General features: G+C 45.1%; 3 protein-coding genes and 2 long non-coding RNA genes across 5 annotated transcripts; all 5 read right to left on the reverse strand.

Moving 5' to 3' along the window:
• Positions 1-1,903: 1,903 nt before the first annotated feature.
• Positions 1,904-9,241, reverse strand: tmem240 (transmembrane protein 240). Its single transcript, XM_033048314.1, has 4 exons — positions 9,103-9,241; positions 8,874-8,980; positions 7,930-8,138; positions 1,904-2,214 (listed from the first exon to the last, which is right to left on the reverse strand). Exons 1-4 carry the CDS (start codon positions 9,157-9,159, stop codon positions 2,066-2,068), a joined length of 522 nt encoding a protein of 173 aa, XP_032904205.1. The 5' UTR covers positions 9,160-9,241; the 3' UTR covers positions 1,904-2,065.
• A 958-nt stretch (positions 9,242-10,199) lies between these two features.
• On the reverse strand, positions 10,200-84,291 carry ssu72 (SSU72 homolog, RNA polymerase II CTD phosphatase). The gene is made up of 6 exons (XM_033048313.1): positions 84,063-84,291; positions 70,642-70,785; positions 14,264-14,403; positions 14,048-14,166; positions 10,428-10,540; positions 10,200-10,380 (listed from the first exon to the last, which is right to left on the reverse strand). Exons 1-5 carry the CDS (start codon positions 84,140-84,142, stop codon positions 10,439-10,441), a joined length of 585 nt encoding a protein of 194 aa, XP_032904204.1. The 5' UTR covers positions 84,143-84,291; the 3' UTR covers positions 10,200-10,380; positions 10,428-10,438.
• Positions 36,706-39,458, reverse strand: LOC116990543. The gene is made up of 3 exons (XR_004416573.1): positions 38,989-39,458; positions 37,632-37,634; positions 36,706-36,720 (listed from the first exon to the last, which is right to left on the reverse strand). It is a non-coding gene; the product is annotated as an uncharacterized LOC116990543 (long non-coding RNA).
• LOC116990542 lies at positions 53,551-57,479 on the reverse strand. Its single transcript, XR_004416572.1, has 2 exons — positions 54,347-57,479; positions 53,551-54,151 (listed from the first exon to the last, which is right to left on the reverse strand). It is a non-coding gene; the product is annotated as an uncharacterized LOC116990542 (long non-coding RNA).
• Positions 84,292-108,706: 24,415 nt separating the features above from the next.
• On the reverse strand, positions 108,707-110,096 carry fndc10 (fibronectin type III domain containing 10; the record flags this gene model as incomplete). The annotated part of the gene is made up of 1 exon (XM_033047814.1): positions 108,707-110,096. A coding segment is annotated over one exon (609 nt), but the record flags the coding sequence as incomplete, so codon positions are not given.
• Positions 110,097-116,898: the final 6,802 nt, after the last annotated feature.

Here is a 116,898-nt window from a genome sequence, read left to right on the forward strand (position 1 = left end):
AATATTAAACTTCAATAAAAGGAGAAGCCAGGGGAATTGATATTTTTTTAATGAGGGGTTGTACAGAGAGTACTGTAGACTATTGTAGAGTTTTTTACACTTGTCCTCGGATGACATCCCACAGTACAGTTACACCGTTCTAAATCCCTCCAATACATGGGGTCCATGGTGTGAGTTTGGCCGTGATCCCCTTGCCTGGTGGTGGGTCGGGAGTTTTACTGCCACCGACCGCAAACACTTCAGATCTAAACCTTTCCATTTCCAAATGACAAATAATTAACGAGAAATGATTCCTTGTGCCTTGTCTTGCAAACGTGTGCAGGCATTTAAGGCCTAAACCCTACAGAGTGCTGATGACGAAGCTGGGCGCCAAACGCTGGAGTAACTCTGCGGGTCAGGCAGCATCTCTGGAGAGAAGGAATGGGCGACGTTCTGGGAGTCGGGGGGAGAGGGAAACCAGAGGTGGAGAGGGCACAAAGGGCAAGTGAATGGAAGATATTCAAAAAGCAAGGACGATCAAAGAAAAGTGGGGAAGGTGAAACGAGCGATACAAAGAATGAAACCCAGCAGAACGACAGCGAAACTAGTACGACCACCAGGGTAGTTGCAATCCGCTGAGTCTCCAGTCTGCAGAAGGGTCTTGACCTGAAACGTCACCCATTCCTTCTCTCCAGAGGCGCTGCCTGTCCGTCCCGCTGAGTTACTCCAGCATTTTGTGTCCGTCTTCAGTGCCAACCAGCATCTGCAGTTCCTTCCTACACGGGCTGTAGACAAGGTCTAACTCCGCCAACTGTGACATAGGCTTTAGTTCCACAGTGGTCGCTGGGCTAACACTCGCTGGGCTAACGCTCGCTGGGCTAACACTCGCTGGGCTAACGCTGCATAACCTTCCACCAACTGTGGGCCTGAACTTTTCTGAAAGAGACAGTAGTCCCGTTAGTTTATCAAAGTGCACCAGGTCTGGGTTTGTCCGGGATGGAGGGAGGGAGGGATGGAGGGACGGAGGGAGGGATGGATGGATGGAGGGATGGAGAGATAGAGAGATGGATGGATGGATGGAGATGGATGGATGGATGGAGAGATAGAGAGATGGATGGAGGGATGGATGGATGGATGGATGGATGGATGGATGGATGGATGGAGAGATAGAGAGATGGATGGATGGAGAGATAGAGAGATGGAGGGATGGAGGGATGGATGGATGGAGGGATGGATGGATAGATGGATGGATGGAGGGATGGATGGATGGATGGATGGATGGATGGATGGATGGATGGATGGATGGAGAGATAGAGAGATGGATGGATGGATGGATGGATGGAGAGATAGAGAGATGGATGGATGGATGGAGAGATAGAGAGATGGATGGATGGATGGAGAGATAGAGAGTTGGAGGGAGGGATGGAGAGATAGAGAGATGGAGGGATGGAGGGATGGATGGATGGATGGATGGAGGGAGGGATGGATGGAGGGAGTTCCGTGGTGCCAGGCAGGGAAACGGGGGGGGAGATGAAAACCAATATTAATGTGAATGAGAAGATCGGCAACAAAGTCGAAACCAGATTACCGTCGAGTCATCTTGAAGCACCTCTTGATTATAATTAAAATAAGAAAAACGATGACAGAGAAGCAGCTGCTGGGTATTTACAGAATGTACAGGTCTCGCTGCCTTATAGTTTTTAAGAAGGAACAGCAGATGCTGGAAAAATCGAAGGTAGACAAAAGTGCTGGAGAAACTCAGCGGGTGCAGCAGCATCTATGGAGCGAAGGAGATAGGCAACGTTTCGGGCTGAAACCTGACGGAAATAGGCGACGTTTTGGGACGAAACCTGAGGGAAATAGGCAACGTTTCGGGCCGAAACCCGGAAGGGTTTCGGCCCGAAACGTTGCCTATTTCCTTCGCTCCATAGATGCTGCTGCACCCGCTGAGTTTCTCCAGCACTTTTGTCTACCCACGCTGTCTTATAGTCAGCAGCAGTGGTCTCCATCCGGTTTTGTTAAAAGGACTGGGAGTCTCCAAAGGCTCCTCCGTCTCTCTCGAGTCCCGGCTCGGGGCAGGCGAGGGTTACAGGTGCCGGGGGCTCGGGTGTCCATTGTGATACAATTTCTGTTTCATGTGCACCATGTTCCCCGCCGATTCATCGTACTGCCGGTGGGCGCGCCTCCGGAAATCCTTCAGGTTGCACAGTCTCGGGATCCACGACCAGGAATCGTCTGGAAGGAGAGAGAGAGAGATAGAGAGATAGAGATAGAGATAGAGATAGAAAGAGGGAAAGAGAGAGGGAGAGATATAGATATATATAGAGAGAGATAGAGATAGAGATAGAGATAGAGATAGAGATAGAGATAGAGATAGAGATAGAGATAGAGATAGAGATAGAGAGAGAGAGAGATAGAGAGAGAGAGAGAGAGAGAGAGAGAGAGAGAGAGAGAGAGAGAGAGAGAGAGAGAGAGAGAGAGAGAGAGAGAGAGAGAGAGAGAGATGGAGAGACGAGCCGAGAGAGAGAAGGAGGAAAAGAGAGAAAGTGATGAAGAGAGAAAGAGAGAGAGGGGAGAGAGAGAAAGAGACAGAACGAGAGAAGAAGAGAGACAGAAAGAGAGAAAAAGAGAGAAAGAGAAAGGAGAGAGATATATATATAGAGAAAAAGAATGAGAGACAGAGAAAGAGAGAGAAAGAAAGAGAGAGAGTGAGAAAGAGAAAGAGCAAAAAGAGCGAGAGAGAAAAAGGGAGAGAAAGAGGGAGGGAGAGAGAGAGAAGAGTGGGATAAGGCTTATGCTGTACAAAGACACCCAGGGTCGGGGGCTTCATGAAGCAGAGGACATGGGTTTCGGGTGAGGGGGGGGGGGGAAAGGATTTAATAGGAACTTGAGGGGACAACTTTTTCATAAAAGGTTTGTATATGGAACGAGCTGCCATTGGGATGAAGGTGTTTAAGTAGGAACTGCAGATGCTGGAATCGAAGGAAGACAAAAAGTGCTGGAGAAACTCAGCGGTTGCAGCAGCATCTATGGAGCGAAGGAAATAGGCAACGTTTCGGGCCGAAACTCAAAGGAAATAGGTAACGTTTCGGGCCGAAACCCGGAAGGGTTTCGGCCCGAAACGTTGCCTATTTCCTTCGCTCCATAGATGCTGCTGCACCCGCTGAGTTTCTCCAGCAGTTCAGCCGAATGTGGGAGGTGGGAGAATGCAACCTTCACCTGGTCCACCCTGTTTCGACTAATGCAATCACCAACAAGATCAACGTTAGGCCATGCACGCCATGCGCATGAAGAAGCCAAATGTGGGGAAATGGGATTGGATCAGATCAGTCTGAAGAAGAGTCCAGACCCGGAATGTCACCTATCCATGTTCTGCCACAGACGCTGCCTGACCCGCTAAGTTACTCCAGCACTTTGTGTCTTTTTTTTGTTGTAAACCAGCATCTGCAGTTCCTTGCTTCTACATGGGGCGAGCTCGGGTTGGGGCATCTTGGTTGGCATGGGCAAGTTGGGCTGAAGGGCCTGTTGCTGTGCTGGGGTGAAATGACGCACATGCGAACAATGTTACCTCTCAGTGCCGTGTTGCTCTCAGCTCTGCCCCCACACAACCAGCTCAACGCTCAAAAACACTGGCGCGACGGTGGAATCAACAAATGATTTGGCTCAGGCACATGGAGTCATACAGCACGGAAACAGGCCCTTCGGCCCAACCTGCCCATGCCGACCAAGATGCCCCACCTACACCAGCCCCACCTGCCTGCAGTCTGTGGAATTCTCTTCCTCAGAGGGCGGTGGAGGCAGGTTCTCTGGATGCTTTCAAGAGAGAGCTAGATAGGGCTCTTAAAAATAGCGGAGTCAGGGGATATAGGGAGAAGGCAAGAACGGGGTACTGATTGGGGATGATCAGCCATGATCACATTGAATGGGGATGCTGGCTCGAAGGGCCGAATGGCCTACTCCTGCACCTATTGTCTATTGTCTATTGATGGGAATATAGAAGGCATGATTAGTAAGTTTGCAGATGACACTAAAGTATCATAGATTGTGAAAATGGATATCAAAAATGACATCTTCTTCTCTGTGAGAAAAAGTGTTTCCTCGTCTCCGTTCTAAATGGCTTACTCCTTATTCTTAAACTGTGGCCCCTGGTTCTGGACTCCCCCAACATCGGGAACATGTTTCCTGCCTCTAGCGTGTCCAAGCCCTTAACAATCCTATATGTTTCAATGAGATACCCTCATCCTTCGAAACTCCAGAATGTACAAGCCCAGCATTCTATTTCAGAACGGCTGCAAGAAAAAGTCTTGAAACTATAGACCAGCGAGCCTAGCATCTGCGGTAGGCATGTTACTGGGGAGTCTTAAATGAATGGGTTGTGGCTGAGACACGGGTTCAGACAGGTTTCGAGGCGTGTGGGTACAATGCTGTGTCATTAATGGTGGACGATTCATCACAAAGATGGAAGCAAACGGAATCTAAACGGTATAAATATTACTCCCCCTCCCGGGAAAAAGATTAAACTGGGAACGTGTTCCTTTTCTAGACGTTCCTAATTTTAGAGTCCACACTTTGAGATTTGTAATAGGAAAAAATCACATGTGGTTAAAGTGCACATTGTCAGGTTTTAATAAAGGCCATTTTTATATATTTTGGTTTCACCGTGTAGAAATTACAGCTGTGTTTATACATAGTCCCCCCTCCATTTCAGGGCACCATAATGTTTGGGACACATGGTTTCACAGGTGTTTGTAATTGCTCAGGTGTGTTTAATTGCCTCCTTAATGCAGGTATAAGAGAGCTCAGCACCTAGTCTTTCCTCCAGTCTTTCCATCAGCTTTGGAAACTTCTATTGCTGTTTATCAACACGAGGGCCAAAGTTGTGCCAATGAAAGTCAAAGCCATTATGAGACTGAGAAACAAGAATAAAACTGTTATAGAGACATCAGCCAAACCTTAGGCTTACCAAAAACAACTGTTTGGAACATCATTAGGAAGAAAGTGAGCACTGGTGAGCTTACTAATCGCAAAGGGACTGGCAGGCCAAGGAAAACCTCCACAGCTGATGACAGAAGAATTCTCTCTATAATAAAGAAAAGTCCACAAACACCTGTCCAACCGATCAGAAACACTCTTCGGGAGTCATGTGTGGATTTGTCAATGACCACTATCCGCAGAAGACTTCATGAACAGAAATACAGAGGCTACACTGCAAGATGTAAACCACTGGTTAGCTGCAAAAATAGTTACAGTTTGCCAAGAAGTACTTAAAAGAGCAACCACAGTTCTGGAAAAAGGTCTTGTGGACAGATGAGAAGAAGATTAACTTATATCAGAGTGATGGCAAGAGAAAAGTATGGAGGAGAGAAGGAACTGCCCAAGATCCAAAGCATACCACCTCATCTGTGAAACATGGTGGTGGGGGTGTTATGGCCTGGGCATGTATGGCTGCTGAAGGTACTGGCTCACGTATCTTCATTGATGATACAACTGCTGATGGTAGTAGCATAATGAATTCTGAAGTGTGTAGACACATCCTATCTGCTCAAGTTCAAACAAATGCCTCAAAACTCATTGGCCTGCGGTTCATTCTACAGCAAGACAATGATCCCAAACATACTGCTAAAGCAACAAAGGAGTTTTCAAAGCTAAAAATTGGTCAATTCTTGAGTGGCCAAGTCAATCACCCGATCTGAACCCAATTGAGCATGCCTTTATATACTGAAGAGAAAACTGAAGGGGACTAGCCCCCAAAACAAGCATAATATAAAGATGGCTGCAATATAGATCTGGCAGAGCATCACCAGAGAAGACACCCAGCAACTGGTGATGTCCATGAATCGCAGACTTCAAGCAGTCATTGCATGCATAGGATATGCAACAAAATACTAAACATGACTACTTTCATTTACATGACATTGCAGTGTCCCAAACATTATGGTGCCCTGAAATGGGGGGACTATGTATAAACACAGCTGTAAATTCTACATGGTGAAACCAAAATGTATAATAATGGCCTTTATTAAAATCTGACAATGTGCACTTTAACCACATGTGATTTTTTTTTTCAATTACAAATCTCAAATTGTGGCGTACAGAGGCAAATAAATAAATGATGGGTCTTTGTCCCAAACATTATGGGGGGTGCTGTCTCGGGATAAGAGGGAACACAGTGAAAAACTACCAATGCCCGTCACAGTGTCGCAGCAGGTAGAGCTGCTGCCTCACAGTGTCTGAGACCCAACTACCCAAAGACATTTACACAAAATACTGGAGTAACTCAGCCGGACAGGCAGCCTCTGGATGGAAAGAATAGGTGACGTTTCAAGCCGAGACTGAAGAACCCGAAAAGTCTCCCATTCCTTCTATCCGGAGATGCTGCCTGTCCCGCTGAGTAACTACAGCATTTTGTGTCCATCTTCAGTGTAAACCAGCATCTGCAGTTCTTTCCGACAAATCCCCAAAACGTGTGTGTTTGTAGATTAATTCGCCTCTGTAAATTGCTCCTGGTCTGTGGGGAGTGGATGCAAGATTGGGATAACATAGAACTACTGTGAATCGGTGATCGATGGTCGATGGGGACTCGGTGGGCCTGTTTCCATGCTGTATCTCTAAACACTAAAAAAAAAGCAGCGTTTAAGAAACATATAGACAGCTACATGCATAGGCCAGGTTTAGAGGGATACGAGCCAAATGCAGCCAGGTGGGACCGGTGTAGATGGGACATGTTGGTTGGTCGGTGTGGGCAAGTTGGGGTTGAAGGGCCTGTTTCCACACTGTGATTCTATCCCAGCCACAGCATGTCAGGCAGCGTCTGCTGACCCATCCCTGACCAATGAAGACAAGGTGGGGGAGGAGCAGACACGAGCTCCCATTGCCCGCACAAGCCTCGCTTCTAACCAAAGTAGATAGACACAAAAAGCTGGAGTAACTCAGCGGGACAGGCAGCATCTCTGGAGAGAAGGAATGGGTGACGTTTCAGGTCGAGACCCTTGAAGGAATGGGTGACGAAACGTCACCCATTCCTTCTCTCCAGAGATATAACCATATAACAATTCCAGCATGGAAACAGGCCATCTCGGCCCTTCTAGTCCATGCCGAACACTGACTCTCACCTAGTCCCATCTACCTGCACTCAGACCATAACCCTCTATTCCTTTCCCGTCCATATACCTATCCAATTTATTTTTAAATGATAAAATCGAACCTGCCTCCACCACTTCCACTGGAGGCTCATTCCACACAGCTACCACTCTCTGAGTGAAGAAGTTCCCCCTCATGTTACCCCTAAACTTCTGTCCCTCAATTCTCAAATCATGTTCTCTTGTTTGAATCTTCCCTACTCTCAATGGTAAAAGCTTATCCACGTCAACTCTGTCTATCCTTCTCATAATTTTAAAGACCTCTAATCAAGTCCCCCCCCTTAACCTTCTACGCTCCAAAGAATAAAGACCTATCTTGTTCAAGAAGGAACTGCAGATGCTGGAAAATCGAAGGTACACAAAAATGCTGGAGAAACTCAGCGCGTGCAGCAGCATCTATGGAGCGAAGGAAATAGGCAACGTTTCGGGCCGAAATCCTTCCGGGTTTCGGCCCGAAACGTTACCTATTTCCTTTGAGTTTCGGCCCGAAACGTTACCTATTTCCTTTGAGTTTCGGCCCGAAACGTTGCCTATTTCCTTCGCTACATAGATGCTGCTGCACCAGCTGAGTTTCTCCAGCATTTTTGTGTATCTCCTATCTTGTTGAACCTTTCTCTGTAACTTAGGTGCTGAAACCCAGGCAACATTCTAGTAAATCTAGATGCAGCCTGTACTGCTGATGTTACTCCAGCTTTTTGGGTCCATCAATGGGAGGAGTTGGGTTGGTTGGCCATGGACTGTCCGCCTGTGATCCTGGGCCGGGCGTCTACCCCCAGACCCCAGGGTAGGTTTCCTGCAGGGATCCACTCACCATATCGCCTGTTGGTCCTCCAAGCCCGCACCACACAGTGAAGAACGCCATCCATCCACACCAGGAACCAGCTGATGCAGAACCCCAGCAGCAGCCCCAGCATCAGGTCGATCTCCTGCTTCGTCACATTGTCCGTCACAAAGTAATTCTCCGACGAGTCCACCACCGACTGGTCAGCATCGTAAGGGATCACGTAGTGGATGTGGTGTCTGAAAGTGGGGGGAGGGGGGGGGAGCAGGGTTAGAGCAGTGGGAGAGAGGGGGGGGGGGATACGGAGAGAGGAGGGGGGGGAGGGTTATGGAGCAGGGGGAGTAGATGAGAGGGGAAGGGAGTTAGAGTAGGGAGAGAGGTAGATGGGAGCAGGGGAGGGAGGAGAGAGGTAGGAGCAGAGGGGACAGCAAGAATGGATCAGGGAGAGTAGGGCAGGGGAGAGGATGGAGGGAGAGCAGGGAGAGAGGGGATGGTAGGGGAGGGGGGGTAGGCCAGGGAGAGGGGGGGATGGAAGGGGAGGGGGGTTGAAGGGAGGGGGGGCAGGGAAAGGGGGATGATGGGGGGGATAGTAGGGGAGAGGGGGGAATGGAGGAGGGGGGTGAGTGATGGGGCAGGAAGAGAGTATTGAGAGAGGGATGAGGCAGGGAGGGGGGTGGGCAGGAGAGGGGGAGGTAAGGGGGGGGGTTGGGGGATGGGGGAGGGGGGTGGGTCGGGGGGAGGGGGAGGGGGGAGGGAGGAGGGGTGGTGAGAGAGGGTTGGAGGGGATGAGTGGGGTGGGGGGGGGGGGGCGGGGAGAGGGGTGGAGAGGGGGGGGGATGGGGGGGCGGGGGGGTGAGAAGGGGGTGGGGAGAGGGGAAGTGAGGAGGGGGGTGAGTAGGGGGGTTAGGGAGGGGATGAGGAGGGGGGGGGAGGGGTGAGGAGGTGTCCAGACCCGCCCGGCCGCGCTGCCTTACCGGCCGCAGTTGCAGTGACAGACGCGGTCTTCGCCCCGAAGGTGCGGGAGGATGTAGTTGTGGAAGCGGTCTAGCAGGGCGTTCATGTCCACGATGCAAGCTATGGCCTGTGGAGATGCAGAGCGGGTGAGGCTGGGCAGGAGGAGGAGGAGGAGGAGGGGGAGCGGCAGAGCCGCCGGCAGCCGCTGGAAATCGCCGCAACGCCGTGCATGCAGCGGGGGCCGCTTACCATCACCATAGACGTCCCAGCGAACATGAAGATCATGGTGTTGGCGGTGAGGAGCATAAATCGCTGCGTCTCCTGGATGAGCCGGGCGGCTCCGTGGTCCCGGGAGCTCTCTCCCCCTCTCCCTCCTTGTCTCCTCCACACACACACACCCCCCAAAACCCCCTCTCTCTCTGTGTCTCCCCCTCCCTCCCTCCTTATCCCACTCTCCCCCCTCCCTCCCCTGTCTCCCTCCCTCCTTATCCCTGTATCTCTCTCTCCCCCCTCCTTATCTTCCTCTCCCCCCCTCCCTCCTTATCTTCCTCTCCCCCCCCCCCCCTCTCTCCCCCCCCCCTGTATCTCCCTGTCTCCCCCCTGGACCAGTAGCCGGCTCCACGTCCCCTCACATGCGCCACATCGCTCGGCTGCCGCAGTTACGACTGATCCGCCCCACAGCCGATAAATAATTCAGAGGCAGGGCTTTAGGGGGGGTTTGGGGGAGAGACGGGGGGCCGGGTGGGGTGGGCGAGGGTCAAGCTGACCCCGGGGGGGGGGAGCCGCCGCTTCAGCGCGCATTTGTATTCAGCACCAGCTCTTCCCCCCCCTCCCTTGCCCAGGTCATTACCTCCCCGTCTCCTCCTTTACTACGCCCCCCCCCCTATTTATTTCGCCCTTTAACGCTCAGCCCAGGAAATTACCCCCCCCCCCCCTTCCAAACCATCTCCTCCTCCTCTCCCCCTCCAAGTTTCGCTCCCTCAAACCAACTCTTCCCCCCCCTCACCTTCTTTCCATCCCGAACCACCCCCCCCCCCCCCCCAAATACTCAGCCCAGGAAATCCCTCCCCTCCCCTTCTTTCAATGGTCAGCCCAGGAATTTGCCGCCTCTCCCTCCCCCCTCAAATGAAACACTTAAGAAATTACCATCTTCCCCCAATCCTCCCCCCCTCATCCACCCCACCACCACTCCCCCCCCCCACTCCCCCCCCCAATCTCAACACTCATATTACCCTCTATCTCACTTCCCCCTCAACACTCAGATATTACCTTCCTCCCCCCACCATACTTGCCCCCACCCCCACCCGGCTGTGACCCCCCGAGAAATAAAGTGTCGAGAGACTGACTCCGGCTCTGGGTTTTTTTTAATGAAGTTTCAGGTGAGACACACTCTGCGCCAACGCCAGCCAGGCTGCTTCTCCCGGAGACTCATTGCAGGACCCGCGCCGAGCAGCGACTCCAACTTAAAATAGACTATAAATTATATACAGATCAGCACTGCAGCGACCGAGGCCCCCCCCCTGTCCCCGTCCCCTCCCCCGTCCCCTGTCCCCTGTCCCCATCCCCATCCCCTGTCCCCTCCCCCTCAGTAGAAGCAGACGGTGTGAAGGAAAGTCCGGCTGCTCTTCTCCTCCAGCTCCTGGATCAGCTCGTCAATCTCGTTCTCCATGTCCTCGGTACGCTGAATCTGGAGAGGACAAACAACGGCGAAGGTCAGCGGTGAACGAGGGGAAGGGGGGGGGCAGAGACACAGAGAGATGGGGACATGGGATTAGACCTCAACAGAATGGAGGACACAAAATGCTGGAGTCACTCAGCGGGACAGGCAGCATCTCTGGCGAGATAGAAACATAGAAAATAGGTGCAGGAGGAGATCATCCCCTATCAATAACCCCGTGCCTGCCTTCTCCCCATATCCCTTGACTCCACTAGCCCCATGAGCTCTATCTAACATCTCTGGGGAGAAGGAATGGGCGACGTTTCGGGTCGAGACCCTCCTGCAGGGTGGAGAATCTTCAGAAGGTTTGCCCTCTTCAAAAGAAGGGTCTTCGACCCCAAACGTCACCCAATTCCTTCTCCCCAGAGATGCTGCCCTGTCCCGCTGAGTTACCCCAGCATTGTGTGTGTGTGTGTGTGTGTGTGGCCGTTATCGGTGTAAACCAGCATTTTTGCAGGTCCTTCCTGTACAATGTTTAAGAAGGAACTGCAGATGCTGGAAAATCGAAGGTAGACAAAAGTGCTGGAGAAACTCAGCGGGTGCAGCAGCATCTATGGAGCGAAGGAAATAGGCAACGTTTCCTTCGCTCCATGCAAAGAGTTGACAATCTCCACTATAGGAAATAGGCAACATTTCGGGCCGAAACCCTAGGGTTTCGGCCCGAAACGTTGCCTATTTCCAACATTGCCCATTTCCTTCGCTCCATAGATGCTGCTGCACCCGCTGAGTTTCTCCAGCACTTTTGTCTACCTCCTTCCTGTAGACAGTCCTTATCAGGTCTCGCTCACACAGCAGGCCCCATATTACTTACAGGAAGCTCAACACGTTTCAGGTCAGCAGAACAGATATTAAATATTTCAGCTTCCTCTCCACCACTGATGTAAATGTCGTCCCATGTTGCCAACCCAGCCCGCTGTTGAGCCGCGCCTCCCTCCTCAGTAACACCCTATGGTCTGGTCCCCAAACCCAGGGAGAACAGAGACAGGTCCACTATCGGGTGGTCGGGGGGGTTTATGGGGAGAAGGCAGGAGAATGGGGTTGAGAGGGGACGATAGATCAGCCATGATTGAATGGTGGAGTTGACTTGATGGGCCGAATGGCTTCATTCTGCTCATAGAAGATATGAATTCATGTTTTTGATTCTTTCTCTCTCCACAGATGCTGCCTGAACTCGAAGATCTCCAACCTTCGTAGTTTGTGTGTAAAAAAGACACAATGTGCTGGACTAACTCAGCGGGTCAGGCAGCATCTCTGGAGAACATGGATCGGGCCCTTTGCAGTTTGTTTTTCAGGCTTCTAACACCTGCAGGATTGTCATAAACCCCCACAGATAATGCCTGATCCACCGACTTCCTCCAACACTTTGTGTTGCTCAAACCAGCCATTATCTTCAAACTCAGTTTTAGTGGGAATCAGGGCCTTTGGTCCACACTGACCATCGATGATCTGTTCCCACTAGTTCTATGTTATCCAGCTCCCTACACAATCGGGACAATTTACAGCAGCCAATTAGCCTACAAACACCTTTGGGATGTGGGAGGAAAACAGAACACCCGGATGGAACCCATACGGTCACAGGGAGAACGTGCAAACTCCACATAGATATCAGAGGCTAGAATCGAACCCACTAGTGGAAACATCCTCTCCACATTCATCCTATCCAGGCCTTTCACTATTCAATAAGTTTCAGTGGAGGTAACCCCTCATCCTTCCAAACTGCAGCGAGTGCAGGCCCAGTGCCGTCAAATGCTCATCATATGTTCACCCAATCATTCCGGGGATCCCGTTGCAAAGGATCAGACACACCTGTACAGAGATGGCCACTATCCCACTGCATGGAACAGGATCAGACACACCTGTACAGAGGTGGCAACAACACCAGAATGCTCAAAGCTGAGGGGTGAGAATTTGTCCTCCTGCATTGAAACACAGAATTCAGTTCCTACCGAGAGTGAAGGTGCCAGAACTAAATCAATTAATTGTCCCCCATCTAGCTTTCAGGGATCAAACTTGAATGTAATTGTTTGATTGAGAATATAGCTCCAGCTGTATAGAAAATTGGCTTCATGGAAGGAAGCAGAGGGTAATGATGGAAGGTTGGTTGTCGGTGACTAGTGGTGTGCTTCAGGGTCCAGTGCTGGGCCCGTTACCTTTTGTCGTCTATATCAACGATTTGGATTAGAACAGACATGGCAAGATTAGCACGTTTGCTGATGATACAAAAGTGGGTGAGGATGATTGTGAAAAAATGCAGCAGGATCTGGATCGATTGGCCAGGTGGGCTGAGGAATGGTTGATGGAATTTAATACAGAGGAATGTCAAGTGTTGCATTTTGGGATGTCTAACATGGGCAGGACCTACACAGTGAATGGTCGGGATCTGGGGAGTGCTGTAGAGCAGGGGGATCTAGGAGTGCAGGAGCATGGTTCCTCAAAGGTGGAATTGCAGGTTGATTGGGTGGTCAAAAGTACTTTTGACACATTGGTCTTCATCGGTCAGTTGGGAGGTCATGTTGTATAAGATGTTGATGAAGCCACATTTAGAGTATTGTGTTCAATTCTGGGCACCATCTTATAGGAAAGATGTTGTCAAGCTGGAAAGGGCACGGATAAGGTTTACAAGGATGATGCCAGGATTAGAGGGTGTGTGCTATAGGGAGAGGTTGAGTAGGCTGGGACTCTAGTATTTGGAACACAGGAGGATGTGGAGAGATCTTATAGAGGTGTGTAAAATCATGAGGCAAATAGATCGGGTAGATGTAGTCTCTTGCCCAGAGTAGAATTGAAGACCAGAGGACATAGGTGAAGGGGAAAAGTTTTAATAGGAATCTGATGGGTAACTTTTTCCCCACAAAGGGTGGTGGATGTACGGAATAAGGTGCCAGAGGTGGTGGTTGAGGCAGGGACTATCCCAGCGTTTAAGAAAGTTATAAAGGTGTATGGATAGGAAACGTTTGGAGGGATATGGACCAAACACAGGCTGGTGGGACTAGTGATGCTGGGACATGTTGGTCGGTGTGGGCGTGTTGGGCCGAAGGGCCGGTTCCCATACTGCATCACTCAATGACTCTCGATGACTCTATGAGATGAAGTTTGCGGACAGTGACAAAGGCGGCGTATCACACAAAAAATCCTGAAATTGGATGCCCAACGAGAATAGGAATGTCAATCGGCCAGTATCACTTCCGATCAAAAACAAAAATAGCTGTCCAGCTGAATGACACCTACCAGAAAACACGGAGTCGCTCCAAAGAATATTCCTCATTCACTATTTTTGCAGCAGGAAATCATGTAAAGCTCATACAAAATCATACTGCACTCTGGAGAAATCGTGCCGGTCAGAAAACTTGTATATGTGTGGCTGGGGAACAGCCCAGTACAACCCCACTTGGATTGACAGCTGCGGTAACTCCTCGCTGTGCATCCTTTCACACTCGCTCCCCAACGCTCCCAAGACACAAAAGTGTAAAAACTTACACATTGGCACAGTTCACAAATGAGGAAAGCACCGATTGTGGCCTCTTCGTGATTATCCTGAATGTCCACGTTTATGACATGCACTGACTGGAATGTCTCCTGGTCTCTTGAGTTCAGATCTGGGAAATCACAAGATGGGGGTAGGCGTCAGCAAACCACGTTTCACAACCAGCTCGAGTCAACAGGGTGGCGAAGACAAGGGGGCGGCCATTTTACCTTCAAGCACCTGATCGTACACTCGCTCTTCACACGTCACTACCAGGTCAAACTGGTCTTTGCAGGTCTGGAAACGTTCAGGTCGAGATTTTATCCGCTTATTTCTGTCCAACATGTGGAGAATTCCATTCTGTGTATATCTGGACTGAGGTCAAGGAACTTAAAGGAGCACATTCAACAAAACTAAAAATAATCACAGCAACAAGATAGATTGGTAACACAGAAAACTTGTGTGCCAGTCCCCATTCTGAATAATGAGGGGAAAAGGTTCTTCAAAGTAGTTTCATAATTGTTGCCCATCATTTGAAGGAGAAACATCTCAAAATGGGTGGTGTTTTGGTCAAACCTCTTGATCATGAATGATGCATAACCACGCATGGGGGATACAGCTTGGTGACATATTGACACCAATAAGAGTGTATTTTGGCTCCAAATAATCAATAAATTATGGTCTTTGCCATTTTAAGGTTAAGCAGAGATATTTTGTTATTCCTTGAGAAATCTGCTTTGCTTTGAAGATTTAAGTCAAGCCTATTTAAATAAAAAGATGGAAACAAGATGTCTGCCTATTGTATTACACTTGCCAGATTACACACAGCAAACATCAGACCAAAACACTGAAAACAGATGGTTACAACATGGGCAGTCCATCCGATGGTGGGATCGCTGCTGCGAGCAAAGGTTTATTTTCGTTTAGATGGCAATGAGACAACATATACCCTCTACTCAGCCACAAACCAACATCTCTGGAGAAAAGGATTAGGTGACGTTTCGGTTCGGCACCCTGCCTCAGACCCGATGCGTCATCTATTCCTTGTGCCCAGAGACGCCGCCTGCCCCGTTGAGTTACTCCAGCGTTTTGTGCCCATCTTCGATACAAACCAGCATCTGCAGTTCCTTTCCACAGAAACGTTGCCTGGTATTGAACTAAAGTCATAAACTTACAGTCTATAGTTGAATAGGGTTCAGAATCTTAGCAAGAAGGTCAATTTGAAAATGAAGTTTTTCATTAACAACTCCTCAATGAAGATTTGGTAGAAGAAAATCCTTTTAACCATAGCTAATAATGGACAACATTGTGTTGACTTGATTTTCGATTTTAACAAACACACACAAATCCTTAATTGAAAAACAAATGACAAGTGCAGGGGAATTTGTATTTTGTACTGAAAATTGTATTTTTCCCCCCCACAAATTGATCCACCGTCCATGTTTAAGAGATCAAGATTAAGATGAAGAATTGGTGATCGGATCACCGATACAAAATCAAAAGTTACAAATTCGAAAAATTCAGCTGATTAAATATAAATGCCACTGAAGGCTGGGATTGTGCGGTCTGTTTATGAACAGCCCCCCACTTAAAAAGTTTATGGTAAACTTCTGAAGTTTCTTCATGGAAGCTGTCTTCCCTTTCAATGGATTAGAATGACCAAGAGTTCAAGTCAGACATTCAATGATTAGTTAAAACACACAAAAGCCCTGGAGTAATGTGGTGGGTCAGGCAGAAACTCTGGAGAACATGGGTAGATGACGTTTTGTGTGAGGACCCTTCTTCAGACTGATCAGTCCCGACTGAAATAGGGTCCCGACACGAAACATCGCCGATCTGAAGATGGGTCCCAACTCTAAATGTTACCGATCAATCTGAAGGAGGGTCCAGACTTAAAACATCACCAATCTATCTGAAGAGTCCCAACCCGTAACATCTTGTATCACTTTGAAAAAGGGTCCAGACCCAAAATGCTGCCTATTGTTACCTATCTACTACCTACCTATCCATATTCTCCAAAGATGCTGTCGGGCCCGCTGTGTTACTCCAGTATCATGTCTTTTTTTTGCAAACCGGCCACTGCAGTTCCTTGCATCTCCTCAGTCAATTATTAATTATTTGGAGAGATGAATGCGAGCGTGATCCATATCGCACCACATCCAAGTGCCTGCTAAAAAGCCTCTTGCACGCCAAAACATGACAACCAATACTTTGTATTACAGTGAACTGCTAATGAACCCACTTCATTAATTCCTAGAAAGCATCTCAAAATAAAAAGTCAGCAAACAAATTGAAAGGAATTAGCAGCAAATTTAGGAAAGATTTCACTGAATGTGCAAATTACTTAACCAGACTGGTTTCCAAGTGTCACAAATGCAAATGCCTGAATCAAGGGTCCAACTATTTGGAGAGATAAGAAGCTAGACTCAAGAGTGTAATGTTAGGGCTTTGTTTGTGAATCACACAAACAGGTGAGTAACAAAGTGATCCAATATCATACAGGATGAACAATAGGAAGCAATTAAGTAGTGCTCATGGCAACGTTTAACGAGACGTTAGAATAGATTGCATTTAATTTCTCATGTTGCCTAGCTCGGAGTGCTGAATTACATGCATTGGAGCCCTGCAGAAAGCAGCAAATGGCTTTAGATGTAATGCAGGAATTAGTCACCCCCACAGATTGCTAATCAGCTGCAGCTTTACACGATGTATCGGTTAGATTGCTTAAGGTTGTCAAATTGGCAACCTTAAGCCATTCCTTGAAACACTCAATACAAACTGCATTGGGGACATTGTACCAAAGCTGCCCAATAACCTTCCCCGCTTCCGGGTGAGTCACGAGGATTTGGCAGCCATCTTTATGCAACAAGAGGGGCCAGTACTGTTGGTGTGGCCACAAAGGCAAGCATGGTCACTACCAAAGCATGTAGGATGTAGCTTCACACCTTGGCCTGGTCCACACAGTTCCTTGACACCATTGTCCATTCAACTTCAGGTAGAGCCAGTGCATAATGTCGGCTGGTGGGAACAATAGTCTATTTAAGGCGGCATGCAAATGATCTGAAAGATGTGCAGCCACGCATACCATGATTGATCAGACTTCTAAGGATGAAAACAGGGAAACTCCAGGTCCCCACAGCCGATTGTTGGCGAGCAGCTCTTAATATCCACCGCCTGGAGTCACTGCTAATATGAACAGTGTAAGAGAGAACTGCAGATGCTGGATAAAATGGAAGGTAGTCACAAAGTGCTGGAGTAACTCAGCGGGTGAGGCAGCATCTCTAGAGACCCTTCTTCAGACTGAAGAAATGTCGCCTATTTCTTCTCTCCAGAGATGCTGCCTCACCCGCTGAGTTACTCCAGCATTTTGTGTCTACCTAATATGAACAATGTTGGCCGCAGAGCCCCCACAATGAGACTGCCTATCCTCATCAGCAGGGTCAATAGACAATAGGTGCAGGAGTAGGCCATTTGGCCCTTCGACCCATTCAATGTGATCTTGGCTGATCATCACCAATCAGTACCCCGTTCCTGCCTTCTCCCCATATCCCCCGACTCTGCTATTTTTAAGAGCCCTCTTGAAAGCATCCAGAGAAACTGCCTCCACCGCCCTCCAAGGAGAGAATTCCACAGACTCACCACCCTCTGTGAGAAAAAGTGTTTCCTCGTCTCCGTTCTAAATGGCTTTCTCCTTATTCTTAAAATGTGGCCCCTTGTTCTGGACTCCCCCAACATCGGGAACATGTTTCCTGCCTCTAGTGTGTCCAAACCCTTAACAATCTTATATGTTTCAATGAGATACCCTCTCATCCTTCTAAACTCCAGAGTGTACAAGCCAAGCTGCTCCATTCTCACAGCATATGACAGTCCCGCCATCCCGGGAATTAACCTTGTAAACCTACGCTGCACTCCCTCAATAGCCAGATTGTCCTTCCTCAAATTAGGGGACCAAAACGGCACACAATACTCCAGGTGTGGTCTCACTAGGGCTCCGTACAACTGCAGAAGGACCTCTTTGCACCTATATTCGATTCCTCTTGTTATAAAATTCGATTCCTCTTGTTATAAAAGTCACGGGAAGAGATAGTGAAGGGTAAACAGCATTGGGAACTGTTCAATCATCGGTGCCCCTAGGTGTGTGGAAAAGATTGAGTTGAAGATACAAAGAACTGCAGATGACAGAATCACAAGCCAAACACAAAGTGCTGGAGCAGTTCAGGCAACTTCAGTGGGGCGAATGGAGACAACGTTTTGACTCGGGACCCTGCTTCAGACTGATTGGTGTAGGGGGAAGAAAGCTGGAAAGGAGAGGTGGGGATGGGACACAGCCTGGCAAGAGAGAGGTGGATAAGGGCGAGAGTGGGACATGGGCTGGCAAGCAATAGGTGCACAAAAGTGCTGGAGAAACTCAGCGGGTGCAGCAGCGTCTATGGAGCGAAGGAAATAGGCAACGTTTCGGGCCGAAACGTTGCCTATTTCCTTCGCTCCATAGATGCTGCTGCACCCTCTGATTTTCTCCAGCACTTTTGTCCACCTTCCAGCATCTGCAGTTCCTTCTTAAGGATGTAGGTGAGGGTGGGACAGGGTCTGGAAAGTGATAGGTAGTTACGGGCGAGAGGAGTTGGATTTTTAGATGGGTGGTAGAAAAAAGAGAGAAAAAAAGATGTGAGATAAAGAGTCAAACGCAAAAACTGAGATGGATAGAGATTAAAAAGGGCACGTTTACTCAGTGAGGCTATTGTGCTTGAGGACCAGTGAGTAGCTGTACCAGGGACAGCAAGCATCACTAGAGAGACATTTGCTGAGCATCCAGAAAGGGAAAATACAGATAGATCAAAATCAAGGAGTTTGGTTGTTCATCGAGGCAATTTGCAGGTTGCATTAATGCCAAGAATAATTTAAGCAGATATTGGACGTGTAATATGGTATATAATCCCATCTCCCAAGCAAACCCTCGTGTGTGTGTCCCCCCCCATCACTTGCCAGGCTTTGTCATTCCCCCACCTCTTCCAGCAACCACAATCAGTCAGAAGAATGGTCCAGACCCTAAATGTTGCCTATCCAGGTTCTCGAGAGATGCTACCTGACCTTCTGAGTTACTCTAGCACTTTGTCTTTTGCTAAACATTCACTAGTTTAGTTTAGAGATACACTGTGGAAACCTTTGGCCCACCGAGTCCGCACTGACCCAGTGATCAGTCATTCCCAGTAGCTCTATCCTGCACGCTGGGGACAATTTACAGAAGCCAATTAACCTACAAACATGCACATCTTTGGAATGCGAGATGAAATCGGAGCACCCGGAGAAAACCCACACCGTCACAGGGAGAACGTACAAACTCCATACAGACAGCACCCACAGTCAGGATCGAACTCTGGTCCCTGGCTCTGTAATGCCCCTGTCCCACTTAGGAAACCTGAACGGATACCTCTGGAGACTTTGCGCCCCACCCAAGGTTTCCGTGCGGTTCCCGGAGGTTGCAGGTGGTTGCCGGAGGTTGCAGGCAGTGGAAGCAGGTGGGGAGACTGACAAAAACCTCCGGGAACCGCACGGAAACCTTGGGTGGGGCGCAAAGTCTCCACAGGTTTCCATTCAGGTTTCCCAAGTGGGACAGGGGCATTAAGCAGCAACTGTACCGCTGCGCTACCTTGCCGTCCCTCAACGGCAAGACCTCTCCTCATCTATTCTCTCGACTCCATGATAAAATTAATGACCACAGGGCAGAGTGGACACTTGGCACCATCAATAATCTAGTGCTATCTGGAAATGTTTCATGCAAATTAAAAACCAAAGCAGACGTAATGAAACAAGTAAAACATTTTGCTGAGCTCAAATATTTATTACAGATACACAGGAAGCTATAGGAGGTCAGTGTTAGCATGAACCATCTGGTGATAGAATAGTATTCTAACTAACATTCAGTTAAAGACAGAACTTGGTCCCAGCACAGGATGCCAGGACACAGCACGTTAGCAATCCTGCCCACTGGAAAGTTTGATGAGCAATTCTTGAGCACGTTAAAGATGAAAACTGCTCTCTGGTGACTTGACACAAGTCTAATTGAATTTTTCCCAATCAGAAACATTTTGTGCTTTCGTTAACTTTCATTTGGATAATGGACATGCAGAGGCCAAGCTTGGAGAAACCCAAATACTAAAGCAAGTGTTGGCCATGCACTGGGCCACTAGGGGAGGGTGGAAATGCAGCCACAAGTTTGAGAAAATATCCTTCACAGAATATCGCATGTGCTTCAAATTCACTCAACTACAGGAGATAGACACAAAGAGCTGGAGTAATGCCCCTGTCCCACTTAGGAAACCTGAACGGAAACCTCTGGAGACTTTGCGCCCCACCCGAGGTTTCCGTGCGATTCCTGGAGGTTGCAGGTGGTTGCCGGAGGTTGCAGGTAGTGGAAGTAGGTAGGGAGGTTAACAAAAATGGAACCGCAGGGAAACCTTGGGTGGGGCGCAAAGTCTCCAGAGGTTTCCGTTCAAGTTTCCTAAGTGGGACAGGGGCATAACTCAGTGGGTCAGGCAGAATAGCTGGAGAAAAAGTACGGGCGACTTCTTCAGAGTGAAAGTAGAGGGGGAAGAACTGGAGGTAGGAGAAGGCCAGAACAAAGCAGGGCCAACAACAGATGACCAAGGAAGGGTGGAGCCCATCATGGTCCATTGTTGGCTGAGGAAGAGATGATAACACAGGTCTACAGGAATGCGAGCAGTGGGACTAGGGTGGGGGAGAGAGGAATTCAGGGGTTACTTAAAAATTCACGGAAATCAACACTCATACCACTGGGTTGCAAGCTGTCCAAGTGAAATATGTGCTGCTGCATCTTGTGCCTCTGGGCTTCCTACCTCCCAGTTTAGACCCAACATGGTTTACAGATACCGACAGTCTATTCCCGACGTCGTACTACAGTTCTCCTCCTGTGCTCAATCCTTCCCACTCATTCAACGCCAGGTTGGCCAGTAGTGGATGACTGATGGGGAGGGAAAGGGCCTTGAAGCAGATTGACTGCAGCAAGGAAGCCTTTCCAAACAAACTCCCTCGCTCTGGGCAACGTTCCAAACCCATTCACCTGAGGAATCGTTCACTGCTGTGGAATATTCACCAGCAGCAACGGTTGGGATTCACAGATAGGTTGGGAAAAAGGAGCGTCATTCCTGAACAGGAAACTCTGCAGTCAGTGTGACGGCCATACGAGAAACTTGGGAAAGAATGGCTCTGAAGAAGCGCCAAATAGAGGTTTTCCCATTCCCAATCACGTGTCCTGGGCAACACATTGCAGATTTGGATCAGAGTCCGTCAACTCAGCACGTCGGACAGGTGGACTCTACAATTCCTTCATGGCTGGCAAGCAGGGCTTCTCCCCACATTATCTTCTCCTTGTAGGTCTATGAGACACTCTCTTATTGAACAATTTTACTTGGTTGACAAAATTGCTGGAGAAACTCAGCGGGTGCTCCCGCACCCGCTGAGTTTCTCCACCAATTTTGTCTACCTTCGATATCCAGCATTTGCAGTTCCTTCTTATATAACCATATAATAATCACAGCACGGAAACAGGCCATCTCGGCCCTTCTAGTCCGTGCCGAACACTTACTCTCACCTAGTCCCATCTACCTGCACTCAGACCATAACCTTCCATTCCTTTCCCGTCCATATACCTATCCAATTTATTTTTAAATGATAAAATCGAACCTGCCTCCACCACTTCCACTGGAAGGTCATTCCACACAGCTACCACTCTCCGAGTAAAGAAGTTCCCCCTCATGTTACCCCTAAACTTCTGTCCCTTAATTCTCAAATCAAATTCTTGAAAATTTCACTTGGTTAATCACTCATGCAAGGAGCCTAGAATAGCAAGCAGTTGTGTTACGTAAACTTGAGCGTACTGCAAGTTTGTACACAGTATTTAAATGATTTGCAGGTTCCCCACTGCATTTTAATTGCTCAAGTGCTATTTGAAATCTACACTATGTTTTTGTGACAAAACGTGCCTCTGCCTCACTGCCTCAGAGGGTGGTGGAGGCAGGTTCTCTGGATGCTTTCAAGAGAGAGCTAGATAGGGCTCTTACAAATAGCGGAGTCAGGGGATATGGGGAGAAGGCAGGAACGGGGTACTGATTGGGGAGGATCAGCCATGATCACATTGAATGGCGGTGCTGGCTCGAAGGGCCGAATGGCCTACTCCTGCACATATTGTCCATTGTCTATTGTCAAATTCAAGGAACTTGGTTTAGTTTTAGTTTAGAGATACAGCATGGAAACAGGCCCTTCGGCCCAGCGAGTCAGCGCTGACCCACGATCACCCGTACACCAGTTCTATCCTAGTTTAGTAGAACAACTTACAGAAGCAGATTAACCTACAAACCTACACTGCTTTGGAACGTGCGAGGAAACCGGAGCACCCGTCCGGATAAACACCACACGATCATTGGGAGAAAGTACAAACTCCGTACAGACAGCACCCGTAGTCAGAATTGAACCCAGATTTCTGGAGCGGTAAGGCATCAACTCTACCAAGGTGCAACTGTGCCTGCTCTCCTGGTGTACGCAGTCTCCCAAGTCTGTGGGAGAGAAGATCCAAGTCTCTTAATAGACAATCTAACATTGCCACCTCCCGACCTCTACATGGACTTCTAATAGACAATAGGTGCAGGAGTAGGCCATTCGAGCCAGCACCGCCATTCAATGTGATCAAAGCAAGAATTTCATTGTCCTATCAGGGACACATGACAATAAACTCTTGAATCATGGCTGATCATCCCCAATCAGTACCCCGTTCCTGCCTTCTCCCCATATCCCCTGACTCCGCTATCTTTAAGAGCCCTATCTAGCTCTCTTGAAAGCATCCAGAGAACCTGCCTCCACCGCCCTCTGAGGCAGAGAATTCCACAGACTCACCACGCTGTGAGAAAAAGTGTTTCCTCGTCTCCGTTCTAAATGGCTTACTCCTTATTCTTAAACTGTGTGGCCCCTGGTTCTGGACTCCCCCAACATCGGGAACATGTTTCCTGCCTCTTGCGTGTCCAAGCCCTTAACAATCTTATATGTTTCAACGAGATATCCTCTCATCCTTCTAAACTCCAGAGTGTTTGGGATATAGAGACAGCAGAGGAAATGCAGGATTCTCCCCAACTAGGAGAGAGGGGAAGAAAGCAGGGTGACTGATCCCTATTTATGAAGTACATGGAATTTATCAACTGTTTTGTTCATCTGCCCCTCTGCTTTGAACACAAATGACTTCTGATGTCGGTTTTCACATCTCCTTTAAAATGATTCATCTTGTATCAAATGATGGGAGAGGGATGTACTCTACCTACATGTGCCAATACGTCCACACAAGTGGGCCACAGCCCCAATGGCAGTACTGCTCCAGCATTCAAAACCACATGTGCACTGGACCAGAACATCAATTCAAACCCAATAACTCTGGTTCATCAAAAGACATGCTACCTATCTATCCAGAGCAAGTCAATGGTCGCTGGGTCATTAACATTCACTGCCCTATTTTCCACTTGGATATCAAACTGCATTAAAATGCCAGAGTTAAATTAAAGCAGAGAGCAGTTTCATTGTGTTAAAGCCTCAGCGCTCACAGCCCAGTTTGCCTGGTTCATATTACAATCACCCCAGTCACTCTCTCTGTTCCCCTCTCTCACCAGGCAAGAGGTACAGAAGCTTGAAAACTTCAGGCAACTGAACGGTCCTCTCATCAGCTGGAGTGCAGTCCTGACCCACCATCCACCTCATTGGAGAACTATCTTTAATAAAACTTTATTGGACTTTATCTTGCATTAAATGTTGTCCCTTTATCCTGTATCCATACACTGAATAATAATAATAATGGATGGGATTTATATAGCGCCTTTCTAATACTCAAGGCGCTTTACATCGCATTATTCATTCACTCCTCAGTCACACTCGGTGGTGGTAAGCTACTTCTGTAGCCACAGCTGCCCTGGGGCAGACTGACGGAAGCGTGGCTGCCAATCTGCGCCTACGGCCCCTCCGACCACCACCAATCACTCACACACATTCAAACACATTCACACACAGGCAAAGGTGGGTGAAGAGTCTTGCCCAAGGACACAACGACAGTATGCACTCCAAGCGGGATTCGAACCGGCTACCTTCCGGTCGCCAGCCGAACACTTAGCCCATTGTGCCATCTGTCAAAATGGCTTGAATGTAATCGTAAAGTCTTTCGGCTGACTGGATGGCACAACAAAAACGGCATTTACAAGCGACAATGATAAAATAAATAGCACAGCAGGGTGTTCAACTAAACCAATTGACACAGGCATCTCTGTTCCACTCAAGCCTCCTCCTGCCTTTCCTCATCGGAATCTCGGAACTCTTTCCCCCCCTCTTGCCTTTCTCCAGTCTCCTTATAAATGCATCCATTCCACTTCCTACGGTAGCAAGTCCCAATCTCTTGCCATGCTTTGGATGCGCAAGTATTTATTGGGAATTCAGATTTAATTTCTTGATCTTGTATCGATGGTCTCGTTATGCTTTACCCCACAAGCAACAACATTCTCTACATTTACCGGATACAAAAAAAATTAAGAATTTAAGTCTTCTTAAAAGTTCACTCCTCAATCTTTCTTTCAAGAGAACCCATCCATTCTCCCCATTCACACGCAAGCACTTGCGTGATGAGAGATTGTTTAAATTCTATAAATTGTCCTCAAAAGGCAAATGAGAATTTTCATACAGATAAGACGTCAGGTTTCTTTGCTGAGAACACGTTATATATTGAAGATAGACAAAATGCTGGAGTAACTCAGCGGGACAGGCAGCGTCTCTGGAGAGAAGGAATGGGTGACATTTCAGATCGAGACGATTCCTTCTCTCCAGAGACGCCGCCTGTCCCGCTGAATTACTCCAGCAATTTGTGTCCATCTTCAGTGTAAACCAGCTTCTGGAGTTTGTATTTACACATTTATGTTATCTGTTATGACCAGCCGATTCAAACTCTGTTGAGAATAACTACTGCAATAAACCCTCAAACCCAACGGAGAATGCACAGATAGATTCCCACATTGGTGCCAATGTCCACGGATGGAGAATGGGGAGATTTGGGTGAGGGAGGGATGCAAATATTGAACCAGCAGAAAAATGTCGGGAGAATAACAATACTGAATAAAACAGAATGAAGAATCGCACCAAAGAATAAGTAGGAGGGTTTGTTACCATGGAGACGGATGGCATCACAGATTTGACAACCTTGGTTTCAGATGGGATAGAACTGGGAGCCAAATTACTATTGTTAGAAAGTTAACTGTAGTGGTGAGGTTTCTAAGGAACGAGCTATCACAGATACAGGACCAGGCATTCGTGCTGGTCTCCAAGTTAGATATAAACAAACTAAATAACGCAAAAGGATTGGATAAATAATGCTGCAGTGATATTTGCTTGGTAACCAGTAAATGAAGCAGCTGAAGATCCAGACACAAAATGCTGGAGTAAGTCAGCGGGACAGGCGGCATCGCTGGAGAGAAGGAATGGGTGACGTTTTGGGTGGAGGCCCTTCTTCAGACTGAATTGGTTACAGGTTTGCATGCACAGTTTGCACTGGTTTCTTGTCAGTGGATGGCGATTCTGGCACCAGGCAGACGACATAAAGTCAAAGGACATGTCGAGGTCATTGACCGCAACTCGGGTTGAGTGAGATTACAGAAGGTCAGAATAAAATGCATTGAATTGCAAATATCTTTGAGAGAAACAGACTTGTGGAACATGACAAAGCGATCTGGAAGGCAAAGGTGACCACATCGTTAACTCTGAATTGCTTGTGATGACTTGGAAGGTTTGGGATAAAATCAGCAGAGCAGTTGCACTGTGATGCAAAAACAACTCCCTTTTGATGAGACTGGGGAGCGTGTGGGAGGTACATTATGAGACCTTTAATCTCCAGATGTTACGGTGAGCTTTGGGAAGGACGGGGGCAAGGGAATTATTGAGTAAATTAATGGTGTTATAGCATACAGAGAAGCAATGCCTCAGCAATTTTATGGGGATGGAGAGGATGAAATTAGGACATTGTGTGTGGGTCTGTAAAAGGTAGGTCATGACTGCACTGTAGAATTACATTTAGCCATGCCTACACGTAATGCAATGGATGCACTGTTTAGATTAGAGATACAGCACGGAAACAGGCCCTTCGGCCCACCGAGTCCGCACCGACGAACGATCCCCGCACACTAACACTATCCTTCCTACACACACTAGGGACAATTTACAATGTTACCAAACTAATTAACCTACAAACGTACGTCTTGGGAGTGTGGGATGAAACCGAAGATCCCAGAGAAAACCCACGAGGTCACGGGAAGAACGTACAAACTCCGTGCAGACAGCACCCGTGGTCAGGATGGAACCCGGGTCTCTGGCGTTTTGAGGCAGCGACTCTATTGCTGCGCCACCGTACAGCCCTAATGTAGGAAGTCTGAAATCCTAAAAGCCCTGTCCCACTGTACGAGTTCATTCAAAGAGTTCTCCCGAGTTTGCCCTGATTCGAACTCGGAGATTTACGGTAATGGCCGTTCGTCGGTACTCGGGGCTCTCGTGGACATTTTTCAACATGTTGAAAAATCTTCATGAGTCTTCCCGAGCTTACCTGCCATTAGCGAGTCTTCCCGAGTACCTGCCGTTAGCGTTACGAGCCGCTAAGAGACGTGCCCGAGCTCCGACGTACCCGCTACGTTCATTCTCCGTGCTTACCACGAGTCTGATTTTTTTTTTTAACTCGGGAGAGCTCTTGGAATGAACTCGCATTGTGGGACAGGGCCATAATGTATATCAAGTGCCAGATACATTACATTTCAGGCCAATGGTACTAAGATAAACTAGCAGCATGGATTGATGTGTGCCTGGAGATAATGCATGGGTGCTTTTTAGATTGGCAACACATCACCCATGGCAAGCCAGCAATCCGTTGCAAAGTTTATTTTTTAATACATTAAATAATTTTAAAGCATGGAACCTCGTAAAATAAATAGTTGCTGACACGAAAGGAACAATGGCAAACGGCTACGCTTTGAGCAGCTGCTGACACAGTTGAGTGCACTCTTGTGCCAAACAGTTCAAGATAGATGCGAGTGGTATATTTTAGGCAAAAAAAAAGCACACGCGCTGCACTAGAAGACAAGGAACGCCGGAGGATGCGGGTGTACCTGATGGAAGTATGCAAAATTATGAGATGCATTGAAGAATCTAGTTCCCAGGATGGAAATATCAAATACAAGGACACTAAATGCTGGAGTAACTCAGCGGGTCAGGCAGCATCACTGGCAAACATAGATAGGTCACCTGAAGAAGGGTCCTGTCCCGAAACGTCACCTATCCATGTTCTCCAGAGATGCTGCCTGACCTGTTGAGTTACTCCAACACTTTGAGTATCATTGGTAGAAACCAGCATCTGCAGTTCAATTTTGTTACATAATTTCCAGAAGGCATAGCTTTAAAGGTGACAGGGACATAGTTTAAATGAGACATGTGGAGCAAGTTTGTTTTTTAAACAGAGGGTGGTAAGTGGCAAGGGGGGGGGGGGGGGGTGTGGTGGTGGTGGACGCAGATAAGATAGTGGCATTTGAAACTTTTTGGATAAACACATGGAAGTGCATGGAATGGTGGATATGGATCATGCTCAGGCAGATAAGGGCACTTGGCAACATGTTCGGCACAGACATTGTGGGCTGAAGGGCCTGTTCCTGTGCTGTACAGTTCTAAATTCTATGAAAAAATATACCAGCAGCTTAAACCTAAATTCAGGTTTCATGGGAAAGTTTCTAAATAAGCATTTAACCTTCAATTGTTCACACACAGCAGTTAGTCTTGCATTTACTTCTGAGAGCATAAATGGATGTGTTTGTAATTCAAAAATCTCAGGATAGAAGTAGAATTTGTGTATATCAATAGTTGCAACAATAAGTTCATAAGTGATCGGATCAGAATTAGGCCATTCGGCCCATCATGTCTACTTTCCATTCAATCATGGCTGATCAATCTCTCCAAGTAAGCATGCAGGTACAGCAGGCAGTGAAGAAAGCCAATGGCATGTTGTTCTTCATAACAAGAGGAGTTGAGCATAGGAGCAAAGAGGTCCTTCTGCTGTTGTACAGGGCCCTGGTGAGACCATACCTGGAGTATTGTGCAGTTTTGGTCTACAAATTTGAGGAAGGACACTCTTGCTATTGAGGGAGTGCAGCGTAGGTTCACAAGGTTAATTCCCGGGAAGGCTGGACTGTCATATGTTGAAAGAATGGAGCGACTGGGCTTACACACACTGGAATTTAGAAGGATGAGAGGGTATCTTATTGAAACATATAAGATTATTAAGGGATTGGGCACGCTAGAGGCAAGAAACATGTTCCCGATGTTGGGGGAGTCCAAAACCAGGGGCCACAGTTTAAGAATAAGCAGTAGGCCATTTAGAACGGAGATGAGGAAAAACATTTTCACCCAGAGAGTTGTGAATCTGTGGAATTCTCCGCCTCAAAAGCCAGTGGAGGCTGATTCTTTGGATGCTTTCAAGAGAGAGTTAGATGGACCTCTTAAAGATAGCAGAGTCAAGGGATATGGGGAGAAGGCAGGAATGGGGTACTGATTCTGGATGAACAGCCACGATCACACTAAATGGCGGTGCTGGCTCGAAGGGCCGAATGACCTACTCCTGCAGCTGTTGTCTATTGTCCTAACCCCATTCTCCTGCCTTCTGCCCATAACCCCTGACACCCGTACTAAACAAGAATTTATCTATCTCTGACTTCAAAATATCCATTGACTTGGCCTCCACAACTTCTGTGGCAACGATCGACACGGACTTACCACCCTTTAACAAAATATATTTCTCGTCATTTCTTTCCTAAAGAACGTCTGAGACTATGACCTCTTGTCTGAGACTCTCCCACCAGTGGAAACATCCTCCCCAGGCAGGCCTATCCAGCCACATCATCTGGCAAACCTATTCATTAGGTACGGGGAAGGGAGCGAGTTTGCATCCAGGTGATTGAGATCAATCGGAATTCAACTTCAAGCTATGGTGAAGGATTTCTACAGCACTGCAGTTTGTCACAACTGTGAAACCACGAGCTCACCGGCAATTAAACTGGCCGTTTCATAAAACCCACGGTTGCGGGCTGTTGGTAGTCACCGTGACTTAAACCCTGCACCACGACATGACTTGGCAAAGTAATGGCAGCAAACAGCGACATCAGCAGAAGACTGGTGTACCGAGACAAAGGCAAGTAGCATTATTCTCAATTAAGGAATCATGGGAGCAATCTTAAACTCTGACACAAAACTTAAGTACAGTCAACGGAATGCTGGGAATTATCAATTGAGTAAAACCAAAGCCACGATGGGAGGTTTAACTTAGAAGCTAACTGTTGGATCTTACTTACAGAAGGTAATGGAGAATGGGGAGAAGATAGCAAGGATAAAGGTAGATCGAGAGATAGGAGCAAAGGTAGGTCAAACAGTTCAAACCTTCTGTACTATTCCATACATTTTGGTTGATCAGACCTTTGTCTCAAGTCCAGATTCCTGTAATGACAAACTTCTCAGATTTGATTGTATTAAATGACTGCCTTCACAGCTCTGGATAGAGAACTCAAAAGACTCACGATGCCAATAGATTGCTTCTCATCTCAATCTTAAAGGGGGCCATCTCACTTACTGAAACTAAACCCAGCCACACTGTTTGGGAAAATTTTCACCCCACATCCCATGTAGGGGTATCATCTGCACAGGTTTTTCTTTCGGCTGACACGATGGAACGAGCTGCCAGAGGAGGTGGTTGAGGCAGCGACTATCGCAACGTTTAAGAAACATTTAGACAGGTACATGGATAGGACAGGTTTAGAGGGAAATGCCCAAACGCAGGCAGAAGGGACTAGTGTAGATGGGACATGTTGGTCGGTCTAGGCAAGATGTTGCGACACAGTATGATTCTATGACTATGGAGCCGAGGACGATGAATGTTTTAACTTTGAGCACAAATACATCAGAAATGTTACTGGAGTAGATTTAAAAGTGTGGAGCGGTTGTAATATGTGATTGTAGATCTGCTTCTGCGGCTAGCATGGAAATAACTGCCTGGGATGGGCGCCATCTTGGAAAAATAAATTAAATCTGAGACACAAATGCAACACACACTGGATACTTTAAACCTCTCGGGTTTTAGCCTCTACTGTCTGGAGGGGGATCAGAACTGAGAATAAAGGAAGGGACACACACGCACGCCAGCCAGTTCAAAGCTACTGGGATATAAGGGATATAGGAATGGCACATTCACTGGAAAGTAGAGAGAGGTGGGACTGGGAAAATAACATGAACACCTAAACAGAAGCAGGCGAAGCTTGCAGAAGTTGAGGTGCAGGAGAGACCATGAACAAAACAAATCTCAGCCTCTGAATTAGGGCTGAGTGGGTAGCAAGCTCACCTGCACAAAGATCAGGTAGTCATCCTTCTCCACACACCTGGAATGACCCTCCGCTGCAGGGAATGCTACGTTAAGCAGAAATGCTGCCGTCTGGATTCATTCTTCCTGTATTTAAACTAGAAAATCCCAGTGGCCTGACATTTCAGCTATTCAGTGACCATGTCAAAGACATGGCAATAACTTATAATTACAAAGCACCTTAAACGCAGCGAACCCTGCCAAGGCATTGCACAGGAATCGCTGCAGATTGAATCAGAGGAGATTACTTTAGAACCAAAGGTTTCAGAGGTCTTACATGCCTCAAGAGTAGAGGCATGTGGAAGGGGGGAGGGAGTGGATAAGAGTTCAAGGAGAATATTCTGGTGGTCAAGGGCCAAAAACCTAGAAAATGTTGGGCTGCAGGATAGAGAATGCATAGTTGAAGGAGTTGATGCAGCTACTGAGAATGGAGGCGAGAGCAGGTACAGGGATCCTGAAGGGATTTGAACATAGATGAACATTTAATTTGTAGTGTGGGGTTTCAGTTGATCATCGAGTATAATAATGTCAGTTGTGCAGTCTTTGTTGGTGAGCCTGAGTGTGGTGGCGAGCCACACACATTGGGTCAGTGAGGCATTGCAATGATGCTGTGGCAGGTGAAGACTGAACATTGAACACTCACGTCAGTCTGTAGAAAGGTCCCGACCTGAAATGTCGCCTGTTCATACCTTCCACAGATGCTACCCAGCTCCCTGAATTATTCCAGCACTTCTGTCCTCCTTAATATCAACACTCCTCAATGGTGCGTTAACTTTACGGTTTCAACCAAGGCAAAATAATAAAATGTAGTACATTAAAAATTGCATTAAACAATGTAGGAAAAGGTTGAATCTCATGAGAATACACTCGTAACTAAATACAATTAAATAATAACCTATCATTCTGGTTTTCAAAGGTAGACACAAAATGCTGGAGTAACTCAGCGGGTGAGGCAGCATCTATGGAAAGAAGGAATGCGTGACGTTTTGGGCCGAGACCCTTCTTCAGACTGGTTTTCCAGTCGGGTATCTCACTCCTGACTGCAGAACTCAAACAGGTAAAACCCTAAATAAACTATTTAGGGCACTAAGGTAATAAATCCCTCACCATGCTTTAAAAAAAACAAATCTTTCTGCAATAGTTACAAACCATTGGCACAGCCTTTCTCCGGGTCAGAGTTCCATGTCTCACTTTTGTCAGCAAAGGACTACAAACACCCAATATTGGCCTTCCATTCTCTAGACAATTCCCTACACACCTTCTTAATTATAACTGGACAATCGCCTCTCAGGCATCAGTCATCCTCCTAGATTTCAGAGCCGAGTCAGTCAGTCATAGAGCACAGCACAACTCATCCATGCTGACCAAGTTTTATAACTAAGATGTTTAAGAAGGAACTGCAGATGCAGGAAAATCGAAGGTAGACAAAAGTGCTGGAGAAACTCAGCGGGTGCAGCAGCAACTATGGAGCGAAGGAAATAGGCAACGTTTCGGGCCGAAACCCTTCTTCAGACTATCTTATAACTAAGATCGTTAGTTTACAATATTTGCCTGCATTTGGCCCAGATACTCATGTACCTCTTATCAATGTACTTGTATATGTATTTTCAACATCATTGTACCTACCCCCAAACAGCTTTCTCTGGCAGCTTATTCCATAAACTCACTGTGCAGAAAAAGACTGCCCATCCCTTCCCCATCTCTTAAATCTTTTGCCTTTCACCTCAAACCATGCCCTCTTGTTCTGGACTGCTCTACCTTGGGGGAAAAGACGGACCGCTCACTTTAAGGGCCTGTCCCACTTTCCTGAGTTACTCACGAATTCTCCCGAGTTTTCCCCTTGATTCAAACTCGGAGAATGTCCGTATTGAGACCGTAGATATTTCGTAGCGGTTCGCCGTAGATATTTCGTAGCGGCTCGTTATGCCAGCCGTAGGTACTCGGGGCATCAGGTAAGTCGGGACGGTTTATCAGCATGTTGAAAAATGTCCATGAGTAAAAACAAAAAAGCCAAGAATACCAACAGCTGGCTATTACCGTAATTCTCCGAGTTTGAATCAAGGGGAAAACTCGGGAGAATTTGTGAGTAACTCAGGAAGGTGGGACAGGCCCCTTATCTGTGCCAATGAGAAGGAGCTGAATGAATCGCATTTCCATAGCAACTGCTGAGGAAAGGAGACGCAGTCTCATGACTGGGTAAAACTACATTCAAAAGTCCCAAAACCGCTGGGATCACACAGTGGGTAACTAAGCAGATCTACGAAGTACACAAAATTGCTGGGGAAACTCAGCGGGTGCAGCAGCATCTATGGAGCGAAGGAAATAGGCAACGTTTCGGGCCGAAACCCTTCACCAGATCTATGAAGTATCCTGTTGATCCCAAAGAGGTACGAGAATCAAGCTTACGGAATAGTGGAGTATCTCATTACAATTTCCCTCATCAGAAAAATCGGTAGATACTTGTCGAATTTTTAAAATTTTTCTATGGATGTACGGAAACTTAATTATTCTTTTCTATGTAAAGCACTTTGGTTTCAACGCGGGTTGATTTAAATGTGCTATATAAATAAAATTTACATACTTACGCTTACAGTCATACCCATAAGATAACTTTTTTCTTGTAATTGTTTAGAAAATACCTCAAAAATACCTTTGAGAGCCAATTTAGACTAAAAGATGATGTAAATTTGTTGTAATAAGCATTGCTGCCTCTCATTCCAAAGATCATAGAATCTTGAAATAGTTTTTAAAAACACAGTCAATGTGATTCAAATCTCAGTTTTAAATTGACACCATGGGGAAAATCTGCCCAACTTGTGACGAGTTAAATATTTGTCATTGTGAACATCTTCAAACAAATTTCAGTCCACAGGACAGAAAAATGCACTTGCAATTATAGAGCAAGCACAGACTCTTAACTAAAGATAATGATGGCAAAAAAAGACTAGTTACATTTAGCAAGTGTATCACTCTCTACAACAGGATGGACATAAAAGTGTGTGTCTATCACTCGTTACATTTAACCTGTAATTCACAGGACAATGGATTGGGATCCGGGATGCAGGATTAGTCACATTGCTAATCTTTGCTGCAATATAGAGTGTGTCGAAAATCACAGCAAGTCACGCCCTCCTCTCTACTTTCAGTTTGAAGGGTTCCAACCCGAAACGCCACACATCCGTTTTCTCCAGAGATGCTGCCCAACCCGCTGAGCAACTACAGCACTTTATGTCCATCTTCGGTATTAAACCAGCATCTGCAGTTCCTTTCTACACATCACAGCACAAGTTGGCTTACTAACTCCAGTCCTTCAACCGGGCATCAGAGAACAGTTTAATGGGACATGCATTTTTCCGGCTACAATTCTACCCGCCTTCATGTTAAACGGACCAGCAAGTGTCAATCACTCGCCTGGCAAATTGAGTCACGATCACAAATGTAATTCAGCACAGACTGACAAGTGAAAAATCTCACGGTTCAATAGGCTGCAATAGTCTCACACTGCGGTTGAGGAATATTGCTGAATCTATAAGGTTTCACTCAGCATCAAGAGCATGCGTCAGCTCCACTGCATCCCATGTGGGATGTTATAGTTATTCCCATTCCCCAGCATAGAAATGCTTTTTAAATATATTTTTAAGAAAATATATGTTTTTTTACATTAGGGAACCAAAAAGCATGAAACCTCTAACACAGGAGGCATCATTCAGCACATGCTGGATGGAAAAGTCCTTTGGGTTCGGGTGAATTTGCAGCAGCAGTCTCGTTTCAGAGGTTATGCATTCACTGCATCCATTCCTCCCGTAGTAGAGGTCAAAATAAAGGATGCAACTTCAACAATAGAGTTGCGTCAGTAAGGGATGAGGTCATGTGGGCATCATTAAATGGAGTCAAAATGTGGGACTCTTTGTTTACCCCTCACCACCCCTCCCAAAAACCTGAGATACAAGGAACTGTAGATACTGGAATATTGTGTCGAACACAATGTGCTTGTGTAACTCAGCGGCTTTTTCTCCCCCGATAGGAAGCAAGCTTTATTCATTCAGAAGGTTGCCTGTAAGCAAAGACAGGCACCTCGGGAGTTGTTTGATTCTATGTAGGAAAAACATATGCCCCGATTCAAAGACAACGTGGATCAAAACCAAGTCAGTCACAGTCAGTGTCAATTATCAAAATCCTGCTTCAAGCTTTTAATTTTACTGAGACAATTTGGTCCATTGGAAATTGTGAAAGAACACACGGCAAAGATGAAAGAGGTTTCACTCCATATCATATTCTTGCAGGATTTTGTAAATATTACATTTAATATAGTTTAACTGTATTTAGGCTGAAGGGTCCGAACCATGTCCCCCAGAGATGCTGCCTGAGCCGCTGAATTACTCCAGCACTGTGTGTTCCTCCAAAAATATGAGAAGCTACATAAATATGCTTGAGAAATATGCTGAATGGCCCAATGGAGACACAAGGGACTGCAGTTTAGTTTACAAAAGATAGGGTTAATAATAATTTATCAGGTTAGGAGGCATCTCTGGAGAAGGCAGATGGGAGACATTTTGGGTCAGGACTCTTCTTCAGACTGGGTCTGTAGGGTCCTGACTCAAAGTGTCACCCATCTATGTTCTCCAGAAATACTGCCGACCTGCTGAATTACTCCAGCACTTTGTATCTTTTCGAAATAGCCTGATTCTACTTCTATTGCAAGATAATGATAACAATTCCAGCAATGCCACGCCACTTCACATCTGGTATCAGTCGAATGAAAGAAAATATTTAAATATCAATAGTAAAACAAATTAAAATACAAGAATTGTTTTTTTAAATATTGACCTATTAACCGTGATTATTTGAAGGATGGCGCCTGGCTATAATTGTAAAAATGTAGATTTGAACAGTATCCCACAAGTAACTCCTGCTGGCTGGGCTTGTACACTCTGGAGTTTAGAAGAAAGAGAGGGTATCTAATTGAAACATATAAGATTGTTAAGGGTTTGGACATGCTAGAGGCAGGAAACATGTTCCCGATGTTGGGGGGAGTCCAGAACCAGGGGCCACAGTTTAAGAATAAGGGGTAAGCCATTTAGAACGGAGACGAGGAAACATTTTTTCTCACAGTTGTGACTCTGTGGAATTCTCTGCCTCAGAGGGCGGTGGAGGCAGGTTCTCTGGATGCTTTCAAGAGAGAGCTAGATAGGGCTCTTAAAAATAGCGGAGTCAGGGGATATGGGGAGAAGGCAGGAACGGGGTACTGATTGGGGATGATCAGCCAAGATCACATTGAATGGCGGTGCTGGGCCAAATGGCCTACTCCTGCACCTATTGTCTATTGTCCTGCAGTTACTGAGGTGCAAGCTACAAAGTGCAGTCTGGCTTCCTCCCACATCCCAAAGCTGAGCAGGTTGGCAGGTTAATTGATGGATGAGAATAAAGTGAGATCAGTGTAGTAAATGGGTGCTTGATAACCAGCTTAGACTCTGAGCTGAAGGGCCCGTTTCTGTGCTCCTGACTGACAGGGAAGTTGCAAAGGGACTTTGATGGTTTAATTGAATGGTGATAAACTCATCTTAAATATGGGGAAGGTAAGGCCAACACTTTGGATTGAAGGCAGACTAGTTTCTAAATGGTGGAAATGCACACACACATTTAAAAGCCTCTTGTGCAGAAATAATTGAAAACTGGTCAAGAGCAGAAAGGCTAATCTAATTCATTGAGAATTGGTGCACGTTACGGAATTCGAGATATGAAACCCAACTAAACTACTGCATTTGCTTCAGACTCTCCACTTGGGAAATAGTGTAATGCAGATTTACAAGAAACGCATCTGCATGGACAAGGATTGTATTCCCTTTACAGAATTTGAGTGCTCTAATTGGAGTGGTTTATGATTTAAAATATTCATAAGCACAGAGAAATAAAATCTTTGCTTTCTCTTGTGGAAGAATTTCAAGGTCTCCATTACAGCCACGCCGTTTAGGCCTGATGTTTCGGTTTGGAGTTATTATTATGTTTAGTTTAGAGACACTGCGGAAACAGGCCCTTCGGCCTACGCCGACCAGCGATCCCCGCACATTAACCCTAACACTACCCTACACCCACTAGGGACAATTTTTGCATTTACCAAGCCAATTAACCTACAAACCTGTACATCTTTGGAGTGTGGGAGGAAACTGAAGATCTCGGAGAGAAAAATCCACGCAGATCACAGGGAGAACGTACAAACTCTGTACAGTCAGGATCGAACCGGGGTCTCCGGCGCTGCATTGGCTCTAAGGCAAGCACTGCGCCACCGTGACCTCCCTAAGATGTGTAAAGCGGTACAGTGAAAAACTAATTTGCAAGCTTACCAATCAGATCAGACATACCACATTTTGACACTCGACAAAACTCGATCATACAGCAAAGGGGATGATACAGGATGTAGAATATAGTTCTCAGCATTGTAGCGCATCAATTCCATCAGTGCATCACCTTGTCTAAGGTCCAATGTCAGCATTGGGGTAGAGGTGAATCAGACAGTACCCTAGCTAATGGAAGGACGGTTCAGAAGCCTAGTAATAGAGGAAAAAGCTGTTGAGTCTGGTGGTGTGCGCTTTCAAGCTTCTTTAGGCACACATTACAAGAACAAGGAAGACAAGTTGGCAATGTACTAGTCTAGCCAGTTCCTCCATTCAAATAGGTCATGGCTGCTCCTGTGTCTCAAACCACCACATCACCAGGTTGCCATATCCACTGCCCCCAAAGTTCTAACCGGTTCAGCCTCGAATATACTTAACAATGGAACACCTCGAGCTGGTCAGTCGGTTCTTCAGGAAGAGAGATTCCAAATAATTCAAAACCTCAACACCTGTGCAATGAATTTCCAGTTTTTCCATTACATACCAAAACAAAGGAAACGTTCCTAATGCAGACTAATGGGAAGAAAACCCTTCTTGGACAAGGTTGGCCAAAGGGTCTATTTCTGTCCTGTATTACTAACAGAGCATTGAAGACTCAGTTTTTGTTTTAAAAGTGCAACCATGGAATATTGTTTTAAACAGAGCAAAAGTATTTGTTCAGGCCAGCACCCATCTTCAAGAAGGGTCCCGACCTGAAACATCACCTATCCATACCCCCAGCAGATGCTGCCTGACCCACTGAGTTACTCCAGCAGTTTTTGTTATGCACTTGCAGGTATTAATCCTGGGGGATTATTGGGCATTTTTAGAAAGGGGATGGTGGGATTGAGGTGAAGAGAAATGGTGAATGGCAGAAGGCCTCAGTTGGGAGGGGAGGGGAATAGGAGAGGAAAAACCAAAGCATGCCATACCAAGTGACTGGCCACTCAAACAGGAACACGTAGTTCTGATGAGAAATTCAGATAATACTTTTGCTGTGAAAAGTCAATTTCTGGAAGGTTTTAATGATAGATCTGAAAGAATCAAGTCCAAACTTAGCCGCTAGAGCAAGAGAGCAGGACATCCTGCAAAAACCTGTCCACTGGACTTAAAATTTAAGGGTTATGATCTGAAACTAAACGGAAAAAATATAATTCCAGGGAGGCCTAGATAGTCACATTTCTTGTGTATTAAGCAGGGTGGTTGTTGAGGAAGTCTTAGATAATCAGAAGGCTGACTTGACACGGAGCTTTCAACACCTACTACATTACCTTGAAATTACTTTAAACTTGAATGGACACCCCTTTTAAAACTAGTCTACTCTTCTTTTCAGGTTCCCCACCCGGAGAACTGGACGTCATTCATTGCCTGAAGCGATGCACAAAAATGTTTCAAATGTGACCCGAGCTATAGGGACAGGTTAGGACTTTATTACCTGGAGCCCAGGACGCTGAGGGGTGATCTTACATGTGCATAAAATCATGAGGGTGAACAGTCTTTTACCCAGGTTAGGGGAATCAGGAGAATTCTCTCATGATCGAACTAAAACTAAGTTTTTTTTAAACCTACCTCCTCGACAATCCAATTAAAGCAAGTTATTAATTCATGCAGACCTAAGATAATGTTTTCATGCTGTCGGTGGTGGGTATTTGAAACCAGCTGCCAGAGGAAGTAATTGAGGCAGGAACCTTAACAGAGAGGAGATGTTTAGAGGAAAGTGAGCTGAATGCAGTTAAATAGGATGAGCTTAGATAGAGTGTTTTGGTTCTCATGGAGAAGTTGGGCCTCAGGGCCCGTTTCTATGCTGTATGATTCTAGGACTAACTTGCAGAGATGGGAACTTCAGTGCAGCTGTAAAAAGAATCTGTGCTGCGATTATTTGTTAATACTGGGTGCATTCAAATCCTCAATATATTTAGAAAAACCCCGTGGAAGAGAATAAAAATGAGTAAGCAAAGGTGATGTTGTGACACGGATAAGTAGCTGGTTTTGAGATGGGACTTTATTTAGTTTAGAGATACAGCACGGAAACAGGCCATTCAGCACAGAGTCCGCACCTACCAGCGATCCCAGTTACATGAGCACACACTAGGGACAATTTTACAACTTTAACCAAAGACAGGATCTGAGCCGGGTTTCTGGCAATGTTAGGCAGCAACTCCATCACTGTGCCACCTTAAATGAGGGGTTCAGTCATTTACTAGGATGCAGCAATGTGGTGCTCCACAGGGATCTATTGGGGATATCACCATCTTTTTAAACACATCCTACTGGTTTAGAAGGAAGAGTTGCAAATCCAGATCAATTGAGGACTCAAAGTTAGCAACAGAAAGTAAATTCTCCAAGAAGGAAAGTACAAAAGGGGGAGGTAACATTAACAAAAGTTTTAGGAGGCCACCGACAGAAGTGAGAACAAAACCTCAACGATCTTGAATCAAAGAAACACCAGAATGTTTTCTTAAACGGAGTACGTAAAGAGAAAGGGAATTTAGGTACGCATATGTGTGAATCACACAAAGCATGAGTCGAGAACCAAAGTAATAGATCTTAATGTGTAGGAAGGAACTGCAGATGCTGGTTTACATCAAAGACAGACAAAATGCTGGAATAACTCTTAGAATAAAGGGGAAGCCATTTAATGAGGTGAGAAAAAACATTCTCACCCAGAGAGTTGTGAATGTATGGAATTCCCTGCCAGAGGGCAGTGGAGGCCAAGTCACTGGATGGATTTAAGAGAGTTAGAGCTGCAGGGGCTAGTGGAATCAAGGGATAAGGGGAGAAGGCAGGCATGGTTATTGATTGGGGACGATCAGCCATGATCACAATGAATGGTGGTGCTGGCTCGAAGGGCCAAATGGCCTCCTCCTGCACCTATTTTCTATGTTTCTATGTAACTCAGCGGAACAGGCAGCATCTCTGGGGAGAAGGAATGGGTGACAAAGGGAAGGGTCTCGACCCAAAACGTCACTCCAGAGATGCTACCTGTCCTGCTGAGTTACTCCAGCATTGTGTGTCTATAATAGATGCCAATGACATGTTAATTCACGGATTTGAAATACTCCAGTAGGGAAAGTGAGCAAATAATAAACTGCTGGAGGAACGCACTGGGGCCAGTTTGGTCTGAAGGGCTTTGGCCCGAGACGTGGTCGGACCCTTTCCCGCCACAGAAGCTACCTGGCCCACTGAGCTCCTCAGGCAGTTGGTTCTTTGCTCAATATTCCAGCATCTGCAGCCTTGTGTCCCACTGGGAAGAGGGATAAACTCATGCACAGCGTTTATTTATAGCGTCTAAATTTTAGGAAAAAACATTGCGTTTGCAAGCATAAAAAGTGGAACTTAAAGGTTTATTAACATTTGAAAAATTTGACTTATTCCCACAAGTTTAAAAGGTCATGTTCTGAGGAAAGTGTTTAAAATGATTGGATGGATGATAGGCAAGAATCTGAAATGAGGTCATGATTTAAAATTAGACCCAGGCCGTCGTGGAATCTCACCTGAAAACTCTTTAATACACAAGGTAGTAGAAATCTGGAACTGGCTTCAAAAGACTAAACAGTGTCAGGAATTTTTCACAACTTGTACTGTTAGATTTTATGGTTAGGGATACCAAGGGATATGATGCCAACCCAAGGCAAATGCCAAGCTAGATTTATGTTGGCAAGGATGTATGATGCAAGAAACAAGAGACATATCTGACGTCTCTTTCCTCCAGAAATACTACTGACAAGCATCTGACGGCAACTCTGATGAACTGCTTCCAATCACAGTATGTGTGGTCCAGGTAAGAAGGGAAAGATTTGATATGTAATTTGAAAGCATCAAGAGCAACTTTTTCTGAGCTGCCAGTGGAGGTAGTTGAGGCAGGTCAAGTCAAGTCACTTTTATTTAAATAGCACATTTAAAATACAACTCTCGTTGGCCAAAGTGCTTTACATTGGTGGAGGTACTAACGTTATACAGCAGTGGTACTATAACAGCATTTCAAAGAGGAAAGGTTCAGAGGGACACGGACTAAATGCAGGCAAATTGGACTAGCTTAGATGGGATATCTTGGTTGGCAGAAACGAGTTGGGTCTAGGGGTCCCTGTTTCCCTGCTGCATGACTGACTTTTGCCGGACGATGAGACCAATGTGGGATCTGCAAACATCAGACAAGATATAGTGCAGAAACAGGCCTTTTGGCCCACAGAGTCCACATCGACCAGCGATCACCCTGCACACTAGGGACAATTTACAATTTTACTGAAGCCAATTGACTCACCAAACCTGCAGGTCTTTGGAATGTAGGAGGGAATTGGAGCGCCAGGAGAAAACCCATATGGAGGTCGCAGGGAAAATATACAAACTCCATACAGACAGCACCCGTAAGGACGCAACATCAGTAAAGAGTTTCTGGCAGCAACCCTACCGCTGCGCTACTCTGCCACATGGAGTAGTGCAAGAAGGGCAGGTATTTAACTTGGTGGATGCCACATGCCCTTCACATGCTGCTAATGAACAAATTCCGTCGGGAAGTTGCCCCAAATGCTATTTCTCTATCTTGAGCAGCAAGAAGCCAGAGATTACTACGAGTCAATGGGGAAGTCACATTTTTCACACGGACAAAAAACGTGACTCCGACCCGAAACTTTCTTGTTCCATAGATGCTGCCCAAGTTGGAGGTTTTTCCGGTATTTTCCGCTTTTAATATTCCCAGCATCTGCAGTTCTTTAAAAATTTTCATTTAATATTTTCAAGGTACCTTTGAGAACTAGTAACATAACTCCAATAGTTGGGTCCGCCACTCACCTATCTCCCAATGGTTCCCATTATCACCTCCCTCACTTGTCAGATTCCAGCACTAGTAGCCATTGCGTTCCTGCTTATCATCTTCGAGCAGTCATGTCCACTTTCATCCTCTCCTCATCCGCCTCCATTTAACATCCCCCTAGCCTCCATCCTCCCCAACTCCACCCCTCTCCCTGGTTTCATTCGTCTGCCATCCTTCACCCCTCAGTCCAATCACATCTGGCTCCTCACTTTATACTGGCTACATATCCACTTCATCCTGATGCAGGATTTCGATCCAAAACACATACAATTACAGCTTAGCACAGAAGCTGCTCAACTTGGAGATTCTCCAGGAAGATTGTTATCCCAAATAGCATGTTTCATGAGCCTGGGATCAGGTGTGCAAACAGGGCTTGCCCACTGAGGCCAATTGAGTATAATTAGGGCCTTGAGGCCGAGGATAATGAACTGATAAAGGTCAGTGGGTTATCCTAAAGCACTTTGACCTTAATGATCTTGTGGAGGCAGAGTGTCCAGGAGGCAAGGGTCACTAGTGTCCAACTAAAGATTGAGCTTCGTGCCAAACTTGAACTCTTAATCTTCATCCATCAACTCACAAATTCATACTTCATTCACTTCCAAAATGAGGAAGATTTCACCAATGTCTTGGCACAGAGAGCTCAAGTTACGGGAAACAGTATGTTTTCTGCAGTCTCATCACGCCCTTGCATTTTTAAATGGACGGGTTGAACAGTAGGGACAGTTTGGTTGAGGACATTCATTTTGCAGCAGTTCTGTTCCATCATATAATTAAAGGAACGTCGACTTCTTGGAGCTTGGTCACCAAATGCACACGTACACTGACGTCGATACATAGTGCAGCTCTGACTGAAATTGAAGCCGCCTTTTGGACGAAAACACAGGATTCCCATTCTCTGCAAATATTCTCCACATCAGCAGGAAGCTTGTAAGGTACAGCACTGAATGGCAAAAAGTTTGGTGGAGAATGACACCACTTTCCTCAAACCCCCCAAAAAAGGTAAAATGGTGGAGTAACTCAGTCAGCATCTCTGGAGAACATGGATCGACGACGTTTTGGGTGACGTCTTTTCAGTCTGACGAAGGGTCCCAACCTGAAACGCTGCGATCCATGTACTCCAGAGATGCTGCCTAAACATGTTACTACAGCACTGTCTTGTAAACTAGCATCTGCAATCCCTTGCGTCCACATTTCATTCACACCAGTCTGATCAGAAAATGAGCGTGATCCACTGGTTAAGATCATAGGACGAAGAATTTCCCCAGGCAGTCACTGTCAAATTTGAGAACAATGTTCCACATTTCCTTCCATTGACAGATAGGTTTTGAAACAAGATGCAAATTGTGGTTGATGTAGCTCCCTGCAGATCTCTTGGAGGATACATGCAGCGTAGATTCTGCCCATAGTGCCTCCAGATAGGAGGAATTCCAAATGATTGTAGGAGGAGCAGCTCTCTAGCAACCATCAAGAGGCAGATGAGACTGGTGATGACCTTCCCTGCAACAGACATGAAGACTCTTCTGTAGTTGCCATTTTCAGGCTTTTTCCTTACTTGAAGACAGCAATGCGTGTTCAAAGCATAACATATCTTCTATATCAAGGAAGTGGATAAGGTTTGAATTTGAGACTTAAGTTACTCTTTGTCAAACCTTTGCAGGGAGACCATTGGAAGCAGTAGAGGCAAGTGCAATAACAACATTTAAAAGACCTTTGGTCAGGTACATGGATAGCAAAAGGTTGAGAGAAATGAGCCAAATGTGGATATATGTAACTAACTTACATGGATCATCTTGGTTAGCATGGCAAGTTGGCTCAAAGCATCAGTTTCCGTGCTGCACGATTCCATGTCACCCAAGTCTTCTCAAGGCCATCAGCAAACAGATAAGATTTACAACCTCTGAATGGGGTGAGGTAGCTGGTCTGGATAACTTGTTGTAAAAGAGTCCAAGGCAGGGGTGGGGAGCCTTTTCATGTTGGAAGGCCGCATTAAGTTAGCTGTAATCTAATAAGGCCGCATCCAAGAAACTTCAATTACATATCGGATTTTTTTTCTTTTAATCTTTTTTACTCTTTGGCATTTTAAATAGGTTCATTTTAAGATTAAAATAAAAAATAATAAAAGATGAACAAAAACAATTAAAAAAAAATAAAAGGATTTGGTTTACAAAATTTGGATTCATTCAAGAGGCCGCACTTAATGGCCTAGAAGGCCGCAGGTTCCCCACCCCTGGTCGAAGGATTTCACAAAGGGCAAACAATTGAGGAGCCTTATTCATCATGCACCGACTACCTTTGCCCTTCATATCTTTGGCATGACTTTCTGGGAGTTTGGACCAAAATAAATGGCATTGATAGCAATAAAGAATCCTTGTGTATCATAATTATAAGCTAATAGACATCTTGCCTTCAGATGTCATTTTCCTTTCCATTAAGCCGTGCTAGTTTCCAAACAAAGGGCACCTTGGCCTGCATTTAATTGCTATCTGGATTTCCTGGCCATTCTAATCAAACCAATCCTGGTACGTTGGGGTTAGGCAAGGTCCCTCCATATCTTCTAATTATCGTGGACGTCTTGCTTCTGATCGTCTCGAGACATCAGGCTATCTGACACAAGCTCTATTTTGGGATCCTTGAGGCCCTGCAACAATATTTCTACTGCTACTGTTTTGGGGGTCAGGCTGATGGGAGGTAACAGTGGATTAGATAGATGGTCAATCAAAATCCCATCCCAGCATTGCTGGCCAATGCAGAAATCTTTATGGTCTCTTACTCAAATGATATAATCCAACAGATGCCAGTGCATGGATCAGGGCATTTGCCATGAGACCTTATGTCATCTGTTAAAATAATTATGACACAAGATTGCAGATGCTGGAATAAAATTTAAAGTATGAGAGAAACTGAGCGGGTCTGACAGCATCTATGGAAGGAAGTGCATACAATGTTCAGACTGATCAGTCCACGGGACCCAACCAGAAAAATCGTCTGTCCAGATGCTGCTCGACCCGCTAGTTCCCCAGCACTTTGATTATGACAAAAAAGGTGCTCCAAATATTTTGTCATGACGACTCATTTGGTGTTAGCTTCTCCTAATGTTTGTTTGATGATCAAGATTGTTTCCTTTACAACACTGGCACTGAAATTAGTCAAGTGTGTGCGGAATACAGACCAGGGATTTAGCCACATCTAGAGTCAAAGCAAATGGGCTTATTTCCATACTGTGTGGGAGATTGAGCTGGAGGGTCTCAAGATGTTCCATTATCCAACAGGAAGTGACCGAGAACACTCACTCAACAGCAAAGGTCACCATGGAGGTTATATTTCTTTTGTACATCCAAACCCCCCCGGTAATTCGGTCTTTACTCCAAATAGCAGAAATAGCGAGCTAAAATACACACTTTTGAACGTTCTTTCAGATAACATAATAGTGCCCAATCGCCAAAAGCTTCCAACTCTAATGAGTTATAGAATTCCTCATGGTCATAATTATACCAAGCCACAACATTAAAGAACTATTCAGCATTTCCACCCATTCATACATCAGATCCAGACTATGTGCTATTAATATCCCTGTTTAAGAGTCTATAATTAGGCATGGCTACTTAGGAATAAAGAACTGGTTGAAACTAAGTTAAGATAGTTTTGCTAAAACATCATTGAAATGCGGCAAGGGTAAGAATACCTGAAAAATTGATTCCTGTTCTAGCAGCCAAAACATTTTCAAAGTGATTAAAAACATGGCAATTGGAGTCGCCCTCCAAAGCATCACCATCTCCAAATTCTAAATGTGCAAGAAACTGATAGTAAGTAAAGTGTGAAACTTTCAACAAAAAATTAAAAAATGTAAGCTCTTAGAAAACCTTCAACGTGGCACAACCAACAGGTTACTCCAGAAACTTGGATATGCATGCAACTAATCACAAGTGCTATCATTCTTGTGGACAAGTTTGTCAGAAATTCAGCTGAGTACTGAACCATCTCACCAATGTAAAATAGTCAGTACATATTGGCATTAGAAATGCACTACAAACCACTTACATGTATGGAATGCTTACTTGATTTTTCTATGCCGTTCAGCAGTCTTGCCACAGGTGGTCATGATAGCGTCTTCATTCGCATCCATGGGAATGGTCCATTATCGTCAATCACTTGACAAGTCTTTGACAATCAACTTTCCAACCACCTTTAGGTCATGTGCTCGGAAAAATGTTAAGCATCACATCAGCACCTAGAGGAAAGTTATGAGATGGAAGGTAGAAGAATGCCTCCAGTATTTACCCGTGGCTGAATTGCCCAGAAAACCATGTGTTAGTGCTCCACTTTTCATAATTCCCAAGACGAGTCACAACCCAACTTTGAACTAAACTGATTGGGAATTATTCAAGGAAGGCAAAATTAATTATCCCTTAATGTAAATCACCTTGATCGTGAGATTGCAAGACCACTTCATGAAATAAATGTGCACCAGAGAGATTGGTCCAAGACCAGAATTACATTTTAAAGTGTTACATTGGTCCTCAGTCCCTGAAGTATGACTAATAACTTAAACTCCCACAATCAGTGCTGTATGGCTGGCATAGTTTGCCTTTTTAGAAAGTTAGTTTTTTTAGAAAAATAAAAATCAAACACGGCATCAAGATTCTTTGAGTCAAAACCACTGGGCAGCTGTTAGATGTCTGCTATAGAAACGCGTGTCCTTCCACCTTGCCGTTTTGATCCCAAATTATAATTTCTTCCACAAGATGGAATAATCAAGTTTGACTTTTCATATCAACACACCCAATACTTTATAATTTCAGATAGGACTCCTTGCAAGATGGTGGGTACACTTTTACCCTATCCAGGACACAGATTTACACTCTCTCCAATGGCAAATTTCCAAGAAATTGGACCAGTGTTACAAATTTATAAAGTTCATTCTTTTCGTCAACATATTCTCCATATACCCATTCCTTAACTGAAGATTTGGGAATTCTGCTAAATATTTAGAACTGAATTTTAGACTGCTCCCTCCCTTGTGGATAGCTCTTTGCCTCATGCCCTGGCACCAAGTAATTTTTAGATTGGCATTTAGGGAACACCAGAACTCAAAAGGGAAAAAGGGAGACCACATCCCGGGACCCAATGCAACACTGCTTTAGGACAAGCCAAAATAACCACAAATGTTAAACCACGAGGAAGTCTAGATAACCAACCTATTGCTTTAACATACATTTTTCTATCAAACTATTAGAATTCAGTATTAAAATTGTCGCAAGCGTCAACTACTTCCCATTAAACACTGGCTTGTTTCCAACAAACTGCAGGGACCAAGACTGCCGTAGTACTGGTGTGAACATACTGAAATGTCAGAGTTATTCCAGATACAGCTGCACTACTAACTATTGTACAATTATATTGTAGTGTTTCAGACAGAACTGTACTTAGCAGCCTGGACTAAATCCAGCAGAGCTGCTCATAGCTACAACAGTTCAGAATATTAATAAATGCATATACTATTGACTACTGGCATTCCAAGGAAAGAGCATTAAGGACAGAGAAAGCATTCATTGCCACAGTTCTAAAAATAACCCATATTTTTTCACATCAATTTTTTCTAGGCATTCAAAAAAAAATTTTAATAAATGTTTTAAGACTATTTATTATTTATTAAATAGTTTCCATGCTGGGCGTTTAGTTAGACTAAAAAATAGACAAGGTCCATTTAGTGATATCTAGGCCTTTCTGGCACTGCGTAGAGTATAGGAATAATTCACAGCAAGACCATTGGAACAAAGCAGCAACATGTTTTAGTTTGGCTTCCAAATGCAAGTTCTTATCCCTCCGATTTTAAGCCCAAGAACCATGTCTTAATGTGTTTTTATCTAAATGGTCCCAATTTTCACACTTTATGATTGTGTTTAGTTGTTGTGCAGACAATCTTTGGATCTGCTCCGTTCCAACAACCTTTGTTGGATGGTATTAAAAAGACAAGAGTTAAACTTGAATATGAATGGTGGATATAAACATTGTTCAAAATACAACAAAATTTAATTATGCCACTTTGTGAATAATTTATTTATATGATTAACATGTTACCACCTATTAGCCTTAAATGACAAGATTTACAAAACAGAGCTTTTAAAACTGATGCAGCTTCTGGCAATTAATGAACATATAGAACACTAAAAGTCTGCCATATCTTGCATCTGTATTTGAATACCTGCCAGTATAAAATACCTGAATATCTGTGTGTTGTATCAGACATTCAAGAGACCATTTCCTTTTCAAAGAGAGATTTTTATTGGCTTTTAAAAAGTTGACTACATACATGTAACAACAATTCAACACCTATGACTTCTAATCCTCTCATAAATTTTGCTGGAACCCATTTATCACCTCAATCTATTTCTTTGCTTCCTTCACAGGGAGGAAAAAAAAAATGGTGTTGAATAGGGAAAGAGCATTTACCGACTGACCACAAACTTAACTTCAGGTTTTTAAAAAAAACGTAAGATTTGTATCAAGCTCTTTGCATCCCCAAGTTAGGGAACAAACAATACATGTTTATGAAATCACAGGTTAAAAAATAGACTGAAATTTATTCTGAAGTGCAGTGATGGATTTGGTAATGGCACATTTGCACCTAATGTCTGATTCAGCTCACTTGAATCCGTCTGGAATACTTTCACGTTCCGTAGATGTGGGCAAGTGGCTCAGATTTATGATCAGGTACCTTCGGAAGTGAACACAAAACTCACTGCTTTTGTGGAGAATCTCAGTTTGTCTCATTTGATAATGTAGTGGTGTCAGCGCTTTAGGTTCCAACTCCACTGAAGGACTTCCTCGGTCTGCAGCATAATTCCACTAATGCAGCACTATTGTGGTACATTCGAGTTACCTTCCTCTAAATTGGACATTGAACTGACTCGCATTCAAAGGGCAGAGTACTGATGTACTCGCGCCATTGCAAGAGGTGGAACTTTTTACTTTGAAAGAAGGGTCTCGACCCGAAACGTCACTCATTCCTTCTCTCCAGAGATGCTGCATGTCCTGCTGAGTCACTCCAGCATTTTGTGTTGACCTTTTACTTTGGTGCAGTTTGTGCAGAATTTCTGGTATTGAAAACCTGTTTGCCTTCAGGTGAAAAAATAAAGGCACAATTTATCCACCATCTAATTAGCTTGCTAGTGTATAAATACAATTCAGCCAAATAAAAATAATCTTCAGTTTTAGATTGACATTGCATTTTAGCGCTGCACAAATCAGATGTGTTTTCTTTCAGATATAAAGTTACACTAACACTGTCGCCCCTCTCAAATGAATAAAGGCTTCAATAACACTATTTTGAGCTGTGAAGCGGGATGGGACAGAATGTGCATTTATGCTCAGTGTCCTGACCAATGGCAAAGAAAGTATATGCCCTTCAGCCCATTGAGCCCATGCCAATTACCAAGCACACATCTATATTAATCTCATTTCCCAGAAATTGCCCTGTAGCTTTGGCGATTACAGATTAAGGGTTCCTCCAGACATTTTCTTTAAATGTTGAGTACTAGTTGGTATCGACTATGTAGGCCGAAGGGCCTGTTTCCACGACGCATCTCTCTAAATGCTACAATCTAAACATTTTCTCAGGCAGCTCATTCCAGTTTAAACTCACCCTCTATGTGGTAAAAAATTAATTCACAGATCTTCTCCGACTTACTTCTCTCCTTAAACCTGGAGACATCTGTTAAGGGAAAAAATTTCTACTTATCGGCCTGTGTCACGATTGTTTTTACACCTCATACAGTGCTCTCCATAATGTTTGGGACAAAGACCCGCCATTTATTTATTTGCCTCTGTACTCCACAATTTCAGAATTGTGAGAGGAAAAAAAAAAAAATCACATGTGGTTTAAGTGCACATTGCCAGATTTTATTAAACACAATTTTTATACATTTTAGTTTCACCATGTAGAAATTACAGCAGTGTTTATACATAGTCCCTCCATTTCAGGGCACCGTAATGTTTGGGACACAGCAATGTCATGTAAATGAAAGTAGTCATGTTTAGTATTTTGTTGCATATCCTTTGCATGGAATGACTGCTTGAAGTGTGTGATTCATGGGCATCACCAGTTACTGGGTGACTTCTCTGGTGATGCTCTGCCAGGCCTGTATTGCAGCCATGTTTATATTATGCTTGTTTTGGGGGCTAGTCCCTTTCAGTTTTCTCTTCAGTATATAAAGGCATGCTCAATTGGGTTCAGATCAGATGATTGACTTGGCCACTCAAGAATTGACCATTTTTTTGTTTTGAAAAACTCCTTTGTTGCTTTAGCAGCCTGTTTGGGATCATTGTTTTGCTGGAGAATGAACCGCCGGCCAATGAGTTTTGAGGCATTTGTTTATGAGCTTGAGCAGATAGGATGTGTCTACACTTCAGAATTCATTATGCTACTACCATCAGTTGTATCATCAATGAAGATACGTGAGCCAGTGCCTTCAGCAGCCATTCATGCCCAGGCCATAACACCCCCACCACTGTGTTTCACAGATGAGGTGGTATGCTTTGGATCTTGGGCAGTTCCTTCTCTCCTCCATACTTTGCTCTTGCCATCACTCTGATATAAGTTAATCTTCGTCTCATCTGTCCACAAGATTTTTTTCCAGATCTATGGCTGCTCTTTTAAGTTCTTCTTGGCAAACTGTAATTTGGCCATCCTATTTTTGCGGCTAACCAGTGGTTTACATCTTGCAGTGTAGCCTCTGTATTTCTGTTCATGAAGTCTTCTGCGGACAGTGGTCATTGACAAATCCACACCTGACTCCTGAAGAATGTTTCTGATCTGTTGGACAAGTGTTCGGGGATTTTTCTTTATTATAGAGATAATTTTTCTGTCATCAGCTGTGGAGGTCTTCCTTGGCCTGCCAGTCCCTTTGCAATTAGTAAGCTCACCATCTCTTCTTAATGATGTTCCAAACAGTTGATTTTGGTAAGCCTAAAGTTTGGCTGATGTCTCTTAACAATTTTATTCTTGTTACTCAGTCTCATAATGGTTTCTTTGACCTTCATTGGCACAACCTTGGTCCTCATGTTGATAAAGAGCAATAAAAGTTTCTAAAGGTGATGGAAACACTGGAGGAAAGACTAGATGCCAAGACCGCTCTTATACCTGCATTGAGGAGACAATTTAACACCCCTGAGCAATTACAAATACCTGTGAAGCCACGTGTCCCAAACATTATAGTGCCCTGAAATGGGGGACTATGTATAAACACAGCTGTAATTTCTACATGGTGAAACCAAAATGTATAAAAACGGCGTTTATTAAATTCTGATAATGTGCACTTTAACCACATGTGATTTTTTTTTCCTATTACAAATCTCAAATTGTGGAGTACAGAGGCAAATAAATAAATGGTGGGTCTTTGTCCCAAACATTATGGAGGGCACTGTACATGGCCAAACTGGAAGCCAAGACAGAACAGACCCAATTGGACATGGCTCCCAAATGCTAAGGAGAAATAAGAATAATTCCAATTTGAACTTGAACAGATATGAGATTGAAGAGACAAATTATAGTCCGGGAGCGGATCAGTGCTTAAAGGATTGATATTACTAAGAACTAAAAAGCTTGAATTATAAAAAGACACTGTCAGAAAAAATTTAAATGAGAAGTTGAAGTCAACCAACAGTTCATGCTAAATTTTTGTGGTAATATACTAAACTAGTAAACGCAAAATTAGGACATTTATGATCGAATATTTGACCTCAAGAGATAAATTTGAATACTTGATGGAGTGAGTAGCTGAAGATAACTTTTTCCAAATCTAGAGTGAACAGATCTCAGTACATATCCATCCTCTCCACATCACGTTGAAGACCACTTGCGTAAAGCTACCAAGGCAGCAAAGATGCAGACTGGGCTTGCCGTAAACTTAAAAAAAAAAAAAAAACCAACATGAAGGAATAATCTGCTGATTGTACCTGCATCTTACCCGTTCAAAACACTATCAATAGAAGACAATGCACAGACCTCAGTCTCCGTCAAAGATCAAACTTCAATGTATTAAAACATTGAGGAAAGATGGCACAGCATAAAATTAGACAAATTTATCTGTGGGCCATTAATTGGATAACATCACAAGATGATGCCTCTCAATCTAACAAACTCAACAAGCTAACCAAACGCCATTTGAAGGACAGTGGAAGAGCATGCATTAGGTGAAAATTGTGTCATATTATGCTGTGCATGTTAACAGAAGCACCTATTCAGCAAAATTCTTCACTAAGTCTATGTAATGCAATTATGCCCATGTTTGTAATGGAAAATTAATCTTGCACTAAATGTCACACCCTTTATCTGTATACTGTGGACGGCTTGAGCTGTTCCAGTTTTTTGTCACGTGTACCGAGGTACAATGAAATGTTTTTGTTGCATGCTAACCAGTCAGCTGAAAGACAATACATGATTACAACTGAGCCATTCAGTGTACAGATCGAGATCTAAAAGTGTGTAGCGATTGTAGCGTGTGATTGCGGATCCACTTATGTGACTAACAGTCAGGTGGGTTGGGCACCATCTTGGATCTGATTGTAATTATGTGCAGTCTTTTCTTTGACTGGATAGCATGCAATAAAATGCTTTTCACTGTACCTCAGGACGTGACAATCATAAACTAGTCAGCTCTGTGAAGATGACAACGTTACCTCCACCCTGAGCAGACATCATTTCATCCAATTTGCCCCTCAGTATCATGACTTTACTACAGTGATAGTTATCTTCAGCTAACATGACTGGCTCTGTAATACTGGCCAAATACTATGAAAACAAAGGGTAAACGGTATAGTATCTCAACCCTATAATTCTCAACCTGCCTAGCAAAATTAGAATTTACTTCCCTCAATGGCTAAGCAGCAGGATGGTGGAGTGGATCAATGCCAACAAGTAGCATTGACCATTAACTTCCACACCCATGCCCAGTTCAGGCTTCACCAGGACCATGCTACTTAAGACCTCAAAACTCTAGTTCAAATGTGGGCACAAATTAAATTCTAAGGTGAGGCGATGGCTATTGGCAAGTAGCAATGCAAAGTCATCCAGGGAGAATTCTCCATTTACCATCAGACAGTACAAAGGTTCTTATCAATGGCTGAAGGTGGTCAAAATCTAAGCCGGAATTATAACTACAAGTATTTCTCAGGGAAGCATTTTAGACTGCTCTCTTTGACTTCTATCAATGAACTTTGTTCAATATTAAAATTCAAAGAGGGCTTGTTTGACATCTGCAGGGACCAATTTCTTCGGCAATTCTTCAGGTAGGGAAGCAATGTGTCCTGCGTAGCAAGTCGCAAGCAACAGGGTTGGTACAAGTTGAAAGAAGTGTCCATACGACAGAGCCAGGTAATGTCATACAAGACCATTAGACTCAGCTCGCTACTTGTGATGTGGTCAGAAACAAGCCGCCACCCATATTATCAGATAACTCCTCACCAAATATCCCGCGTGAATCACAATTGTCCAGTTCTTCCACTGGATCATTGGATTAGAAAGAGGTCTGAGGATAGATACACCACGAAGAGTACATCATATGAACATTCCCCCATCTAGACAATCAACTGCCCGTTACAAATCACGATTGGATGGGGCAGGTTTATGTAGCTCTAATCAGCTGATATGGACAATTTAGTTACGCTGAAAGTTAGCCTCTGTTTAGCATGCATAGTATCATGGTTCGAAACTTTTTTGTTGTGTAGAGGTCTTAGAAGATACGAGTTGAGGACAATGGAATCTCCTAGTTTGGCAAGAGTTCCCCAAGTTATCAGAAATTAGATGTCACATGGAACATTACTGCAGGCTCCACAAAATGCAAGTTTCGAAAATGGAGCAGAAAACTATTTTGGAATGCAATGGAATTTAATTTTTCATCGTACCATAATGCTACAGCAAATTTGAGCAATTTAAAGCCCAGCAGTACTTCCGGGTGGAAATTCTTAGAAATTGCCTAAATGAAATAAGATTCTGACCAGTTCCCAATAGTTTATCCCACATACGCTGTTTATAGAGAAACCATGGGCTGGTATCAATACAGGAATGCTAGAGGCTTAACACACAAATATAGGGCAGTGCTAAACATATGTCTCTGTACATGCTACACTAATCGGTCAGCCTGATGTCCAATTAGGCAGGTAGTTTTTTGGACTTCCAAGTGACAAAAATCAAATAGCAAAAAAGTACCATAAGGCACCAATTAGAGATGTTCATATGAAAGGTTTGCAATAAAATGGAGAAGAATTAATGAGACAAACATCATAGGGGAAAGAAAAACCCATAACTGCTTTAGTATTGCCAAGTCCACTGAGAATTGAGGCCATTACCACTAAGTGTTCTTCATGTCCTTGGCAGCTAAACTATAAGTAAGTAGTCTTCCCCGACAGTACTTTCAAAGATACCACAGACATAATTTTACTTCCAATTTATCCACATTAACCTCTTAACCTGTTTAAGAAGGAACTGCAGATGCTGGAAAATCGAAGGTACACAAAAATGCTGGAGAAACGCAGCGGGTGAAGCAGCATCTATGGAGCGAAGGAAATAGGCAACGTTTCGGGCCGAAACGTTGCCCATTTCCTTCGCTCCATAGATGCTGCTTCACCCGCTGCGTTTCTCCAGCATTTTTGTGTACCTCTTAACCTGGGTAGTTTACATTGCGAGTCCACAAAGATTTTTGCGATCATTGCGATATATTCTTTCTGAGGCTACATGAAAATTGAAGCAGTTACAATGCATCTGCCTCAAAGCTGGAGTAACTCAGCGGGTGAGGCAGCATCTCTGGAGAAAAGGAATAGATGACGTTTCGGGTCGAGACCCTTCTTCAGACTCAGAGTCAGGGGAAAGGGAAACAAGGGATATAGATGGTGATATAGAGGGATACAAAACAAATATGCAAAACAATAATGATAAGAAACTAACCATTGCTAGCTGTGGGCAAGGTGAATACTTAATATTTGCAATGCTAAGTAAAACTACCCAGGGAAACAAAACCAAGGTTTACTTAAGGTAGTCACTAAAATCCTTTCAAGAATTATTTAGCCGGGGATGGGTTTGAATATGGAATTAACTACCCCACACACCACCTACCTACCCAAACCAAATCCAACCATATATTCCGGTTAGAGCAAGCCATGCCTTACTGACCTCACTCATTCAGCCGAATGGTTTTGCATGTCCACAAGAGTCCTTTGCTCTGTCCAAAACCCATTTCATTTTCAATTAGATGGGTAACATGCTTAGCATGTCACACTAGTGATGGGTGAGGGCTGGGGAAAGTTTAAATCTTTGGCTCATTTCACACAAGAATGTAGTTGATACGAATGGTAGAAATGCATCAACAAGAAATCTAACTAAACAGATGCAATAGATTGTGGTCATAATTTTTGATAAGGAGCAGGTTGAGGATGAGTGGAAACATGGCATGGTCTGGTTAGGCTCAATGGCCTGCTAATGCTATTCTTTTCTCTAAACCACTTTGGAGATTTGAATACATCTTAAGTGACACTACTGTGCACTCAAGAGCATCCTGAACTGTCAGAGGTACATTCTTTCAAGAGCCAACAATAAATCAAGGCCGTAAATACTCTCTTGGAGATAGAAACTCATCCCACGGCAATATTTTCAAGTGCAGAGGAATTATGGTGCAAATCCTGGTGATCACCATACTACTGTTTGCCAGAACCTGCTGTGTATCGATCAGCTGTCACACTTCCCACAATATGGACATAGTTTCAAAAGCACCCAAGTGGGGCATTGTGATATTGTGAAAGGCATGACATCAATGCAAATATTCCTAATTCTATGTGATGAAAACTTCGTTCAAAACATTTCAGACAAATATCTGAAAATAACTTTATCAGAAAAAGAAATGCAGTGCCATGTGCGTGCAAGCTATCCACTGATCAACTGTTAACTGAAGCCTATAGAATGCAAGTAAAAATATCCATCAAAATCACCAAAAACCACTAACACCCTGAAATATCAATATGGAATACGATCAAAGGTATTCCAGGAAGATTTTCAGAATGAAAACTTTCTGGTGAAAATTTCTCTGGGACTTTTCATTGGATTCACTAATGTTGATACTGGAGATTTAAACACCAAACGCTAACTTTGAGGTGAAATTGTGATGTCGGTAAACTCACTATTTCTCCCTGCCATCTACAAACCCAGAGGCCAATATTGGAGACACAAGAGACTGCAGATGTTGGGATCTAGAACAAAACACCAAGTAGTGGAGGAACTCAGTGGGTCAAGCAGCATCTGTGGAGAGAGTGGACAGTTGATGTTTCAGGTCAGAACACTGATAATAAGAGGAAAAAAGCTGGAAAAGGAAGTGGGAGCAGGGCATGGTCTGGCAAGTGATGGGTGGCTAGATACAAATTAATGAGGCCTAGCCGTACTGTCTCCCTATGATGCAAAAAGCACTGAAATTCACCATTTCTACAAGTAACAAATGAGCACTTAAGCAGTGCATAAAAGGGATGTTGCACCATTTAGAATGGCATTCAAATAAGTCAACGCTCTCATTCATAGATAGGGCAGCAGAATATGTTCAGTCACATATTGGTTAGTTTACTGGAATAATATCCAGAGGACAGCAGCTGGAGAAATCAAATTCAGTTAACAAAATTAATTTATCATAATTTGGGGGAAATCCGAGTTAAAAAAAAAAAAAAATAGTGAACTTATTGTAGGTCACCAAATTTGGCCACTAGAGTCTGTAGGGAAAGGAAATCTGTATTCTTTAACCAAATCATCCGGCCGATTTTTCTTTCCCAATTCTTAGCAATCCGGTCGAGAACCTTTGCATACAACATGCTCTTAGTTACCTGGAACATATCCTTCTTACAAGCCCATCGACTCCCCTCTATTTCCCTACCACACACCTACAGCAGGAAAGTGGCTAGACGAGTCGACACGGTGGTGAAGACATCAGGCGTGCTTATCTTCATTAGCAGAGGCATTGACTACAAGAGTTGGGACCATAATGCAAACATCGGTTTGGCTGTACTTGGATGTGTTGTGGGCCATTCTAGGCCACTCTACAGGAAAGATGTGTTTGGGCTAGATATGGTACAGAAAAGAATAATATCTGGATGGAAGGCTTATTGGATGGTTGGGTATTTTTCCTGGAGGAAATGAGGTCAAGGGGTACATATCCATGGGGTAGGTTGTCAGAATCAGTTTCCAGTGCTGGGAGTATTTAGAGCCCGGGACAGAGGATTAATGCAAGAGGGGAGTCTCAGGGGATCGGAGGGAATAATCTTTCCACACAAAGTAGTTGGTATTTGGATGGTGTTGCCAGAAGCACAAACAATAACTGCAGGTACTTGAATGAGCAAGGCATAGAGGGATTAGTATAGATAGGTATGATGGCCCACAGAGAAGCAGGTTACTGAAGTGCCTGTTTTAATGCTCTACAATTCTATGACTATGATGCCAAAAAACAAGATTGAACAAGACAGGCGCAATCAACCAAATCTGTTCCTGCCCGACACGTAGTGAGAAACGAAATAAACTGAGAAAAAATGGTCTGTCTTTTTGATATGTGCTCTGAGCAAATCTCATCCAATAGACATAATGCCAGTACATAAGTGAATGTGGCTGAGCTGTTTTGCAATATGTTTGTGCTTGCCTGCCTTTCGCTGCATTCTGTACCTGTCAATTTATTACACAGAGAGTGGTGAATCTGTGCAATTCTCTGCCACAGAAGGTAGTTGAGGCCAGTTCATTGGCTATATTTAAGAGGGAGTTAGATGTGGCCCTTGTGGCTAAAGGGATCAGGGGGTATGGAGAGAAGGCAGGGATGGGATACCGAGTTGGATGAACAGCCATGAACCTATCGAATGGCGGTGCAGGCTCGAAGGGCCGAATGGCCTACTCCTGCACCTATTTTCTATGTTTATATGTTTCAAATTCAACCATATTTACAGGGAGACAGGAAAAGATTTAAGGATGCACTCAAAACCTCCTGAAAGAGAAAGGCAACCCCAGCGATTCCTGGAAATCTCTGGACAATGCAACGATGAAAGAACAGTTTGTTGTGGGGAAAGTTTGAGCTCACAGAATTAGACCACTTCAAACTGATTTTGGCCACCCCACTAGATATCACATGCCCCTTTTGTGAGTCTGTAATTCCTACATTGGCTTACATCAAACACATCAACACCAGGTGGAAGTCAGTCATTCTCTAGCCCAAGGACCACTGAACAACCCGATTAGTCTAAAGATACTTATGAGCAACCTACATTTTTGCAGCATTCATGCATCTCAACAGACTTGGTTAAATTGGTTTGTTACTTTGACTACAGCATCTTCCTCTTCAAACAGTTTTATTCCCATTTCACTAAGGAATGTTTAATTTAGAGCTAAAGCATTGAAATGCCCACTTTGGCCCACTGAACCCATGCCGACCTGTTCACACTAGTTCTACGTTATCCCAATTTTCACATCCACTCTACACATATGGGACAATTTTACAGATGCCAATCTACAAACTCACATCCATGGGACGAGAGAAAACCCTCATGGCAACAAGGAAAACATGCAAACTCTACAAAGTCAGCATCTGGAGTCAGGATTGAACCTGGGTCTCTGACTCGGAGGCAGCAGTTCTACCAACGGCATATGTGCCACGCTGGAAACTCCTTCATTCAGCTATAAATTTATCAGGGTCTGCCTTCTCTGCTACTGGAAATATCATTTTCATTTAATCAGGTGAGGGAACCTGACACGGCACATGTAGTGTGACCCAGTTCCCAAAATGGATTACTGAAACCCAATGGGCTGTTTTCCGTCTGCCAATGGACTGCTTTCTGTCACACTACCTGACCTGGATACGGCAGAGGCTGGAGAGTCTAGCTTTAAAAAAAAAAAAACATGCTCGAACAAGAATTCCCAGAGTGTTGCCATTTGCAGCGTACAACTCAATGCAGTTCAGTAAATTACTCTAGACCATTAAAGTGAAGACGGTAGATGAGGAAATATTTTAAGCAATAAAAGTGATCTAACTGTATGGTTAGAATGCAGTAGGCATAAAATGCAATGAAAAATCGTGGCTGCACTTAGCTACACAACTTATCAAACTTAGAACAAAATGGAAACCTGGCCTATGGGTACACAACTACAAATGAAGCTGGTAAACAAATCGCAGTACATAAAATTCAAAGCAATGAATCAGCTTTTTGGCCCAAATTGTTTCTAATGAGTTTTCATCTGTATCCTCCCAACGTACACGCACCTGGATCAGAGGATTCAATAAGGATTAAACTCTTAAGATGTCACTATGAATGATCAACCCAATATATACTGGATATACCATTGTGCAAAACAGAAAACATTTAGATGAACTACTTGGCATCAAGTCAGACAGCAGGTTCAGAATGACACAGAGAACCCGCCTTAGATGGAAGCTGCTGAACCTGGCCTCTGTTCACCCCGTGGACCGGAGGAGGGATTCAGATTCAGACAGAGGATCGATAACCAGACCGGATGCGGGAAGCAGTGCAATGCCTCGACGGAGGAGTGGGCTGCTGGAGGCCCTGCAACAGGCTTAGCTCATGGACTGGATAGCATGCAGCAAGCAGCACATAGCAGTGGAGGAGGATACCAACAGCCATGCTTAGCCAGGTCAACTCTGCAATGTCCCCAGGACAATGGGCCTGCATTATCAGATTAAGAACTCTACATCAAGGACTTGAAGATGGTGCCAAATCTCGCAACTGTTTACTGTCTCTCAGTCTAATACTACTATACACTTGTACTGTATCTGACATGCTCATCTAAGATTTATCTAGACGATTATGTAGTGATACTTGTACTGATGTGTAAATAAAAATGTATTTCACTGTATCTCAGTACATGTGACAAATAAAGTGCCATTGTACCATCAGAGGGTATTAGCGATAAGGAGATATTGGACTAACTGGGATTGTTTTCTCAGGCAGGCTAGAGGTTGAGAAGAGACTTGATAGAAGTATATAAAATTATGAGGCAGAGATACAAAGGGGAGCACATCCCACCTTGAAGCAATCTTTAACCCATTCTCTGCAATTGGTTCTTACCACTGATGAGGCTCACCGGCCTATAATTCCCTGGATTCTCTCTACCTCCCTTAAACAAAGCAAGAACATTAACATCCAGTCCACTGGGACCTCGTGTGTAGCTAAAGATGCAAAAATCTTCGTCAAGGCTCCTGCAATCTCCTCTTGCTTCCCTCAATAAACTAGGATAGATCCCTTCAGGCCCAGGGGATTGATCCACCTCAATGCTCTTCAAGAGCCCCAACACTATACCTTCTTAATCTCCTTTTAATATTAGAATACTAATATGCAAGGACAGTTTTAGTTTTCTCCACACCAATCTCGCTGTCCTCCATGTATTTATCCTTGTGAAAACAGATGCAAAGTACTTGTTCACTACAAATACCCTCCTTTATCCTTAGGTGGTCCTACTTTCTTCCTGGTTTGTTTTTAATGTAGGTATACATTTTCAAGGGAGATTTTCTTTAATCCAATTAGCCAGTCATTTTGTGGCCACTTTTGCCCCATCTAATCACTTGAGTTCTTTCCTCCTTTCCTTATATTCCGGTCTGATTCCATTCTGATAAACCTTGAATGTGCTTCCTTTAACTTTGAGCAAGTTCACAACCGTAAACAGGGTTCCTTTACTTTGCCATCCTGATCCCTACCGGAACAGGCTAAACTTTGATCAACTGGCCTTTAAATGACTCTATGTGGAATTACTCAATAACAACTGCTCTGTGTACCTTCCATGGCTCCTGCCTGGTAACAATTTGCCATATTCCAATTTAGTGCTTTCCTGCAACTTCCAGCCTTCTTCCCGTTCCAACAATCTTAAAACGTATGGAGTTGTGGTCACTATTCCTGAAATTCTCTTCCACTGGATACCAGCACACGTAGCCAACTCGTAAGACCTCCTCCCTTTCCCGGTGGTCAGTAATTTATTTGCTGTACTTTAGGCCAGACTACCTCACCAACTTCTATCTACGACACTCACAGCCCCAGATAATCCCGAGTTTCAGTTCCTTAACTGTCCGTAAGGAGCTGCAGTTGAACACATTTGTTTGCCATCAGAGGCACTGGAAATCCTAACCTCTAACATCCTGCAGGATACTTGTATTTTAAGCCACTATCAACACAGGAAATAGGTAGGTAAACTGGTAGTCTAAAACATCCGCTGATAGGCGTATACACTTCCGATCATTATATTGCAAGACTGATATTACATTACAGAGATGTCAAAGGAGATTTGCATTGCCAGCGATGAAGAGTTATTTCTTAATAACTAGTCATGGAGTCTCTTTGGATAGTATTACTGAGGGATATTTACTCATGTGTTAAAAATGAAATCCAGATAGGTCTTCCTTGTTGACCCTTTCTCTAAACAAAAGATCAGTAAATTGGGGATAGTTTTAATGTAATGGTCTAATTAGAGGCGAGATGGGGAATTTTTTTTACACCAAAGTACGATAGGAGTCACACACACAGTGTGAATTTTCAGCCCAAATCAGTTTTGTTTTTATAGTTCTAGACTAGGTATTGTGCATCTAGAAGAGATACTAGAGGTCGCAGCACAATTGGGTAAAGTTGGGATGTAATCTTCTTGGGAGGCTCCATATTCACATTAACACCAGATATTTCATGGAATTAGATCGTACACAGGCCAGGATATCCAACTTTCACTTACAACCCACCCTCAGCTAACAAATGTTGTTGCCCTACTTGGAAGGACCACAGGATACCAAAGGCACAATGCTTCCTGTGTGATGTGGTTTCAACATCCATCAGCAACTCTGCCTTAATAGCACTATAAATCCAAAACATGTCTGATAGACCAAAATTGATTGAAAGGTTTTAAATGCATCCGTTCTGTCTTTTGCATTTCCAGACTAGGCTTTATCATTGAAACGGTTACATTTATAGTGCCACATCCTTTTATCAACTGTTGAATGTTGTACCCACCATTTGTGATTGGATGCGGCAAACCTGAAGAGTATTGATTAGATCCAATGGGTTTGAATTTTCTTTGGAGTTTTGCTTGTGGTTTCAGATTTATTTCATTCGTTATGTGCCTCCTCAATTGATGGGAATTCCAGCAGAATCCTTGTTGATTGTTGCCTCCATGTTACAAGAACACTAACACGAAGGGAAAACGCTCAATCTCATTCAAAGCACTTCCAACAGTTACATCAATCCATTAGGGATTGGCAAGAGTGGCACCTGTCATGACGATGAGTCATGATGATGATATGTAAATAAGATGACCTCTGTATCAGATGACTTGGAGATCAGATCGGGTGGGGCTGTGTGAGCCAAGCGGTGACTGTGTGAGTTAATAAACACAGAACAATGAATGTTGCTCATAATATACAATATTATAATAAACAGTATCATAATAACAGTATCACATTCTATAACACAAAATCGTCGTATCGCTTGGGAATTCTCCTTTCATGTTTTGGTCTACCAGTTGGCACAGAAGCATCAGAGTCCGTTGAATCTGTCAAGGTGTTATCACCCAGACACCTTCTCTGCTCACCTCCTGCATTGCAGTGTGCTGCCTCTGGAACTCTGGTCACCACCTCAGAAATGTCATCTCGTCCCTCTGGATCCGTGGCTCTTGGTGACTTTTGGGCTACCTCATTTTGAGAATCCCTGGACATGTACTTTTTAACGCTCGATATATTCCTCTTGCAGATAACACCTTCTGGAGACTTGACTCACCATGCTGCCGCTCCTCGATACAACATTGTATGGTTGGCAATGGTAAGGAGTGTCTATCTTACCACCATCATCTCGCCTCACAAGCACATCATCCCCAGGCATTATGTCAGAGTGCCTGGCTCCTCGTTTCAAATCAGCATATCATTTTGCCGCACCTTTCTTTTCGGCATCACAGTCTCTCATCTCCTAGTCTTCCATGATCTCTCGCACCTCAGTTACTTTAGTGTGAATTTTCCTTCCAAACAAAGCTTCTGCTGGACTTTTCCCTGTCGTTGAGTGAGTGATCGCCCGATATACAGCTACGTATGCCAACAGTGCCTCCTTCCAGTTTTCCCCTTCAGCATGGGCGATTCGTATCCTCTTCTATGGGTTGGTATTGTCTCTCTACTTCTCCTTTAGCTTGTGGCCATTTCGGAGTTACCTTGTGATGATGGATACCTGTGATTCTCATGTATTCAGCAAATGTCTCAGAAACAAACTGGTCCATTGTCAGAATACAATGTAACAGGCAACCCATGTCTGGCAAAGATCTCTGCGAATGCCTGTACAGTTTCTGCCGTAGTTGACTTCATCACTGCATACTCATAGTACCTACTATAGTAGTCTACCACTACCATAATTGATTCACCTGTTGGAAATGGTCCAAGAAAGTCAATAGCTATGTCAACCCATGGTCCTGTTGGCAACTTTGTACTTCTAATTGGCTCTGGTGGGTTGCTCCTGCTGGTGATTTGGCATCCATGACACGTCTTGACAACATTTTCAGCATTTTCTCACAACCTGGCCACCATGCTTTGCTCCTAAAGTTATGTTTGGTACTGACAATGCCTAAATGTCCTTCATGCGCTAATGACACGACCCTTGGCCATAGTCTCTGCGATATATCACCAATCTGCTACCTCTCAGCACACACAGACCAATTACACAAAAATCTTTTTTTATGGGAACATGTGCTTTGTAAGGACATTGATCCCATTGCCCACTCTGTATACACTCTGATATCTTTGAATTCAGGATCATGTTCTGATTCCCTTTCAACTTCTTTTGTTGTCACTGCTCCTGCCGTTGACTGCTTCCCTCTCTAGCGTGGATGTCGTTTCCAGCTGTTCATCTTTCAACAGTCTCGACAGCGGGTCCGTGATGTTTGCTTTCCCAGCAATGTGGACTACTTTGTACCTGTACTGTTGGAGTCTCAGCACCCAACGTTCTATTCTGGCACATGGCTTAGACTTTGTCGAATAGATCACTTCCAGCGGCTTGTGATCTGTAACAAGTTCAAATTCAATGCTGTACAAGTATGCATGGAACTTTTCACAGGCCCACACTAGTCCCAGTGCTTCTTTATGTGTTCGAGAATACCTTCTCTCCACGCTGGTTACGATCTACTGGCATATTCTATGATTCTGGGTCCATCTGCATGTGTCTGTACCAACACTGCTCCTAACCCGACCGGACTAGAATCTGCTATGACTTTTGTTGGTGCTGCTGGATCATAATATCCAAGGGTTTCTGCACTCATTCGACCCAGTTTCAGTGATTTGAACGCCTGTCTCTGTTCACTACCAAACTTGAACAGTATGTCTTTCCTGGTCAACTTTCTCAGTGGATCTGCCAGTGTAGCAAAATTTGGAATGAATTTTGCGCAATAATTGACCAGTCCTAGAAAGTTCCTCATCTCGGTTGCATTCTGAGGTTTCCGTGCATCTGCAATAGCTTTCACTTGAGCTTTGGCTGGGTTCAGCCCTTCACTTGTGAGTCTGTGTCCCATGAAATCCATCTCGGAGATGCCAAACTTGCACGTCTTCATTCACAGTGAGACCTGCCTCATGAAGTTTAGTCAACACTAGCTTCAACCTCCTGTCATGCTCTTGCAGACTTGATGCATGGACAATGATGTTGTCTGATATGTTTGCTACTCCAGGTACACCTTGAATCACTCTGTGGATTTCGTGCTGATAGATCTCAGGAGCAGCACTGATTCCAAACATCAGTCTTTTGTATCAGTACAATCCGCACTGAGTGACGAATGTTGTCACCTCTCTTGACTCTGGATGTAATTCCAACTGATGATATCCCCACTTGAGATCAATTTTGGAAAACACTTTACTGGTTGACAACTCTTGTAGCACCTCATCAACCGTAGGAATTGGGTGTCTTTCTCTGATTATTGCCTCATTAGCTCTCCTCATGTCAACACACAGTCTAATGTCATCGTTGGGTTTCGGCACTAGACTCACCCATAGTGTCAAGCATTCAACTGGTTCAATAATGTCCTCATCAATCAACTCCTTGATTTTAGCTTCTACTTTTCCACGAAGTCCAAATGGTGTTCTCCGCACCGGTTGAGCTATTGGCTTGACATTTTCATCAATGGCTAACTTCACTTGCCGGCCTTTCAATTTTCCAGCCCCTTGGAATACCGAGTGAAATTCCTGCCTCATGTCATCATATGACTGCACTGAATTGACATGCCCTCCAATGTGAAGCACACCCAGCTCTCGAGCTGTGTTTCTACTCATCAGAGGTTCTCCCTTCTCCTCTATCACCACAAATTCTGCTTCAGTTTCTCTATCTCCGACTTCTACTTTGCCGTGAAACATCCAATGGCCTGCAATGGTTTAGTTGCGGTGTATGTATATAACTTCCTACTACACTTCCTTGACGTGCACTTGATTTTCTGCAGTTTCAAGCATTCCCAAAGTGATCTGTCAATTACGTTGCTGTCACTACCAGAATCTACAATCACTGGCACAGTAACACCTCCGATAGTTACTGCAACTTTCTCGTGATGGCTATCATTCAATGCAAACTGATAATTCCTTTTAACAGCATGCTCGCCAGCTTCATCACCGTCTTCATCCCTTCCGACATCACCTTCTACGTGACAGACATGAGCCTTCTTTTTCTACCAAGGTCTGACTTTCTTTTAGACTTTCCTTTCTTGTTGTAATCACTTTGTCTTGTCTTTGGTCTTACTTTTACATTTCTTTGCAAAAATATCATATCTCCACATTTCCTACATGTTCTACCTTTTGCTGGACAACATGCATCTTTCCCTATGTGACCCTTGTTGCCACACTTGTAACACTCGATCTCATGTTCAGGCTTATTTCTTGGTCTACTGTAGGACAGCTGGTTAACTTGCCCAGTCTTGGAATCTTGTAATTTCATGCTGTGAAATTGTCCCAGCTTCCAGTGCTGCTGCAATCGACAAAGCATCATTAAGGTTTAACTCACCCCCTTTTTCTAGCAACCTTCTCCTGAGCTTGTCTGACCTGCAATGCTGGACAACCTGATCCAATATCCGAGTTAATAAACACAGAGAACAACGAATGTAACCTCTTAATAATGTGTCAATATCATTATTCTTCACATCTGCGGCCAGGATGTGACAACACCTATACAATTCCTGGGAGTTGGGGACAGGTGGGAGAACAACATCACATCTCCACAGCATCACGCATGCGATACCAGCAGCTGCTAAATAGAATATTTTCAAAACCACACCAGTAACATTCAACTGGTGATCATAGAGATATGGATCAACAGGGTTCAGTTGGAATTCTTATCAGGCTGGACCAGTTCCAAATGAAATACAAATCTGGAGAAACTACAAAAAAAATTGCAATGCTGAAAAGCATATTCAAAGCCATATCTGATGAATACTCTTCAGGCTTGCCACATTCAATAGTGAGTACAACATTTAACAGTCGACAGGAAGACGTGGCTCTATAAATATCATGTGTTTACTCAAAGCCCAGTAAGTGCAAAAGTTCCATTACCAGTCATTCCTTCTCCCTGCTCCCATGAGAGAGTAGAGCTTGAAAGCTCGCACCAGACTCGGAAACTGCCGCTACCCCCATTATAGGCTTCTGAATGGTCCTAGAGTATCTAACCTTCCTAGAGTACAGTCCAATTCCACACTACCTCACTGTGGACATTGAACTTGGTCTATGGAACTGTTGTTCTATAACGTTGAGAAATATACTTTCTCCCTCCACCTTGTGTACTTGTGTTTGCCTTGATTGTGTGTTTAGTATTCCGATTGCTCAAATAGAAAGCAAAACGTTCCACTATACCTCGGTAAACTTGATAATAAATCTAAAAGTCTGGCGCATGTACAAACATCTTCAATCAAAAGTGTGATATAGATGACTTATCTCTACCTCTTCCTGAGAAACACATTGTGATAAGGAACGGGATGGTTGTAGCAAATGTGATGTGCTGCCTGTGGAGCTAGACTTCTACTTCAGGACTACCTCCACAGTTTGTGAATAATTTTACATGCTCGATAATTGGTGGTGGTGGTGGAAGCATATACAATATCATTTAAGAGGCCTTTAGATAGGCATATGGATATACAGAAATTGGACACATCAACCGTATGCAGGCAGAGGAGATTAGTTTAACTTGGCATCATGGTTGGTGTAGACACTGCGAGCTGAAGGATCTGCTCCACTGTGCTGAGCTGCACTATGTTCTAGGGGAAAAGTCAGGCATCTTATCTGCAAAGCACAGGAACCAAGCAGCTAATTATTAGTAGAATAATCTTAAAAAGCAAAGTGACAACTAGATAGTGGAGCTTTAAAGTAAGAGGACAAAGATTTAATAGGAACCAGAGGGGACACCTTTTCACACAGAGGGTGGTAGGTACATGGAATGAGCTGCCAAGGGGGGCAGTTGATGCAGGTGCTATAACATTTCAAAGACATTTGGACAGATAGGAAAGGTTTAGAGGGATATAGGCTTGGATGGGGCATCTTGAGTGGCATGGACAAGTTGTGCCAAAAGGGCACGTTTCCATGCTGTACAACTAGTAATAGCAATCAATAACACGCTAATTAACTTTCTAAGGAGATACAAGGAACTGTAGATAAACTGGTGTACAAAAAATTCTGGTGAAACTCAGCAATATAATATAATATAATATAATCCCCATTCCTTCATTGTAGACGAGTTTCTTTGGAGAAAATGGATAGGTGATATTTGTCACCAGGCTATTATTATGGGAGTAAGATGGTCATCTGCAAAATGGTTACTGCCCAGGTTTCACCAGAAAACCATCTGAAAGTTCACTTCCAAGTCAGTTTCCCAAATGAATATAATCCCCATTCCTTCATTGTAGAAGAGTCCAAGTACTGGAACTTGTTACCCAACAATATTGTGGAAACCTCTTCATTGGTTAAAATAAAACTGCTCACCACCAGCCTCCCATGGACAAATAAGGATGAACATTAAATATTAACCTTGCTAGCAACAGGCATCTCCCAAAATTTTAAGAGAGCATGGTTCATATAATTTACTCCAATTTTCAGACATCTGACTATCTACAATAGATTCTCATGGACCGGATGATTTCCATTGCAGCAAATAATCCATTTTAAATTGCCACACTTCATCACGAATAAATGCAAATAAATTGAACTTAACCTTTTGTCATGTCAGCAGCTTAATTTCTCCTGCCTCATTCAACTGTCCTTTCTAGCCCTTGTTAAAACACATTATTCTGCCCATACTATGCCAAATTTGCATTAGGCAGATCAGCATGTCTCCGTTTATTACCAAGAGTTTTAATTGCAGTCAAAAACCATGCAATTAGTACTTTTGATTGGGACCACTAGGACCTTGTATATTAAAGACAAGCGGCTCAGTGCAGTTGAAGTCATTAGTGCAAATGGTCATGCTTAAGGAACCAGGTAGACAAAAGTGCTGGAGAAACTCAGTGGGTGCAGCAGCATCTATGGAGCTAAGGAAATAGGCAACCTGAAGGGTTTCGGCCCGAAACGTTGCCCATTTCCTTTTATCTCCAGCACTTTTGTCTACCTTCGATTTTCCAGCATCTGCAGTTCCTACTTAAACATGTTTAAGGAACCTATGGGATCACCTGAAGCATACAACTAAATGGCACCGTTTTACAGAGCCAGCAATTGAAGGATAATCCTAGATTCACTTTACAAAGTGAGACCCAGAAAACCATTTTCGTGGGGAAAAGCCTACTTAAATCTGAAGTATTATAGAATGGATATTAAAGATGGTACATTCTTCAGTAGGCAGGTCCACAGTTTGTCTTCTTTGGATACATGCAGAGATTGAATGAATCCTGCTGTGTTATTAAAATTAACAGATATAGATGCTATAATTTAAATGTTCCAGCCAAACAACTGCTGCAAAACAGACGGTTTCAATTCTCCAGGCCCAAATATGAAACTCAAGTGGAATTAAGATGTCCATGTTGCATCTAGACTGCCAGAGCTCAAGTAACACCAGGGCTTGGTTGTCATTAATTTGGTAAACAGCATAATCTTATAACATTTATGATCCCCAGTGGAGTCAGATCTACAAGGACATTTCAGGCTTACCTGCGCCAATAGTGCTTTATCTGTGCTAATTACATGTACAAAGGCAGTCACTTTTTGAAAAGTACTCAGTGAATTGTACTGTAGAATTGGTTAACTGACTAAAATTAGTATCAACTAAAAAAAAAACCCAGCAAATTTACTATTTTTAACTAAAATCCTAGGGTTAAAAGATGACATAGGGCAATTAAATCCATGTGTCTGGGCAAAACAGTGATCACGTGCGTACATTCTGGATGTTAGTTGGAAAACTAGACTTTTGTCGTTAGCAGTCAGCCAAAAAAAGAATGAGAATACTTCCCATCTTCAAAATGGCCGTCACGAGCAAGGAAGAAACAAAACTAAAATGATGCTCTTGTAATGCAAATACTAACACAACTAGAAATCAATATGGAAGGGAAACATTTAAGAATTGGAGGAAAGACTGGCGAGTATTGGCAAGTTACCCATCTTACAACTTTCAAAATTGTTGAGAACTTTGTTGGGCTAAATCCAATGATTGTTTCAGTCTGTTCTTCCCTTCGTTGACCCAGCAAATCCAAGGGTCAGAGAATGCACTTCCTATCAACATATATCAGCAATTTCTGCACTAACCTTAAATGCTGCTCTCACCTTGAAGCTAATGTAAAAGCCAGGTATTTGAGCAGAGGGCACGCTAAAATACTAAAATTTTGTAGCAGAGATTTATTTAGCAACATCCTTATTGCCTCAAAAGGTTGTGGACTCCAACTCCAACTGAAACCAACATGCTAGCAGTGCTGAGTGTTACATTCCTGAAAGTGCTATCTTTTAGATGTAATAATTGGGAATCCCATCTTCTCTGCCAGGGGTGACTCAAAAGTGGGAATTAATTCCTGGAATCCTGGCCAGTGCTCTATCAACATTACTAAAACAGATCCTCTGCTGATCATATTGGTGTTTGTGGAAAGTTACTGCGCATAAAATTAGCGGCCACATTTTCTAGATTATAAAAGTGAGTACACTTCAAAAGTACTTAACTGGCTACAAGTGCTTTAAGACATCACAAAGTTGTGAAGGGCACCATACAAGCGCAAATACTTTTTATAATTAAATAGATTTGAGAATTTCATGCAAGTTACTACCAACAACATATTAAACTCATTGTGCAGGAAATCGTGGCAAAGTCATGATTTTCCTTAGCATTCTCAGAAATGGGAATCGTGTCCTGTCTCCTATGTTAGGAATGTTGCACCTTAGAATTCTCAGATCATTTTGATTTGGTTGTGGTTTAGTGGAGTATTTGCTGAGAACACGAACATCGTTACACTGAGGTCAAATAATTCAGTGCCCCCTGAAATATTGAAATATTTCAATGATTCCCAATATTGTTTTCACAAGCCAAGCTTGGACAAGAGATTACACCGTCGCCTTTTAGAAAAATAACATTAATGGTTAGTTCACATACCACTCTAAAATGGCCATTACTATTCTGCTACATCTGAAAGAAGAGATGCCCAGCACTCATCTCTTCAACTTAAGAGTAACAGTTCTAAACTAGAGCCAACGTGGAAACTAGTGGGCATGCAGCAGTCTGTTGCTGCATAACTACACGCACGAATCCTTACCAAACTGGAGCTTCTTCTACCTATTCCTGGATAAACTTTGTAAACACTTTCATTAAATGGAATACTCTATAAAAGGAAGTTGACAAAGCACCAGAAGGCACAAAGGACCTGACTCACCCATGAAACCGTATTTTTCCTACCCTGGGAATTTATAACACTCTGGCATGTCTCCCCACTACAATAAAAATGCAAACACAGACACCTTGGAACCAGTGACCTAAAAACATAGTGTTCCTCATGGATACAGTTCTTTGTCTTTCCTAATGAGATCATTGTACATCTGATCATATGAAGTTTTGAAATCGTATATATTTGGCTTGTCCGGAGCAGGTCCTGGTAGCTTCACATGCATCCCCGTGCCAAACGATCGAACATTGAAGCCTTTTTTGCTGCAAGAGAAGGGAAAACAAATTTAGAAAAGATTAGGAAAATAATTATACGCATTTCAAAATTCAGCACTGTACATGTACTTTAGCATCTAGAAAACAGTCAAGACTGGACATTGGCCCAGCTTCCCACAAATAGCAGACATACACAATATTCCTTCCAAAAGTTGGGGGTGGGGGGTGGAAGAGCCCAATAAGATTCAGTCTGGCCAAACATTCAGACCCTTCCAGTGCCATTTTCGGTAATCACTTGCACTGGATAGCTCTTTCTAAATTTAATGTTCTGCTTACCAAGTACATATTCCCCATTTTGTTGGGGATACCATGATACAATGTGTTTTGGGGCATTTCTCTCCTATTTAAACATTCAGGTTTTGAGAGGTGAGAGAGTTTGTATTTCAAAGCACGATTCTGAACACACAAGCAAACTCTCATTTGCCGAAGCTTTTCTCGGTGGGGGAAAAAAACTGAGCAGGTTATAACAGAAAATAAACTAGAAACATTCAGATCTGTGGCAACATCTGTGGAAAGTGAAACGGAGTCAGTGTTTCAGGTCAAGGACTCTGACTGAATTTGGGGAAAACATGGTAGTTTTAAGTTAAAGACAAGCCGGCAGTAGATTAAGATTTGCAACATAAACCCTGACCTGCAGAGTGCTTCTAACATTGTTTTATTTCAGATTTCCAGCAGACGCAGCACTTTTGATTTTTAATGAACAGACTGCGGCAGCTGTTTTGAAAATAATTAGCATTCAGCCAAAAAAAAACCTCCAGAGAAACTCAATAACTACTGAAGGAAACAGACAGACAATGTTTCAGGTCGGTGGAGACACTTCTTGAGTGTCTCCACATATGCTGTCTGACCCACTAAGTTCCTCCAGCAGTTTGCTTTTTGCTCAAGATGCCCGCTTCTTGTGTCTGGCCTTCAGCAAACCTCAGGTAAGTCTGTGCGGAGTGACAGGCGCCAGGCCATTGCTGGAATTAAGCCACTGAATCAAGTAAGAGTAAGAATCCACTTCTCACAGCCTTTGCCAGCCAGACTTGGCACATAATCAGTCAACAATCATCTATGAATGAACATTCCTAACACTTAGGAACAGATGGGAAAAGGTAAAGCTAAAAATGTAAAATAATTTGCACACCATTCTAATTGTGTTTTGATTTTATACTTTAAAAGCGTAAATATTTAAAGCATTCAACAGTTAAAAGTAAGAACAAGACTTTGACTGGACCAAAGCTCTCTCCTACTTTTGCCACCTGCCAAATAAGGGTCTTCCAAGAATGCCCTCAACAGTTTAGTGCCCAAGTTTAATAATCAGCGAGGGCTTATTATGCTTTGCTGGATGCTTCTCAGATAGAAGCTTTTTTGAGAGAGTGGGGGGGTGGGGAATCAGTTCATTTGATCTACCTTTTGTTCTGCTTTAAGTGCAAGCAGGAAGACAACATGGGAGACAAGTTGATTCCAACTAAATTCGTCCCAATACGGAATCAAGGGATATGGGGAGAAAGCAGGAACGAACGGGGTACTGATTTTGGATGATCAGCCATGATCATATTGAATGGCTGTGCTGGCTCAAAGGGCCGAATGGCCTACCCCTGCGCCCATTTTCTATGTTCTATGTTTTCTAATACCTTCACTGTTAGTGTACTGAGGGAATAGACACCTTGCCTCACTTCATCAGCTGAGCAAAATGCAAAAAATATTCATAGACTTCCAGTACACTAGTGGCTCTCCACTAAAAATATCTGAGTAGATGGTGTTGATTGTTGAGAGCGCTACACCACATTATTGTGATTTTTACACCACAAGGCAATCACGTTCCAATTTACAAACGCACAATCTCAAAAGGGACAGCAAAAATCTGGGGTCAGATCCTGCTGGCATGGTCTTGCAGATTGAAATGGCCCTATAAAGTAAAGCGGGTAGCATAAAATTTACCACACATCATTATTTTGAGGCCGTTGACAGAAAAACTCAATTCAAACTATTTTGTCTAACCTCAATTTGTGCAAGAACTGACATTATGTTCTCCTGGAGAACTCTTTCAACATTTAATTAGGAGAGATGCATCTCCAAAGATTAAAACTCCAGAATTTTGTGGTGAAATGAAGGACTATCCCAATAATTCAGATTGAAATTGCACATTTTGCATGGTAATGCCACAGATGAAACACGTTCCAAATTTAATTTTTAAGCTGCGCTAAACAAGGTTAATGGTGTCGGCAGCAGCAGGGGCATATGAATTTCATATCTGAATAAATGGGGGAACAGTTTTCCTTAGCAACCTCTGGAAAAATCTACGAGATGCGGAAACAAAATGTCCAACTGGTATGATTAAGCATATGTACTGACAACAGAATAATGAAATTCTTACTTGCAGCTACATAGCTGTCCTTTAAATGAAATACCGACAAATAATATTGTTTTTAAATCAATAAAGGAATATTCACTATATTGGAACAAAAAAGTCCTTAGTGCAGTCAAAGACAGTCCATAGAAGATCGACACAAAATGCTGGAGTAAAGGGCCTATCCCACTTGGTGATTTTTTCGACATCATTGACTGACGTATCATGTCACTGAAAAAGACGGCGTATGACGCAGTGGAGACGTGCGGTGTTTTTTCAAGTTCCGTAACCACTTTTTTGTCGCTGCTGGATTTTGAAATGCTCAAAATCATTTGGCGACACTGATATGACGCCAGCAAAATCGCCAAGTGGGACAGGTCCTTAATTCAGCAGGACAGGCGGCATCTCTGGATAGAAGGAATGGGTGAAATTTCGGGTCGAGATGCTTCTTCAAACTGGAGTTCTTCAGACCCCAGTATGAAGATGCGTCTCGACACGAAACGCCACCCATTCCTTCTGTCCAGAGATGCGGCCTGTCCCGCCGAGTTACTCCAGCATTGTGTTTAGACTCAGTGTAAACCAGCATCTGCAGTTCCTTCCTACACAGTCCATAGAAGTTCACAGTTGAGGTTAGTATTGTGTGGTACTCAAGAGACTGATGGTTATTCGGAAGAAGCTATTCTTGAATCTGATGGTTACTGTTTTCAGACTTGTATATAGACTCAACAATATAGGGTTCGACTGAATAAAGACTCTCCAAGAAATAGCCAAATTCCAATGATGACAAGCAAAAAAAAAAAATCACAACAAAGATATCTATCACACTGCATTGGAAGCACCAAGTCTATGACGAGCACCAAGTCTATGACGATCATCAAGCACACATTTCCACCAACTCTAGGCCAATTCCATTTTATTTTTGCCCAATACTCTCAACTCTTCTACACCCCCCCCCCCCCCCCCCCCCCCCCCCCCCCAATCCCCAGGTTCCGCTAGCAATCTATTGACAAGAGGCATTTGGCCAAATACCCTTCCAACTGGCACATCTTCAAGATCTGGGACAAAACTATAGACCCCAGAGGAAAACCAGTGTCATGGGGAGATCATGTGAACCCCAAACAGAATATACCCATGGTCAGGATTGTACAATGATTGCTGGACCAGTGAAACAGTGCTACTAGCTGTGACACTACATATTAAACAAGTTGCTATGCTACCAGTAATGAAGTGCAGATTGATGTCACCTGAAACAGTTCTCAGTAACCCATGCCCAGTCCACTGTTGAAACATTCGAAAATACCACTAGATTTCCAATCATTCATATCAACTGATCATGAAAATAACCTACACAAATCTCGTCAAGCAAAACAATAAAATGTGACTTTAATCTATGGAATTGGCAGGGATGTAGAAATTAATGGGAATTCCAACAGGATTAATGTTCATTGGTCGATGTAAACAGTTTCTCAAATCTAAAACCACAATCTCCTCCTTTGAAAATGTCCTGGAGATAATGGTCAGCATAAGCGATACAAAGAAATGGCAAAATTATTGCAAATGCCAGGATTCCATATCATATGCTGTAGTTCACAAGTTATAGTTAATAGAGCCTATTCAAAGCTGACCAAATAACAATGGATGCAGACTCAAATAACCAGCAAACTACTGAAAAACACAAGATCTGTTTTTGTATTAATGTGCCTTGAACATCAGGGAGAAAAAAAATGAAGGGAGACATAGCAATTGTTTTCAGAATGAAGTTACCTGGGTTCTAACAGGAAATAAATTTCAACTCAATTCATGTCAATCCCTTAACCCCCAAGCTCTCCAGTCTGTTGCAATTCTGAAAATCAGAGATTCATTGTTACATTGAAGATAGACACAAAATGCTGGAGGAACTCAGCAGGACAAGCAGCATCTCTGCAGAGAAAGAATGGGTAACATTTCTGGTCGAGACCCTTCTTCAGACTTGACCCGAAACATCACCCATTCCTTCTCTCCAGAGGTGCCGCTTGTCCCGCTGAGTTACTCCAGCATATTGTGATGTAAACCAGCATCGGCAGTTCTTTCCTACACATTCATTGTTAATTGCTTGAAATCAGTGATTTCAATTGGAAATTAGCCGTTCCATGCAATTGCTGTACATTCCATTTCTTCATAGCGAACAGTGCAGTTGTTAAAGGAAACAAGAAAAATTATGGTGACTTCATTGCAAACCCATTTGAACCATTTATGTGTTATTAGGAAGTCCGAACTCAAATCGTGAATAGTAGAGAGACATTTTTTTCTGCATCAGAAATCTTGAAATAAAAACAGATTAAAGCAAATCTCCAAAATGGACAGGCACTCTTCACAAGTTTCAGAGTGTTTACATCATGAAAATCTCCATATCCAATTAATATTCTCCTTGCTTTCAGAAAGGTTTCGCAGGATTAAATATTATATAGGTTTACAACCTATATAATACAAAAGGCTAGCTTAGAATTATAATACCATTTTAAATTGGATCACAAACACACCGAAAAGTTGAGAAACGTTCCCATAAAAAGTACGGATGCATATAAAATACAGCAAAGCATAATTTAGCCAGTCCAAATACTTCAAGCAAATATTTCTGTTTGTCTGGAACAAAAATATCCTAACCTTTGGCACTAGTGAGCTGCACATGTGGCAGCAATGGTTATATACGACTTCCCTTTTACCTGTATATATCATATCCCCAACTTTTTGACATAATGTGCTTGACCCAGGCTTAATTTTCACTAGAATAGCTTTTTTAACATTGAAGCAGTTTTTAAACACTCAACCAAAACCTCCTTTGCTTTTCTTAAGGAACCCTTTATATGGCAGAGTTTTACATCCAATATCACCCACACACTGCACATGACAAGACATAGTACATCACATGTACTGGGCATTAATTTCACTGTTGATTTGTTTAACATGTGAACAGATCGTGGAGTTCAAAGTTTGGCTCATTCTGTATGTAGGAGTAAACCCATGCAGTCACAGGGAGAATTACATGCAAACTGCGCCATGGCCAGTCACTGAATCTGTGGCACACAAAATTGCTGGAGAAACTCAGCGGGTGCAGCAGCATCTATGAGCGAAGGAAATAGGCGACGTTTCGGGCCGAAACCCTTCTTCAGACTGATGGGGGGTGGGGGGGGGGAAGAAGGAAGGAGAAGGAGAGGAGGAGGAGGAGCCCGAGGGCGGGCGGATGGGAGGAGACAGCTAGAGGGTTAAGGAAGGGGAGGAGACAGCAAGGGCTAGCAAAATTGGGAGAATTCAATGTTAATGCCATCCGGACGCAAGGTCCCCAGACGGAATATGAGGTGCTGTTCCTCCAATTTCCGCTGTTGCTCACTCTGGCAATGGAGGAGACCCAGGACAGAGAGGTCGGATTGGGAATGGGAGGGGGAGTTGAAGTGCTGAGCCACCGGGAGTTCAGGTAGGTTATTGCGGACTGAGCGGAGGTGTTCGGCGAAACGATCGCCCAACCTACGCTTAGTCTCCCCCGATGTAAATCAGCTGACATCTAGAGCAGCAGCGGATGCAGTAGATGAGGTTGGAGGAGGTACAGGTGAACCTTTGTCGCACCTGGAACGACTGCTTGGGTCCTTGAATGGAGTCGAGGGGGGAGGTGAAGGGACAGGTGTTGCATTTCTTGCGGTTGCAACGGAAAGTGCCCGGGGAGGGGGTGGTGCGGGAGGGAAGGGAAGATTTGCGGTTGCAACGGAAAGTGCCCGGGGAGGGGGTGGTGCGGGAGGGAAGGGAAGGGAGTTTCTCCAGCAATTTTGTGTACCTTCGATATTCCAGCATCTGCAGTTCCCTTTTGAACACTGAATCTGAGGCAGCAGCTCTACCAACTGTGCTGTCCTTTTGCTTTATCTAAGGAACTCAGTGGGTCAGGCGGAGATAAATTATCAAATGCTGTTTCGGGTTGGGACCCTTCTTCAGACATCTATTCACTTCCTACCACAGATGCTGCTGACTTCCTCCAGCACTACCTTTTGATCAAGATTCCAAGATCTGCAGTCTCTTCTGTTGTCTTTTCACATTTTCCCATCCCCTCTTCTTGTCTCTGACTTTTTTTGTTTGTAGTCTTTTAAAGCTTGTAAAGCATTTTCATAATTTGACCCTACAATACATTAAATTAACATTAATTATAAATTAATATTAATATTGCATTCGCCGGTCGCTCTGCGGCCTACCATCGATGGAGCTGCAGGCCTCCTCGGACTGACCTTGGGTCCCACCGCGGGGAGTCGATCCCTTGCCTGGGATTGCCCCAACCACAGCCTGCAGTCTTTACATCGGGAGCTCGCAGTCTCGGGAGAGGCCTAGTTGGGAGCTCCAACGTCGCGGAAGGTTCAACCGGCCCTGACGCGAGGTTCGATCATCCGGCGCGGGGGAGCTGACATCCTCCCACGATGCAGGAGCAGCTCGCCGCCTCGCGGACGGCCACCGACCGCGGGAGAGCAAAGGGAAGAGATTGAACTTTATTCCGCCTTCCATCACAGAGATGAATGTGGCGGGGTCTCTGTGTGGTGATGGGTGTTTATGTTAAAATGTGTTTTGTGTGTTCAGTTACTTTTTATTTGTATGACTGACTTGGCAAATGAAATTCCTCGTATGTTGCAAAACATACTTGGCTAATAATGTATTACTGAGATTGTGATTCAATTTCCATAGTGTAAATTCTCTTTGTCAGAAATTACTCAAAGATACATCAAATCTGAGTTTTTGCTTGCTTTGAAATACAGACACTCCCCAGATTATGCAAGAGTTCATTTCCTATGATCTGTCTGTAATCCATTTGCTCCTTAAATCGGAAATGTTTATGGGGACCCATATCATATGCCTCTGCATAAAACTGCTAGAATTTCATTTCATTGAATATTCATTCTTACATTATCCATAATTAAGCTAGTTGAATATAAACTGCATCTTATTACTAATGAATGTCAACTTATTACTATCTTGGAAAATGCTTCAAAATATGTGGGAGAACTTGGGTTAGGTAGTATTTTTTTAAGTCGGGTATCTTGAACATAGGGCGTCCACTGAAGGGAATTGCTACTCGAGGGAATGACTAATGTCTACTCGAGGGAATCCCAACTGTATGATCATATTAATTATCTGACAATTGTGATTTGGAGAATCTGTGGTGTGATGGAAACGTAAACCAGAGAAACCAGGAAACGTAACCCAATGAATGTCATGCTCCAACAACTGATTGCCATGGCTCAATAATCGCTGCCATTGACGTCAGCTAGCCTCAAAAGTACAACTAATTTAGATATGGTTAAACAGAACCCCAGAGCATTTTCTGAGTAACTTGCAATGCAAACTTTTAAATCTGCTTTACCATAATTATTCAGTAGTACAACTCGAACTTGCAATGGATCAATTTTGCTCAGCAACCCAAAACTAATATTATAATATACGTAAGAATGTTTAAAACTCACTTGAATAATTCTCAACCAATGACTCAGCAAGTAACCAGAGTATGTAGATATCTTAAAAGAATGTTTGGCCTATGCCAAGTTAGATCAGCTGCTGAATATCACTAGGTGGCTCTGCACTGTGGAAGGGAATCAGCTTGGCTCCACTGACATCACTGCCTTCATAACCAGAGTGAACTAGCCCCAGCAATCCAGCAACAATGGACCATAGAACTACCGGCAAAGCTTTCTTACAGATAAGACAGCCCAAGCTTGTTACAAGCCACACCCACTGGTTTCAACCTCAAACTCTCATGGCTTCTCCCTATGACTAACCTTCTCTGACCACACAATCCCAATATCAAATTCCGAGATCCTGGATTATTGCTCGTCAACTTTTGCCACTGACATTCATGTCTTCAAGGACCCATCTACCTGTCCCAATAACTAGTCAGGCATCTGGGAGGGCACTACATGGTTACCACGTTCAAAGAAAATCAATGTGATGTTACATTTTACAATTCATTGACATAATGTATATCAAAAACTGCTCATGCCAGCTACAATTCAGCAACAAGTGCCCCCTTGTCGAAAGAGAGGATTATGCCCCAAATAAATATGACCCAACAAGTCCATTCTTGTTGGGCATGATGTGAGTGAGAAAATCTACCATTCCCATTTAAATGATATTCAAATGATCCTGTGCGTCGGTCCATGGTATAATTGCAATGGAAGGTTATGGAGATGAGCAACAACCAAAACCCTCCAAAAACAATATCCAAAATGTTACTCATCCAAGTCCCATAGGGACCAGAAAGTATTAAAAAATCCATCAGGACAACTAATTTCCCAAAAGCCTTGAACATTACTCATCTGTATTTGCTGTGATGTGTTGAACATATCCACATTACAAAAAAAGATATGGCAGCCTTTAAACATTAAGGTGATCAAATCTTAACGTGGACTGGACGCATCCTGCAGCAGCGGAGGACACTGACGCTACTCTTGGCTACGCCGACTCCGCAACGCCGCCAAGATAATTGGCCTTCAGGATCAGGTCAAGATCCCTGCACTTACAACAACTTGGGCTTGAAAACGGTGCCAAACTGGCCACTCTGTATAATGTCTCAGTGTACTACTGTTATACACTTATACTGTAGCTGAGACGCTTATCTAATATATATCCAAGTGCTTATGTATAGTGATACTTGTACTGCACTGTACACAAAAATGAATTTCCCTGTTCCTTGGTACACGTGACAAATAAAGTAACGTAACATACCAAGTACACTCAGAAACCTGGGAGAAAAATTATTTATGAAAAAGATATTCTATGACTGTGGCCTAGAATAACAGCACTAAAAACCCGTCTAAATGTTTAAAGGGATTTAGATACAGCAATATTCCACTATCCGATCCAAAAATTAGTTCATGTAGCCACCTATTTTGCATCAAAATATGAGTCTTATCTTCCCAAGTCTAGAAGATTGACTCTCGGTATTGTAATGAACTGAAGATAATGGATAGCTAAGAGTAAAGCCAGTGAGAATGAATAGGTGTAGGAAAGAACTGCAGATACTGGTTTAAATCAGTGGGAATGAATCGCAGGTTCAGGTGGCTAACCAGCAAAGCTGAAATAATCTAATGTGCAATTGCTGGAGTAAACGTCAAAAGCCATTTTGAATAGATTTTTCTCTACCTGGCACCATTTTAACAGATCCGTAGTGGGGAATGAGATTTAAAGAACATTTTCAAATGCTAGGGCTGCCTAAAGTTGAGTAAGCCCGCTTCCCCACTGCCAGACATTTGCTGGATTCTCTCTCACTAAGAGACCACAGGTCTTCTCGGTGGCAGAATGGAAAAACTGACGAGGACTCGCAAAATCTCCACTCATCAGCCCACCAACATGGACCAAACGGTCTGGAGGAAAAGAATGAGTAACATTTACATATGCATTTTTTTTAAATATGCACACTTTCCAAAATACTGTAATGTTCTGATAATTACTTTTGATGAAAATGCAGAAATATTTTTTAAAAATCAAAAGTAAAACTCTTATCAAAAATTAATTTTATTTTTGTATATTGAAAAGGCTTCACTTCAGACCTGATACATTGGGGATCGAGAGGAAAACAACTCCCAGACACCACACACACGAGGAATGTTGCCCAGATAATGTACAACAATTTAACTTGTCCTCCTCCAACATCTACCTGCTCTTAACCAGCTAGGCAGGACCACGTTTAACTGTGTATCCATGTTTTCAAAAGATCTCAACACCCAGCACTACACCTTCTCTAACTCAATGTGCAAGAAGGAACTGCAGATGCTTGTTTAAACCGAAGATAGACGCAAAAACCTGGAGTAACTCCACGGGACTGACAGCATCTCTGGAGAAGGAATGGGTGACATTTTGGGTCGAGACGAGAAGGGTCTCAACACGAAATGTCACCCATTCCTTCTCTCCAGAGATGATGCCTGTCCCACAGAGTTACTCCAACTTTTTTGTGTCTATCTTCTCTAACTCAATGTCAGGATGACAAAACCCACTGATGCAATATTCATCACAGATTATCTGCTAACAATCATTTTCATTCTTCTCAATGGCATCTGCCCAAAACTGAACCACACTGTTTATAACCTTGGTGACATTTGACACAAAGGTTAGCTTTAGATGACATATCTTATCATCACTGATCACCCACCTGCTTCTGCCTCATTTCACCTGCTGCTGAAATTATTTACTCTTGGTGCTTCTGGGTTTGTGTATTCCAACACAATTTCACCTGGAAAGATAGTTCCAGCCTCCAAACAAGAAATCATATCTTAATCTTCACAACCTTCACCCATCACTTTTGCTCGCCCGCAATTAATCAATCATTTAATTTGCACCCTTGTTTTCAAATACATCCCGGACGTTGGCACCTTCATCTTGTATCTCCTACAACCTAACAGATATTAAGTTTCAAAACAATTTAGTCCCAAACATTTTTTCATTTAATTATTCTATCACTGATGCCAGAAGGTTTTACATCCTGTAATGCGCTCGACTGCCATCTTTAAGATACATCCTCAAACTTCCATCAATTCCATAATTTCAATACTTCGTTAAACTCATTTGGACAAGCTTTTGGACCATCATCTTAATAATTCATACTGCTGGGTCAAACTATGATATTTTTTTATACATTTTGGTTTCACAATGTAGAAATTACAGCTGTGTTTATACATACCCCCCCCCCCCCCCCACTTCAGAGCACCATAATGTTTGGGACACATGGCTTCACAGGTGTTTGTAATTGCTCAGGTGCGTGTAACTGCCTCCTTAATGCAGGGTTAGGAGAGCTCAGCACCTGGTCTTTCCTCCAGTCTTTCCATCACCTTTGTGATTTTTTATTGCTGTTTATCAAAACGGGGACCAAAGTTGTGCCAATGAAAGTCAAAGAAACCATTATGAGACTGAGAAACAAGAATAAAACTGTTAAAGAGACACCAGCCAAACCTTAGGCTTACCAAAATCAACTGTTTGGAACATCATGCATTTAGTTATCACGATATTCTAAATAGTTAACTGCTCTCAATGCATTCATAACCCAAGTGTTCTGGTTGCTGAAGCTATACAGTATAGAATCCCAGATAGAACAGTGCACAAGTAGGAATTCTTCAATCAAGGCTGGATAGACCAAGATGGAATAGGAGTGCAGGCACATCCAACTGGATAATTTAGCGTGCTGGAGGAAGACAGCATAGGCAAAAAATGTCAAAAGGTTTAGGCAAATTAAATAGGAAGACTGCAGGTTGGTTCATCAATTCTGATTGTGACAAGTCCACTGTAAAGCTGAGAATGCAAATCGGAGTATTTAAATGTCATGAGCAAAATGGATAATTATTTGAAAAGAACCAACACATTCAAGAGCTTAAGCAAAGTTGGAATTGAAGCAGCAACATACAACAATTTTGTAAAATATTTGTTAAAGAGGGCAGTGCCAGAAAATCTGAAAGGGAAACTGGTACAGAAAAATCTTTATCAAGTAACAAAACAGGATGAGAATATTCTTAAAGTCTTCACCATTTTCTGCGACATATGGTCAGCAGCTGTAGGTAAAACTGCGTAACAAGATTAACTGAGGTCAGAAGGTAGGAAAGAAAATTAGATACAAGAAAACCATACATTTAGGTAAATGTTCAATTGGAAAAAAACAACACAAGCACATATACAGTGTCATCCATAATATTTGGGACAAAGACCTATCATTTATTTATTTGCCCCTGTAGTCCACAATTTGAGATTTGTAACAGAAAAAAACCACACGTGGTTAAAGTGTGTTTGTACAAAACAAGCATAAGCTAAAAATGCTGCAATATAGATCTGGCAGAGCATCACCAGAGAAGACACCCAGCAACTGGTGATGTCCATGAATTGCAGAATTCAAGCAGCCATTGCATGAAAAGGATATGCAACAAAATACTAAACATGACTACTCTCGTTTACATGACATTGCTGTGTCCCAAACATTATGGTGCCCTGAAAATGGGGGGGGGGGGGGGGACACACTATGTATAAACACTACTGTAATTTCTACATGAAACCAAAATGTATAAAAATGGCCTTTGTCAGATTTTGATAATGTGCACTTTAACCACATGTGATTTCTTTTTCTATTACAAATCTCAAATTGTGGCGTACAGAGGCAAATAAATAAATGATGGGTCTTTGTCCCAAACATTATGGAGGGCGCTGTAGTTTGCACCTTTATGGCCAAGTTCCTCCATTGTTCAATGGTAATCGCGGGAAGAAGAATGCAAAGAGTTTTGCAGAGAATAGAAGCCGCATTTTGAGGGTACAAAAGTACAGATAATTTAATGGAACTGACAGAGGAAGAAAGGGTGGGGGAATTGGAGGCGCAGACACACCCAGAGGATGGAGGCGACCGAATCGGGACGAGTCCAACAGCCGCGGGCAGCAGAGGGAACGCAGTAGCACAAGTGGGGTAGGGAGATGGGCTTTCAGAGGAAGCCGCGGGCTCGGGAAACTCTCCAATCCCTATTGTAGAAGGCCCGAGGCTCGGTCGGTGAAGCCCGGCCCCGTCATGATTAACGCCCCGGGGATACGTAGTGGGTCCGGGAGCGAAGGTGAAGCTCGGGGCGAGACGCAGAGGCCCAGGACCCGGGCCTGTGGAGAGTGCGGGAGAGGCCCAGCCCCACATACCGCGTACATGAGGCCCAGGACCCGGGCCTGTGGAGAGTGCGGGAGAGGCCCAGGACCCGGGCCTGTGGAGAGTACGGGACAGGCCCAGCCCAACATACCGCGGTCGCCCGTACATGAGGCCCAGGACCCGGGCCTGTGGAGAGTGCGGGAGAGGCCCAGGACCCGGGCCTGTGGAGAGTACGGGAGAGGCCCAGCCCCACATACCGCGGTCGCCCGTGCTACATGAGGCCCAGGCCCCTCGCTCACCGGTAGGCCGCAGACGGGCGGCGCTAGTTACCTGAGGATACTGTGCGCCTCCATGCTCCGGTTTTGGTTGCTCGAACACACGACGGCGACTCGCAGCGGATGCTGGGGCATCTCCTCTTCCTCGCCGCCGCCGCTGCCGCCGACGCTGCCAGAGAGCGAGAGAAGAGACGAGAAGAGACGGAAGGCAAAGAACAGCACCGGAAGCGGTACCGCGCCGCCGGAGCCCGGTCAAACAAAATGGCGCCGCGCCACCACCCACTTCCGGCTGCCCGCGATCGCGACGTCAGCGGACAATCCAAGTGCGCACTTCCGCTCCGCAACCAGGAGCGGACGTGACGTTGTATAGGACAACGTTTTGGCTTCCATTTTGAGTGGGGCAATAAAATGGACCATCAATCAGCTGATCTGATGTTGTCACTTATTTGGTTCTATCCAAGGCATTCCTTGCAAATTAATGTCACCTCAAGAGTTCAAGAGAGTTTATTGTCATGTGTCCCTGATAGGATAATGAAATTCTTGCTTTGCTTTAGCACAACAGAACATAGTAATAATAATAATAATAATAATAAATACTTTATTGATCCCCTCAGGGAAATTCAGATGTCCATGAATACAGAACAGATCAGTGTTCTCCCCAGGCCCGCAACCTTGGCGTGATCTTTGATTCCACCCTCTCCCTTGAGCCTCACAACCGCCATGTCATTAAAACCTCCTTCTTTCACCTCAGCAACATCGCCAAACTCAGACCCTCTCTCACACCTCCCGCTGCTGAAAGACTCATCCATGCCTTCATCTCCTCCCGACTGGACTACTGCAACTCACTTCTCCTTGGCATCAGCTCCACCTATATCAACCGACTCCAACTGGTCCAGAACGCAGCCGCCCGACTCATCACCCACACCAAATCCTGGCATCACATCACTCCAGTCCTCAAACAACTTCACTGGCTTCCCATCTCCCACCGGATCACCTACAAAATCTTGGTCCTCACCTACAAAGCCCTCCACCATCTGGCCCCCCCATATCTCACTGACCTCCTCTCCCCCTACCAACCCTCACGGTCCCTCAGATCCACATCAGCCGGTCGGTCTCCTCTCCATCCACAAATCCAACCTCCGCAGTTTTGGGGACAGAGCCTTCTCCAGGGCAGCTCCCAGGCTCTGGAACTCCCTCCCCCAACTGATCCGCAATTCTGTGTCCCTCACCATCTTCCAGTCCCGCCTCAAGACCCATCTCTTCACCTCTGCCTATCCTTAGCCCCACGTCCCCCTCCCTTTTCATCTGTGCTTGAATTGCCTCATATTGTGTTTTGAATTGTATTCTGTCTTTAATTTGTGTACTAGTCATGTCTCTACTATTTATTTCATTCCACAAACATGTTTTTCCTCTACTTGCTAAATTTTTGTAAGGTGTCCTTGAGACTCTTGAAAGGCGCCCATAAATAAAATTTATTATTATTATTATAGTGTGTCCATATACCATTGTATACATATATACACACACATGAATAAATAAACTGATAAAGTGCAAATAAACAGATAATGGGCCATCAGTCTGAAGAAGGGTTTCGGCCCGAAAAGCTGCCTATTAACCTTCGCTCCATAGATGCTGCTGCACCCGCTGAGTTTCTCCAGCGTTTTTGTCTACCTTCGATTTTCCAGCATCTGCAGTTCCTTCTTAAACATTCAGACACATTTACCCATGTTTGGCACCTATCTCTCCAAACAATTCTAAACCTGCATTACAGGTCCTGTTAGACTGCTCCCCGGGTCCAAAGGTGACAGAGTAGGTTGACTCTCGTCTGCTGGGTCTGAGGTATCTGGAGAGGGTTGGACACGGGTGGTGCTTGGTGGCATGAGTGGGTGCTCAGTTCAGGATGTCCACTAGCCCTTTCACTGTTTGATCATGGCCCCTGTCATAGAGACCTTGTGCTCAATATTCTCCCAAACACTCGTAGATCCATACAGCACGGAAGCAGGCCCTTCAGCCCAACACTTCGTCGCCAACCAAGATGCCCCATCTAAGGCGGTCCCAGATTCATCCAACATAGAAACAGGCCCTTCAGCCCAACACATCCTTGCCAACCAAGATGCTCTATCAAAGCTAGTACTATTTGTCAAAGTTTGGCCCATATCCCACTCAACCTCACCAATCCATGTACCTGTCCAAGTGTCTTTTAAATGTCGTTACACACACTGATTTATTTTTCCTTGCTTATTATATTGTCTACGGAGTACTACGTTTAAATAGTAAACAAAGAATGGTCTCAATCCAAAACATCGCCAATTCCTTCTTTCCATAGATGCTGCCTCACCCGCTGAGTTACTCCAGCATTTTGTGTCTACTACATTTACATATCCTGTTATGCTGCTGCAAGTAACAATTTCATTTGGTCTGTCTGGGACGCATGACAGGTAAACACTCTTGACTTGTTATTGTACCTAATGACACTCCATGCCCTGTTTGATCAGTAATGGGACGGGATTCCCTGGAGTTGGTGAACATATTTGTTTTTAAAAAATGAAACCTTTGAGAATATCCTTGACTTTGCCCATTGCCCTCGTTAAAATCTCTTGCGGTCAAGGAACAGAGTGCTTGTTCTGGATGTCTGGTGCCAGTGTTGTCACATGAGTGACGACAATTCAGAAGTACTTAATTGATAATACATTGTAAAATGTCTTGAGATTGTGAAAAGATGCTTCATAAATGTGAGTCCTTAGTGAATGCATTTCAATATTATTTATAGAGCAAGTGACAACAGACATGATTCACTCAGTTCAAGTGTTTCTGCTGCAGCTTGCCGAACTAATCTGTTTTTACACACCTGGGATTAAAGGTTCATTAACTCCTATTAACGTCTCAAAAAACACAAACAATAGAATAACAGCTGCTTCTGGATCTCGGTGTGCAATTCGTTTTATGCCCCTCCCAAGATATCAAATTTTATTTTTCATTATCGCAACCTATTGGGAAACAAGGAAATGGCAGAGCAGTTAAACGAGTACTTTGGTTCTGTCTTCACGTCAAGAGTCAAGAGTGTTTTATTGTCATATGTCCCGGATGGGACAATGAAATTCTTACTTGCTGCAGCACCACAGAATAAGTGAATATGTAAACATAGTACAGAGAGAGAAGAAAAAACATAGTAGATAGAAGAGAAAAAAAAAGTTCAATACATAGCAAATATAGTGCAATAATAATATTGTCTTTTGCAGTTCAGAGCTCAGAGTGTGGTAGGAAACCGAAGATCCCGGGGAAAAGCCACGCAGGTCACTGGGAGAACGTACAAACTCCGTACAGACAGCCCCCCCCCCGTAGTCGGGATCGAACCCGGGTCTCTGGCGTTTTAAGGCAGCAACTCTACTGCTATGAGAGCTGTTAGACAGAAGCTCTGCTGGTCATTACTTTAAGGTCGTACATTAAATGGATGTGAACACAATTCCCTGCTGTGATGTAGTCTGCAGTACATATTACAGTTACACAAGCTGAATTTAACAGCAAAATGTATGGAGTGATTACGCAAAATTGAACCTGAATCTGGAATAAATCTATCCAATTTGCATATAAATTGTTTTAGTTGGTACATTGAAAAATATACCATAGGTTGAAAATTGCTTTCATTATCTGAATGCAGCAGGACTGATTATCCCCAGATTCTTGTAATTTAATAATTGATCCCCTGCCGGACATCGGACTTTCGTTAGACACGAGGTACCACAGATGCTGGTTTATTAAATAAAGACACAAAGTATTGGAGTAACTCAATAAGTCAGGCAGCATCTCTTCTTCTTCTTGCGTATGGCGTGCACAGCCTAAAGTTGTAGGACAACTTGTTCTATTTGATCTTATTTGATTGTGCACGCCGGGTTGACTGCATTTGTCGAAACAGGGCGGACCACGTGAAGATTGCAATCTCCCACCCCAGGCAGCATCTCTGAAATACACAGATGGGTGACATTTCGGGTCGAGACCTTTCTTCAGACTGAAATCTGAAGAAGGGGCTCGACCTGAATTGTCACCCATTCAGTCTGAAGCGTTTACGACCCGAAACATCACCCATTCCTTCTATCCAAAGATGCTGCCTGTCCCGCTGAGTTACTCCAGCATTTTGTGTCCACCTTCGGTGTAAACCAGCATCTGCAGTTCTTTCCTACACATAATGAAAAATCTGCTTTAAATTAGAGGTGAACTGAATCTATCTAATTTAATGTCAATATCTTTGTTTTGCTTTAATTAGATTGGTGAGTGTCCCTTGACGACAACGTGCTTCACTAAACAATGAGCGGCAGTGTGCTGGGATAATCATCTGAGAGAAGATGCAAGGACAAAGCTGTCAGAGCAGAGGCAGAATTGCTGCCCCACTGACAGATGAGGCCGGTTAGAGCTGTGCACTGCCTCACAAATATGACAGATGTTGCCTTGCGAACAACTCCAGAGCTGCCACAGAGCCCCATATACTTTTCAGTAGTGCAGATTGCTTGTGGCCTGGATGGCTGTACAGTGGATGGCAAGTCTGAAGAAGGGTCTCCACCCGAAACGTCACCCATTCCTTTTCTCCAATGATGCTGCCCGGTGATCCAGCTTTTTGCATCTGTCTTTGGCAGGTATGATAAAATGGGTAAACCCGCGAAGAGCAGCTGCCTCACCAGAGGTCACCGCACCTGATCGGTGGATTGAAAGACGCAGCGTGCAAACAGGCCCTTCGGCCCACCGAGTCCATGCCGACCAGCGATACCCGCACATTAGCACCATCCTACACACACTAGGGACAATTTACACACGCACCAAGCCAATTAACCTACACACCTGTACGTCTTTGGAGTGTGGGAGGAAACCGAAGATCTCAGAGAAAACCCCTCGCGGAACTCCTTACAGACAGGTAGTCAGGATCGAACCCGGGTCTCCGGCGCTGCAAGCGCTGTAAGGCAGCAGCTCTACCGCTGCGCCACCATGGCTCTTGGCCTTTGGGATGCTGAGTGTGTGAAGTTTGCACGCTGTGGCCAGAGATCTTCCCCACTGGTGGCACAGATTCCTCCCAAAGACAGCGGCTAACTGCCCACCATGTAATGCCCCTGCGGTAGGTGAGTGGTAGAGATTCGAGGGTGGTCGCTGGGCCTTTGAAGGAAACAGGTTTCAGGAAAATAAGTGGGAAAACAGAGCCGATAGCATTGATACAATGGGCTGAACGGCCTGTGTCTGGTAAACATAAGTGGAAAAAATATGAAAATATGAATTATCGGAGAAGGGAAGAGAGAAAATTGGCCTTCAGCGGAACGATACATTTAATGTATCAAATTTCAATTTATTTTGTGAATAAGACATTCTTTAACATGCCAAGAACATTTACCAAAAATAGCCAGAGTTATCTAGTATTCGCCCAGGGAATACAACATTATCTTGTTTCTTTTTATAGTTTCCATTTCAATGTCACAAAGTTGTTTCTTCAAAGGGTTGATTAACCATTGTATGGAAATGCCTTCCTGGTCTTGTATCTTTTTTTTTGACTGCTATTTGATTTTTAATCTGCTTCCTTGAGGCCAAGGCTTGCTGGATCTCCTGGTTGCTAAAAAAGTTAACTCCTTCCCATCCCGACCTCTCTGTCCTTGGCCTCCTCCATTGTCAGGGTGAAGCTAGACACACACATGAAGTTCAGCACCTCATATTCCGCTTGGTAGTTCACAACCCAATGGTATGAACATTGAATTCACCAATTTTTGGTAACTAACCAACAACCTTCCCCCCCCCCCCTTTTTTTTCTCCCCCTCTCTTCCTTAAACCCCACCTGGATACACACACATTTCTCCCACCGTTCTGCCCACTTTCCCCTAACCCCCCTATCCCCTTCCACCCACATATCTTCCCCTAACCGTACATTTCATGCCTCTTAGACAATAGACTATAGACAATAGGTGCACGAAGAGGCCATTTGGCCCTTCGTGCCAGCACCGCCATTCAATGTGATCATGGCTGATCATCCCCAATCAGTACCCCGTTCCTGCTTTCTCCCCATATTCCCTGACTACGCTATTTTTAAGAGCCCTATCTAGCTCTCTCTTGAAAGCATCCAGAGAACCTGCCTCCACCGCCCTCTGGGGCAGAGAATTTCACAGACTCACCACTCTCTGTGAGAAAAAGTGTTTCCTCGTCCCCGTTCTAAATGGCTTACTCCTTATTCTTAAACTGTGGCCCCGGGTTCTGGACTCCCCCAACATCGGGAACATGTTTCCTGCCTCTAGTGTGTCCAAGCCCTTAATTCAATTCAATTCAATTCAACTTTATTGTCATTGCACAGATACAAGTATGGGTACAACGAAATGCAGTTTAGCATCTGTTCGTAGTAATAGTGCAATATAGAAATAAAAATACAGAATAAGCAAACAATGTGGACGGAGAGACTGGAGAAATCTATCGGCGGGACTCCGAGTTCAGCAATGTGATAGTGTTGTTGAAGAAGCTGTTCCTCATCCTACTTGTACGAGGCCTGAGGCTCCTGTACCGCCTCCCTGATGGGAGGAGGGCAAACAGTCCATGGTTAGGGTGGGAGGGGTCCTTGATGATCTTCCCGGCCCGTCTCAGACACCGTTTTCGGTGGAGGGCATCCATGGCAGGGAGCGGGGCACCGATGATGTACTGAGCGGTTTTCACCACCCGTTGTAGTGCCTTCCTGTCAGCTACGGTGCAACTGCTGTACCATACCGTGAAGCAGGTGGTCAGGATGCTCTCGATGGTACAGCGGTAAAAGTTGGTCAGTATCTGGGGGGACAGGTGAGCTTTCTTGAGCCTCCTCAGGAAGTAAAGGCGCTGCTGTGCCTTTTTGATCAGTTTGGAGGTATTGAGGGACCAGGACAGATCCTCCGAGATGTGTAACCCGAGGAATTTGTAGTTGGAGACGCGCTCCACCTCAGTCCCGTTTATATGGATGGGGGTATGTCTGCCCCCTCCGTTCTTCCTTAACAATCTTCTCTCCTGATTCACAGCCTTTCGTCTCCTTTCCACCAGTGGCATTTGTCCACTCAACCCCCCCCTCCCCCACCTCACCTGTATCAGCCTGAAGAAGGGTTCCGACCTGAAACGTCACCCATCCATTTTCTCCAGAGATGCTGCCTGACCCAGATGTTGAGGCACTCCAGCACTTTGTATCTCTCTCCGGTAGAAACTATCCTTCCTCCACCTACCGCTTGCCAGGCTTTGTCCTGCCTCCACCATTCTTCTAATTCCCCCCCCCCCCCACCCCCTACTACAATCAGTCTGAAGAAGGGTCCTGACCTGAAACGTCGCCAATCCATGTCCTGCACAGATGCTGCCTGACCGCTGAGTTACTCCAGCACTTTGTGTGTTTTTTTCTGATGATTCCAGCACCTGCAGTTCCGTGTGTTCCTGTGAACAATTTGCTGGATTCACTTCTGGTCTGATCATATTTTCTCTCCAACCTGTATTTCATACTTAACAGAAGTATATTTCCAACAACTGAACAGGGGTTATGGGGAGAAGGCAGGAGAGATAGATCAGCCATGGTTGATTGGGGCATACTAGACTTGATGGGCTGAATGACCAAATTCATCTCCTATCACTTATGAACCAGACTGCTTTAATATTGTATGTAGAAATTAATGGATAGAAATGTTGGTGATCACAGAGTTGCTGTTTATTGGAAGTCGCAATTGTCACTCCCGTCATATCTTATACTGTAAATAAATAAATTTGCAATATATGTCCCATTTAAAGTTATAAACTACCACCAGCAGCTGGCAGCTCTGATTTATGTTCATTGCTAGAAGGACACCACAGTGGGGCATTGGTAGAGTCGCTGCCTCATAGCGCCAGAGATCCAGGTTCGATCCTGACCGCGGGTGCTGTCTGTACGGAGTTTGCACGTTCTCCCCGTGACCCGCGTGGGTTTTTCCCAGGATCTCCAGTTTCCTCCCACACTCCTTCTTCAGAGGGTCCGTAGACTAACTGGCTTTGTATAATTATACATTGTCCCTAGTGTGTGTAGGATGGTGTAAGTGGGCGCGGATTGCAGGTCGGACTCAGTGGGCCCAAGGGCCTGTTTCCACGCTGTATCTCTACATTAAACTAAGCTAAGCTAGGGTACACAAAATTGCTGGGGAAACTCAGCGGGTGCAGCAGCATCTATGGAGCGAAGGAAATAGGCGACGTTTCGGGCCGAAACCCTTCTTCAGACTAAGCAGGACCTGGATCAGAGCTAAGCTAGGTCCTGCATTACTGGATATGTTCATCAGGAGGAAGACAGCATTCCACTGCCCCCTCCTGGTAACAAGGATCAATAACAAGGAAAATATTCCAACAGCTCCAATTGGCAGTGATCACAGATGCTGCCTGACCTGTTGAGTTAGGGCAGGGCATTAGGATTCCCATCAGAATCAGGATCAAGATAAGAAATAGCAAAGCTTCTGTCTACTTTTTGTTTAAAACACAAAGTGCTGGAGAAACTCAGCGGGTGCAGCAGCATCTATGGAGCGAAGGAAATTGGCAACATTGGAAATAGGCAACGTTTCGGGCCGAAACCCAGAAGGGTTTCGGCCCGAAACGTTGCCTATTTCCCTCGCTCCATAGATGCTGCTGAACCCGCAGAGTTTCTCCAGCACTTTTGTCTACCTTCGATTTTCCAGCATCTGCAGTTCCTTCTTAAACTACAAAGAAAGGTTGAAGAAGGGTCTCGACCTGAAACGTCGCCCATTTCTTCCCTCCAGAGACGCTGCCTCACCCGTTGAGTTACTCCAGCATTTTGTGTCTACCTTGGATTTAAACCAGCATCCGCAGTTCTTGCTTACACAAGGAAAGGTCGGGCTGACTTTGATTGTTTTCACTGGAACGTCAGAGAATGAGGGGAGACTAGATAGAAGTATATAAAATGATTAGGGGCATAGATGGATAGACAGATGGAACCTTTCACCTAAGGTGGGAATGTTATTGTGTAAAGGGTGAAAGGGGCAAAGATTAAAGGGGATGTGAAGGGCTGGTTACACAGAGGGTGGCGGGTGCCTGGAACGTGCTGCCAGGGCTGATGGTGGAAACAGTTACAAGAGTGGCATTTTTGCGGCTGTCAGATAGGCACATGGATATGTAGGGAATGGAGGGATATGGATCATGGGCCGGCAGTGGGGGATTACTTTAACTTGGAATCATGTCCAGCACAGATATTGTGGGCCGAAGGGCCTGTTCCTCAGCTCTACCTTTCTCTGTTCTATGAAAATTAATAAAAATCTCCAGATGCTGGAAATCCAAAATAAAACTGAAAACGCCAGAGGCAGGAAACATGTTCCCGATGTTGGGGGAGTCCAGAACCAGGGGCCACACACAGTTTAAGAATAAGGAGTAAAGCATTTAGAACGGAGACGAGGAAACACTTTTTCTCACAGAGAGTGGTGAGTCTGTGGAATTATCTGCCTCAGAGGGCAGTGGAGGCCGGTTCTCTGGATACTTTCAGGAGAGAGCTAGATAGGGCTCTTAAAAATAGCGGGGTCAGGGGATATGGGGAGAAGGCAGGAATGATTGGGGATGATCAGCCATGATCACATTGAATGGCGGTGCTGGCTCAAAGGACCGAATGGCCTACTCCTGCACCTATTGTCTACTGTCTAAAATGCCGGATCACTCAGCATCTGTGAAGACAAAACAAAGTTTATGTCTCAGATCAAACACCAATACTGTAGTTGGAGCAAAGGATAATGAATCTATATTGAGAGATATGCCATTAAACCACGGGGCTTGAATAATAGTGCTGGCCTTTCCCATTCTGTTTTCCCACAATCTTTTTCTCAGTTGACCTTCTACTAAAAGGAAACAGACCAGAATTGTCTTTGAAGATAGGCACAAAAAAGCTGGAGTGACTCAGTGGATCAGGCAGCGTCTCTGGAGAGAAGGAATGGGTGACGTTCCGGGTCGAGACTGAAGCCTTCACTCTGAAGAAGAGTCTTGACCCGCTGAGTTACTCCAGCATTTTGTGTCTATCTTTGTCGTAAACCAGCATCCGCAGTTCCTTCCCACCGAACTACCTGTAGCTTTGCCTGCAAATGATTGGAAAGGCTGAATTAGTCAGCATTCAATCAATAGACAATAGTCAATAGGTGCAGGAGTAGGCCATTCGGCCCTTCGAGCCAGCACCGCCATTCAATGTGATCATGGCTGATCATCCCCAATCAGTACCCCGTTCCTGCCTTCTCCTCATACCTCCTGACTCCACTATTTTTAAGAGCCCTATCTAGCTCTCTCTTGAAAGCATCCAGAGAACCTGCCTCCACCGCCCTCTGAGGCAGAGAATTCCACAGACTCACCACTCACTGTGGGAAAAAGGGTTTCCTCATCTCCGTTCTAAATGGCTTACTCCTTATTCTTAAACTGTGGCCCCTGGTTCTGGACTCCCCCAACATCGGGAACATGTTTCCTGCCTCTAGCGTGTCCAAGCCCTTAACAATCCTATATGTTTCAATGAGAAGACCTCTCATCCTTCGAAACTCCAGAATGTACAAGCCCAGCTGCTCCATTCTCTCAGCATATGACAGTCCCGCCATCCCGGGAATTAACCTTGTAAACCTACCCTGCACTCCCTCAATAGCAAGAATATAGCAGTCAATGTCAGGTGGATACGACCTTCCCCTCGGCCTGAAAGGAATGAAATCGTGATGAATGGTCCGTTTAGACGGAGGCAATGCAAATGTAGTTACCTGAAAATGACCTGCCACGGGCACAGGTCCCACTCGGTGACAAACTACGCCTGCAGATGCTCAGTGGATGAAATAGAAATTAGGAGGCAGCTTTTAATGGAATGACTTCTGCCTCAGGGAAGCACAAGCACATTGACGAGCTCTGAGACCTTTGCCTGAATAATCCAAAATTGCCTTTCAGAAAACATTGGGAGTAGCAGAAGAGGGAGGAATTGTGCGGCACTATGAATGTCTCGATCTGAGTCCCCTGCGTTCAGAAGCTCCAGTCCCCAAAACACTTTTTCATACATTTCATTTTTCTGCTTTGGACTTTAGGCTTTAGAGATACAGCGCGGAAACAGGCCCATCGGACCACCGAGTCCGCGCCGACCAGCGATCACCCCCCCGTACACTAGCATTGTCCTTCACACTGGGGACAATGTACAATTTCACCGAAGCCAATTGACCTACAAACCTGTATGTCATCGGAGGGTGGGAGGAAACCGGAGCACCCGGAGAAAACCCACGCGGTCCCAGGAAGAACGTTCATACGGCTGGGTTGTAAGCCGCCCAAGCGGAATATGAGGTGCTGTTCTTCCAGTTTGCATGTGGCCTCACTCATACAGTGGAGGAGGCCCAGGACAGAAAGGTCAGTGTGGGAATGGGAAGGGGAGTCGCGATAAATCCCATTATCCTGATGGGATTTGACAAGTATGTTGCATCCCCTGCCTGGGCTGACAGTTTTATACAAAGGGACTGGTCAGTCAGGACAGAAACGAGAAGAATTATACACTGAATTATACACTGCGCAGATTGTGAGGGCTTGGTAATCACTGGATTCCAGGAGGACTGGATACTCAATGGGTGCGTATGTTCAAGGCAAATGCAATGGGTTTTTGAATATTGAAGGGCTCAAAGGAAAAGACTTAATGGAGGCATGGCATCTCCTTTCACTTTTATGCAGATGATAGCCAGTTATATATGCCACTCAGGAAAGAAGACGACTATTCTCTAAAATCACTTCTGTCTTGTCTTGAGGACATTAAGTCCTGGATGGCCTTAAACTTTCTGGGACTTAATGAAGAGAAGACAGAGGTGATTTTGTTTGGCCCCAATGGCTGCCGTGAACCTCCCTTTGTTGACTTGGGTCCACTGGCATTGTCTGTAAAGCCAACCGTCTTGAACCTGGGTTTTAGGATGGACGGTGATTTTAAACTAGACAAACAAATAGGCGCGGTGGTTAAGTCCAGCTTCTTTCACCTAAGGAAGCTGGCAAAGGTGAAGCCCATTCTCGAGCGGGAGCATTTTGAAACAGTAATCCATGCCTTTATTACATCTAGGCTGGATTACTGTAACGCACTCTACTCTGGAGTCGGACGAGGTTCATTGGCTCGTCTCCAGCTTGTTCAAAATGCTGCCGCTCGCCTTTTGACTGGAACTCGAAAGAGGGAGCACATTACGCCAATTTTGGCCTCCCTACACTGGCTCCCAGTGCACTTTCGAGTTCATTTCAAAATTCTTTTATTTGTTTTTAAATCGTTGAATGGGCTCGCCCCGCCTTACCTCTCTGAGCTGCTCCACCTATATGCTCCTGCCCGGTGCCTCAGGTCAGCTGAACAGCTGCTCCTTGAGGTACCAAGGTCTAGGCGGAAGCTCAGAGGGGATAGAGCCTTTTCTGTTGCTGCTCCGGCACTCTGGAACACCTTGCCGCTGCACATCGGACAGGCCCCCTCACTGTCCATCTTCAAATCCTCCCTAAAAACACATTTTTATTCTTTGGCTTTCGACACTGGCTGAAGCATTGCTCCTGTTTTTAGTGCTTTTAATGTCTTTTAATTTTTAGTGTGTTTTTTATAGTCCTTCGTTTTACGGTTTTTAATGGTTTTTAATTGTTTGTAATAGCTTTTTGTTCATGAGTTCTCATGTACAGCACTTTGTGGCAACTGTAGTTGTTTAAAGTGCTTTATAAATAAAGTTATTATTAGTTATTATAATGGGAATCTGAGGGGTAACTTTTTCACACAAAGGGTGGTGGGTGTATGGAACAAGCTGCCAGAGGAGGTAGTCGAGGCTGGGACTATCCCATCATTTAAGAAACAGCTAGACAGGTACATGGATAGGACAGGTTTGGAGGGATATGGACCAAGCGCAGGCAGGTGGGACTAATGTAGCTGGGACATTGTTGGCCGGTGTGGGCAGGTTGGGCCGAAGGGCCTGTTTCCGCACTGTATCACTCTGTGACTCTATTTCGATGCAAGGAGGCATGAGAGACGGAAGAAGCCGGAGTCTGAAACAAAAACACAAAGTGCTGGAGGAACTCCATGGGTCAGGCAGCATCTGTGGAGAGGAATGGACAGACCATGTGAGATTAGAGATGGGCGATGGGAATGACCAGGGTGGGGAAGGTCTATGACTGTGTTGGCTGCTTTTTCAAGATGGGGAGTCTGGTGTATGTGATGGACTGGGCCGCATGTACAACTCTGCAATTTCCAGCTGATGTGGCCTCCAGAAATACACTGAATAATCTCTTTAAATTCATTCATTGTGTGACGCTCGGAATATTTCTGTATCATCTGTTTGGCCTTGATAGACTATTTTTAGCTGTTTCCGAATGCAGCATAATTTTGACCTCTACAATGGATCGCATCTTTATTTAGTTTCAATTCTAGATTCAGAAATGCCAGTTTGATCAATGTTTGCAGCCTGAACGTTTCAGATATTGTCAGTGTCAATAGTCACAGCTACGACAATCGAGAGATTGTTTTCACCCTGAAGTGACTGGAGACTTGGCACTGTTGCTCTGCAGTTGCAATGACAGCAAATGCATGGTTACGGGAGCCAGATTTATATCGAAAGTTTCATCAAGCCTTAGGGAAATTGAAATTGTTCTCACCTACACTTTGTAAAAAAAATTAATTTATCATACTGAAAAATATAATGACTTTCTAAAGAACTTCCATATGCTGCGAAAACAGCCTTTTCCATCATAGGTAAATTTCAATAACAAAGGTATTGAATGATGTTAATACATAATACAGTGAGGAGCTTTAGTACACAATGCTTGCCGACCTAAAAATGATCTTTACATCACAGCATTATATAGTCCACCTCCCAAGCACAGTTACAAATCCCTTGAAAATATTTTTTTATGCATTGAATTAAATCTAATTGGTGAAACTCATTGCCACAGAGGGCTGTGGAGGCCAGGTCAGTGGATATTTTTAAGGCAGAAATAGACAGATTCTTGATTAGAACGGATGTCACGGGTTATGGGGTGAAGGCAGGAGAATGGGATTAGGAGGAAGAGATCAGCAAATGATTGAATGGCGGGGTAGACTCGATGGGCCGAATGGCCCAAGTCTACTCCTACAACTTGTGAACTTATGACGCCGTGAAGTGAATTGAAGGATACAGCATGGAAACAGGCCCATCGGCCCATCAAGCCCATGCTGACCATCGATCACCCATTCGCACTAGGCAAGGCAAGGCAACTTTATTTATATAGCATATTTCCTGCATGAGGCAGACTCAAAGTGCTTCACATAAAAACATGTCATACAATAAAATGAAATAATAAAATGAAATAAAATAGAAGAATTAAAATAAAATAAAAGCAAAGTTAAAAATGCATTATAAAAAGTGCAAAAGTTAAAAGTGCAATGTAGTTAAGATTTAGCTGAAAGCTAAAGTAAACATAAAAGTTTTCAGTCTTGTTTTAAAAGTGGTCAAAGTTGAGGCAAGTCTTAAATCTTCAGGAAGTTTATTCCAGCTATTTGTTGCATAGTAACTAAATCCTGCTTTCCCATGTTTGGTATTTACTCTGGGAATCACTAACAGATTGGTCTCAGAAGATCTTAGCGGTCTAGAAGGCTTATATAGTGGAAGCATGTCAGTGATATACTTTGGCCCTAAACCATGTAGTGATTTATAGGTGAGCAGCAGGATTTGACTAGTTGACTAGTTCAAGTCAAGAGTGTTGTATTGTCATATGTTCCAGTCAGAACAACAGAATATGTAAACATAATACACTGTAAACATTATAATAAACGAGAAACGAAAAAAATAATAATGTTATCACATTTTCTCATCCATTCCGTATACACTAGGAGCTATTTACAGAGGACCAAGTAACCTACAAACATGTAAGCCCTCGGGATGTGGAAGGAAACCGGAGCACCCGGAGGAAACCCACGCAGTCACAGGGAGAATGTTACTCCGTACAGACAGCAAACGAGGTCAGGATCGAACCCAGGTCTCTGACGCTGTGAGGCAGCAGCTCTGTGCCGCTGTGCTGCCCCTGTTATACCTGGGCTGTTAAAGGCAGAGTCTCATAGTCTTTGGACACAAGGTTTATTTGGTCACATACACACGCCCATGAACATGCATGAATGACACTCTGATCTAATCTTTAGTGTGCATTGGGGCCTAACTCATTGCTTTTCTCATTATTGTGAGTTTCATTTTTTCCCCCCCTAAGCACATAAATGCAAATATTGAAAAGATCGGGGAATTAAATTAGCAATGAACTAAATGCCTCCAAATAGAATTCGCTGATTCATTAATCTGCCGTTCCACTGTTCAGTGAGGCATTGTTAGAGTCTGGCCCAGGCCAGATGTTTCGCCTGTAGTCGACCATACTAAATTACTGGTCAGATAGCCACTATTAACAGCAGCATCTAGGTCAATTAGTCTGTGAGTGAAATATCAGTGACAGGCGCTGGTCGTCCAAGAGGGAAATTAGCAGGAAGTTCAGTGTTTAAATAGATTCTTGAGTGATCTCAATACCAGTAATTATGGGTACTCGATCATTCAATGAGCTCTCATCTGTGCGGAGATACATTTTGATGGGCAGGAGCAGGTTATTCATGGTATTCCATTCACAGTACAAGTGCTGCCCTCTCACAGATGATTGAGCGATCAGACTTGGCCCCAGCTGCTTGTCTTGGATGCATTTCAGCATTCAGAGTTGTGTTTAATGCATGCGCGTTTCCACATTTGCATCTCTCTCTCATTCACTGCCACATGATCAGCTCACGGGAAGAATAAGTTGCACCCAAATAACGTCTTTCAGAGATTCAGACGTGAACCAAAATACGCTGAGGTCTTACAAAGAATGTCTACGAGGAGAACAAAATGATTATATAAGTTTGTAAATTTGATCAGATTATAACAGAACTTTAACATTGGCAGTGGTTTATATTGTCACGTGTTCCGAGATACAGTGACAAGATTTTGTTTGCATGCTATCCAATTAAATCAGATGATACTACACATGAATTCAACCATGCCAATAAGCACAATATAATCTGTACAACACAATTAGTTCAACAGGTAGAGTGAAGAGAAAACAGTTTTCATCATTGTAGTGTTACAATGGTACAGTTCCAGAGAAGATGGCCAATGTCTGTATAACTGCAACATTACATCTTAAGGGGTCACAGTTTAAGGATAAGGGGGAAGTCTTTTAGGACCAAGATGAGAAAAACATTTTTCACACAGAGAGTGGTGAATCTGTGGAATTCTCTGCCACAGAAGGTAGTTGAGGCCACAGTTCATTGGCTATATTTAAGAGGGAGTTAGATGTGGCCCTTGTGGCTAAAGGGGATCAGGGGGTATGGAGAGAAGGCAGGGATGGGATACTGAGTTGGATGATCAGCCATGATCACATTGAATGGCGGTGCAGGCTCGAAGGGCCGAATGGCCTACTCCTGTACCAATTTTCTATGTTTCTATGTTTCTATGTCTGCAATGAGGTAGGTTGGATGAGTTTATTTGGACATAGGGTGGTGAATCTATGGAATTCGTTGCCGCAGGTGGAGGCCAAGTGGTTGGGTATGTTTAAAGTGTAGATTGATTGGATTTTGATTAGTAAAAGTGTCAAAGTTACATGGAGAAACCGGGAGGTAGGGGTTGAGAAGGAAAAATAGGTCAGCCATGATTCAATGTGTGGCTTTCTCCCTGCCCTCCAGGTACTCTGGATTTCACCCACATCGCAATGACGTGCAGGTTTGTAATGTTTAAGAAGCCGTTGCCTTGGGTGCTGTCTGTACGGAGTTTGCACGTTCTCCCTGTGACTGCATGGGTTTTCCTGTAGGTGCTCTGGTTTCCTCTCCCATCGCAAAGACATGTAATGCCCCCTGTCCCACTTAGGAAACCTGAACGGAAACCTCTGGAGATTTTGCGCCCCTCCCAAGGTTTCCGTGCGGTTCCCGGAGGTTGCAGGTGGTTGCAGGTAGTGGAAGCAGGTAGGGAGACTGACAAAAACCTCCGGCAACCGCACGGAAACCTTGGGTGGGGCGCAAAGTCTCCAGAGGTTTCCGTTCAGGTTTCCTAAGTGGGACAGGGGGCATAAGGCTTGTGGGTCAATTGGCCTCTGTAAATTGTCCCAAGCACACAGAGAGTGGATGTGGACATGGAACTAGTGAGGGCGCATGATTTGGTTTGCTGAAGGGCCTGGTCCCATGCTGTACCTTTCAACAAAATCGGCTGCTACATTTTCTACCTTTGAGCAATAACTACGTCAAAGACTTTGTTACTTGTGAAAGCACATTGATTTGATGATTGTTTAAGAAGGAACTGCAGATGCTGGAAAATCGAAGGTACACAAAAATGCTGGAGAAACTCAGCGGGTGCAGCAGCATCTATGGAGCGAAGGAAATAGGCAACGTTTCGGGCCGAAACCCTTCCGGGTTTCGGCCCAAAACATTGCCTATTTCCCTCAGGTTTCGTCCCGAAACGTCACCTATTTCCGTCAGGTTTCAGCCCGAAACGTTGCCTATTTCCTTCGCTCCATAGATGCTGCTGCACCCGCTGAGTTTCTCCAGCACTTTTGTCTACCTTCGATTTTTCCAGCATCTGCTGTTCCTTCTTAAAAACTATAAGGCAGCGAGACCTGTACATTCTGTAAATACCCAGCAGCTGCTTCTCTGTCATCGTTTTTCTTATTTTAATTATAATCAAGAGGTGCTTCAAGATGACTCGACGGTAATCTGGTTTCGACTTTGTTGCCGATCTTCTCATTCACATTAATATTGGTTTACTGGGTGTTTACTGTTGAATTGTTACTCTTGTTTAAGAAGGAACTGCAGATGCTGGAAAATCGAAGGTAGACTGGAGAAACTCAGCGGGTGCAGCAGCATCTATGGAGCGAAGGAAATAGGCAACATTTCGGGCCGAAACCCGGAAGGGTTTCGGCCCGAAACGTTACCTATTTCCTATAGTGGAGGTTGTTCAACTCTTTGCATGGAGCGAAGGAAACGTTGCCTATTTCCTTCGCTCCATAGGTGCTGCTGCACCCGCTGAGTTTCTCCAGCATTTTTGATTTGAAGATTGCCCCATTAGTACAAACCTTCCATTATGAATGTCGGAAAAACACTATTTCAATGAATTACAAATGAATTCTTTGTTTATTTTCGCATTTGTAGAACTTGTGGAAGATCGTGTAAAAAAAAGAAATCTCAATGCGAAGAATTCTATTGATAGAGGCGTTTAAGCGATGTTTTAGATAGGCATGTGGATATGCAAAGAATGGAGGGATATGGATCACGTGCGGGCAGAGGAGATAGTTTTAACTCGGACTCGTGTTTGGCACGGACATTGTGGACCGAAGGGCCTGTTCCTGCGCTGGGCTGTTCTATCTCTAGGTACTAATTCCATCAGATTATTCCACCGGCCATTGTTAATAATAATAATAATGGATGGGATTTATATAGCGCCTTTCTAATACTCAAGTCGCTTTACATCGCATTATTCATTCACTCCTCAGACACACTCGGTGGTGGTAAGCTACTTCTGTAGCCACAGCTGCCCCTGGGGCAGACTGACGGAAGCGTGGCTGCCAATCTGCGCCTACGGCCCCTCCGACCACCACCAATCACTCACACACATTCACACACAGGCAAAGGTGGGTGAAGTGTCTTGCCCAAGGACACAACGACAGTATGCACTCCAAGCGGGATTCGAACCGGCTACCTTCCGGTCGCCAGCCGAACACTTAGCCCATTGTGCCATCTGTCGCCCTAAATGTTGCGGCCACCTTCCAGAGAGGCAGCAGGAGAGGGAGCTGAAGGGGTGACTGGAGAAGCTGAAGGTCGCGTTATCATTGTCAAAATTAAAATGAGGCTGAATATGAAAGTTTAACGGCAAATTAATCACAGATCTGCAGCCTGTGGCATGAGTGTAACCTGGACCTGAATCAGGAGCAAAGGTCTAAATGCTGCACCAGCTGCCAGTGGAGACTGTATCCACCTATCACTCGCCCGGCTTTGTTCAGCCCTCTCCTCTCTTCCAGCTCTCTCCCCCACTACAATAATGTCTGAAGAAGGATTCCAACCTGAAACGTCACCTATCCAAATTCTTCAGAGATGTTGTCAGACCCGCTGACTTCCTCCAGCACTCGGTGTCTTTTTTTGTAAACCAGCATCTGCAATTCCATGCGTCTGCAAACACTTAATGCGACTGAGCAGTAGCAAACATCCATCGTTTTCATCAGACTGTGTGGGGTGCAGTTCCCCAGAGGGAGTGAGAATAGGAATCTGTGCAGGAAGCAACTGCAGATGCTGGTTTACACTGTCCATAGACACAAAGCGCTGGAGTAACTCAGCGGGTCGGGCAGCATCTCTGGAGAAAAAGGATGGGTGACGTTTTGGGTCGGGTTCTTCAGGCTGAGGGTAGAGAGGAGGAAGCTGGAGGCAGGAAAAGGCCAGGACAAAGCAGGGCCGGCAACAGATGACCAAGTAAGGGTGGAGCCCACAACGGCCCATTGTGGGCTGGGGAAGAGGTGGTAATGAAGGGAGACAAGGATGCGAACAGTGGCACTAGTAGGACAACTAGGAAGGGGGAGAGAGGGAACGTGGAATTCTCTCATCTCACATAACCCCTGTTTTTTTAGTTTAGTTTTGTTTAGTTTAGAGATACAGCACGGAAACAGGCCCTTCGGCCCACCAAGTCCACACCGACCAGCGATCCCCGCACAGTAACACCATCCTACACACACTAGGGACAATTTACATTTATACTAAGCCGCTTTATACCTACAGACCTGTACGTCTTTGGAATGTGGGAGGAAACCAACGTGGGGGGCGCTCCTCTGTATACAGCCATGTCAGCAGCGCGTCCGTTTTTTCAACTTTTTTTTATTTTTTAGTATGTTTTAAAGTGTGTATTTAATGTTCCTTCGTGTGTTTTGTGTGGGGGGGGGGGGGTGAGGGGGAAACCGCTTCGGTCGCCTCCTCCATGGAGAGGCGACTTTTTCCAGGTCACCTCCCCCGTGGCCTAACATCAAGGATCGGCGCGGCCTTTCCCGGTGACGTGCCCGGGGCTTCAGCGGCGGGCGCAGCGTGGACTCGTGGACTCTTGGCGTGGAGCGGGTGAGCCCTCGCTGGGGCTCGCTGGAGGGGAGCACTCCGTTTCGCTGGCCCGGGGCAGCCGGCAGCCTGAAGTCGCAGCTTGAAGCCGCGGTCTGCAGAGCTCCAGCTGGTGCGGCGTCTACAGCCCGGGATCCCTCGTGGGGGACCCGGGGGAAGAAGAAGCCATCACTGCCGGCCCGCGGCCAACTTCTACCGCGGGGCCGGCATGGACTTACCATCACCCCTGGAGGGGAGCTTCGACCGCCGGCCCTGCAGTCTACGGTGCTTCTGGCTGCGGTGGGGACTTTAAATCTCGACCGCCGGCCTGCGGCCTACACCATCTTAAAGCCGCGGTCTCCGGTGAGGAAGAGCCGATCCTGGACTGACTCTGGACTCTGGTCCTGTACACGGGGGGGGAAATGGAGGAGGACTGGCCAAATTTTTTGTGCCTTCCACCACAGTGATGAATGCTGTGGTGGATGTTTGTGTTACAGTTTTAATGTGTGTTCTTTATTATTGTACTGCTGCTGACAACCCAAATTTCCACCGACCCTGGTTGTGTGGCAATAAATTATATCTATCTATCTATCTATCTACCAAAGATCTTAGAGAAAACCCACGCAGGTCATGGGGGGAGCGTATAAACTCTGTACAGTCAAGCGCCCGTAGTCGGGATCGAACCTGGGTCTCTGGTCCTGTAAGGCAGCAACTCTACTGCTGCGCCTGCTGTGCTAAATAGAAATATCATTAAATACAAACCATCGAGCCATCTGGCAGAATAATTGACCTACTTTGCACACTTCATATCAGAACATCGTTGTTTAAGAAGGAACTGCAGATGCTGGAAAATCGAAGGTAGACAAAAATGCTGGAGAAACTCAGCGGGTGCAGCAGCATCTATGGAGCGAAGGAAATAAGCAACGTTTCCTTCGCTCCATGCAAATAGTTGAACAATCTCCACTATAGGAAATAGGCAACGTTTCGGGCCGAAACCCTTCCGGGTTTCGGCCCGAAACGTTGCCTATTTCCTTCGCTCCATAGATGCTGCTGCACCCACTGAGTTTCTCCAGCATTTATGTGTACCTGGCAGAATAGTTGACCTACAGTTGTGAACTTCATATCAGAACATAAGCAGTGGTTTAAAACAAAAAGTGGCTTCACACAATTGAAAGGTACAGCATGGAAACAGGCCCTTCGGCCTTCCGAGTCCAAGCTGCCCGTTGGTTCCATGCTGTATCTTTCAATCCAAAAAAAAAACATGTAAATAGAGAAGTGTTACCATGAGTGAGAAATGAACATTTCAGAGGGATTACAGTTAAAAGTATTGTCAGAGAACCAAGAGGCTGATTCCAACTGATCTTTTAATCAACAAAGTCCCCGCAGCTATTGCTAACTTCCAGGAGGAGGATGTCTGACAAACAGCTGTAGTTTTGCAGCTCATTACTACGCCAAGCCTGGGCCAATATTGCAAATACTTAACACTTTAACCCACTGCCTTTTCCTCATCTACACTCTTGTTTGCTCAAACTCACCTTGTTTAGCTGGTCCATTCTACCGATGCGACCAAAGACCATACGACGCAGGAACAGAAGGAGGCCATTCAGCCCATCGAGTCCACTGTTGCCCCCAGTGCATAGAAACATAGAAACATAGAAAATAGGAGGCCATTCGGCCCTTCGAGCCAGCACCGCCAATCATTGTGATCATGGCTGATTGTCCCCTATCAATAACCCCTTGCCTGCCTTCTCCCCATATCCCTTGACTCCACTAGCACCTAGAGCTCTATCTAACATCTCTGGGGAGAAGGAATGGGCGACGTTTCGGGTCGAGACCCTCCTGCAGGGTGGAGACTATTCTGAAGGTTTGCCCTCTTCGGAAGAAGGGTCTTCGACCCCAAACATCACTCAATTCCTTCTCCCCAGAGATGCTGCGCTGTCCCTGTCCTGTGTGTGTGTGTGTGTGTGTGTGTGTGTGTGTGTGTGTGTGTGTGTGTGTGTGTGTGTGAGTGGGGAGTGTGTGTGTGTGTGTGTGTGTGTGTGTGTGTATGTGTGTGTGTATGTGTGTGTGTGTGTGTGTGTGTGTGTGTGTGTCCTGTGTGTGTGTGTGTGTCCTGTGTGTGTGTGTGTGTCCTGTGTGTGTGTGTGTGTCCTGTGTGTGTGTGTGTGTGTGTGTGTGTGCGTTTTCCGTGTAAACCAGCATTTTTGCAGTTCCTTCCTGTGCAGTGTTTAAGAAGGAACTGCAGATGCTGGAAAATCGAAGGTGGACAAAAACGCTGGAGAAACTTAGCCTGGATGAGAAACTGGGATAACATCCAACTAGTGTGAACGTGTCATCGATGGTCGGTGTGATAAATCGTACCACGCTCTCCATAATTGATTGGCCATGCTAATTGCCAGCTCAATTAAATCGCTAGATTTCTTGCTAATTTTACACCATTTCTATTCTTTATATTTAATTCACATTAGATTTCCTTTGGTATCATTTAGCTGGGCTGATAAATCCCCAAGCTGTCCTCTGGAGACAAGCCACATGCCATCTGCATTGACTTTACCTCATATCTGACCATTGGACATCTAACCACAGCTGCAGCACAGATGCACAACTGGTCGAGAGCTGCTGCCTCACAGCGCCGGGGATCCAGGTTCGATCCTCACCTCGGGTCCTGTCTGTGTGGAGTTTGCATGTTCTCCTTGTGACCGCGTGGGTTTCCTCCGGGTGCTCTGGTTTCCTCCCCATATCCCAAAGGCATGCGCATTTATTGGTTAACTGGGTGTTTCTTTATTGTGGAGAGTGAATTAACTTAGTTCAGGCAGTCAAATGGAGAAACAAGGAACTGCAGGTGCTGGAGCCTTGAGCAAAACACAAATTGCTGGAGGAACACAGAGGGTCAGGCAGATACGGTGGTCCCCTAATTTGAGGAAGGACATTCTTGCTATTGAGGGAGTGCAGCGTAGGTTTACAAGGTTGATTCCTGGGATGGCGGGACTGTCATATGCTGAGAGAATGGAACGGCTGGGCTTATACACTCTGGAGTTTAGAAGGACGAGAGGGTATCTCATTGAAACATATAAGATTGTTAATGGCTTGGACACGCTAGAGGCAGAAAACATGTTCCTGATGTTGGGGGAGTCCAGAACCAGGGGCCACAGGTTAAGAATAAGGGGTAAGCCATTTAGAACGGAGACGAGGAAACACTTTTTCTCACTGAGAGTGGTGAGTCTGTGGAATTCTCTGCCTCAGTGGAGGCAGGTTCTTTGGATGCTTTCAAGAGAGAGCTAAATAGGGCTCTTAAAAATAGCGGAGTCAGGGGATATGGGGAGAAGGCAGGAACGGGGTACTGATTGGGGATGATCAGCCATGATCACATTGAATGGCTGATCATTTTAACTCCAGTTTTTTTTTGTGTCTATCTTCGGTACTAACTCCAGTCACTTGAAATCAAACCACTGGTCGCGGATACTAAAGCGCGCACACTCTACATCTGCGATTTATTACCAAAAACCGGTAAATGCGTGAAAAAAAATCTCCAGAGATGCTGCCTGACCCGCTGAGTTACTCCAGCGTTTTGTGTCTATATTCGGTTTAAACCAGCATCTGCAGTTGCTTCCCACACAGACACATGGAGCCATTCGCTCTTAAATATTCAAAATAAACCTTAAGTAACAATTAAAGTGAGCACACACTTTGATCCGAAGAGATGATACACAGTTGCTAACTTTATTGTTTGTGCTTCTATCGCAGAGGTCGAGGTCAGGAACCGTTTAAAGGGGGGGGGGTCCGGCGCAGAGGGGGGGGGGGGGGGGGGGGGGGGGGGGGGGGGGGGGGGGGGGGGGGGGGTAACAAAAGCGATGCTGTCGAGCCGAGGGTTCCACCCCGACCGCACCCCCTTACACACACACACACACCGACACACACACACACACCGACACACACACACACACCGACACACACACACACACCGACACACACACACACACACACACACACACCGACATACACACACACACACACCGACATACACACACACACACACACACACACACACACACACACAGACCCAGACATACACACACAGACACACACACACACACCGACATACAGACACACACACCGACATACACACACAGACACAGACACCGACACAGACACACACACACCGACATACACACACAGACACAGACACCGACACAGACACACACGCGCACACACACGCACACGCACACACACACAGTGTGAAGGTTACAGTCGGCATTGTCCGTGCGAAGAGACGCAGGTGCTGGAACCTCGAGTCCCCACCTGAATAGTCGCCTGTCCAATCCCCCCACAGATGCTGCCCGGCCCGCTGAGTTACTCCAGCACTTTGTGTTTTAGACAGAAATAACCCATTCAGACATTGCAGTTTCACATCTTGGTCCTGATGGGAATCCTACTGCGCTGCCGAGATTTAGCGGTCAGTAAAATTAGATCTTCCAGCACTTTGTGTGTGTGTGTGTGAATGTGAATGAGTGTGTAACTGTGTGTGCGTGAGTGAGCGTGTGTGTGTGTGCGCAAGTGCATGTGTGTGTGGGTGAGTATGTGTGTGTGTGTGTGAATGTGAATGAGTGTGTAACTGTGTGTGCGTGAGTGAGTGAGCGTGTGTGTGTGCGCAAGTGCATGTGTGTGTGAGTGTATGTGTGAGTGTGTATGTGAGTGTGAGTGCGTGAGTTAGCGTGTGTGAGTGAGTATGTGTGTGTGTGTGAGTGAGTGTGTGTGCGCGTGTTGCTCAGTAATATCCCGGCGCCTGCACCTTGCCACACTTGTGCATCCATGACGATACAGCGGACACGACTTGTCCCCGTCCCCCCCCCCCCAGGGCAGTCTCACCCCAGACTCTACAAGGAGCGGCTGGGAGACCCTTGAACCCTCTGTCCACAGACGCTGCCCGACCCGCTGAGTTCCTCCAGCACTTTATGTCCATTTTTTTTTGCTAAACTAGCACCTGCAATTCATTGTGTCCACTTTATTCTGGAGAGTCTGTCCATTCCCCGTCCACAGTGCTGGCTCATTCCCCATCGGAGCTGGCTCGAGGGGCCGAATGGCCTACTCCTGCACCTATATTGTCTATTGTCTATGTCACACAGACGCTGCCCGGTCCGCTGAGTCCACCTTGTGTCTGTGTGTTTGGCAAACCTCGAGTCTGCAGTTCTTCACGTCCACTTTGTGTTAGTTATCGTTTGATTCACCGGCCACAGATAGATAGATAGATAGATAGATAGATAGATGCTGCTCGACCCGCTGGGTAAATCCAGGTCTATCTCTGTCCACCTTCGATTTTGGTGTAGACCTTTGTCTACCTTCGATTTTCCAGCATCTGCAGTTCCTTCTTAAACACAGATAGATGCCGTTCGGCCCGCTGAGTATATCCTCGCCACTGCTGCCTCTCTCTGAGTCTCTGTGTCGGCTCTATGGTGGCGGCCGGTGGTCGCTGTGGCCCCGCTTGCCGGACAAGCGGGGCAGGGCAGGGTGCATGATGTTCTCCGTGATGTAGGCGACCAGGAGGCAGATAATAACGAGCATGACACAGATGGATCCCCCGACTGCGGTCATGGCGATGACTATGTCCTGCATGCCGGCCGCCTGAGCCCTGAAGTGGAGGCAGTCGGCATCGCGGAGGCTGCCGTTGTTGTACACGGCGTGCAGGCAGACCCGGTAGTCCACGCTGTCGTGCACGCTGGGCAGCAGGTAGTCGCGGCAGGCGGCGCCCAGTTGTACGCTGTCGCACTGGAAGCGGGTGTAGAGGCCGCTCCAGCTGCAGTTCAGGCTGAATCCCCGCAGCAGCCGCGGCCTCGACCCAGCCGCCGCCTCTTCTCCCCACTGCAGAAACACGCTGCCGTTCGCCAGCACGTTGGCCACCAGCGAGCGGCCCGAGCGGTACAGGCGGCAGCGGGCCGGCCCGCAGTGGAAGCCCGTCTCCCGGCTGCGGAAACACAGGCGCTCCGCTCCCCGGCCCCTCGACAACACCTTGTAGGCGCAGGTGGTCGCTTCGTCCGGGCCGCTCCTCTCCTCCTCCACCCTCTCCCCCTCTCCCCTCTCCACCTCTCCCCTCTCCTCCTCTCCCATCCCCTCCTCTCTCCTCCCCCCCTCTCTCCTCCACTCCTCTCCCCTCTCCTCCTTCCCCCTCTCCCCCTCTCCCCTCTCCTCTTCTCCCCTCTCCTCTTCTCCCCTCTCCACCTCTCCCATTTCCCCCTCTCCCCTCTCCACCTCTCCCCTCCCCTCCTCTCCCCTCTCCTCCTCTCCCATCCCCTCCTCTCTCCTCCCCCCCTCTCTCCTCCACTCCTCTCCCCTCTCCTCCTTCCCCCTCTCCTCCTCTCCCCTCTCCTCCACTCCCCGCTCCTCTAACTTCTCCTCTGCGCCCCGGTCTCCCTCCACCCGGGGGCGGCCGGTGGTCCAGCCGGTAGCGGGGCCGCTCAAGGCGAGCAGGAGCAGCAACAGCGGCAGCGGCCACATCCCGGGCTCTCCCTGTCCCTGTCCCTGTCCCTGTCCCCCCCTCGCCCGTCTCCCCCTCACGTCCCCCGCTGGAGGGACGGACGCTCAGCAAGTGATGTTAGCGGCTTCACTCTCTCTCCCCATCCCCTGTCTCCCCTCTGTGTGTCCTTGGAGCCGTCTCTGCTGATCACTCCCCACCAGCCACTCTCCCCTCCTCTCCCCTCCTCTCCCCTCCCTACCCCCTGCCCTGGTTTTGTCAGCGGCGCAGAGGTGGCCGTGGACCCCGGCAAGGTCGCTCAGACGGCGGCGACGGTCCGCACCTAGACCAGACTGGCAGCGACGTGCGCCGCGGCTCGGCCCGCGTTCCGGGGCACCGTTACATTCCCAGGCACGTAGTCTCCGTCTTGATACTCGCCAACGGCAGCGGTCACAGCCCGAGGACGGATGTCAGCACTTACTCTCCCCCTCCCCTCTCCTATCCCCATCCCTTCCCACCCCCTCCCCTACCATTCCATCCCCTCCCCTTCCCTCCGCCCCCCCTCTCCTCTCATCCTATCCCCATGCCTCCCCCCCTCCCCTCTCCTCCCCTCTCCTATCCCCGTCACTCCCCCCTCCCCTTCCTTTCTCTCCCCTCCCCTTCCTTTCTCTCCCCTTCCATCCCTTCCCAACCCTTCCCCTCCCCTCTCCTATCCCCATCCCTTCCCACCCCCTCCCCTACCATTCCATCCCCTCCCCTTCCCTCCACCCCCCCCTCTCCTCTCATCCTATCCCCATCCCTCCCCTCCTACCCTATCCTCCCCTCCCATCCCTTCCCACCCCTTCCCGTCCCATCCCATCTTCTGTCCGCCAGTCCATTCAATGGGCGAGTCTCATTGCCCCACCCTGTCTCTCTCTCCAGTATCCTCCTGGACCAGTGCTCCCAATTCTCTCTCACCTCCAGCCCCCACTGCACATTCTCTCTCTGATCTGCCCTGGTTACACGGTTCTCTTGGGGACCCCTGACCTTACCCAGTGTAAGGGCCGCACACAGTCTCTGAGACCCACCCAGTGCCGGGCTCAGTCGCCGAGACCCAGGCCCAGACACTGTAACCACACCCAGTGTCAGACTCGGTCTCCATTTACGAAGGGGAAATCATGCTTGACTAATCATCTGGAATTTTTTTGAAGATGTAACTTGGAAAATGGACAAGGGAGAGCCAGTGGATGTAGTGTATCTGGACTTTCAAAAAGCATTTGATAAGGTCCCACATAGGAGATTAGTGGGTAAAATTAGGGCACATGGTATTGGGGGTAGAGTGCTGACATGGATAGAGAAGTGGTTGGCAGACAGGAAACAAAGAGTAGGGATTAACGGGTCCCTTTCAGAATGGCAGGCAGTGACCAGTGGGGTACCTCAAGGCTCGGTGCTGGGACCGCAGCTATTTACAATATACATCAATGATTTGGATGAAGGGATTCAAAGTAACATGAGCAAATTTGCAGATGACACAAAGCTGGGTGGCAGTGTGAGAATGCTATGAGAATGCAGGATGATTTGGACAGGTTGGGGGAGTGGGCAGATGCATGGCAGATGAAGTTTAATACGGATAAAAGTGAGGTTATCCACTTTGGTAGCAAAAACAGGAAGGCAGATTACTATCTAAGTGGCGTCAAGTTGGGAAAAGGGGAAGTACAACGGGATCTGGGGGGTCCTTGTTCGTCAGTCTATGAAAGTCAGCATGCAGGTACAGCAGGCAGTGAAGAAAGCGAATGGCATGTTGGCCTTTATAACAAGAGGAGTCGAATATAGGAGCAAAGAGGTCCTTCTGCAGTTGTACAGAGCCCTCGTGAGACCACACCTGGAGTATTGTGTGCAGATTTGGTCCCCAAATGTGAGGAAGGACATTCTTGCTATTGAGGGAGTGCAGCGTAGGTTTACAAGGTTGATTCCTGGGATGGCGGGACTGTCATATGCTGAGAGAATGGAGCGGCTGTGCTTGTACACTCTGGAGTTTAGATTGAAACATATAAGATTGTTAAGGGCTTGGACACGCTAGAGGCAGGAAACATGTTCCCGATGTTGGGGGAGTCCAGAACCAGGGGCCACGGTTTATGAATAAGGAGTAAGCCATTTAGAACGGAGATGAGGAAACACTTTTTCTCACAGAGAGTTGTTAGTCTGTGGCATTCTCTGCCTCAGAGGGCAGTGGAGGCAGGTTCTCTGGATGCTTTCAAGAGAGAGCTAGATAGGGCTCTTAAAAATAGCAGTCGGGGGGATATGGGGAGAAGGCAGGAACGGGGTACTGATTGGGGATGATCAGCCATGATCACATTGAATTGCGGTGCTGGCTCGAAGGGCCGAATGGCCTACTCCTGCACCTATTGTCTATTCTACACCTACCCCCCCCCCCCCCCCCAAGTACCAGTCCCAGTGGGTAACGCAGCCAGTACCACACCCAGTCTCTGAGACCCACCCAGTGCCAGCCTCAGACACTGTTACCCACACAGTCTACGAGACCCACAGTTTGCCAGGGCCATTCTTTGTTACCCACCCAATATTTTCAAACCTGGTGGAGCTCACCCCAGGATTAAGCAGTGTATTTACTTTATGGGAAGATTTGGAGTTAATCTAATAGAGGTTAATAAAATAATTTAAAAGAATGGATAACGTGCTTAGTGCCGGATTATTGTAGTTTAAAAGATTTCTGGGGATCAACTTCATGAATTTAAACGACAAAAGAAGAAAAAATCTACTCGAGGCCTGTCTGGGCCAGTGGCATATGGGTGGAACTCAGTGGGTCAGGCAGCATCTGTGGAGCGAATGGACTGAAGAAGGGTCCCAACCCAAGACGTCACCTTTCCATTCCCTCCACAGATGCTGCTTGACCCATTGAGTTCCTCCAGCGCTTTGCATTTTGCTCAGTCCAGAGGGACTAAGACTCACCAAGCCTTGGCCCTGCTGTTGGGGAGTTGCCACCTAACACCATCTGACATTCCTTGTGTCTCCAGGAAGAAGATTGTTCTTTTATCCAAAGGCAGGCCTCGGCTTGGTGTGTGATAATGCTTCTTGCCCCTTTGACCCTAGGGCCATGACCAGCTTTCATTGCAGGGAAGCTGGACACAAAATGCTGGAGTAACTCAGTGGGACAGGAGAGAGAGGTTTCAGTTCGAGACCCTTCTTCCGACTGAGTCAGGGGGGATGGATACATGGATAGGACAGGTTTGGAGGGACATGGACCAAACGCAGGCAGGTGGGACTAGTGTAGCTGGGACATGTTGGCTGGTGTGGGCAAGCTGGGCCGAAGGGCCTGTTTCCACACTGTGTCACTCTTATGACTAAACGAGAGGGAAACAGGATATGGAAGGGTCCAAAGAGCATGTAAGGCGTGAAAAGAAAAGCAGGGGTAGGAAGATTTTTTTAAAATCTCATAAATTATGGGGTGCCTGGGTTTCAGATTTGTCTATTGGGACCATGGGGAGGAGAATAGCCCAGGTTACAGTTAAAGCTAGAAGCAAGAGTCTGGAATGGCCCTCGACATTCGCCCCATCATTCACGGAGGTCAGGGCAGATCTATTATCATGGCACCAGCTTCCTAAATCAACCCCACATCCCCCGTTCCCAAATATGTAGCGACCTCAACCTTGGATGCACTCAGTGATGGAGCCTCCATGGGATTCTTGGGCAACGAGTTCTAAATGCCTTCACCCGAAGGGTTCCAACGTGAAACATTCAGTTCAGTTTACTGTCACGTGTACCGAGGTACAGTGAAAAGCTTTTTGTTGCGTGCTATCCAGTCAGCGGAAAGACAAATGCACGATTAGATTTGCGCCATTTACGGTGTATACGTGGTGGTCAGGAAGTCGAGGCTCCAGTTGCAGAGGTGCGCGTCCTGCGAGTTTGGTGCTTAAGAAGGAACCGCAGATGCTGGAACATCGAAGGTAGACAAAAGTGCTGGAGAAACTCAGCGGGTGCAGCGGCATCTATGGAGCGAGGGAAATAGGCAACGTTTCGGGCCGAAACTCAAAGGAAATAGGTAACGTTTCGGGCCGAAACCCGGAAGGGTTTCGGGACGAAACGTTGTCTATTTCCTTCGCTCCATAGATGCCGCTGCACCCGCTAAGTTTCTCCAGCACTTTTGTCTACCTGCCAGTTTGGTGACTGGCTTGGAAGGTATAATGCTGTTAAAGGCAGAGCTGTAGTCTATGAATAGGAGTCTGGTGTATGGGGTCCCTCTTATCCAGGTGTTCTAGGGATGAGTGTTGGGCCAGGGCGATGGCGTTGCCCGTGGACATGTTGTGGCGGTAGGTGAACTGCAGTGGGCCAAGACTTGACTTAACGCATCGCATAAGCGACCTCTCTAAACATTTCATGATGGTGGATGTTGAGGCCACTGGATGGTAGTCTTTTAGGAACGAGGTCTTGCTTTTTTTAGACACTGGGATGATGGTGGTCTATCATCATCTGGTGAGAAGGAATGGGTGACGTTTCTGGTCAAGACCCTTCTCCAGTCTTGACCTGAAACGTCACCCATTCCTTCTCTCCACAGATGCTGCCTGTCCCACTGAGTTACTCCAGCTTTTTGTGTCTAAACTTGGCATCACGTTCGGTGCGGGACATAGTGGGCCGAAGGGCTTGTTGTATACAAGCCGCAAAATGCTGGAGTAGCTCAACAGGTCAGGCAGCATCTCTGGAGAACATGGATTGGTGACGTTTCAGGCCAGCACCCTTCTTTGGACAGATCAGTCTGAAGAAGGTTCCCGACTCAAGACGTCACCTATCCACGTTCCCCAGAGATGCTGCCTGACACGGTGAGTTACTCCAGCACTTTGTGGCTTCTAAATAACATTTAGTGCCTGATCTGCCGAGTTACTCCAGCACTTTGTGTCTTTAGTAAACCAGCATCTGCCGGTCCTCGTTTCTACACTGTACCGTTCTATATTCTATTCATCATCCAACATTTCCAGTCTGCAAATCCCTTTTAACTCTTGTTCCTTTCTGCTGTTTATAATTTGCCGTTGACCTGGTTTTGATGTGCTCCCCTGAGCAAAGAGGCAAATCAGACCAGTTTTTATTATGTAGTAACATTGGGGCTAGTGATTAAAAACACCATAGCAACCTAGTTTTCTCATAATCTCACTCACAGACAAATATTGCATTAAACTTCCCATTGTCCATTTCACTTACATATTTTGTCGTATACTACGGAGAAACACACACACACACACACTCTGTTACACACACACACACACAAACTATCTCTCTGATACAATATTCACTCTCTCTTACACACACACACTATCTCAGGTAGACAAAAATGCAGGTGAAACTCAGCGGGTGAGGCTGCATCTATGGAGCAAAGGAAATGTCTTCGCTCCATAGATGCTGCCTCACCCGCTGAGTTTCTCCAGCATTTTTTTCTACCTGAGATTTTTCCAGCATCTGCAGTTCTTTCTTAAACACACACACACACACTATCTCTCTCCCTTACACACACACACACACATACACACTATATCTCTCTTACACACACACGCACGCACACACATAAAGAATGCAGTAAACTTTTCATTGTCCACGTTTATAATTTCACCAGCTTCAGACGATTCATGATTTGGGAGCCGATGTCTTAAAATTCTCTCTCTTTTTTTAATATAAAGCATAGCAGAAATAAAAACAATTAGAACATTTCAGTTGGAACACTTGATATGAAGGCGGCCTGGTTTATTCCACATTCGTTGGGTTCGTGAGCCGAGACACCGAGAGGTGCGGCAGAAACCGCTGGACGTGTGCGACCCCACCAGCCGACCGTGGTGCTGAAACTATGGCGGGGCGATGAATGGGCAGCGTGGACCAGCTCAGGAACGACGCTGTTCGACGGGAACTCAGTCGGCGGCAGCAGCAGCAGCAGCTTTAAATCCGCGCGGAGGTCAAGGCATTTGATCAGTCGGAGCGATTGCGATACAGGTGGAACCAGTTGAAACATATAAGATTGTTAAGGGCTTGGACACGCTAGAGGCAGGAAACATGTTCCCGATGTTGGGGGAGTCCAGAACCAGGGGCCACAGTTTAAGAATAAGGGGTAAGCCATTTAGAACAGAGACGAGGAAACACTTTTTCTCACAGGGAGTGGCGAGTCTGTGGAATTCTCTGCCCCAGAGGGCAGTGGAGGCCAGTTCTCTGGATGTTTTCAAGAGGGAGCTAGATAGGGCTCTTAAAGATAGCAGAGTCAGGGGATATGGGGAGAAGGCAGGAACGGGGTACTGATTGGGGATGATCAGCCGTGATCACATTGAATGGCGGTGCTGGCTCGAACGGCCTACTCCTGCACCTATTGTCTATCATCCCGTTACATGTTTATAATTTGCAGAACAGGAAATGGAAGAAAGGAAGGCCAATTATTATTAATAA

The sequence above is a fragment of the Amblyraja radiata genome, chromosome 31 (genome assembly GCF_010909765.2).
Source record: "Amblyraja radiata isolate CabotCenter1 chromosome 31, sAmbRad1.1.pri, whole genome shotgun sequence".
Taxonomy (NCBI): domain Eukaryota; kingdom Metazoa; phylum Chordata; class Chondrichthyes; order Rajiformes; family Rajidae; genus Amblyraja; species Amblyraja radiata.

Excerpts from the sequence above, each read along its gene's own strand:
- tmem240 (XM_033048314.1), bottom strand. The coding sequence starts at position 9,159 with ATGCTCCTCACCGCCAACACCATGATCTTCATGTTCGCTGGGACGTCT. Across the intron at positions 8,981-9,102 it reads CTGGGACGTCTATGGTGATG|GCCATAGCTTGCATCGTGGA; the intron begins GTAAGCGGCCCC and ends GCATCTCCACAG. Across the intron at positions 2,215-7,929 it reads GAGGACCAACAGGCGATATG|ACGATTCCTGGTCGTGGATC; the intron begins GTGAGTGGATCC and ends CTCTCCTTCCAG.
- ssu72 (XM_033048313.1), bottom strand. The coding sequence starts at position 84,142 with ATGCCCCAGCATCCGCTGCGAGTCGCCGTCGTGTGTTCGAGCAACCAA. Across the intron at positions 70,786-84,062 it reads GAGGCGCACAGTATCCTCAG|CAAAAAAGGCTTCAATGTTC; the intron begins GTAACTAGCGCC and ends CTTCTCTTGCAG. Across the intron at positions 14,167-14,263 it reads GTACGATCAGGTGCTTGAAG|ATCTGAACTCAAGAGACCAG; the intron begins GTAAAATGGCCG and ends GTGATTTCCCAG.